General features: G+C 40.5%; 1 protein-coding gene across 1 annotated transcript; it reads right to left on the bottom strand.

Moving 5' to 3' along the window:
- Nucleotides 1–39,509: 39,509 nt before the first annotated feature.
- On the bottom strand, nt 39,510–113,148 carry ST6GAL2 (ST6 beta-galactoside alpha-2,6-sialyltransferase 2; the record flags this gene model as incomplete). The annotated part of the gene is made up of 6 exons (XM_081265482.1): nt 112,470–113,148; nt 66,554–67,550; nt 57,892–57,989; nt 56,437–56,538; nt 54,195–54,369; nt 39,510–39,781 (listed from the first exon to the last, which is right to left on the bottom strand). The coding sequence occupies exons 2-6, from the start codon at nt 67,491–67,493 to the stop codon at nt 39,510–39,512; spliced, it is 1,587 nt and encodes a 528-aa protein (XP_081121608.1). The 5' UTR covers nt 67,494–67,550; nt 112,470–113,148.
- Nucleotides 113,149–144,179: the final 31,031 nt, after the last annotated feature.

Here is a 144,179-nt window from a genome sequence, read left to right as displayed (position 1 = left end):
ATGGCACCCTCCACTGCTTGGATCCATCTTCTTTTGAGACAGTGGACCAGCTCATCACCTAAGGAGGAAGCTGAAATTGTCTAGAGGAAGTTTGCCTCTACCAAGACTCACATTGAGTAGCAGTTTTTGGAGGTGAGACAGTCAAGAAGGATTAGTGTTTTTTTTTTCATAAGACTATTAGTTCTACCAGAGATATATTGTTCTTACAAGACAAGGTTGTTATAAATTGGATCAGTTTCTTTGTACCCTCCCTCTCTTTCATCCATGTCTTTCCATTTTCCACCATGAAGTTCTCACTAGACACCCAGCAGAAAATGGTAGTATGCTCTTGGGCTTCCAGAACCATGAGGCAAATAGAATCTCTTTCCTTTATAAGTTACCCAGTTTTAGGTGTTCTGCTATAGCAACTGAAAATGGAGTAAGACAAGAGTACATTAGATATAGTTAATGAATGTGGTAGTGAGATTGCAGAAATTAAGTACAAAGCATTGCAGGACCTTCTTTGTTGAATTCTCCTGTATTGAAGTTCAAGGAAGAAACCATCCAGCTGATGTACCAGAGGTATACTAAAGCCACATGATAGGAATGTTGGCTGATAAATTATGAAATATTTCTATCATTTTTTAAATCAATAAACAAGCATTATTTGAATGCCTCTCCAATGCCAGATTTAGAACAATGTTTTTCCAAGTTATTAAACAGAAGGGAAGCAAGGAGAAAAACAGGGAAACCAGTTAGTAGTTTACTTCAATATTACCCAAAGGGAGGCTGGTGATGTTATGCCAGATTCATGGGACCCCAGTAGACCTCCAGGAGCTGAATCCGATGCAAGCACACAAGAGTCTTTATTGCAAGCTGGCAATAAAGACTGACAACCGTTCCCGACGCAGCAGTCCTAGGGAGTGAGTCTTGGTCCTTTGTTCAGTGAGATTTCATAGGTTTTGGGGGGATACTCTACGTGTCACAACATCACACAGCAAATCATTCCATACCACGGGAAAATCAAACAACAACTCTTCACATTGATTAGCACATTCACTAGCGGGAACAAGTTGGGTAGGGTGATTGGTTAGTACAATAGGGGGATTCTTTTGAAATGATTGGTTTAAGCCATGAGGGGTGTACGTGCTGAACTACATGTTTTCCCAACTTGTCATCAACCACCATAAACTACTGGGGGGTCATCTGGCATTCCAGGTATTTTCCCTGTCTCATGCTGATTGGTGGTTGCTAGGGGGTTGCTATGGGTCCTCACCTAGCCTCACTGAGTCGGGGACACCTGGCGCCACAGACCTCTCCTGTTATTTACAGACAAACAACTCAGCAGGGTGGGTGTGTGCTTAGGAGTGCTCTGTGGGTTTTTCCAAGGACAAGGGTCACGCCCCCTTCCTTAGGACAGGCCTTGAGGTAGAAGCTGCTGTTGTTTATTTATTTTCAAAAGTGGAGTCACATCAGTTTCTCAGTAGCTTACAATAGTGTTGATCTTCAGGATTTAACACAGGTAGAAGATTAACCCCAATTATGTATGGATTGGATATGAGAGTGAAAGAGAAAGAGAAGAGTGAAAGATACTTCATTGTGCTCAGCAAATAGAAGAGAAACTCTGTATTTATCAAGATGGGAAGTCTTTGGGAGGGTTTAGGGAACATGATTACAAGCTCAATCTTGGACCTATTAACTTTGAGATGTCCATTAAATGTCCAAGTAAGCACTATCCAAGTATGCTGTCAAGAAAGCATTACAAGTCCAGAATCCAGAGGCTGAAGAAACTATTTAGTTAATTGTTAATATTTAGATAAAATTTCATTCTAGGAAATTGTATATGAAGCCATAATAATTTACATAAATTTTTATTAAAAGTTGTATTTGGAATGTCTATTATTTGAAATGTCTGTTAAGTAGGTCCAGAAGAAAATGGAAAGGGCACAACAGTAACTTAAAAAAATCATTACCCAAGGGATAATAAAGATAGAATTCATAACTGAGCTCCTCAAAGAGGTGGGTGGAGGTGTGAGAGACTGGAGACGGGAAAAACCTCACCTACTGACACGTGGCCTTCCTTGTGTCTGCACCCCTAATGTGTGTCGGGGTGCCTGAAACCTAGTAGATGCCCATGCAGCATCTAATATGAATGAATGGGTCAATGAAGGCTTGTTGGACAGGCAGTCAGGTTTCCTAGGCATGGTGCTGAGGTGACTGTAATTGCTGTGATTGGGTATCTGTGGGTCTTTTTCCCCACACTGGCTAGGTTCTTGGATTTTTATGGCCACTCCTTCAGAGATGACTCCTGGCCTTTCTTACTTCTACTGTGAACATTAGCCCTACTATCTACTTTGTTTTTTCCCCTTGAAACAGGGATTCATGGATGAGTGCTCAGGAATCATCAGGCTGAGAAAGGAAAGAGTGCATAAATCAAACAAGCCCTGGGAAACCTCAGGGGGAAGGTGGTGTAGTACAGTCTTATTTCTATAGTCACCTCCTTTTATTTTGCAGCTGAAGTTCTTGGTGAAGAATTCCAATGAGCTGAAGCACACTACTAATTTGCCAGATCAACATAACCTCTAGGGAGAAATGAAAAAAAATCATTCCTATTAACTCCAGTATTGGGATAATTTGAATCTCTCTTCTAAGACATCTTGTCTCTTTTTTGGTTAATTACTGAGGAAGCCTTATTTTCTCTTTAAATTAAGCCCTGAGATGCCTTTAATTCAACTGGGCTGCTACTGAAGTGCAGTTTTCATGGGAAAGAATTAAGAATCTTTCTTTTGAGCAGGGGCTGATTTCTAAAGGTCAGCAGGGAAATAAAGAAAGTGACCCCTGCTTGTTGACTGTTGGCTGCCTGCAGTTTACCAAGGTTCATTTAGCACTACAACCTGAAAAGTCAGCGCTAGGAGTATGCTCTCACTCTAACAATGAAAGAGTCTGAAGGGGCTTCAGCAGTACCCCACTCATGCTCTCATAGTGTTGGAAGTGTCCCCTGCACTGGTATTGTTGCAGCAGGACTGGGAAATAAATCCATCATCACAGTAGCCAGTGCAGACAGGCTCTCTAGTTAGGCATCTCATTTGTCATGGCGCTCGTATTAGGACTATGGTTCCCTGGGCTGCAGACAAAGTAGACCGCCATGAGTCCTTCTTAGGCACCAGGCATTGGCCAGACATCTGTCCTCTGCTCCATTCACAGTGTGGTATATGGGTGTTCTCTTACTCTTCTTTTTTCCTCCCTCCCTCCCTCCCTCCTTTCCTTCCTCTAGAGTATTCCCTAGAAGCAGGAGCCGTAGTTTTCTTTCTACCAGCTTGCTCTTCTCCTAACTCTCCTCAGGGTACTTTCTCACTGTGTTCTCTCATTTTTCCTGGACTCATGCTATTGACCACCATGAGGTTAGGGAGAATGAGAGAACCAGAGACAGTCCACTGAACAACAACTGTTTGTTCACACATATTTACATTTCTCCTGTAAGATGTCCAAAGAGCACAGACTTTGCCTTCCCCTCCTTTAAGAGACTAATACCTGGTACATGGTTCAAGCTCTAATTTTTTTTTAATATAAATACATCACAAAAGAATCCACTTAAAATTTTTTTTGGTCTGTTCAATGTTGATGGTTATTTTCTTTTCCCGATGTTTTCCTCCTCATTGTGATTGATGAAAACCAATATCGTACTAAGAATTATTTTAAGTTAATAGAGTGAATGATCAAAACTTAGAATTTTAATTGGGATACATTTCATAACTGGCAAATAAAATCTTCTCAGAAATTTAGGTATTTTTCTCCTATCTTTGTAAGTTGTGACTTTTCTTATTAGACACGTATATATGCAGCTAGTGCTCATATGAATGCAAAGCTTGTTCTTATAATTATATATTACACTCAAAGTGATTAATGAAGTACGTGGAGAGAACAAAATGCTATTTCATAATAAAGAATAAAGCTGCTCAACTTTTCCTACAGAAAAGTTCTGATGAATAAAACTTTGGCAATAAGTGAAACTGAGACTCTACTATGAGACTTACTTTAAATCTCAACATTCTACAATAAGCGCTCATTGTGTACCCTTTGTATGCTGGGCTGTGAAGATACAAAGTTAATGAAACAATCCCATAACGGATACTTAGATCATTTGTTGAAGGGGCTGCATAAAAGAAAAGAAATAACCAAACACAGATCTTTTGGAAACATGGCCAGGGCAGAGGGATTGTTTTAATCCATTTAATCCACTATAACAAAATAAAAACCACAAACTGGGTGGTTTACAAACAATAGAAACTTCTTTCCCACAGTTCTTGAGGCTGGGAAATCCAAGATTAAGGTATTGGCGGATTCAGTGTCTGGTGAGGGTCCACTTCCTGCTTCAGAGATTCCCCCTTTCTCACTGTGTTCTCCTGTGGTGGGAGCCGTGAGGTCTCTGGTCTCTTTTATAAAGGCACAACATCATTCATGAGGACTCTGTCCTCATGACCTAAGTATCTCCCAAAGACCCCTCCTTCTAATATTACCATATTGATGATGAGGATTTCAAACCACGGATTTTGGGGGATATAGACATTCAGATTATAGCAGATATTTATATGCAAATAAAGGATCCAATTGTAATTTCCTTCTATTATCCAGCTTTGTAAGAGTTGGAAGCTAATTCTCCAGAGGCAGGACTCTTTTCAAGTGCTTTTTAAAAACACAGGGAAAGAAAATTGACATTTATTGTATAGATAGGCAAGTAGCTCACAGTGTTAGTGCTAATGATCACACAGAGGCTTGTAAACAATACCATTCCTTGGCTCCTCCACCAGGGATTTAATTCAGGAGTCTGGGAAGGTGGCCTAGGTACCTGTGTGATGATGTGGGTGGCCTGAGGACCCTATGCAAAACACTTCATTGGCAGATACCCTAGAGGAGACAAGGGAAACAAATATGAAGCAAACCTTCTCTTACAGAGCTCTGGGGAGTATGGCTGAGGATGCAGATGTGGCTTTTCATGACAAGCTAGATGGATTTTTTTTGGTCTCAGACTTCTGTATCTGGCAGTTTGTGGAACTGGGTGGTACTGAGAACCCTCACTCTTCAGAATGCTTTCAAATACTAGGTAAAGTATCCCTGGTCATTCACATGGTCTATTGATGTCTCCTGTTGCTGTGTCACATTAGTGCAGCGTCCAACCTACTACTGTTTCCAAGCAGTTCTTATTTAGATACTTTAGAGATTCTGGCACTATCTACATGAAGCCTCTTTGACTTACTTGGCTCATTTACTGACTGGATTGATTCCATCTGACTTCTTACCTCTAAATTGAACCTGCTTTGGCTTTGTTCTGGTTTCCAGCAAAGAGCATTTGTCAGGGTAGGTTTGAACCGAGAGACTGGCTCCTGATGCCCAGGGTCCCTCAGTTTAGTTATTTGCTTTTCAAACTGACTTTCCCCTGACCACTCCTTTAAGACCATTTATTTCAAAATCTAGTTTTCTCAGCTCCTCCTCTATTGCCAGGTGTCTACTGTATATGAAGAAATTATCAGAGGCAATCACTTCCCCACACCTGGCTGGGTCTGTCATAGGATTCTGACACAGGTGCCTTTTGCTTATAGTGTCCACAAGGCCTCCTTGGGAATCACAGGTTCAAGTCTTGACCCAGAACCTCCCCATCTAGGCTTCGATCACTCCACTCAGGCGCGTGGAAGAGCATCCCTCATTCCACCCTTAGAAGGTGTTTACCCTCTCAGAAATCAAACCAAGAAGATTTTCAAATGAATATGTGCCTCAGCCAGATAACAACACAAATCTCAGTATTTACTGATCACCTCTGAAGGGATCCAGAACCTGCTACCCACAAAATACCACTGTGGCATAAGGATTAGTTCGAGTTGAAGGCAATTGAGAACCATCAATGCAGGAAAAGATCTCTGCCCTCCTCTTTCCTGCCTAAAACAGGGCATACATTTACCACTGTGAAGCCGGCATAGATCACTCACTTCTCCTGCTCCAGGAGGAGAAGAGCAACTGTCATCACCAGAGACACAGAACCAGCACCAGGCGAGTCTGCCTTGCATTTGTGTGAGTGAGCATCATTATTGACCCTCACCATCCTTTAATTTCCTCCAGATACTTCCTGATCATGTTCCCATAATTTAATGTCCCCAGAAGCTCAAACCCTCTTTCCTTTTAGTTACTTCTCCATAATTTGTGATCATTTGTTAAAATAGCACATTAGCCCTCAAATCTAACCTTCTTTGGGTTTTTACTTCTCTTCTGTGAAGCCTCCATGCGTGTAAAAAATGTAAAATCTAACATTAATGAATATGCAGTCTTTTCTCCTGTTAACCTTTTGTCAGGTGAATTCACACTCCTCAACTACTGAAACTAAGGAGGGAGAGAAAAAAGCTTTTTCTCTCTGACAGGTTTTCTGTGCCAGGCACTGTGCTCAATATGGGTGAGGCTTCTCTCATTAATTTCTCACAGAAGTATGTAGGGTAGTTATGTTATTATCCCCATATTACAACAGAGAACCTTGAGACTGTGTTTAACTGCTTTGCCTAAGGTCAAAGAGATAGTAAACGGAAGAAAATGGTTCCCAAAGAGCAATTTTAGGTACTGGAACATAAGGGGGTCATTTAAGTGGAGAAGGAAGCCTTATAAGTCCTGGTAAAATTGTAATCGACTGCATATTCATGTTGAATGTTAACTAGTGGTTCAGGGAACCAGGAAGACAGGAAAGATGCTCGGTATGTTATTTAGGGCAATGTTAGTTGGGATAACAAATCAACCACCCCAATACATACTGGCTCAAAACCAACCTAAGTTTATTTCTTGCTCACATTATAGTTCTGAGTAGTTTAGATTGTTGGGGAGCTTGGTGAAGAGGCTCTTGCCCTCTTTGACTCAGAGTTGCCCTGGAGCATCACCATGAAGCATTGGTGGGCCATCTGGGGAACTGGTATCCATCATCTCCAGTCCTAATCCCCTGACTCCATCTTATTGTCCCACCTAATTGTAAAATAAGCCAGAAAATATTGCCTAGCTAAGTTTCCAAAAGGCAGGATAGAGCATGAAGTTTGGTGTGAAGCGATCTCTATCCCAGTCCATCTTTCTGCACCCCAAATATCTTCATGTACTTATTCCTATTCAGAACACACTGACTCTCTTCCATCATGGATATAATTTAAAAATCTATCCAGCTGCTGCATCCAGATTAAATTCTCAGAAGTCCAGGTAATGTACAGGGCACCCTATCAGGCCTGAATACAGTTCTGTATGGTTTGACCAACTAAAAGACAAGCTGTCCTCTTCCTACCCTGTCTGATCTCTCCCACCCACCACACTCACTCCCAGGGATGAAACAGGGATAAGAGAACCACAATAAAACCCCTGCATTTGCAAAGGGAAGACTTTGATGCATACAGCAGTCACACATCCATAGCAATGAAGAAGGGTGGTGCGAGACCCTATTCTGATATGGGGTAAGATTCCCTGACCAAATGCATGTTCTCCTGTGAAAGCTGATGATACCAAGATGAAATCCTTCTTGTCAGACCTAGACGAAATTGGAGCTGGGAAGTAATGAAGTGACGGCTCATGCCTATCTTTGATAAGTATTTTCTCCAGAAATTTCTTTCTTCCTTTTTTTTTTTAAGAAGAGCAATTCTAATTTTTAAAAATATTTTTTAGTTGTAGATGGACATAATACCTTTATTTTTGCGTGGTGCTGGAGATCAAACCCAGGGCCTCACACATGCAAGGAGAGTGCTCTACCATTGAGCTTCAACCCCAGCACTTTCAAGAGCTTCCTAAAGGCCCCCTGAAAGATGTTGTCCCACTCTGCACACCCAGTTCTTCTCATGCTTGTCAGTTTTGTGGATCAAAGTTTATCTTTAACATACTTCAAGACTACAGCAATTCAGACAAGATGTTGGCAGAAAGGCATTTCCACCAATGAGCTCATGCCGACTCTCACCTAGCATCTCTATTTTACAGACAATGGGTCTTCGTTCTTGTCTTCTTAAAAAGCAAGATTTCAGCCTGGGGTTTCCAGGTGGCAGGTTTATATAGATGGCCTTGGAAGCTTTCCCTGCTCATGTGTTATGTACTGGGGGAAGTTCCTGCGATTTCCTGCCATGGCTCAGTGCATCTGTGCTGATGTCGCCATGTTGGAAAACTCCCCATCGGTACCCAAGGGAAACCCATGGGGGTTGGGGAGGTCAAAGCCACAGAGTAAAAGATTTTACAGTGAAACTGGGATCACCCAAATGATAGTTCCTGGTGCTCTGCTTCATTCTCCAAAGTTGAAAATCCCTTAAAATCATTTTTTTAGTTTTAAGAAGGTGTATCTGACTGTGAAGGAAGGGGTTCATGGCCAGGATTCTCTGTTACCTGAGGTAGAGTGCTCTTTCACCACTCTACATGGAGTGCGCCCTGTTCTCCCTCCACCATCCCCTGCTCCTGTCTACCTACCTACTCTAACATCTAAAACCAATGCATCCAAGCACTTGATGCAAATCTCCCCATACCCCACTTTAAACTTCTCCTTGTCCCATCCTCTTTGAATACACCCAGAGTTTACTGTAGTGCATACACCCCATTTCCAGATACGTATCATTATTCTTTGGGGAATGTCTCTCTGTGGCTCTCTAGATTGACATTCCTCTTTGGTCTAGAAGGAACTGCCCAGTCCATTGACTCCTGTGATTCTTTTTTTTTTCTATGTTCACAGGTGAAGGGAACTTTATTAGGATGTTAGGATACCCTTTTTGGGGATTGTGAACTTTAATAGCCACTTCCTGCTCATATAAGTTTTAGAAGTACAAAGATTTAATAAGGCTCAAACCATCAAAGGTTTTTGTTCTGGGGATTTGGGGTTGTTCTTGTTGATGCCAACTCTCACCTAGCATCTCTGATATCACAGACCATGGGTCATCTTGTTGGTCTAGCCTCTTGGGCAGTTCTCTCCAGTCTCTGCAGGCTTCCTTCTGATCCATGTGATTCCACTCTATTCTTTTTGAGGGACCCAAGACTTCTCCTAGATGTAATTAGCATTTTCCTTTCCAGATTCCACAGACCCTTGATCTGATACTAGCCACAGGGATGAGTCAGTTTTTGTTTAACTAAAAAACAAACAAACAAAAAAAAAAAAAAACTGCATGGTCACCAATGCTCAAAACACTTTTCGGTTATTTTTTTTAAAAAACTTTTGAGGTCTTTATATATTTTAGTCCCAGGAGTCCTTAAATTTATGCACATCATCTACTCCCCCCTATTTCTGCTGGCAAACTGATCAGATACACCTAAATTCATCTCTTTCTTGTAATGCATTGTTAAATGCACTAGTAGAAAGCAGCACACAGCATTCTGCTGGCCCATTCCCAAACATTCCCTGGTACTGTAAGTACTGGGACTACTTTCTAAATCAGTTCATCAACACTTTCATAAAATGTCTTGACTTGCCATGAGGGAAGCTATTCCTACCTGTGAAGTGAGGGATGGAGGCTCTGCTTCCGTGTGTGACTTCCTAAGATCGCATGACCTTTGCCATAGGTCCTGGAGGAGGGGAATGTGGAGAAGTACTTGTGGAAGGTTTGCAGGGGACAGGCTAGGCTGGGAAACGAAGTCTTACCAGGTCTCCTCAAGTCAAGGCCTATGGAAAAGTATTCATGCCTGGTGACTTTCCAATCAACTACAGCTTGAGTTTCACTCTAGAACCTATCCCTCTCTGTCACAGAATTCTCCCCACTCTTTGCTGTTCCCCAATCAGGACGTGTGATGCCTACTTCTTGCTCTCAGACAGGTGAAGTAAAGTGATTTTTAATTTCCAGAGAACAGAAAACCCTAGATTTTGGAGAGCATCTAATAATATCTACCATAATAAGGAAAGAGAGGCTTGTTTTTAGCACCCTGGGATAGGATTCAAGATTTCTAATGATTTTTTTTCCTCTCTAGAGCTTTGGCATTTTGTTTCTGTTGTTTTTCTTTGTGAGGCAAGGACTGGGAACAGGAGGTTTATCTTCACCAAAGCATCTCACTCATACCCAGCTATTCCTCTACCCTTCTGCAGCATTGCCTACAACCAAGACGTGGGGAACTTCATAATCTACCAACCCACTCCTTTGGGAAAAGGATTACATACGTGACATTTGGGTGCAGGAGGTTTTTAATCCCATTTCTTCCTGTTAGAAACTCCAGGTCAGTGGGCATCGTCGATGTCCTGTTAACTTCTCTGGGCATTGTGGCAGCAACACACTTCACTCTTTAGCAGTCCTGTGTTCTTTTCCACTGCCCCAAGCCAGCAAGAAATAAATCAAAATGTCAAGGCTTGATCTTGCATGCATATCCCATTAGCACTTCCATCATTCTCAATAAGAATTTAATTGAACACAATAAATGTTTCACCACTGAATTGTGGCAGATTGTACACTTGGGGGCTCCCGTAAGGTAAATGGGAAGAGAAGGAATATGGACCAGAGATGAGTTGTGGTTACCCACCCAAGAGATCGGCAACCACTTCACAGAGATGTCCTAGAATCCACTGTCAAAAGGGAATTTCAAATTCAAATTCAGACCTGGGTTAATTGTCTAGGTTTTCTTTGATTATAAGAATAACTTTTCAGAAAAGATAATAAAATTCTGCCCTGTCCTTCAAAGGCAGAATGGCTCTAATAAGCAAAGAAAGGTGTTTGAAAAAAATGCATATCTTGGAGATACACACACACACACACACACACACACACACATGCATTGTGTTCCTTTGGCATAAGTGAGTTACATGACCACATGAGAGATTAGTGAGGCAGAAAGATGGAGCCAAGATTTTGCTAGTGGTTTTTGTAAAGTTTCTTGACCCATGTAGTCTAGCTATGGGAAAAATGACAACTTACACTGGTTACTGGTCAGGATTTATACCACATTACTGTTAGCCTTTTCATGCTGTAATTTGTAGTGAAAGGGAATGTTATAAAATCAGTGGAATCTATGGGTGTAGGCTCATTACCACACTTTCTGTCCTGTGGAATGGTATGGCAGTGGATGAGGTCTTCTAAAAGTCCATGGATAGAGGAGCTGACAGAAGTATAGCTATCTCCTTTTATTTATGGTTTCAGTTACTTGCAGTCAACCATGTTTCAAAAATATTAAATGGAAAATTTCAGAAATAATTCATAAATTTTAAGTTGCACTCCATTCTTAGTAGTGAAATGAAATCTTGCACCATCCCACTCTATCCTGCCCAGAATGTGGATCTCCCCTTTGTCCATAATGTTCTCACTGTGTATGTCACCCACCCATTCTTCATGTCTCTGTTATCAGATATACCCTCACAGTATCATCGTGATTTTGTTCAGTAACACTTATTGTACTTAATAATGGTTTAGAAGTAGAAGAATAGTGTTACCAGCAATTTGGTTCTGCCAAAGAAAAGCTGTAAAATGCTTGCTTTAAGTGAAAAGGTGAAAGTTCTTAATAAGGCAAGGAAAAAAAACCTTATATTGAGGTTGCTAAGATCTACAGTAAGAATAAGTCTGCTCTCTGTGAAATTGTGAAGGAGAAAGAAATCCATGCTAATTTTATACCTCAAACTGCAAATTTTACAGTCACAGTGCATGGTAAGTGCTTAGTTAAGATGCAAAAGGCATTAAGTGAATGTATGTCTGTATAGAAATAAATGTTGCACATTGAGAATTCAGAGCTATCTGGTTTTCAGGCATCCACTGGGGGAGGGGTCTAAGAACACACCCCCTCATGTAAGAGGGAACTATGCTATTGCAGGCAGGAAATATAAATTCATATTCAGAGTGGTAATTCAGCGAAGATGCATCCCTTCCCCATCCTGCTTCCCATGATGGGAGGGGTCCAATGTACCCTATTGGATGTCCAGTTGTCTACCATGGAGAACATCACTGAAGTACAAGGCTGCCCTCTGCTGTGCCAGGACCCCAGCTCATGCTGCCAGGTAGGCCTTGCCACACCATCACACCTAGCAGTATGATCCCTTTGCTCATAAATCGACTGAGCAAGCTTCGGGGGAGGTGACTGAGAGGATAACGACATTCACAGATGGGGCAATCCGATCCTGATGCCGGATGAAAGTCACTCTCATCACTGTTGGGGGAAATTCCCAAGGGACCAACATCCTCCCACTCTGACTTTAGACAGGCCCATTCAGGTACTGTTTTCCCAGAGAAACCTATTGATCTTTTGTCATTCAGATTCCTCCAAAGCCCTTGAACATCCTGCAAAACCATGAGCCATCGTCTCTCAATCAGCGCATTTGGATACAGCTGTCCTCTCTCCTGGCAGCACAGTGAACAATCATGGGGGGCTCTCCCTTCCTACTACCCTTGAGGTCACTCCCTCGTGGGGCTGCAGAGTTGCAGCTCTTCACTTTTGAATGTGGCGGCATAACATGCAGAGTCATCTGAAAAGAAAGTCTATGTGTTTTTATACTTGGTCACCTGGTCCCTTGGAACACAGTGTGGGGCGAGACAAAGGCATCAGTGTAAGAAGAGGAGGTACACAGACTTGCTTTTTGCTTTTAAGTCTTGCTAGAGCCCAACTTTTCACCTACTAGTTTCCCTGGCTGATGGACAGCTGCTGCCCACACCTAGCTTTGTGGTTCAGTGATCTAGAGAACAATTAGCTACTAATATGCATCTTGTGCACATAGGAGCTCCCATTGCCCAGCAGTAAGTAAGGACAGAAGTTGCCAGAAGGAGAAAATAAATTTGCTCCAAAATCCCAAGGGACCATTTACATGTGATCTCCTCTCAGGGAGACTGTGCGAATCAGCTTTTCAGCACAGTGACCAAAATACCCAATAAGACCAACTTAAAGGAGAGAAAGATTTTTTTGGGGGGGGATACATGGTTTTAGAGTTTCAGTTTATAGTTAGCTGACTCCGTTGCTCTGGGCTTGAGAACATTATGACAGAAGGACATGGCAGAGGAATGCTCACCTCATGGGAGCCAGGGAGCAGAGAGCAAGAGGTGCAAAGAACAAAACATAACCCCCAGAGACTGGCTCCCATTGACCTACTTCTTCCAGTCACACTCTACCTGCCTACAATTATTACCCAGTACAGTAGTCCTTTCAAATTATTAATCCATCAAATAAATCACTGATTAGGTGACAGCTCTCATAATCTAATCATAAGTTCTTAGGGATACCTCCTAATCAAACCATAGCAGAGACCACTCTGGATCCGCAGGAAGATACAGCCCCTGTCCAGAACATCTGTCTAGCAGGCTGGATATGCTGCAGAGCCTTCTCTAACGATGGAGCCTCTCAAATGTGGAACCTGATGGGTAGCTTGGGAAAGAGATTGGAACAGTGCAGTCAAATAATTTGCTCCCTGTTATGGTTTAGATCTGAGATGTCCCCCCAAAGCTCATGTGTGAGACAATGCAAGAAAGTTTAGAGGCGAAATGACTGGGTTATGGGTTTTACCATAATTCATGCATTAATCCCCTGATAGGGATTAACTGGGTGGTGACTATAGTTAGATAGGCTGGAGGGGGCGGGTCCCTGGGACATGACTTTGATGTAGATATTTTGACCATGATGAGGGAAGCTGTCTCTCACTTTGCTTCCTGATGGCATGTTCCCAGTTACTTTTTTGCACTATACTCATCTTTTAAATTTTTTTGGTACCGGGGATTGAACTCAGAGGCACTCAACCATTGAGCCCCATCCCCAGCCCTATTTTGCATTTTATTTAGACAGGATCTCACTGAGTTGCTAAAAGCCTCACTTTTACTGAAGCTAGATTTAAACTAATGATTCTCCTGCCTCAGCCCTACAAGATGCTAAGATTACAGGCATGTGCCACTGAATCTGGCCACCATACCTTTCTTCCATAATATTTTGCATCACCTTGGGCCCTGAGGAATAGAACTGGCCATTTATGGTCTGAGAACTCTGAAACCATAAGCCCCCAAATCAACTTTTCCTCCTCTAAAATTGTTCTCTTCTGGTCTTTTGGTTATAGCAGTGCAAAAGTTGACTAAAACACCCCCCAAGTCTATAATCCTGTTTAGGTTATACTCAAAATAACCTAGTAACATTTTATAAAAATTCTTGACATATATTGAACCTTCTTTTAGAATAGATTGTGTATGTGTCTCTGCTGTGGTCCACAGGGAATCCACAGCTGTTATTGGACTCCAAGCACAGACATGAAAACACTGAGAGGTAGTAGGTGAGGTCTGGAGTAGAATCAGCACCACCTCCCTGCAATAACTCATCCTCAGGTGTGGTCACCACATGGTCTTTAAGGGAGAGGAGACTCACCTCCTCCACCTGGGGAGGATGGCTCTTCTGGCAAGGGAGCTTGTTAGGAGAGTCAAAAATGATGGGATTCAGTCTTCAGAATCATAGGAATCTTTCCTAATAATTCAACTTCAGTTTTGGGGATTAGTCTTTCCCTTATCAAATTCCTGATATTATATAAGAGACCTGGTAAGGCTGTAGTTTCGATTTATGTCACAATTTAGTCAGGATTCAACATTGAGTTAGTTCTCCTAAATCTTGACAGTTTAACTGTGAGAAATAAGGTCTTTCTTTTAAAAAGCCAAAGAAGCTCCCTCCTCCTCACGCATTCCTTGAGACGAAAACAGAAAGCTTTGAGCTTATCACTTCCTTTCTTCCAAATTTCCAGCACAGTGAGAAAGAGCCATTAAACCCCACTTTCTTTGAACTCCTCATTTCAGTCAGAACATTCCATGGAGCAGCCATTCAATCTCTCCAGCCTTGACCTTCTAGTATTTGCTTCCAGGCATCCACGGTTGAGAACTTAGAGCTTTGCCACGGATGGGGAACATCCCATTTTTCCTTGGCAGTAAGGTCATTACTACTTTCTAATCTAGTTAGGTCTGAGGAATCATGTGGTACCCAAAATTGTCTCCATTAGCATTTATATGGGAAAACAAAAGGTATGCAATGTGCCAAGGAAAGGTTTAGAGTTCTTTTTTTTTTTTCCTGGGTTATCATAAGTTTATTCTAGAAAAAAGAAAGTGTTACCAAAACAAAAGATTTTTTTATTATTATTATTCTTAGTAGTTGTCAGTACAAAGGGCTGCTACACCAGCTATTATAATTCAGATAATGTTTTTTTTATTGGTTGTTCAAAACATTACAAAGCTCATGACATATCATCTTCCATACATTTGATTCAAGTGAGTTATGAACTCCCATTTTTTACCCCAAATACAAGTTGCAGAATCACATCGGTTACACATCCACATTTTTACATAATGCCATATTAATGACTGTTGTATTTTGCTACCTTTCCTATCCCCTACTATCCCCCCTCCCCTTCCCTCTCATTTTCCCTCTCTACCCCGCCCGCCCAGCTCTTGGCCACTTGGCCTCAGCTGCCCGGCTCTACAGATGGCCCCCAGTGGCCTGGCTCAGCGAAAGGGGTCCCCGCCTGGCCCAGCAGACGGCCGGTGCCCTCGGGGCTCTGCTAACAGCCCCGCCCACCGGGCGAACGGCTCCCCACCCCTGAGACAGCGTGAAGGGAATCTAACCAAGCTTTTACGAAATAGCGAACTGGGAACTAAAACCAGAGATTGTGTCAGACTAGAGTTCTTACTGTAAGGAAATAATGGCTTATAGAACTACAGGCTGACCTATGCAAATGAAGGTCAGGGATGCTGCCACCAGGGATCTCAGGCTGGCACACCAGAGTGTGATTCATAAACACTCCCCAGGATGCCACCGTAATTCTCCAAACGTCTGGCAAGTCCCCACCACCTCTCTTCATTGAGGCAATGAAGCAGGTGGGTCTTGAGAGCTTCCTGGGAAGCTGCTGAGAATTACACATCTGCTCACAGAGCTGCCCTTAGCGACCTCCAGAGATGGATGGCTCTTTATTCTGTTTCACCTTCAAAATCTCCCTAGTACCTCTGATTGGCAAACTCTTATCCAGAGCTATAGGAGGCTGAGATTTCTGGGTAAATGAGATGCATGGCTTTTCTGTCATGTAAAAGAGACCCTGGGGTGCGGCCTTAGTGATAGCAAGATCGTGCTGTGCAAGCTCATCTATCAACTTTACCTGTGGGAGGGTAGCACTGTTTAAGTGTCTCCTCCAGAACTCATGTTGAAACATAATTGTCCTTGTGATGGTATTGGGAAGTAGGATCTGTAAGAGGTGATGAGGTCCAGAGGATTCAACCCTCACGAACAGACTAATGCCATCCTTACGGAATGGGTCAGCTACGGTGACAGTGACCTCATTATAAAAGGGAATTCTCTCTTGCTGTGCCCCTCTCATAAGTGCTTTCTCACCACGCGATTCCCTCTCCACCTGTTATGATGCATCGGAAAGGCCCTCCCAGATGCCAGCTCCTTGATTTTAAAATTCCCAGTCTCCAAAACTGTGAAAAATAAATTTTTCTTCATAAATCATCAGGATTGTGGTATTCTGTAGGAGCATCAGAAAACAGAGGATAACCTTGGTTTCTAAATTGGATCAATTTATGGGAAAATCCAATGATTTAGGCAAGAGTGATGGCTTGAACAGGTGAGAGCTCACACTCGGTGTGCTAAGTTATTCAACAGCAACAGTTCTCCTCTGTCCAGCTGCGGGTCCTTTTGCAAGTGCCACTCTGCTCTCCTCCTATCTCTGCGGTAGCCATCTCCCCTGCTCCTTGCTTCAACACATAGAATAATGTGTGAGCTCTCAGCCTAAGCCTCAAGAGCTCCACTTGCCCCTTTGTCCTTTTAGCAATCTGCCTAAAGGTCACCTGCAAGGGAACCGCTTCAGCTCATTGCTGCTCAGGCAAAGCTATGGAGGAGAAATGAGGTGAGCCAGCGGACAGGCAGTGCCACCCATCAGGTGTGTGAGTGAGACCACCTCCAACCACCCAGCCAAGCAACTCTCCAGCTGAATGGAGCCCAGCAATGTGCCCAAGAGAAATGAATGAAGAAACTGCCCAACCAACCCCTGGAAATGTGAGCAATAATAATTCACGGCTCCTGTTTTCAGCCATGACAGTTTGCTAGGCAGCAATTGATAATAGAACAGTATCAAATAGGGCTCATATAGGGTGAAAAGCTGTGAAGAAAACAAATAGCAATTGTGCTGTTTACAACATGCTTCCTCTTCTCTCTTTGTTTTGTCTAGGAGTGTTTGTGAAGATTCTGGAAAGATTCATTGAGATGTATCTAACCCCTTCTTTGGGGTAATATATCATATACCTCCTAACTGCAGGTGCAGAATCTTCATATGGAAATAGGGGACAGGAATAAGAGAAAACAATGTTTTAAGATACCTGTGTTTTGTTATGTTATGAAAGAGGATTGTTGCAGAGTTTTGTTTAGGGACCTTTGAAAACAAATCTTCACAAAAACTTATTTTATTTTACCTTTAAAAGTTAAACAGGTAAAACTTTTTAGAAGAAGCAACCACCTGCAATATTTAGCATCCATCAGTGTTCTCTTATATTAATTATTTAGATATATTAGACCAGAGAGATCAAAATATAATAATAATAATATCACCAACAATTCATATTCACTAGGTGTCAGGCTGTGTTAAATAATTTACATGCACTGTCTAAATTAATAATGGCAATATTTCAATGAGTAGGTACTGTTATTATCTCTATTATACACATGAGGAAGCAACCTCAGAGAGAATCAGTAATGTATACAAGGCTGCATAGCTACTTTGGAAGACAGGGATGAAACTGGGGCTTTCTGCTCCATAATGTGATTCCAGGCGCGTAAGGGGTTGGTTATTTGTTCATCAGTGTTGCTGGGCACTGAGCGCTATGCCAACCTGTACAGCCATAGATACCTGGAACTCTGGTCCTGTCTGTGTCAGTCAACTTCCTGTCACTGTAATAAATACCTGAGATACATTCACTTTTAAGGAGGAAAGGTCTATTTTGGAACATTCAGAGATCAACTCATGGGCACTTGGTCCTGCCACTTTGGGCCTATGGCAATATAGTACCTTGTGGTGAGAGGATGTGGTGGAAGGGCGCCTGTTCACCTCATGGCAGTCACAAGAAGAGGGGGGGGGAGGGAGGGAGGAAGGTGCTACAGTGCAATATCTCTTTTGAGGACGTGCCCCCAGTGACCTAACTTCCTCCAATTAAATCCCACCTCCTAGAGACTCCACCACCTCTTAATAGTGCCACAGGTTTGTGATCAAGCCTCTAATACATGGTCCTGAGGCAAGATTCAATATTCAATCTAAAGCAGCTCCCTATCACATTTTTTGAATTAAAAAATGAATGAACAAAAAAAGATATGGGTGGTTATGGTTTAGATCTGAGATGTCCCTCAAAAGCTCATGTGTAAAAAATGTGCATTTTTTTTAGAGGTAAAATGATCAGATTATAAGAAGAGTAATCTATCAGTGGATTAATCCACTGATATGGAGTGATAACTGTAGGCAGGTAAGGTGTGGCTGGAGAAAGTATGTCACTGAGGCTCTGCCTTTGGGTTTATGTTTTTGACCCTGGTGAGCAGAGCTCTTTCTGTTTCCTGGCTATCACTTCCTGAGATGCTTTCCTCTGCCGTGCCCTCAACCATGATATTCTGCCTCATCCTGGGCCCAGAGCTATGGAGTCAGACAACTATGGACCAGACCTCTGAAACCATCAGCCAAAATAACCTTATTCTCCATGTTGTTCTTGTCAGGTCTTTTGGTCACAGCAATGGAAAAGCTAACTAAAACATGGGTTTTCTTCTCTGATCACCCACATCATTCATCAAAGCCCATGTTCTTTCCCCTAGACCACAAGGCCTCCCAAATAATTTTTAAATTTGCTTTTTAAAATCATACTTATTGATCCTTTAATAACGTGTGATATGAAGTATTAGGAAAAGATAGAAACATCTGTTTTCCCACCACCCAGAGCTAATCACTATTGCTGTAATTATCTAGTCATTTTTAAAGATTTTAAGTCATATATATTCATGCCCCATATACATATATTCAGTTATCATTTGGCATCCACAGGTAATAAGTTCCAGAATTCCTCTGGATACCAAAATTCAGGAATGTTCAAGTCCGTCATATAAAAAGGCCTAATATTTGTATACAACCTATGCATATCCCATGTATTTATCATATGTCATGTAAATAGTTGTTATAATGGGTTGTTTAGGGAATAATTATTTAAAAAATGTCTGTCTGTGTATGTTTGGTACAGACACATTATTTTAAAAATACTTTTTATCTGTGATTGATTGAATGCATTAACCAGGAACCCCCCAGTTATGGAGGACCGACTGTATATGCATAAACTTACAAGTAGTGTGTGTGTGTGTGTGTGAGAGAGAGAGAATGTGTGTGTGTGTGTGTGTGTGTGTGTGTGTATATATAGATGGGAAAGAGAAATTATAGCATAGATACAATTTTCTCTCCTACTTGTTTTCCTTGACATTCGGTAATCATGGCTTCTGGGGCTGCCTGGGGTTCCCTTCATGCTTTGCACTTTCATTAAAGTTAGGACACTCAGGAGTTAGATACTAGTTCCTTGGAACTCTTATAATTGACCACAGAAGCTTCCATGGTTTTGAAGTAGGCAAGTCCCAGAGTTTATACTTGCCTTTAATTTTGTTCTATAGACAGAAAGTAGGATGAAAAAGTGACAAACTCTGGGCACAAAGACTTGGCCCAATCCTGTTTCCTTCACAGTGATCTTAGTCAAGTAAGAGCCTCCTAGAGACTCAATTTCCTTGCATATCAAATGGGCGGTTAACATCTAACTCCAAGGATGTTGTGAAAATTAATGTGAGAATGTTGGTGATTTATCTGCTACATAATGGGTGTCCAGTCTTGACATTTATGCTAAGTTTCTGGTTGTTTGTGGGACCTGGGGATTGAACGTAGTGGCACTTACCTACTGAGCTATATCCCTACCCTTTTATAGTTTTCTGTGTGTGTGTTGGGGGGGGGGGCTTATTTTGAAACAGGGTCTTGCTAAGTTGCCCAGGCTGGCCTTGAACTTTCAGTATTTTTGTCTCAGCCTCCTGAGTTGCTGAGATCACATGTACTAACATGTTGCTATGTTAATTTTTTTAATATTAGGGATTGAACCCAGAGGTGCTTCACCACTGAGTCACATCCCCAGCCTTTTTTATTTTTTGTTTACAGACAGGGTCTCACTAAGTCGCTTAGGGCCTTGCTAAGTTGCTGAGCCTAGCCTCAGACTTGTGATCCCCCTGCCTTAGCTTCCCATGTCGCAGGGCCACCATGCCTAGCTATAGTGGCTCCTTTTAATAATCGTAACACAGCAGTAGTATAACCAAGAGAATAAGAGCTGTGGGACCAGCTATGGGTTTGGATCCTGGCTCTGCCAATTGTTGCTCTCTGATGTTAATTGAGTTAGTTTTCTTTGTCTCAGTTTTCTCATCTGCCAAATGCAAAAATTTATGGTGCTTCCTCTATAAAATGAATTAATGAATAAATGGGGTGTGTTAAGGCAGGACATTGGACAGAATGAAGTGCTTAATAAATGTTAGCTCTTATCATTAAAAGCCTTAATCTTCACAATTAGGTAGGGGCTTTTGTTGAATTTCAGGATAGGGGATTGTGGGCCACAATCATACATACCACACCATCTTCAGGCTGGAGAAGCTGCAAGCTGTCTCTCCTCAATCTGTGGCACATGCAGAGGCTGCACTGGAGGGCTCCAAAATCCTCTAAGGAGGAGCAGGTCTCTCTATTAACCACACAGAAGGATGTTGGCTAAATACCCCAAGAGCTATCATGTAAGCAAAACCCCAAACTGGGAGTTGTTACAGCAACAGTCTACTTTACTAATGTGGCAGTCACTCCCTAATTTCCAGTAAGAAAAACTTGATAATTGGTAGATTTTCCTCAATGTAAAATGTGCTGTCCACAGTTTTCTCCTAAACCTTTGGATCCTCATAATGCTTGTCTACTAATGATTCCTGCCCCACAAAAAAGATAAATTAAAAAGCAAATTGTATACAAAAAGAAATGGTGAACCTGAGGAATAAATTATCATTCTTAGCTCAGAAATTTGCTCTGTTGGTCTTCAGGGACCCCTGTAGTTATAATTCTTATTTGGACACATATGAAAGGCAGATTGCTAGAAAGAAAACTTTTCTAGCGTGTGAGATAAATTCAACATGTCATTACTTTAACGTGTCTCCAAAACTTTCAGGTGTTGATGACTCTTAGGGAACCACATATGGATAAGAAGCAGGTTCTCCAATCATGAAAAATTTCTGATTTTCACCTTCTTACTTGGACATCTTGTGCATTTAGTGGGTTATAATACCATGAAATAGCCATTTCAGGATTCTTGCCCATAATTCCCAACACCCATGTTTCTTCTGTAGCCCGGGTTTTATGGCACATTACCACTATTTCTAAGGAAAGGCATTTTTTTAAAAAAATATATATTTTTAGTTATACATGGACACAATATCTTTGTTTGTTTATTTTTATGTGGTGCTGAGTATGAAACCCAGTGCCTCACATGTGCAAGGCAAGTGAGCCACAATCCCAGCCCAAGGCAAGGGATTTAAGAATCAGATTTTTGGTTTCTTCATTTTCTTAAAAAATTTTTTTATTAATTTTTTATATAAGATAGCAGCATGCATTACAATTCATATTATACATATAGGGCACAATGTTTCATATCTCTGGTTGTATATAAAGTATATTCACACCAACTCGTGTCTTCATACCTGCACTTTGGATAATGATGGCCATCACATTCCACCATCATTTTTAACCTCATGCTCCCTCCCTTCCTCTCACACCCCCATGCCCTATCCAGAGTTTGTCTATTCCTCCCATGCTCCGCCTCCCTACCCCACTATGAATCAGTCTCCTTATATCAGAGAAAACATTTGGCATTTGTCTTTTTGGGATTGGCTGACTTCATTTAGCATTATCTTCTCCAATGCCATCCATTTACCTGCAAATACCATGATTTTTATTCTATTTTATTGTTGAGTAAAATTCCATTGTGTATATATGCCACATTTATTTTTATTCATTCATCCACTGAAGGGCAACTAGGTTGGCTCCACAGTTTAGCTATTGTGAATTGTGCTGCTATAAACATTGATGTAGCTGTGTCCCTATAGTATGCTGTTTTTAAGTCTTTTGCTACAAGACCTTTAAAGAAGAACTAATACCAATACTCTACAATTTATGTCAGGAAATAGAAAAAGAGGCAGCACTTCCAAACTCATTCTGTGAGTCCAATATCATCCTGATCCCCAAAATCAGGCAAAGACACATCAAAGAAAGAAAATTTCAGACCAATATCTCTAATGAACATAGATGCAAAAATTCTCAATAAAATTCTGGCAAATAGAATACAAAGCATATCAAAAAGATTGTGAACCATGATCAAGTGGGATTTATCCTAGGGATGCAAGGTTGGTTCAACATATGAAATCAATAAATGTAATTCATCACATCAATAGACTTAAAGATAAGAATCATATGATCATCTCAATAGATGCAGAAAAAGCATTTGACAAAATACAGCATCCCTTCATGTTCAAAACACTAGAAAAACTAAGGATCACAGGAACATACCTCTATATCGTAAAGGCTATCTATGCTAAGCCCCAGGCCAACATCATTCCAAATGGAGAAAAATTAAAGGGATTCCCTCTAAAAATTGGAACAAGACAGGGATGCTCTCTTTCACCACTTCTATTTAACATAGTTCTTGAAACACTGGCCAGAGCAATTAGACAGATGAGAGAAATCAAAGGGATATGTAGAGGAAAGGAAGAACTTAAATTAGCACTATTTGCTGATGATTTGATTCTATATCTTGAAGACACAAAAAACTCCACCAGAAAACTTCTAGAACTAGTAAATGAATTCATCAAAATAGCAGGATATAAAATCAACACCCATAAATCAAAGGCATTTCTGTACATCAGTGACAAATTCTCTGAAAGAGAAATGAGGAAAACTACCCCATTTATAATAACCTCAAAAAAAAGATAATTGGGAATCAACTTAATGAAAGAGGTGAAAGATCTATACAATGAAAACTACAGAACCCTAAAGAAAGAAATAAAAGAAGACCTTAGAAGATGGAAAGATCTACCTTGCTCTTGGATAGGCAGAATTAATATTATCAAAATGATCATACTACCAAAAGCACTATACAGATTTAATGCAAAATTAAAATCAAAATTCCAATGACATTCCTCACAGAAATAGAAAAAGCAATCATGAAATTCATCTGGAAAAATAAGAGACCCAGAATAGCTAAAGCAATCCTTAGCAGGAAGAATGAAGCAGGTGGCATCACTATACCAGAACTTAAAGTATGGTCATTTTGATAATGTTAATTCTGCCTATCCAAGAACAAGGTAGATCTTTCCATCTTCTAAGGTCTTTTTTGATTTTTTTCTTTAGGCTTCTGTAGTTTTCATTGTATAGATCTTTCACCTCTTTCATTAATTTTATTCCCAAATATTTTATCCTTTTTTTTTGAGGATATTGTAAATGGGGTAGTTTTCCTCATTTCCCTTTCGGAGGATTTGTCACTGATATACAGAAATGCCTTTGATTTATGGGTGTTGATTTTATATCCTGCTACTTTGATGAATTCATTTACTAGTTCTAGAAGTTTTCTGGTGGAGTTTTTTGTGTCTTCAAGATATAGAATCAAATCATCAGCAAATAGTGCTAATTTAAGTTCTTCCTTTCCTCTATGTATCCCTTTGATTTCTCTCATCTGTCTAATTGCTCTGGCCAGTGTTTCAAGAACTATGTTAAATAGAAGTGGTGAAAGAGAGCATCCCTGTCTTGTTCCAATTTTTAGAGGGAATCCCTTTAATTTTTCTCCATTTGGAATGATGTTGGCCTGGGGCTTAGCATAGATAGCCTTTACGATATAGAGGTATGTTCCTGTGATCCTTAGTTTTTCTAGGGTTTTGAACATGAAGGGGTGCTGTATTTTGTCAAATGCTTTTTCTGCATCTATTGAGATGATCATATGATTCTTATCTTTGAGGCTACTGATGTGATGAATTACATTTTTGGTTTCCATATGTTGAACCAAACTTGCATCCCTGTGATGAATCCCACTTGATCGAGGTGCATTATCTTTTTGATATATTTTTGTATTCGATTTATCAGAATTTTATTGAGAATTTTTGCATCTATGTTCATTAGAGATATTGGTCTGAAGTTTTCTTTCTTTGAGGTGTCTGTCTGGTTTTTGAATCAGAGTGATATTGGCTTCATAGAATGTGTTTGGAAGTGTTCCCTCTTTTTCTATTTCCTGAAGTAAAATGAAGAATATTGGTATTAAATCTTCTTTAAGGGTCTTGTAGAACTTGCCTGTGTAACCATCCAATCCTGTGCTTTTCTCTGTTGGTAGGCTTCTGATGGCATTTTCTATTTTATCACGTGCTATTGGTCTGTTTAAATTGTGTGTATCATCTGATTCAATTGGGCAAATCATAAGACTTAAGAAATTTGTTGATGCCTTCAATATTTTCTGTTTTATTGGAGTACAAGTTTTCAAAAATAATTTCTATTATCTTCTGAATTTCTGCAGTGTCTGTTGTGATATTACCTTTTTCATCATGTATGTTAGTAATTTTTCTCTCTCCTTCTCTTTGTTTGTGTAGCTAAGGGTTTATTTATTTTTTCAAAGAACCAACTTGTTATTTGATCAACTTTTTTTTTTCAATTGTTTCTTGTGTTTCTATTGCATTGATTTCAGCTCTAATTTTAATTATTTCCTGCCTTCTACTGCTTCTGGTGTTGATTTGTTACTCTTTTTCTGGGATTTTGAGATATAATGTTAGGTTATTTATTTGTTGACTTTTTCTTCTTTTAAGGAATGAAATCCATGCAATGAACTTTTACTCTTAGAACTGTTTTTGTAGTGTCCCAGGGATTTTGATATGTTGTGTTCATGTTCTCATTTACCTCAAAGAATCTTTTAATCTCCTCCTTGATGTCTTTTGCAACCCATTGTTTGTTCAGTAGCATATTGTTTAGTCTTCAGGTGTTAGAGTAATTTTTATTTTTTATTTTGTCACTGATTTCTAATTTCATTCCATTATGGTCTGATAAAATTCAGGGTAGTATCTCTACTTTTTTGTATTTTCTAAGAGTTGCTCTGTGGCATATTATATGATCTATTTTAGAGAAGGATCCATGTGCTGCTGAGAAGAAATGCATTTGCTTGTTGAAGTATGAAATATTCTATGTATTTCAGTTAAGTCAAAGTTATTGATTGTATTATTGAGATCTATAGTTTCTTTATTCAGCTTTTGTTTGGAAGATCAATCCAGTGGTGAAAGAGATGTGTTAAAGTCACCCAAGATTATTGTGTTGTGGTCAATTTGACTCTTGAGAAGAATTTGTTTGATGAACATAGATGCCTCATTGTTTGGGGCATATATATTTATAATTGTATGTCTTGTTGGTGTGTGGTTCCCTTGATCGGGTTTCTTCATTTTCTTAGCCACATTTTTTTTGTACTTGGGTATTAAATTCAGAGGTGCTGAACCACTGAGCCACATCCCTAGCCCTTTTTATTTTTTATTTTGAGAGAGGTTTTCAATAAATTGCAGAGACTGGCTTTGGACCTGCAATCCTCTGGCTTCAGCCTCCTGAGCCACTGGGATTACAGGCATGTGCCACTGCACCTGGCACAATTCCATTTTAAAACAGAAGATTTGAAAAAAAATTACCATCAGGAAGAGCTGGTTTTTAATCCGTGCCCAGCTTGACTAAAAACTCTCCAGGATGGGGGTGAAAACCAAACAGGAGATGAATCCAGAGGTAGATGCTGGGGGCCCAGAGAAAAGATCATGATCCTGCTCCTCCCCACCACACTCAGAAGCCAAGGTCCAGGCAGTGAAAGGATCCCAGGGTGATTTGGAAGATTCCCAAGCAGGTAGCATAGGACTTGCTCGTCCTGGGGAAGCAGAGAAGGCAGCAAGCAAAGCAGTAGTGTTTGCCTCCTGGGTAGCACACTCTCTGTGAATGCTGCAGGAAGGTGTGGCTGTGAACTAAGAGCCCCAAAGGGAAACAAAACAGAGTGAGACAGAGCCAGCTTTCAGAGCCCCTGAGGCTGAGGAAGAAGGCGGAAATCCTCTTCCTACAGAATTTGCCTATATAAAGTGCACGATTCAGGGGTTTTGAGGATATTGACAGGTTTGTGTAATCATCACCATTAAAATACTCCGAAAATAAGCCTCATGCATTTTAGCAGTCACATGTCACCCTGTCCTCTTCCCAGTCCTTGGCAATTACTGTTTTCTGTCTGTGGATTTTCCTATTCTGGACATTTCATATAAATGGGAAAAGAATATTTGTGCTATGGCTAATTTTTTTTTCTTCTCATAAAGTTCTCAAGCTTCATTCATGTTGTAGCATTTATCAGTATTTCATTCCTCTTAATGGAAAAGTTTCCATGATATGGATTACCCACATTTTATTTATTCATTTATCGGTAAGAACATTTGAGTTATTTACTTTTGGGGCTACTATGAGTAAGTCTGCTACGGATGTCTGGATTCCATTTTTTGTAGATATATGTTTATAACTATCTTGGATGTTGTATTAGTTTTCTAAGGATGCTGTCACAGATTACTATAAACAATAGTAATTGGCTTAAAACAACACAACTTACTTTTCTTAAGTTCTGCTTTTTGAAAGTCTGGCATGGATCTCACTGATGAAGGTGCCAACAGAGCTTCATTCTTTCCTGGAGACACTAGGGAAGACTTTGTTGACATTGCTGTTTCCAGTTTCTAGAAGCTGTTGCCTTTTCTCTTTTTCTATCCTCAAAGCCAGCAACATTGGGAAGAGACATTTGTCTTTTGCCCTCCTCTAGTTCTGCTACTTGCCCCTCCCTTTAAGGACCGTTGTGGTTCTGTTGTGCAGCCCACCCACACAACCCAGGATAATATCACTACTTCGTGGTCTGCTGATTCAATCCACAGTCTTAATTTCCCTTTGCCATCTAACATAGCACATTCAAAGTACTTAGGGACTAAGATGAAGTTATCTTTGGAGGGCCGTCATTCTGCCTACCATGAGTATATATACCTAGGATGGAATGGTTGAGTCATATGGTAACTGGATCTCTAAATTTTAGAGGAATAGCAAAACTATTTTCCTAAGCAGATACACTTAAAAAAATACCCACAAGCAACATATGAGGGTTCCAGTTTCTCCACATCAACACTTCTTAGTCTGTTTTCTGATTCTGCCATGTTGGAGGGTGTAAGGTGGCATCTCATTGTGATGTTGATTGACATTTCCATAATGCATAATAATGATGAGATTCTTTTCCTGTACATTATGCCCATTTTATATCTTCTTTGTAGAAACATCTATTTGGGATTCTTGACTATTTATTGTTGAGTTTTAGGAGTTTTTTTTTATCTGTATCAGATATGTGATTTGCCAGTGTTTCCTCCCATTCTGTGGCTTATCTTTTCATTTCTTTGGTGGTGTTCTTTGAAGCACAGAAGTTTTTTATTTTGATGATGTTCAGTTTGTCTGTTTTTTTCTTGTCACTTGGGCTCAGGTGTCATATCTAAAAAAAATTGCCCAATCCAAAATCATGAAGATCTGCTTTTGTTTTATTCCAAGGATTTTATTGCTTTAATGGTTACATTTGGTTCTATAATCTGTTTTGATTTAATTTTTGTGTATGGAGTTAGGGATTAAGATGCAATTCTCTTTGGAGGGTCAAAAATCTGGGCTTTCTTTTGATTAATTCTTTTTCTTCCATGGAGCGGGGTATAACTGATGAGGAGTGGGTATCTGTGTGTAGGAATGTGTCTGATATCAAGTTAATCAGATGTGAAATCACACTTCCCTGGACATGTGCACACTCATGGCCTTTAGATTCACAGGAATATATCAGAACTTTTCAAAGCCTACTAAGACTAAATTGTTTTTCTTACAATTTCTTTTGGTCAGCCTCCTTGATACCAAGGAGTATCATTATGTTAAACAGCTGATGATAAATAATTGCTACTGATTGTTTTCAACAAACACCGTGGGTATAAAGCTGTTGGCCTCGAATAAGCTGAGTCAGATAAAATAACTCTAATAACAGAATAGAATCTTTTAGTGAGCTGCAAAACAGTTCTCTAAGGATTTCAGGAGACTTCAAAGCTGTTCTGACCCCTCCAGGGCCAGCCTTCTGTTTTTCATGGCTATCAGAGTGGTGAAGCTTTTGACGTATAAGATTCTCAGGGAGTTGGGGAGAAAGGCAGGAGAATAGGGCAAATTAAAATTGAACAGAGTGGCCTATTTTAATGGAGAACCACTTTTTTTGAACTGGATTGTTTAAAGCCCTTAGTTAAATCTCCAAGGGCCTGAAATTCTTAGTTTCAAAAATTCTTGTTGGTATTTTTTTCTGTTTTGATGTGTGTGTGTGTGTGTGTGTGTGTGTGTGTGTGTGTATTTTTAGAAGGCCTTATTCTGCCATACCAGAAGTGCTTCTGCAGCCCATAATATAAAAACAACTCGGGGAAAAATGGGAACAACTTCACACTAGATCAGAAATACTGTTTTTCATCAACACCAAGCTTCATTTTTTCCCCCTCACATGTAAACATTTCTGAAATTGAAATGCATCTTACAGTCACTCTTTTCTCATCAGCGCTAGAATTTTTATTGCCTACTTGTGGACATTAGAATTGCAGAACATATTAGTAGCTTGGAAGAAAATCCTGGAGACGACAGTAAGAACACTCCAAAAGTGTGCATTGCTATTGTTTCTGATGGTGCAGGAGACAATTTGAGGGTGGAAAATCATAGAAGTTAATGACTCCTTCTAAAAGCAATTCAGAAGAGAAAGAACCTGAATATGAATGTTTTGAGAATACCTAAATGATGAGTTTCCCCTATAATGTGCTTTTCTGTAAATCCCAGGGTGATATGTAATAAAAAATCTATTAAAACCAAGGTACACATATCTACTTTATTAAGCACTTATTTTGTCTTTGTGATGAGGATATTCACCAATACTTTCTCCTGGACTTTTTTTTTAAGATAACAGTATTTTATCATGACTTCTGTGCAAAATAACTCATTTCTCCAACTACAGCTTAGTACCCATTGACCAACTTTCCCCATCTCTCTGCTGCTGCTCTCCCTAGCTTCTGACAATCACCATATCACTCAATTTTCATGAAATTAACTTCTTTAGATTCCACATATGAGTGAGATCATGTGGTATTTGACTTTCTGTGCCTGACTTATTTCATTTAACATAAAGTCTTCTAGTTCCAGCCAAGTTGTTGCAAATGATAGGATTTTGCCCTTTGTATGGCTGAATAGTTTTCTATTGTGTATAGGTACCACATTTTCTTTATCTATTAATTTGTTGCTAGGCATTTATGTTGTTTCCATTTTCTGGCTATTGTGAACAGTGCTACAATATACACGTGAGTGCAGGTGTTTCTTCAACACACCTGTTTGAATTCCTTTGGGTGTATAATCACTTATATGTAATGGAGTTGCTGGATCCTATACATGGTAGGCCTATTTTTAATTCTTTGAGGAACCTCCAGAACTGTTTCCCATAATGGCTGCATTAATTTGCATTACGTCAACAGTGTGTTTCCCCCACCACCCACATCCTTATGAGCACTTGTTATCTTTGTCCTTTTTTTTTAAAAAAAATATTTTTTCCTAGTTGTAGTTGGACATAATACCTTTATTTTATTAATTTATTTTTATTTGGTGCTGAGGATCGAACCCAGCACCTTGCCTGTGCTAGGTGAGCACTCTACCGCTGAGCCACAACCCCAGCCCCTCTTTGTCCTTTTGATAATAGTCATTCCTACTAGAGTAAGGTTACACTTATTGTGATTTTGATTTGTGTTTCTCTGATGGTTGGTGACACTGAACATTTTTTCATATACATTTTGTCCATTTGTATAGCTTCTTTTGAGAAATGTCTTTTTTAGTTCTATTGCCCATTTTAAAAGTCAGATTATTCATTTATTTTGGTATTGAATCCTTTGAGTGACTTATATATTCTGAATATCTAACCATTGACAGATGTATACTTTATAGACATTTTCTCCCATATCATAGGTTGTTTCTTCACTCTGTTGCTTCTTTTGTTGTACAGAAGATTTTTAGTTTAATGTAACTCTTGTCTATTTTTGCTTTTATTTCCTGTGATTTTGGGATATTTAAAAAAAATCACTGCAATCATTCCAGTGTCCTGAAGCATTTCCTCTGTTTTCTTCTAGTAGTTTCACTTCTTACATTTAAGTTTTTTTACCTTTTCTTTTTTCTTTATTTATTAGTTGCTCAAAACATTACAATGATCTTGACATATCATACATTTGATTCAAATGGGGTGTGAATTCTTATTTTTCCACATGTACAATTGCAGGATCACATTGCTTATACATTTAAGTCTTTAATCTATTTTCAGTTGACTTTCATTTATAATGAAAATCAGGGTTCTAGTTTCATTCTTCTGCATGTGGATATCCAATTTTCCCATCATCATTTACTTAGGAAACTGTCCTTTCCCCCATGTATGTTCTTAGCACCTTTGTTGAAGATCAGGTGACTGTAGATACATGAGTTAACTTCCAGTTTCTCTATTTTGTTCCATTGATGAAATTTTAAGTCTTCTAGTGAGCATGTTAAAACAGGCAAAAGGAAATGTTGAAATTTAACTTAACATTTTTATTTAAACAAATATATGTAAATATCAGTTTGAAAGGTAATTAATTTGAAAAAAAACTATTGAGATAGATCACATTCACCTTTCCAAAATTTCAAACTCCAGTGTGTATTTCACTCTTCACACCTCAATTCAGGGATAGGCATATTTCAAACGTTAAAGCAATTGTGTTTCACTGTGCACATCTGGGATGGAAGACGCATGTTGTTTAATCATAGCACTTTTCTTTGTGGTGGGATGCAAATAAGTGGTGCATTTTATACTTAATGATGTCTTAGACTGGATGGAATAAGATGAACATGGTTATTTATTTATTTATTATTGGAGATCAAATCCAGGGTGTTAAAAATGCTAGGCAAGCAATCTACCACTGAAGTACATCTCCAGTCCTGTTTTTTTTTTTTTAAGTTTCTCTCTTGATTTTTTAATTAACACATAATAGTTGTATGTTTGTATGGAGCAGTGTAGGATAATTCCATACATGCATATAGTATATAATGATCAAATTGAAGCTGAGCACTCTCTCTCTCCCCTAGCATGCCTGACTCCATGCTTAACCTTACCAGGCTCTTGCTTTTCTTCTCTGGGCAGTTCACCCCTCTGGCCTGTCCACTGTATACTATGTCAGGAACTGCATATCAGCAAACTGATCATCAAAAGGAATAGTGTGAGGAAATAATGATCTCTGACAAAAATGATCACCTTTTTTCCTTGAGATTTGTTGAACAGAAAAGCATCTTGTGATTGTTATATTTCTCACACAGAATCCCACGACTCGTACAATGTTCCTGGAGAAGCTTGTGAATCACTATGGACGTTGGTACTGTACCTACTAGACCACAGTGTTGGCTGCCAAAGTCTCTGGATGTTTTTCTGTAGGTTTTCCAGGGCCCTTTTCAAATTGGTTTTGCAGATGGGAATAAAAGCAATTCCTCTCTAATCAACCTCTCTAATCTCCTCCCGTCAGCACTGTTTTTAGAACAACCAGAGGAAATGTTGCTGTTTTATTTCTCTCTTCTCCTCTACCCTTGGGATGCTAGGCAAGTCAGCAGTGACCAAAGAACACACAGTATTTCCCAAAGGCATGGGTTTTTCCTCCACCTTGAATGTTTTGGTCAGTTTCTCAGCTGGTACCTCTTTCTTCAGGCTAAGTACCACTTGCTTCTCCAGCATGAAACACGTTAGTGAGGACAGTGCCTGGGAGTGGAGTCCGTGGGATGCCGACCCTCAGGGTTACTTTCTTTTGGCCACCTCAGAGGTGCTCGGTCACTGGGCTGACAGTCAGAGAGGCTGGCTTCTTAGAACAAAATAAAAATCGTACTTGACTGGCACAAGTAGTGCTAGATATATTTCAGTGCTCTGGGGATTTGAGTACTGGAAAAAGCCTTTGGAAAAATCAGCTGTACAACAAATTTCAAAGCAGAATTTCTCATAATAGTCAAAACACCAGTTACGTGTGGCTTAATGACAAAGATATGGATCGAGAAATGCATTGTTGTATTATTTCTTCATATATATATATATATATATATATATATATATATATATATATATGTCATATTGGACACAATACCTTTATTTTATTTATTTATTTTTATGTGGTGCTGAGGCTCAGACCCAGAGCTTCGCACATGCTAGGTGAGCTCTGTACAACTGAGCCACAAGCCCAGCTCTGATTTCTTCTTTGTGTGATCATAAAGTATGCTTGAACAAACCTAGATAGTACAGCCTATTGCGCCCCTAGTTATACAGTGCCTTGATTAAAATGTCACAGTGCAATATATAACTATATAATTAGCCTCTAAAATCTGGGTGCTTGGAGTTTGTTGGGGTGTGGGATTTTTAAGTATTAGGGCAGAAGCTCAGAGAAGGGCTGCTTTAAAAAACTAGCACCATGGCTCTGAACATGGGTTTTGAAGTCAGACAAGGACTGCAAGCCTGACTCTGTCATTTCCTGCCTGTGTGAAGACAGGCTGATGACTTAACCTCTCTGACCCCAACTTTCTGGGAGCTAATAGAACGTCTACCTTCTAAAGTGATTTTATGAGAAGCACGTGCACACCATCTGCCATGGGCTAGTCCACATGGTTCTCCACACACTGGATTCATGACAGGGGTCAACGAACATTTTGTGTGAAGGGTCAGCTAATCAATATTTTAGGCTTGAGAGATGACATGATCCCAGTCCTGACGGTTCAACTCTGCCGTTGCATCATGGAAGCAGTCTCAGCAGTGGAAGTGAATGAGCAGGTCTGTGTTCCAATAAAACTTTATTTACAAAGTTAGTCCCTGGGTGGGGGTTTGCCAATCCCTGCTCACTCCCATCACATCCTGTGCACCTGGATTGACCTGACATTGCACTGGCACCATTTGGCTGGATAAACTGGGTGTGACTTTAGTTGCTGGACTAGTTGTTTTATTTTATTTTTTTTTGGTACCAGGGATTGAACTCAGGGACACTTGACCACTGAGCCACATCCCTACCCTATTTTGTATTTTATTTAGAGACAGAGTCTCACTGAGCTGCTTAGTATCTCACTTTTGCTGACTCTGGCTTGAACTCTTCAAAACAACAACAACAACAACAACAACAACAAAACCTTTATTTATTTTTATGTAGCACTGAGGATCAAACCCAGTGCCTCACACATGCTAGGTAAATCCTCTACCACTGAGCCACAACCCCAGCCTGCTGGCTTTGAACTCTTGATTCTCCTGTTTCAGTGTCCGGAGCTGCTGGGATTACAGGCATTGGTCACTGGATGCTGGAGTGTTTTTATTTCTGAATTAATGACTTTAACATGTAAATGACATCAGACACCCGGTGGCATTTATTTTCATTGCTTCTCTCTGTGAACTTCCTTTCCCTGCCCAGGTCTTCACCCCCACTAATTCTCTTCCTAAGGTGCAGATGCACTGAATCCATCTAACTTGTGCACATCCTACTTTAGCACACAACCCACTGTAGGACAGTTTCCCATCGGGGTGGGGTGGGGGATACTAACAGGGAGATGCTGCTGACTGCCACTGCCCAGCATCCAGAGAAAGAGGATGTGAATGCAGAGTGCTAGCCCTGGAAGAATTCCAAATTCAAAATTTGAATTTTGCTTTTGGGGGAATGTGGATAGCTTCAGCACACAGAGTTAAAATACACTGTCTAAGTGGAGGAAATCTCTGCTTCCTCCTTTACTGCTGTGAGCACGACCTATCTAACAGGATTTCTCTTCTTTACCCTTAATCCTCCCAGAATTCAGTATTCAGATCTCCAGGGACAGTCTTCTGTGTGTGCCCCTCCGCGTGCCCAGGTCTGCTCATCCTGCGTGCCCACTGGGCATAGACCAGCGTCCTTTGACTCTTCCCAGCATGGCCAGCCCGCCCCACGTTTACCTAGAAGGAAGCTGTCATCCTGCGGGGTGGCGGGAGTCCTCTGGGATTCAGTACAACCATCCCTGACCACCAATGTCTTCCGGATTCCCCAGCTGTTCACATCTGAACCTGAAGCCTTCCCGGATGAGGATTCCTACACATTCTAACTAAAAAAAGTACAAATGACTGAGGATCTCCTTCCAGAAATCCAATTAACCGATTTTCCCTGTCTGTGGTAAGTATGAAAATACCCAGGCTAATTTGACATCTTGGTGGGTTGAAGGTGTCTCAACTGTCTTTAATCATTTCTCTAATAACTTGTTTATGTTTTCTTCGACTTAAATCACTGACACACTGGGGAAGAGTAATAAATTAATAAGTGCAATAAGTTCAACAAAAAGCTAGGTGACTAAGGTAACATCAGGATGGGTTTGCTGAAAATCTATCTTTTCCACTTGATTTTGTCACTTCATTTTCCTGCATGTGACAATTAAACCTTGGAAGAACCCTCTACCACCTCTGGCTCCGGGTCAGGCTGTGCTAATATTTATAGTTTGAAGGCATGTGCTGTTACTTCTTTGGCCATCCAGTCTTCTAATTAGATTTCAGCTTTAGGTGACTTTTTTTTGCTCATCTAGGAATGGCTCATTATTTTGCTACTTAGTCATTTCCATGTGTGACTTCTACAAATAAAAACAGAGAAACTTCTAGACAAATGAAAAGTGTGTTTTATTTACAAGAAAAAGTCTGTACACTGTGTATACATAAAAATATACAAAACCAAAATAGAAAATATCAAAGTGTTAAAATGTGTACAAACACTTTTTTTAAAATGCAACTCCTGGAAAACCTCAGGCCTTAATTAGTTTGAAGAGTACACATTTAGTTTTTAAAAATCATCATACAAAAAAATTCCCAAACCTGTTAAAAAAGTTCACTGGTTTCCACTGGAAGGATTTTATAAGCATTTTATCTAGAACAAAATGGGATGTGTGTTATGAATGTTAGATTTTAACATTACCAATGCATTTTATTTGTTTGAAACTTAGCTATAGAAAACTATTTTCCTTGGAACCAATAAATGTTTCTTCCCCTAATCTTGTAAAAGCCATGAGCTATTACAGGCAAACTCTTCAAAGTTCAGAATTAAATCAGGCTTGTGACTAGAATTCTGTATTAAGTTAGTGCTTCTACCATCATTATGCCTTTGAAATATTTCTGTTATTCTTTTAATATTGTCAAAATGTGCAGAATGTGAGTGTGTATGTCTGGGTGGGTAGGTAGAGGAGTAATTTTTTTTTAAGAGAAGGACATAAAACATTTGCTTCCTTCTCTTAAAAAATTGGTGTTTTCATAATTAAAATAAGATTTACTGTAAAGGTTTCATCATAAAGATTAATGAAAAAGACTATAAAACCAACCATGTGTGTAGATATGTATATATACAATTATATAACTATATCTACATGCACACTTTTATACTAAGAACTATATCAGTGTCTTTAATTCTTCAAATTTCATTAGCCTAAACTTGTAGAGAATATGTCAGATTATTTTTTCTCACTAAAATCCTTTATTCACTTAATAAAACAAGAATCAGAACTTCCATGTTATGTCAGAAAAAGACCATTCATTTACCAAGTGTTTAAATAATGCCCGACAGAAACATGCAGAATAATTTCACAATGGAAATATCCAGAGTATAAAGAACAAGTTTAAACTCAGGCACATTTTAACTAAGCAATTGATTTCTAAATGGAGCTGCCTTGATTGGGTGTGTAACCACAGGGTTAGAGACCTAAATCATCAAAAAGTCAGAAATCCAAACAGACAACATGACAGAACACAATCTGAGACTAGTGTCCTCTATATTCAATCATGCACCTGTTGATGGTTCCCCAAGTCCCACTCCATGCCCTTTCTCTGTCTTTCCCACAGCCAAGCAGAGGAGATCAAGCAACCTGACCATATGCAGTGTGTGTTGACTTATAAGAAACCCTGGAGAAATTTGCTTGTGTCATTGGTGCATATGAAATGTTGTGACTCATCTAAGACTGGTCCCACCTTATGCACCCAAACAGCACCTAATTAATTCAGTAGACACAGTGTTCCTTACTCTCAGAAGGGTCCATCAAGAACATAAGATATAACCTGTTCCGGCAGAAGGAACTGGCTCATAAACTCATCTTAGAGTTATCCAGTTCCTTGGATTTCCCAATTTTGAAAAAGCGCAGGATTATCTTAGTGTTGCTTTTGCCCACATGTTATGGCTATAATGACAGAAGACTACCGGAGAGTCCAGGATTGATAAAGTGGCTGAGGGACCAAGCAGATGAGGCACATGGAAGTGCTATTTTTTGAGCTCTGTGTCCAAGAAGACCAGAAAAGACACAGTGATGCAAAGATGTGTCAAAACCTCTGAATTGCCTGGTGAAGCACAGCCCTGAGGCTTACATGCAACTTTTGATTGCTCATCTCTTGGTCCTGAGCACAAAGTTCTCCATAGAAGCAGCCCTGTAAGAAAGTCAGGGACAAGGCCCATCATTGGTATTCCATGGGAACAATCCAGGATTGAGAATGACGCACTTGTTACACACTATCCTCCTGCCTCACGTGATCAACTGGAGAAAAAAAATTATGGGGAACCTAGATGTGTTTGAATTGTCATTCTTGGTCAACATTTGTTTCTTTACAATAGTGATAACAAGAGATAGAGGGACACTGTCTTGAAATGCAAAGAAATGTGACATCTTAGTCCTGAGCGTAGGTAAAGAACCCCCTGATGGCTTCAGATTGCACCATGAAGATTTAACCAGCTTTCCTTCCTAAAAGAGGACAGATTTCTGACAGAGGTGGGGTTCCATTTACTGTAACTACTTCACAGAAAGCCACGACTCTGTTTATGGGAGTTCCTAAGTATGGTATGTAAATTTAATATCTGGCAAAATACTGCCACTTAGGGCCCATTTAGCTACTACTAAAAGCAGCCTTCATTAACTATCACTGTGTAACATTTTGGGGAATTTAAACAATATAAACTTTTAAATAGAGGAATGCCCAGCCAACACTATATTAATATGTGTATCACACTTTCTGAATGTTTAACAGACTCTGATCCCCATGAGTCTTTAGGGCCATAATAAATTCAAAAATTTTAATTAAGTTTCCTTTATGCTCTCCAGTCTTTCTTGTAACCTTCATGAAAGTGCCCTTTTAAAAGTACACATGCTATAACAGAATGCTATTTAAAAATCTTTAAAGTGTTTTCTGGGGCTTTTGGACATGAATATTTATGTTGATCCCAATACATTATTCTCTAGCTATCATCTCATGTCACCCAAGATAGGGTGTCCTGGATAAAATGGATGCCCATAAGTGAATCCATTAGAGCTCTATGAAAAGAACTTTACTAGTTGTGGGCATTTAACATGGAAAAACTTGGAAGACTTAGAAAATCCAAGGATTCCAGGAGGAAATACTTGTCCCACATTATAACTTTCTCGTTGCATTCTAGAGTTACAGAAGCTGTTACACACGTAAACGGGATGAGCCTGAGATCTTCTGGGAAATTAGAAACACGGAAGGACCATGTCTACTGAGATGTAAGTTAGCACATAGGAGAACCATCTATCCCTTCTCATAGACTAGTAACAGGGCTCTCAAAATGGACTTTTATTAGATATTGTCAGGACTCAAAGTTTTCAATTACTCCCACTTTGATACTGTAATAAGCCACAGGGGATGTCTGTTATCCAACTTGCTTTCTGCTGAGTAGAATAACTAAAGAGAAGCTGTCAGTGTCTGTAAACCACTCTTGCTCAAGAAAGCAGTCCCGAGAGCATTCTGGAACAAACCAATCCTGAAACAAACAAACAAACAAACAAAAAAAACCCTTTTCCACTAACTCTCCTGACATTCACGGACTCTGCAAGGGAAATAGTATTTAATTAAGCTTCTGTCATTGCCAACAAGTTTTAACTGTACCACTGAGATAGTTTTCGTTTTAATATTGAAATAATAGCATGTTTAATTAAGGTATTCCAAAATGTTTCTATTGTACTATCTTCCTACCAAAATAAGAATAATAATAATCATGTATCAGTGACACAAGTTGAGATTTAAAAACCTGAATATAGCTACCACATTCGGGTGAAAATTTTCCCCTAATTGAATTTCCATCTGAAATTTTTTTTCCTTGCTGTTAAAAAGCCATGCTTTCACACAATTTTATTTAATAATATGGCTTTGTCATGCTGTTGACATCAAACATACTGGTGAAAACAAGGATTGGATTTTTTAAACGTCTGTCAGTACAAAGAATTAGTGAAAATTTAGAGTACATCACTGTCAAGTTTCCAACAGCTGATATAAACCTGCATGGAATCTGTATAAAAGAGATAGGCATGCGTCCCCCACAGCCCGGGCTGGTGGCGCCACAGTTCTGTCCAGTTTGGAAGGAACAAGTCTGTCCCCTGGCTTCTCCTGCCAGGTTGTACCAATTGTTACATGAGTCACCTGCTATCCAAGAGCTGTGGGGTGGACCTGCAGGCCTGGAGGCACAAGGTTGAAAAGCTGAAGCTGAGGAATGTCCTCCCCTTGCCTCCGCAGCCTCGTGATTCTGTGTGGACTTGCCAGTGATGTGGTCTGAGTGAAACAAAGCCTTGCAGGGAAACAAAAGGCCTGTCTGCGGCGCTCTCAGGGGTTGGGCATTTTCTTGGACTGCTCAGGATGGATGATTTATGGTTTTAGAAATTGTCCTGATACGCAGAGTGCAAAGCATTTAGTGGACAATGCAAAGAGGAGATGGGGGACACAAAGGTTGGAAACTATTGCACCTGATCAGATATACGGGGGGATTTTTTGCTGTCAAGATAAAACGTCTGAGGGCTGGGGATGTGGCTCAGGCGGTAGCGCACTCGCCTGTCATGCGTGCGGCCCGGGTTCGATCCTCAGCACCACATACCAACAAAGATGTTGTGTCCGCCGAGAACTAAAAAATAAATATTAAAATTCTCTCTCTCTCTCTCCTCTCTCACTCTCAAAAAAAAAAAAAAAAAAGATAAAACGTCTGAGTGATATTTCAGGCATTCATCATAAAATCCTGGAAACTTAAGGATGAATACATATATAAGTGACACGCTAGGTACTAGACCTCAATTTGGATATTTCTAGATAGAAACCATTTCATTACCCACCCTGACAAAGGGTACCACTGGCATAAGAAAAGGCCAGCCTTTTTGGAGGTATCATACCCATGGTTATACATCTGTTTCTTTTTATATATTCTTTTTTTTGCATCTTTCTCGAGTATTTTTTTAAAATTCCATTTCTATATTCAAAGCAGTAATAAATACTCAATGGCTTTAGAAAGAGAAGAATTCTCAGGGTCACCACTAAATTACAGTTTAAAGACTCAATACTACATTGTCTAAAATCTAGTTTCAAGTATTCTTTTGTGACTTCGAGGACAACAGTAGTACCTTATTGCACATTGATTCTCAAGAGTCACTTTTAAGAGTGTGCGTTGATGGGTTTGGGTGCAGGGCAGTGCACAGCCTGGAAGCCTGGCAGGACCACCTTGCCCTTGCGATGCAAATCCGCCTGGGTGCCCGTGTTCAGGCGCTGCACCAGGAGTTTCTCGTACAGCAGCGGGTGGTAGGCTCCCAGGGTGCAGGCTGCGTCGTAGTACAGCTCATGGTAGTGGCAAAGCTCCGTCTGCCGGACAGATGGGATATATTCGTACACGTGTACTTCTCTGCACATGGACATCATGATGAGGATTCCTGACGTGGAAAGAAAATTAGAACTCAGTGAAGAACTAAGTAAAAGAGACCATTTTGCGGGGAGTGGTAATGACTGACGTGGCTGACTGGCAAGAAACATCTGCTCTGCACTTGCTCTCTTTACACCTGCAATGCTACAACTTCCACTAAATGGAACACATGTAGCCCATGGTGTGCTGAGGCATAGGAAGATGGAACCCTGAAGTTGGGTATGGTGGCGCCCACCTGTAATCCCAGATACTCAGGAAGCCGAGGCAGGAAGATTGCAAGTTTGGAGTCAGCCTACACACTTAGTGAGACCCTGTATTCAAAATGAAAACTAAAAAAAGGACTAGGGATGTAGCTCAGTGGTAAAGCACTTGTGTACCATGCATGAGACCCTGAGTTTCACAAAACAAACAGAAATTTAAAAAACCTTCCAAGTTACTGATCATTTCCTCTCTGTTTCCTGCCAGGACTCCTGGTTTCCTTTCTTATTTCACAGAAAACCTACTTTTCAGCTGCAAATCTTCTGTTGGGCCAGCCCCAAGCTACTGTGATTGAGGTAGGGACAATTGAGAGCAATGAATTGGTGCTTGCTGGATACCTGATATATGGGCACCAACACATGCAAAGCTCCCCCTCCTACTTGGCAATGATAACCTATGAAATTTTTTTCTCTCTTGTGTAAAATCATCTATGAAGAGTTGACGGTGAATGAGGAAGCTCATCTGCCCAGGGACATTAAATTCTCCCTTTATCCCTAGTCTGATGTACATACTCTCTGGAAGTGGAGTTTTCCCAGGTCCATGTTTATGGAGCTGGATAGCTTTGATGCTTTCTAATTGGGACTATATTTTACCACAAGACTGGCTGTTCTCCTTCACCTGGGCATGCATATACTGTGCTGGCTGCATCCAGGGAACCACTAAGGGAGTGCTCTTCCTATCACAAGCATCATTGATTGATACACATGCAGCCCTTCAGTGTTTCAGAGCTCCACATTGGCAGACCCAACCAAAAATATTCTAGAAAAACATGCATCTGTATTGAACATGAATAGGCCTTTAATCTCACCATTATTCCCTAAACAATACAGTATAACAACTACTTATTTGGCACTTACATTTCATTAGGTATTTTAAGTATTCTAGAGATGACTAAAAGCATACAGGAGCATGTGCCTAGATCATATGCAAATGCTATGTCATTGTGTGTAGGTATTTGAGCATCCATCAACTGTGGTGTAAGGGAGATCCTGGAACCAATTCCCCACAGACACTTAGGGATGACTGTATTTATTACATTTTTCCTGCACAATGTCATGAGATGGCTTCAAGGACATCTTTTGCACAAAGGCATCTTATAAACTGGGAATAGAATCATACCCAGAAACCACAGGTATCCGTTACCTGGATGTTTCTATGAGCCATTAACATAACTGCATCTATGGGGACTACAGTCAATTTTGTGTCAGTTGTGACCTTTGCATCCCTGGTTCTTAAACTGGCTGGCTCCCAAAGACAATGTCATACTTAGAAAAATACATTAATCATGCAGTTGGCCCTCCTCCTAAAGTAGTAGTGTTCAAATTTGAGAATGAAAAAGAATGACTTGGGCAGCTTGTTAAAATGCAGTTGCTGGGATTTACCCTCGTCCCCAAAATGTGGGTTCCATTGTTTGTGTTGGGGTATAGGAATCTGATTTTTAAAAAAAATTCCTAAATTATATATAGTGAAGGGCCATTCAGAAAAAAATTCAATTCATCACAGATGAATACATTTGTAAATTATAATATAGACAAATTACCTAGAAAAATTATCACTTATTTGGATGCCATGACTAGGTTGAGTTGCTATAAGTTTCTAAAGACTTTCAATTTCTACATTAATCTAGTTGTAGTCCAATAATACACATTTCTGGACTGTGCTTGTCTTCCAACCAAGCTTTGAGGACCAGGCTGGTACAACAAACATAATCTTTGAAAAATGGGATCTCTGAGCTATCACAGGTAGTCAGACATCCTGCATGTGGACAGTTAATTTAGAAGTGAACTGCTACCCAAATCCAAGTAAGAAGAATCTTTGGTAGTTTCTCAAGATGGCCTTGTTCTTGTCTTGGTCTCAAAGTTACTGGATACTTAAATTTTATTCTAAAAAGTTTTCTAGAGAAAATTATTATTCTTGTTGCTAGCTAATTGCTACATTTCAAATCACATATCCCATAAGACTAGAATAAAAGTTATGTTTTCAATATAATAAGTACACACGTGATTTTCTTTTATAAATACTTCATACCTTAAAATAACTTCAAGAGCTTCACAGATGGAAGAATTTTTCAGTTTGTTCACAATCTGTCCAAACTGAAAGTCAACAGAGGTTAAGAAAGTGTCCTGAGTTATCTGCATAATTCTTCCTGAGTTTTACCTATCTGGTGGTGACTTTGCAACAATGCTTTCCCATTTCACTTTGTATTTCCATATGAACTTGTGGCTTTGTGTTATTCTGAACCTCAGCTGAGAGCATTCTAAAATTTCATTAATAGTAGAATCTTCCCAAAGTCTTTAAATGGCAGTCAACAGTAGTATACTGGATACTGGAATTGGTATGAAAGCACCTTCAAAAGGAAGTTAAAAAAACATTTTGCAACTCATTGGATACAGATGAAAGGTGGACAAAGAGAATTATGGTTCCAAAGGGGAAGATACTCTTTAACATTTAAAAATTTTCCATCATCATGGTTAGTTCATTTGGTATATGCATACTTGGCTTTTTATTTTTCTTAAGGATGCTATTAATATATAAATTTTCATTTAGATTCAGATTCTGTCATTTAATAAATACTGAAAATAATTATTAGATGTGGTTAAATCTGTGCATCAGTTTTCCTAAGAGCTGTTAATTATACATAGCAATACATAAAAACCTGAAGAATAAAATTTCTTGAAACTTTACTAAGTTTCTACTGAAGAAACCTACTAGATGTAAATGTCTGGAAGTGTGTAATAGTGCTTACATGGTTCAGAGTATGAGTGCTAAGGAACAGGTGGGGAGGGGATACTGCAGGCAGACAGGACTGAATTGGTGAAGAGCGGAGCCTTCAAGAGTTATTGGAGTCATCTTCAATTAACTTCAACATTTATCAAGCTAGGCACAGTGCAAATCATTGGGAATTTAGAGAAACTTTCTTTTAAAATATTAAACTAAAGAACTCATCTTTAAATTAAAGATAGGGGCCAGCCTATAACCAGTCTTAGGATATCTGGAGAAAGTATTCTACTTGTCATGCTGAGAAAAACGTTTGATTACTACCATCAGCATCTCTTGGGAAGTGCTAGAATGCTGAGCCTCATCATCCACAAATGACATAAATACCAATAGCACATGGCTTTCAAATGTTCTTTAAATTACCACTGATAACGTACTGTGTGGGGAGTCCCCCAAACATCCCTAAGTTTGATGATCTGCCAGGAAGACCCACAGCATTCGGCACACAGCCATACTTGTGACTATGTTTTATTTGGACAAAGAATACAACACAAAGTCAGCAAAGGTAAAGGTGCATGGTAGTAAGCCAAGGGGAAACTAGGTGCAAGCTTCCAGAACCCTCTTCCCAGGGAAATCACACAGGATGGACTCAATTCCTCCAACAGTGAGCTGCGACATCTACTCCTCGTCCCTCTTGGGTTCATCTGTGCAAATCCTAATCCTTTATGTGAATTAGGAGATAGGGCCTCTGGGGGCGATTAGATCATGAAAGTGGGGTCCTCCTGGATGGAATTAATGTCCTTATGAGAAGACACATCAGAGAGGATCTCTTCCTGTGATGGCACGTGAGGACACAGCAAGAAGAGGTCACCCACACCAACTAACCAAACAAGGTTGCCCGTACCAGCAACCAAATTGGTTCATACCTTGATCTTGGACTTCCTGGTCTCCAGAACCATGAGAAGAGAAATTTCTATTGTTTGTGACACACAGTCTATGTTATTTCTATTACAGCACCCCCAGATGACTCGAACAACAAGACATGAGATATGGCCAACCAGGGAAGCTTGTCAGAGATCTGGTATACAGAGTTTGTACTGGGAGCTTGTCATACAAGCAATCTCAGCCTGGCACATAACAAGATTTCAGTCTCTTAGAAGGAAAGTAAGTGTCCAGCATAACCCATTTTCTTGCATGTAACAGGCATGGAACTTTTCTGAATGCCTAGTTCCTAGATGCCAGCCAAGGGTTAAACTTATAAGCAGGTCTTCCTAAGAATAAGCAGCCAAGTCTGCCAGGTTAATTTTTTTTTCCTGTACTGATCCATATATGCCTAAATTCAAAATATCACCTTACTTCATAATCATTTCCCCATGCTAGACTGACATGGGGAATTCACATCTGGTTAGGCTAAAAATGTTATTGACTTCTTTTTTCATTTCCTCTTTAATATTGGCTCAGGATTATCTAAAATGCAAGGAGAATACAAATCACCACATATCATACAATTCAGTAAAAAATAACTTAAAAATCACTTAAGAGATTTTATGTTAAATAATGTTGTTTACCAACTACCAAAAATTAACTGCTTTTATCACTAACAAAAGTTGTACTGCTTTCAACATGGAATTGGACTTTTTGAAAGGCAAATGAACACTTAAATACATTTTAGTATATTTTTTTCAAGCCAGTCAAATGGGCACTCAGCCACCTATTTAAGATCTTTAAGCAGAATTCAACTAATATTAAGTTTTTATATGGCCAATTTTTACAGATGAGTCCATACAAGGGATTAATTTGAAGAAAAAAATATTGTATTTTCTAGGCAATCATGGCTCAAGAGGCATTCATTTGCCAAACTGTGTTTTTAAATATTGTATCATGCAACATAATTATCAAACCAATTAAAATGCTTTTCAACTGTTCTTAATAAAAATGTCATGTTATATGATTTCAGCACAATAAGCAAGTGGACACTCATTTATTTGCTTTAAAACCTGGATTAAATAGCACTCTTGAACCCATGGTCAGATTATCACAAATTCTGAATGAATAAGGTTCTCTGCAAATCTCTATTTGCAAATAGAGACATATTTTGTATTTTACCAGAATCTGGTACAATCATTGAGCTTAGTTGTACTTACAGAAAAATTATGTTGATTTTTACTTGGCTGCATATTTAAAATAGCATCCCAAATCATTAAGAATAATGGAATTTTCTCCTTGATGAAAATGTTATTTCATCAAATAACAAAATGAGCTATGTGTGTAAAAAGAGCATATTTCAAGTAACAGGAGATAATATCATCTTAAATCAATTCTAATAAACAGTTGAACAAAATTCATATGTGAAGTAAACTGGGCATTTCTGAGAAAGACTGATGGTTCATTGCAAAACAGTTTTCTGAGTGAGTGGTAAAGGTGAGAGGCTAAGTATATTAAATGTGCCAGGTGATTGGAAATCTAGCAGATGTTTTGTGATTTCTCCATAGATTTGATCATAAAGTTAGAAACTATGAGAGCCACACTTAATATTCTTTCAATAAAATAAGTGACTTTATAAGTGACATTTCTAGAAAATATTTGTAATTAAAAGATGGTTTGAGAATTTGAACTTGATGCAGTAAAATAAAAATTTAAAAAGCATCCAGCTCATTAAAGGAAATAAAAATGTAAGAATAATACTGGAAGGCCAGTTTTTAGCTTGTTTATATTGTATTATTTGATTCATTATTTACAGAAAAATGCATTGTTGTTCCTAATCAAACAAATTTGTGGCACATTTTACACAATCACACACAAAAAAGGACATTAAGTGGCTTATTATTTTGTGTTAACACTCTGAGTTTGGATGATATATTGGAAAATTAGATCCCAAAATGCAATATAAAATCGAAAAGAAAGGAAGTTATGACTTGTTGTTAAGCATATTATTCTTGTGTATATATTAAATAGCCCGAAATTATAGTGTTTGCCTCTGTGAATTTCAGAAATATTACTTACAATATAATCAGTAGAGGCTGGCTTTGCAAAAGAGAGTGAGGGTGTTCATGTTTTCTATTATAAAAAATTGGCAACTGTACATTCTAAACAAGCTCCATGTCGACGTGCATGTTGCATGGGAGGCTGGACTGTCTGTCTCGTGGTCCCCCCGGGTTTGCCTGGATACCTTCTGTATGTAGGTAGCAAATGTTAGCCAGGCTTTCTGACCCCAGGTGAGCTCACTCATCTTCTATAAAATTATCTAATATTATGATGGCAAAAGAGAAGCCGTGGGATTCCAGGCAGATCATTCTTTACTCAGCTAGGCTGAAGCAGAATCAAAATGACTTCACCGCACCAAATAACATGGTAAAAATCTCTAGTAGGCAACTAGGGATGAAAGAGAGAAATGCTCCTCATATGTGAACAAGTAGCTGCTAACTGTCTGAGGGTAAGGAACTTAAATTGAAAAAATTACTATGCTTCAAAGAAACCAGTCCTCATCTAAATTACCTTGCTACATCCTTTTAATTTTCAAGATACTCGTGCATCCCAGTAGGTGTATGAATCCTTTTAGAGAAGGGAATAGTATGTAGAATACATCTCCAATGCCATCTACTAGTTATTTCTTTCTGTGAATTGTGAGGACAGATACGGACTCTGATATAGAAATTCAACTAGTTAGTCATTAGGAAAGTGATTATTAGTCAGCACTTCGCCACAATCATCAAAATGCCATAACCTTTGCTCCAATATTAGTACTTCTAGGAATTTATTTTAAGGAATCAGCTTGAAGGAAAGAAAATTTTAGATGTCATATATATATAAAATAAACTTACAAAGTATGTGTTAGTAGATGAATATAGTAATGACTCATCAACATAATTGTTTGATGATATGTCAACCAAAATATTCAACAACTAAAGAGAGGCATAAATTATGATATACCTATCTGATATAATTATATATATCCTCTGTAATAGAAAAGGAAACCAGAGTCTATATTCACCTTGATTATAAGCCTTTAATGAATATGCTGCTTGGAAATACAGTCTTATTTGACCCAGCATAAAGTTTTAGATAAGACCCATCACAACCATAGTAAACAGTAAGTATTAGTTATTGTGATCAGTCACATACAAAACCCAAGGTTAAAAGGACTGTTTGAGTTATAAGCCAATTAACTGGGGTTTAGAGATGCTAAGTAGCTTGCTCAAGCTCAAACTGCTCTTTGGGCCAAGATTTGATTCTTCAGAGTTCATGGTTTTAATCACAATGCACATGCCAAGTGATAGATTGAGGAGGGAGCCATCCTATGCATGGGACTAGTTACATGGAAGTTAAGAATTCAAGAGAAAGACCTCAGCCTCACACTCTCTGCTTCACTCATTTGCTCAACAAACATTTACTGTGTGTTTGTTCTGTGGTGTCGCTTGCTGAGACAGGGTGAGGTCATCACACCAGTGTTAAAGCCTCAATGTGGTCAAGACTTGGAAGACATAATAAACGAAAACCAAGATGTCAGTTCCAGGCAGTGTGTGGGGGTTATTTCGTATTTAAAAATGTTTAAACATTTAGTTAATAAACTTATTGCCTTGCTTTTTAGAAAGACTACAAAGTTCTAGGAGATTCCTCAAAAAAGTTGCAAAGAGGGCTGGGGATCTAGCTCAGTCAGTAGAGTGCTTGCCTAGCATGCACAAGGCCATGGGTTCAATCCTCAGTACCTCCAAAATAAATAAATAAATGAAATAAAAAATAAGTTCCAAAGAAAAGCTATTGAGCCAAGATAGTCATTCTCTTCTCTAGGGTTTGGTTAGGCCTTGGACCCAAATCTTTGTATGGATTTAAAAAAAAAAATCTGTAAACCTCCCCAAACTTACATGTTAATATTATGGGATTTCTTAAAAACTTAAGTCATATTTCACTTACCTTATTACTGAAGGTCAAAATGCATATGAAAAGTTATTTAAAAATGTCTTGAAAAATAATGATCAGTAATCAATGTGCAACATTTTGAGTTAGGTTTCCATGTTTAAGTTCAATGAATATTCATTTCTTAATAGTGATTTTTCAAAATATTTTGCAGATTTCTTAGCAATAATAGGGTCTCAATGTTTAAAAAAGTAGAAAACATGATTTAAAAATATCATTTTAGAAATTTGAAAGGACTAACTTAAGTGTACATTATAGATATTAAAATTTTAATGAGTATCTTATTAATATTAAAGTGAATGTATAAAGGGAGAATTCATTTAAAATAAATATAGGTTTGTATTATGCAAAAATTTAATGGTTCACACACATTCCCTAATTCAGTTATTATTTTAAAAGCATACTAAATTACATATAAGATTTGATAAATTCCTATGTATGTGAATTACAAACTTCTGAAATGAGATGTTTTCCCAACAATAAATTTTGATGAAAAGGTATTTAGATTTTGCTTCCGTCACATGATTAATGTGTTCTTCAAATCCTACAACTTTTGTTGTTTCTCTTGAAGCAGAAAAGGAAACTTATAATAATTTTCAGAAAACATAAGAATTTATTTAGTTGCAAACTAAGTATTTCTGTCCAAATTTGATTTCACTAGGAAATCTGATTTTATTCCTCATTGGGAATGCTACTATACATGTTCTGCAGCAGAGGAAAGACTTAACCCTGCCCTAGGGTACTGAGATAAATTCTGATACCCAAATATCCCCACTCCCATTAATAAAGAACACACAGACTGATAAACCCAGCAGAAATTCCTTCTAAACTCTTTTTCTCTTCAACATTTATTGCTTCCTCTTTTCCCAGCAGACACACACACACACACACACACACACACACACACATGCACACACACACAAACACATCCTCATCCAACAAGACATAACCCCATGATTTGCGAGCCATCAAGGAGACAGTTGGTAGTGGGCTAGGGTTTGCTAAGGAAGGTGTAAAAAAAATGTTAGCCTTCTAGAATAGAAGGTATTGGATGAAATGTCTTAGTAGTCAATTCAGGCTACTCTAAAATTGAGTGACAGAGGCTGAGGAGACCAAGATCAAAGTATCAATAGATTCAGTGTCTAATGAGGGCTTTGCTTCCTGGTTCAGGGATGGCTCTTTTTGGTGCATCTGCACATGGTGGCAGAGGTTAATGAACCTTTGGGAGCCTCTTGTATGAGGACATTAATTCCAACCATGATGGCTAAACCTTCCTAACCTAATCACTTCTTAAGACCCAACCTGGTACCACCATCACTTTGGGGGGTTGTTATGGCTTGAGTATGAAGGGTTCCCTGGAAAACTCATGTGTTGGAAACATGATATCCAATGTAGCAATGTTCAGAGGTGAAATGATGAGATTGTGAAAGCTGTGACCTCATCAGTGGATCAGTCCAATTGATGGATTAATAATTGGAATGGACGAACTTGGTAACTGTAGGCAGGTGGGGCATGGCTGGAGTAAGTAGCTCACTGGGGCATGCCCTTGGGAATATTTTGTCCCTGGCTCTTCACTCTTTCCTCTGCCATAGCTGAGGTGTTTTCCTCCACTGTCCCCTTCTGCCATTATGTTCTGCCTCACTCAGGCACAGAGCAAAGGAGGAGGCCAACCATGGACCGAGCCTCAAACTGTGAGCCTGAAAGAAACTTTTCTTATTCTAGATTGTTCTTGTCTGGTATTTGGAAAGTGATGAAAACTGACTCATATAGAAGGTGAGGATTTTGCCATATGAATTTAGAGAGGATGTAAACATTTAGTTCATTGCACCAAATCATCCCACCAAATGTTGTGGAGAGGATGGTTTTCTGAAATCAATGGGAGTAGGTTTCCTAACTTATAACCCATTAATTAGTATTCCCAATAAAATGAGATATAGAAAAAAACAGAAGTTCACTTTTAAAAATGACATTTACAAGCAGCTATTATGTATGCCATTTCACAATAATTTTTAAGAACATAAAATCTGTTTATTAATAATGGCAATAAATTTTATAGCTATGTCTTCAAAAGAAATGAAATGCATAATTGCATTTGTAGTTAAAAATCTGGAATGTAGGGTTTAATGCTACACAATTTCAAAGAGAAAGATCAATGTTATATTTTTAATGATACTGTCTTAATAACATTGTTAATAATATAATAATAAATAATAATAATAATATAATTTTTAATAACATTGTTTTAACTAAACACAAATAAAAATAATCATTCCACTTGTGATTCAACATTTAACAAAGACGTGATCAATATGAATAAGTGATGAGCAGGAATCCTGAGTCCTCTCACTGAGGCCGGTGCACATCACTTTGTTGGGACATATACCAATATGTCTACCTGTCAACTAGATTTCTAGTGTTCTGAGATTTTTAAAAAGCTAAAAACATCGTTTCCAAAGTGTGGTCTTAGGACTAGCATCATCACCAGTTGAAAACTTGTTGGAAATGAAAATTCTCACCACCTCCACCTACTCAGAATCACTTAGTAATCTGGTTTAAAACGCTGTCATAGACACCCTCAAAATTGGCTCTGAATGGTTTCTGCCTGCTAATCATGCCTCCATGTAATTTCCTTCCCACAAGGGAGCTGACTTATTTAATGAATAGCATATAACAAATCTGATGGTTTATGGCATCATTAAAACACTGTTACTTCCTCTTTGCTCTTTCTCTCAGATTTCCTGCTCTTGGGAAGCCAGCACCATGTTATAAGGGTGCCCAAGCAGCCTGGTGGCGTGAGGAACTGAGGCCTCCAGTCAACAGCCCTATCAACAAACCATTTTGGAAGCACAGACCATCCAGCCTGGTCCAGAGGGCTCAATTGTAACCTCATGAGACTTTGCAAGCCAGAATCATCCAGTCACTCAGCTCCTGGATTCCTGACCCACAGAAACTCTGTAAAGGTGACACATGCTTATTGTCTTTAGTAGCTAAGTTTTGCTTTGCAGTGAAAAGCATACACTTCATGGGCAACTGTGATGCACGATAACCTTTGAGGACCATGGAGCTAGAACATGCATTCATGGATGGTTAAATCCACAGGTGTGGAACCCACAGATGAGGAGGGCCAACTGTACTTACTTTGCTTTGTTTTTCAACTACTTGCCACATTGAGAATAAAAACACAGTGATGGCCAGAGTAGATACTGCCCAGCCCTTTTCGCATCCTGCTCCTTTCCATGCATTTGTCACAGTTTGTAATTACCTTTCATTTATGCACACATACCTGTGCATCATGGTCCCCACCTCCTCCACTTCACTGCATGTTCCAAGGGGCAGGACCTTTGCTTGGTACACAGGAGGTGCTCAATTAGTATCCACTTGGTGGATGACTCCTTTCTCACTGAATTGAGCCTCTTGAACAGTACCAATCACACTACATTTAAGGGGCATCTCTCTGGGAACCTAACTTCCCTATTGAATCCATTTCCATAAAAAGAAATGTCTTTCATGTTCAAAACAGCCAACTTTTAGAGTTCCTTTATTTTGCATACATAGATCCTTAAAAGCATATAAGAAAATGTAGGCGATAGGTTTGGAAATATAAGTCACCAGATCAGAGACAATTTTTCACACCTGAATGAACATGTCAGTGAAGAAAGTAATTCTCACAGCTTTTTCTGGAGCAAAGACCTATGTGGGTGGGTCCAGCAGGAGGTGAGGGATGCTGCCAAGCTGTTCTGTGAACAAGGACCCACCCTGGCCTGGCGACCTGTGTACCAAGGGCACAATGTTGGACTGTGCAAACATTCTCATCCCTCCTAATAGCTCTACCATGGGTTCTTTTGTTTAGAAGCGGATGTTAGAGGTGAGAGTGCGTGGATATGATGACTACTGAGACAACAGGTCAATACTTTTCAACATGACCTTCAAACGTGAAGAGGCATTTGGAAAATACTTTTTGATTAAAAAACAAAACAAAACTCATTGATCTTTAAAAGTTGTTATGGCAGACAGATTGAGATGTGGGTGACATCATTCAACTGCTATTGAAAATGTCAGATAAATGATAAAACAGACTGTGGCTCTCAGCCTGTTTCTGATCAAGACCAAAGAAGAGAACAAAGGCTACAACAGCATTAGGGAACATACTCAGGGGGTGCTGTTAAAGCTCACCCAGGCTGCCTCTACTGCCCATCCTTAGTGAGAGCTCTCATACAACCATGGTGAGGCTCAAGAGGAGGAGGGGAATTTATCAAAGTCAGACTATGGCTTCTATTGTATCTTCAATCCGCCCATACAGCACAGCCTGCTGAGTGGGCACTTATCAACTTGCTGTTTTTCTTTCATTGGTAAAACTTAACAGTACTGCCCTGCACAACTTTCTGTGACAATGGCAGAGTTCTCTATGCGCACCGTCTGATATGCAAGCCACCAAGAACACGTGGTTGAGGACTGGAAATGGAGCTACTGGGGCTCAGAAACAATTTATCCTCTTGTCTAATTTGGATTAATTGAGATTTTAAATAGTCACATGTGGCTAATAGCTGCTGTATTGGATGAGGCAGTGCTAGAAAATAATAACGATTGTACATTGTCAAGATACCTTATCTGTCTAACGATTTTATTATTATTATTCCCATTCCTTGCCTGAGGATATCAAAGAACAAAGAATGAAGCAACTTGACCAAAGTCGAAAGCTAGCAAGTGGCATAGAAGGATTGAAACTCACACTTAGGTATCCCTGACTTACAGTCTTGCAATGACATTGAATTGCAATTTCCTTTTCATGCAAAGGAAACCTTAAAGGTAATCATGAGCCTTTGCAAGCTCCAGACTCTAGGGAAATAGCAATCAAAGGAAGCTGGTCCTATGTGGCATGATTTCCTTCAACAAAATGTGTGGGCAAGTACTTTTCTTGCCAATAACAACATAACTTTTGAATTTTTAAAACTACATATCAATAATAATTATATCTGACAGTCCCCCCCCTTTGTCCTAATCAAACATTATTCACACGAATTCAAGGTGACAATATGAAAAGAAGTCTTTATAAAACTTGTGCCACATTCTATTATGCTGTCCAAGCATTACTCTCTCCTGTTTACCCTTTGCTGACAAACCAGATAATACTTTCTCTCCTAAATCAAAAGGATCCTATGAAACTACACAAAAGATAAAGAATTTGGAATTTCATGGGTGATTTGGAAACAAAGAGTTTCAAACATGGCTTTAAAGAAGGGGGAGAAATAAGACTTAAGGAAAATAATATGCAGTCCTATTGTAAATTTTTCTTCTGGAGTCCTACGTAAAACATTTCACATTATTACAATAGTATAAACCCACTCCAAAATGTGCAAGCCTGAAAGCCTTTCTTCCAGATATATGTGTATCCTGCATTCATAACCAAACAAGCATTATCTCCCTAAATCTCTCTTCTATTCATAGGGACCTTTGCGTAGCCCAAGAGTGGATCAGCGAGGTAAATTCATTGAAATTGGGATAGCAACAAAACCAATATCCTTTGGTTTTCCTGTAGTCTTCCTATCATTTTGGGGATCTAAGACATGCCTCAATATTGACAACTTGGATAAAATCAAATAAATAATTGGTGATAAGCTGAAACATAAAGAAATGGAGCAAAACCACAAATTTTGAGGTCTAACACCTGGCTGAAAATATATAGGCTAAGTGTGATTATCTTGATATATATAAAATCCATTCTTGGATTAGAGCTAGTGGACTCTCCAGTTAAGAGAACTCTATGTGATACTAAAACTAGTCTCATCAAAGTTCTTACCTACCAGTAATCTTAAAATACACCGTACCGTCTTAGGGTCACAGATTCAGCTCCTCAGTCTGGCATCCCATAAGCAACTGAATGGGAGTGAGTAGTGAATTAAAGAGACTCATAAATTCCTGGACATCTTTCTCTTGCTTCTCATCAAGGGGTAGGGTCTATGTTGCTTCCCCATGAACTTGGTAAACTCTGAGATCGCTTTGATCAACTGAATAGCACGCTTGACATGGTGCAAGTCTCCAGGCATTGCCTTTAAGAACATGACAACCTCTGTTTCCTGTCTTTTAGAAGACTCTCCCTAGGATCTTGAGCTGCCATTTTAAGAATTCTAATTACCTTGGGACCACCATGAAAGAGAATGCAGGCTCATGCTCAACAGTCCCAGCTGGGGTCTGGTTTTAGCTCTCCCTGCCAAGGGGCTAGACCTGCAATTGCAACTATTCCACGAAGCATTGAGTACCAGGTGACTCCATCAACACTATATGGAACAGAAAATCATCCAGGCTGGCCCATGCTGATCCACAAAATCATGGGAGAAAATAAAGTATTTATTGCATTATACCTTGAAATTTTGGAGGTGTTTGTTTATATGGTAATAGATAACTGGAAAAGAGTATTTCTCATTTCCTTGGCCTAATCTCTAAATACACCTGTTAATTGCTCTACTATCTAACCTGACTATGTTTATTAAATACGAGGTCCTGCCCAATTATTACAATTTTTAATATACACATACCAATGAAACCAGAAGATGGAGGGTTTGGCTGAATCTTCTCCTTGGTATTCTCCTGGATAATGTCCCAAAGCTGCCATATAAATTTAGGATGAAGTATGTAAAATGGTTGCGTTGGATTTCTCTGACGGTGTTGAATATATGGCGTGAATAGGTTGTAATCTGGCTTCTTGTACCACTAAGGAAAAACACACACACACACACAAACACACGCAATCAGGTACAGGTAACTACAGTGTAAAAAGGAGACAGAACAGCATGCAAGCAAGTGGATGTAGATGCTGAGGGTCCAGGTTGGCGATAGAGGGAGCATGGAGGACCGTGACTTATCATGGTTATAGATACTTCCTAAGGAACAAGTATGAAGCAAGACCAGGGTTCTAGTTCTGGCAGAGATGATGCTTTGCTTTTTAACAAAATGAGAGAAAAAAAAGATAAATCAGAGGTTATTAGGCTTTTGCAAAGGGTCAGATGATAAACACCTGAAACTCCGTGAGTGGTCTCTGTGGCTATTACTAAGTGCTAATGGTAGCATTGATTAAGACAGGTGGTTGCCAGATTTAGCCAGCCATAGTTTGCTGATCTTTGTCATGAAGAGTGTGTTTCAAAAAATAAATTTTCCCAATTTTATCTATAGTGACAAAGTGGACCATGGCCCCCAGGGCCCAGGAGCAGGGATGCGAAGACTGACTGGGATGGAATGACATGGGAACTCTTGGGGTGATGGAACTGTTCCCTTTCTTGATTATGATGGTGGATATATGAGTGCATACATTTGTTAATATTCATGAGAATGTGCATTTGCACTTATTGTAGGTATACTGTATAAAAAAAAAAGCAGTAAGGTTGGATTAAAAAGGATCTTCAGAAGTGTGTCAGGTGCCACCATAAAATGCAGCTTGGAGAAGATGTGTGGGAAAAGGCTTAGCTCTAATGGCCCTGAGAGCACTGTGCTCACTCTCAAGTAGATGCCATGGGTATACCATGGGGGTATAGGAAGATCCCAAGTCATTGTCCAAAGCTGAAACATTTCTGTGGTTTTAAATTGGGGGTCTGATGGACAGATTGTGAAAAATTTTTCTGCAGGTGATTCTGATTTGCACCTATTATTACGATGTGGTGGCAATCAATGTCCAGCCTCAGTCTCAAGATGGATGGTGACCCGCACTCCTTCAGGAGGGAGTCATTCTGTCTTGGATAGCTTTCTTAGAATGTTACCTGTTAGAGCCCTCAATACCTGGCCTCCACATTCATCTTAATGAATTAAGTCCCAAGTTTTCAATTTTGTGAATATTTCAATGAAATTAGATGGGTACATTAAAATAGGTTGGAAATCAGAAGATGATACTTACATTAATTAATATTAAGTGACATTATTATACTATAATATAGTTATATTCTTCCCATTAGTGTTTTTATTATTCAATCACATTATTTATTATATAATTATATATTATATGCTACAGTTAAGTTTTTACAGGTGTTGCCCATCTAAATGATAACACAATGGGTTAAGGAAGTTGCAGGCTCTCTGGTCATGGCAAAAACAAGTTAAAGACATTTGCATAGTTGATAACATACCTTGCTAGGCTAAACATTGTCCACCTTTTCCAACCCTCACTAAAAACGAAGCTCACTGGCTTTTCATTCAAAGCTCCATTAAAAGTTGCTAGCTGTTTGCTTAGGTAGATGATGATTTGCCAGAAGGTCCCAAATGCAGCCTGCTTATATTTTGATGACTAGTAATAAACTTGTTTCAGCTCTATTGCATAAAATTTAACAGGTTCAGAAGCAGAAGGCAAAGAGGAACACTCAAGGAAAACCTGGAACAGGCTCTATTTGAATAACAATGAGCTGTGGATGCACAAAATTTAGATTTTCTTGCTAACCACTTTTAATTTATTTCCAAAGGTCTTGCAACCACTCTGAGGGGGATGTCTTCCGGTCACATTAGAACCAGTGTAAGTTTAATCAGCCCAACCTTTAGTTTAGCTAGGAATTTCTGAGCCTTAAGATATGTACATCTTTCTTCCATTCCTCCAGAACAAAAGCAATTTAGCATTTGATGGATAATGTTCAAGTGTACTACCATACCTGGGCATCAACATGTGTGCACACCTATGTGCTCAATTAGGACCCATGATCAATTTCATTTTGTTGACTGCAATTCTTGACCCGCTCCCATGATTTATCAGTCCGAGGCCCTGTCTGACCACAGGGGTCAGGGCATCAGGGAAACACTTACCAGGTTAAGATTTGCGGAGTAAGGAGCTGGGTCCCAGGCCACCAAAATGACGTCTTTATACAAAGAACTGTCAATGAAGTTATGACTGGGGTTGGTCAGAATCTGCAAGCACATAGGAAAAAAAAGTTCACATGCAGCCAGTGTTTACTACTTCAAAAGCATACTTTTTAAAAAGAGCTCAAAATTTAAAAGAGGGATCCAGAGCAAGGATAAAACGGCTTTCTATTTGCCTTTGGGAGAGGGAGAGAGGCTTCCATTGCACACTCAGGCACTTAAAGAATGTTTAGGGAAATGAGAGTTTTTTTTTTTTTAAATATCAGTTTACATTTTTCAACTCTGCACCATAGCTAGTGGCCTGAGCTCTTGCCCCTGGAACACAGAACTCCCCGGCTAATTCAAGTCCCCTGACCCTCTCTATAATAGCCTCCACGTGTAATTTAGACACAGTGAGGGTGTGAATGAGCTGAGTTATGAAGCAGCCTCCTGAGTGCCAGCCACAGTCCTCCCTCTGTGGCCTATCTGGTTCCGGTTGAATTCGTCAATTTCAGCTGCCAATCATCTTTTTATAAAAACTATCATTTTGGGGGAAAATTCTGGTTTTTTTCCCCCTCAATTTTAAGAGGCAATTTTTTTTACCATTATTAAAATGCACTTTTTTATATTTTAATGTGTCTGAGGTTAGGATTATCTTACAGGCAGCATGTATTTTAATTTGGTCGGATTTATCTCTTCTTCTCTGAGGAGTTGTTATTAAACGAGTTGTGGATCTTACAGCCAATGATATCTCTGAATTAAGGAAATATGGTAATTGTTTCTTACCTCGCTGCAGGCTGCCTGGTGCAGTGAACTGTACAAAGAGCTAATCGTTTGTTCCGCAAGCAATTTTCCATAAATCACTTATCACCTCATATTTTTTCTACATGTTTTTTGAAACTCTAGAAATTCTTGTAGTTTGTTCTGAGAGTAATTTTGCCATAAATTTGGAAGACATTCTTATTAAGAACATGAAGAAAAGAGTTATTTTCATTTTCCATTAAACAACTCATTTTCAGCTTTTAAATTTTCAAATAACAAACTCAAGTTTCAAAGATATAATAGAGACCCTCAGATTTTGTGCCTTTGTTTTTCTCCATGACCTTCATTGCCATGATTTCTTTTAAGCTGAGTTGCCTTTTCTCAGCTCACAAAATGGAACATGGTAAGTCTATGATTATAAAAAATTCTATTTCTATATCTATTCTGATTTGTCCTTTGATCTTACTTATTTCTTCCTAGTCATAATTCACATCTAAATTCTTGTTTCTCTGCTTTTTTCATCATTAATTTTTATAATTACAAGACCCACAAAAATAAGCAAGTATCATGGTTATGGACAACCAGATCATTTCTGTTCACTCATCCAGTTAAATTATTTACCTACAGAAGGTACCCTGTGAAAAACTCCATCCATCTTACCTGGGAGTTAATGATGCGCACAGTGGTTTTATTTCCAACATCTCTCTCATAACCACGTGTAGGAGCAGAATTAAATCTCAAAACTGCATCATGAGAATCTAAGGGTACATAAATAACAAGCTTACTTTTTCTTTCTATAGAATACATTATCTTAAAAAATATACTATCTAGGGAAAATATTTAAATAAATCTTTCCATACCTGAAACTAATCAGACACCACTAGTAAAATTAACATATCCATACACATATTTCTCAGATAATTGATGGCTGATTTATGATGTCATCTTGACTAGGGAGATCAACATGGAAATATACATGCCATCACACACTGCATCATGGCATGTGAGTCAATAATGGATCATGTATAAAACAGAGGTCCCATGCAGATTAGGTTGCCTGGTGACATTTGTGACTATCTTAGTTTATGTAAGTATATTCTATGATGTTCACACAATGTTGAAATTGCCTAATGAAGCGTTTTTTTTTTCTGAGTGTATCCCCGTTAAGCGACATGTGACACGTTAAGTGACATGTGTGTGTGTGTGTGTGTGTGTGTGTGTGTGTACCTCAATTACAGGTGATCCTGTTATATTCAATGCTTGTTTTCTTTTCACATTCTTTACAAGTGATGCACTTTATGCAGCCATTCCCCCAAAGGTTCCAAGCCATTTGGAAGATGGATCTACAGGAGCAGGTAAAGATGTTAGCTTCGAAGGCACAGGCTGCTCAGGGTCTGCTGGTCCTGGGCTTCTTACTACCTGTGGAACCCTGAAGTTGGTTATGGTGATAAAGAACTGCATCTAATGCTACTGCCTTCACAAAGATCAAGTGCACCTCTCCCAGGGTGAAAGCCGCAGCATCCAATTCTACCTTGCTACCTTTTGGTAAAGGTTTCTGCTTAAAAGAAAACCAACCCTGATTTCCATGCAGCCTTCATACTGGAAGGCTGCTGAAGTCAAGAAGACCCATGTGAGAGCAACCTGAGTCTTCTGTGTTCTCAAAGCCATGGCTTGACTGTGCAGCCCTGGAAAGACCAATGTCACCACTGGCCAGCCTCCTTATTCTCTGAAATGGGACACTGTGGACCACCATGCTTGCCCTTAAACATCAGTCTCCATCACCCTTCATTCAACCTGGCAGCCAGACTCTCTGTTAAGTTCTCTGAATTTTGGGCAAAGAGTTGCTGGATGAAAATAAGACTCCCAAATCATGGAGGCTTGAGAGGGAGGCACAGAGGAAGAGGGGAGGACAGAGGGGCTCATCTAACTAAGGGGGGAAATGGGGAATACCCCTCACTTAAGGCAGGCTATGGACACATGCATCTCTAAAAATTCCCCAAACCAGAGCATGTGAGCAATAATGGAATTTCTGAGGGCTGCTGTAGCTTCAACCCTCCCATGCAATTTCCAAGTTTAGCTTGCAGCAAATGACATTGCCTGTTTGTGAGAGTGAGAGGTGGGGACATGTATTTCTGTATGTTCAAGCGCCTTGTGGACATGAGGGCATGGCATTTACTGTGACGACACCCCACCCAGAAACGGAGGCAGCTGGCCCCCTTTGCTTGGATTATGCTCTGCTCTTCTTGGACATGTTCCTCTTCCTTGAAGAGCAGAAACTACCAGAGATGCTCCCATTAAAACAAGGCTATAGTAGGTGCCTTTATTAGCAAGTCCTGAATGCAAAAGAATTGGGATTCCAGTTTTGAGTACCAAGATTACAACAGGGAATGCATAAAGGACACCTGGTTATGCCATTTTAAAAAGCCTCCAGTATTATTTTAGGGGAAAATTTGCAAGAGTCAACATGTGTGACCTGCAGGACAATTCTGTTAGTAAGCTGTAAAGTGGCCATATGGCCCACAATGCCTGAAATGTTTACTATCTGACTCCTTAGAAAAAAAATAAAGCTTATTCATCTCTGGAACTGAGGGAATCTGTGTTTTGTATAAATGATGTCAAAAAATCAGAACACTTCCAATTAAAATTTAATTTTTTCCTTACAATTTTAAGTGCTTGTTGATATTTTCCTGTTCTGAATTGCTTCCTTATTTTTACTAAATGATGTATTGGCATAGAAAACCAAATGATACTTTAGCCAGAAAAAATGAATGGACTCAAAGCAGTCGAACTCACATTTTAGTATCAGTACCTCTTAAAGAAAATTATTTGTAACCTATTTTCTGTGTAAGAAAGTAGAACAGAAAATTCTAAGTGTCTATTAGTTTATATTAAAATAATTTTTTAAACAAAATAACTATTTTTTGAATAAAATTAGTGAGAAGACTGACAATATTTTGAATGTTTTAAAACCTTCATTGTCTGGCTTTTAGAAGAGACAATCTCTTTCAATATGTTGTTTTAGCCACAGTATATAAAGACTTAGAGACATTATTGAAGAAGGGAAGGCTATTTTAAGAATCCTTCCAGAGAACTGCAGATATTCTTCTTTAAAACTTCATCAGAACTTCACAAGTGCTGATTTGTTAATGGTTGGTTACAGTGTGGAAACTGAAACACATCAATGAGTTGTTTTTTTTTCCTAATAAATTCATGACTCCAGAATTAGTTATGTCTGCCTCCTCCAACCCGGCAGTCTTCACAGGAAGCCTCTCAGAACAAGTGTGTTTTTAAGATAGGCTTCCAAAAATCTACTTTTAAAGAATTCAAATAGGTGCAAATCCAAGAGTCAAATAAATTCTGACACATTATAATCCATCAGTCTATTTATTCTTGAGGGGGTCCTTTATTCACACATGACTTTGTTATATCATGTAACGATCATCTGAAAACTCTCTGCTAAAAAAGTCAGGCAGATCTTCCAAATATTGATGCATTTTATTATAAAGTATCAAAAAATCACATTGATTAACCACTATGGATCTCATTAGTTTTCAAGTATTGTTGAAACATGAGTTGAAAGCTTAAATTCTATCATCTGCAACAAATATTGTCCATTATTTTTCCTAAAGGTGACAGTCTCCCTTAATTCCTTTTTGAGAAAATATCTGTCAAATATCCAAGTATGAATGATTAAAGTATGTCTGTCAGTAATTTTTTTTAACTACACACTGTATTTCATGTGGCTAGTTCAGCTCAACACGATACCACAGTGCCTTTGCATATCACTGATATGCAGAAGTGTTTTCTTTTGCTTCCCACTTGGTTACACAGGATCTGAAAAATGAAGGCACTCAAAAGTTGAGATTTCACAAAATCAACTATTTTGATTTCTTCATTGAGGCCAACCATAAATGAAACTTGCACTTGACAATGATACCTAAAAAAAAAAAAAAAAAAAAAGGTCTGATGATGACTATTGTTGGGTGCTACTACCTCAATTTGTACTAAAAAGCCAGTAGTTTTATCCATCATTACCTTTGCTTGGTCCATGCAAATATCAAAGTTATATAATATTTTTAACTTCTGGACCACTAAAAGGACCCTGGGGACCCTACGTGGGTCTTAAAAAAATGTTTATCAATCTATAACTGAGGGAATCTATGCTTTGTATAAAGGATGCCAAAATATCTGAACATTTCCAATTAAAATTGAATTCCAAGATGGAATTGTTAGAAGTGATGATCTATGGTACTTCCTTGAGAAGGTAGAAAATAAGAGGGGACGCCAGATAGTGAGGAGCCCCGTGGGGACAGGCCAGGGAGGGAGTGTGACTCAAACACTCTCAGACCACAGCTCTCCCAGGAATCCAGGCTGCCCACCCCTCTACACAGCCTCCATCTCAAAGTCAGATGAGCAACCCCAGGGTCCCAAGTGGTGGGTGTTTTTCAAATGTATTGAGCAGTAATTCCACATTAATCATGACACCCTTGAACACCTCCCAGCATGTCACTGCCCATCGATGGTCCTATGTGGAGCTGTGTTCCGAGCCTTCCAACAGCTTCACAAGGCAGAGGCCGAGCTGATGGAGCTGGTGCTGAAGCTGGTGGAAGCTGTCAGTGAGCAGGACTAGATGGGCATGATGGAGGAAGAGCCAGGAGGGTCTCCTCACATAGGCCTGGCTGTACACTGCCTCGGTGATGTTCGTGAAGCACCTAAGAACCTAAGCTGTCCATTCAGATTTTAAAAAGAAGAAATAGACCAGACGGCAGGCACAAGGGCAATAGAGTAAAGCTTCATTTCTAGAGAAGGCATTTCCAGGCCCAAGCAGTGCTGTGTTGATGTTAAGAACAGGGCCTGGCCAAGTGCATACGCTGAAAGAGTATGGTTGCCAGGCCAGGAGACCACCAGCACCAAGTCACTCCCTTTCCCTGGCCCGTGCTCTGCATCCTCCCCTCTTCCTCCTGACCCACCGACCAGAAAGTAAAAACTTGAAATAATGAGAGAGAACAAGTCTTCAGTCACTGGGAAATGGCCTGCCAGAGACTGGGGCTAAGGCCTGATTCATCTCCTGATTCGCACTGCCCTGGTCTCTCGTCTGGCAGGATCCCCTCATCTCTTACTTTCCTTGTGCCATCAAATCCAGGATGTAGGTTGATTTTTCTTGTTATGGTTGGGATAACCGTCTCCTAAAGGCCCATGTGCTAAAGGCGTTGTCCCCAGCTGTGATGGCTTGGATGTGGGGTATCTTCCAAAAGAACGTCTGTGAGGCAGGAACATTCAGAGGTGAAATGACTAGATTATGAGAGTTGTAACTTAATACTGGATTAATCCACCGATGTGGATTGCCTGGGTGGTACTATGGGCAGCAGAGGTAGTCACTGGGGTGTGCCATTGGGGTCTAAATATTGTCCCTGGTGAGCAGAGCGCTCTCTACTTTCTGGCTGCCATGTCCAGAGCTGCTTTCCTCTACCACGTTCTTCTGTCATGATGTTCTGCCTCACCTTGGGCCCAGAGATACGAAGCTGGCCAACCGAGGACCGGACCTCTGAAACCATGAGTCCAAATACACTTTTCCTCTTCTAATTGTTCTTGTCGGGCCTTTTGGTCTCAGCAACGCAAACATTGACCAAAACACCAGGCTTTAGGGAAGTGCAGGAAAGTTTGGGCTTAGTAAAAGGAGTTAGGTCACTGGGAGGCTGCTCTACTCTCCCATCTCTCTCTGCTCTCTGGCTGCCCTGAGGTGAGCACCCTCCAGCACTCCCCTCCCCCGTGACATGCTGCTTCATAAAAGACCCAAAAGCAACGGGGCCAACTGACCATGGGCCCCAATAAGACTTTACTGCTTTTAAGTGTTTTTCTCAGGTATTTGTCACAGGGACAGAAATCTGACATGCTCTAATAAAGTGAGCATACACCCTCTGCTTCCCTGTTGGAATGACCTCACTGCCTGCCTGGTGTACAGGGTGAGGGCTGAAGCTCCTATCATCCACATGGAGGTCTGACTCCAGGCTCTGCCCACGTGATCTAGGTACCCCCATTTCCTTATCAGTCAGGTGGGATTAACTGCATCTACCTATTACTTAGAGTTGTAAGGATTCTCATGGTCAACAGAGAAAAAGCATTAGAATGGGTCCTTGTTCCTAGTGAACAATCTCAAGTGGCACCTATGACTGAATCTTCAGCCCAGATTTGCCTCTCTGGGGCATTTCTTCTTACCATCGTCTCTCAGCACACCCAGCCCTCAGGCCTCAGGGTGGGTTAGGACTCCACTATCATTTCTAGCCTCCTGATCGACTTATCTCCCTGTCCTTCTATTCCCAGAATGTTGGAATTGTCTAGGTACAGTCTAGACTTCTCCGATAGAGAATTCAAGGGCTGAGTCTGTGCCTTTCATCTGTGTCTAGCAGAGGACCTGGCAGAGATTTGGTGGGTCAATCGATAACTAATGCTTGCTGAATGATGCTGTGAAGTGTCTTCTGGAAGTTAACACGACAGACCACATTCCAAACTCTACCCTCCACACACCCCCATCTCTTCCCTCCCATTTCCCACCCACCTGCCATTAGTATTCAACATTCAAATATGCAGACCTTGGTCTGCCACATCAAGGCCATTTCTGCTCATCCAGAATAGACCTGTCCTCTGTAGTCTGTCCCACAACAGTCCTAGTGGTGACGTCACTGATATGTAGGAGTGACCAAGACCATCTCATGACTCTAGGAGAGAATGTTCCCTGTTTCCAGAACAGCGGATGTTTCTTTTCTCTAGGATGTTCAAAGTGGACCTGTTTACAACTGCTACCTCTCCCTCTAAGCAAAAACAGTCACTAGGGTCTAAGCGTGTGGAGGACAGGACTGTACTGGCCATGGAACAAACACCAGGGGAAGCCCAAGGGCAGCCAATCAGCAGACCCCAGGTGTAACTGGAAGGATGGAAGGAGCGGTTGGTTGAGTACTGGGGTCCTCAGCCTGGAGGGGCCCTGGGGCTACCTAACACAGAGTTCTCTGACTACTCTCCAGCTCTGCTTTCAATTTTTCATCAGATCATGCAGAAGACTTTAGTGAGTCTTTTGATTTTTACTTAGCCAATTCACAAGTAATGACTGAGGGGCCAACCTGAGTTTAGCAACAGCATGCCCCAATTATTCCCAGGTGGCAGAAGGAATGTGCTATGTGAATTTGGCTTATCATGAGAGACATTTATGAGTATATGCATTTTTCAGTGAAACCTTCAGGTGAGCAGGTAGGAGAGAGGTCAGCACCTGGCAGATACAGCTCATACGCTGGCTGAGATACCAACTCATAAGGATGAAAGACTTTGTTTTTCCAAAATAGAGTGGCACTCTGATTTCTTGTCCTAAAATGTATAGGTACAAAATCTGAGTCAAAGGAACCTAGATAAAATAAGAAAGACAATTTAAAAAAAAATTTCCGGGCATGTTCTTCATTTGTGATTTTACAATTCTAATCATAAAGCTGCCTCTAAGAGCGCACAACATAAATTAAAATTTGAATGCTGGAAACTAACAAATATGTAACTCCAGCATCTCATGTTTTTCAGAAACACGGATTTCCCAATGTCTTTCATCTTCTCTTTCAAATTCTGAATAGAGTTTAAGAGGCCCTGGTCAGGAATATTTATGCAGAAATAAAGAGCAAGGGAATTCTCTCTGGCATGCGGGAGCAATCCAAATACTAAGTATTTACGATGCAGAGGTGTTTAAAACAAAGCAAAACCAGAAGCAAGTTACTGCCTGCTTCAAAGCATAATACTTAAATTCCTCCTCTACATTATTAATATTGGTCCTCGGAAATGAGAAAGAACTGTGGTGTTATTCCACCCCAGGGGCCTCTAAACCAGTGCTGTTTCTTAATAAATTGCAGGCTGCTCTGCTCTGGCTTTGGCTACAAGCTTATGTGACACATGGACAGTGTTGTTATGAGCCTGCTGGAATAGACCAGGGACCCAAGACCACAAGCCCATATTTGTTGTCTTGGGTGTATTTTTTAACTTAAAAAACAAAAAATTTCCCACTGAGCCTCACTCCCAAGGACTTCTGAGCTGAGGTCTGGGTTTCTAAGCCTTCCTACAGTGGCATCGCTTATCTAAGATAGCTCTGCAATACCAGTCACTCTTCAAGGACACAGAACAACTGAGGGACCTGCTTCAGATGAAGCCAGGAAACCACTATTATTTCTTTGTAATGAGGGAGCCACGCCCTCTGAATGTCACTTGCAGACAAGTTATGATCCAAGACCAACTGCAGTGAGAATGCATCAGATGTGGTTGTTTCACATCTGGACTTGAGGGTGAGCCACACTGGCCTCCTGTACCTAGTACAGAGCCACACATTCAGGAGGGGCAAAACAGACGTCTATTAAATGAATAAAATCACCTAAAGGGCCAAGCTGCTGGCTTACTGGTGCGGCAATAGAATTAGCCTGACCCAGAGAGAGAAGTCTGGGGAGCAAAGGGATCCAGAATTGCTGAGGGAGACGGGGTACCAGTATGAGAAAAGAACAGATCTCTGGCAAGAAGGGTTGGGAGAGACTGGGAAGGTGGGGAAATGAATGCAGCCCAGAGCAAATGGAGAATTCTGAGGCCATCCAGTCCCAGCCTACGCAGTGTAGAGCCTAGACTCTGTGGGAGGAGAGGTACTTCAGCCCTACCCTACTTTCTGCAACCAAGAGATATACAAGCACCAATATTTTATGTGAAGACTGATAGGGAGGGAGGCTGCTTAATGATGCGTCAACTTGGCTAGGCGACCATGCTGCTGGTTTGGTGAAACAGCAGTGTACATATCACTGTGAAGGTACTTTCTAGATGTGATTAACTTTTCAATCAGTACACTTTGAGGGAAGCAGATCACTCTCCCCAGTAGATGGGCCTTATATAATCAGTTGAAGGCGTGAAGGTCAAAAGTGGAGACCAAAGAAGTCCTGAGGGATGACTTCTGCCTCGAGAATACAACACAGAAACCCTGTCTCAGTGTCCCGCCGGTCGGCAGGCCCTGTGGACCTCAAATTGTCCAGCAGTGAGAAGGGACACAGGGCACCCGAGGGTTGCCTTCCATCCCCACTGGCACTGGCTATAGGAGGAACATCTTTCCGGCTCCCCAGGGGTCCTGCTCTAGAGGAGCTCTGCTGGACCAGTCGGTCCCCACCAGGGAAAACCCTTTGTAGGCTCTTCAGCTAACCTGGGAAACATCCAGTGCACACCCGCAGCCTTTCCCACCCGTCAGAGCCCGGAGGTGCGCACCCCGAGAACCAGACCCCGTTCCCCACCGGCTCCAGATGGGCATCCCCACGGGGAGACCCACCTATTTCCTCCCCCAAAGAGGAGTTGAGGATGGCGCCCGCGGACATGACCACGGCACAGCTGTGCAGGCCGCGGGGGTGCAGCTGGCCCAGGGGCACCGCGGGCACCAGCTGCCGCCAGCCCAGGGCCGAGAAGGGCGCCTCGGTGCCGTCCAGGGTCCGCAGGCGCGCGCCGCGGAGCTCGCACAGCAGCTGGGCCCTGCTCCGCCGCGCCTCCCGCCGCCCGCGGAAGCGCACGCCGTGCTTGTTGGCCTTCAGGTACTCCCGCATGGCCTTCTGCAGGCGCGGGTTCAGCATCTTGGAGGAGACGGTCCCCTTCCAAAGCCGGTACAGGAAAGCCCTGGACATGGAGGCGTACGGCCTGTCGGCCTCCTCGCGCTCCGCCCACGTCTGGCTTTTCCCCGGCCTCCGGTGCCTCTTCTTCCGAGGGCTCCTCTGGACGGCTCCAGCCCACAAAGCTGCCTCCTGCTGCGACGACTCCCCGGGGGAGGGGAGTCCCCAGGTCCCCTGAGTGTGGCTGGGCCACCCTGGCTGACCCGCAGCAAAAAAGTAGTCGTCATCCTCCGGATAGAAAGCACTTTGAGATTTCCTCCCCACCTGCGATGAGAAGAGCTCTTCATTTTCAAACCCATCTTGGGCCTGAGCCCATTTCTGCGCGTCCATTGGACCTGTGTGAAAGGAGCCAGCAGGGGGTCCACCTGGCAGCACCTGGTTTGCATCCCAACTCCTGGGCGAGGAGGGCTCGTGCATGGCCCCCATGATCACCCGCTGCTTGCCCTGGATGGGCAGCAGCCCTCGGGTCTCCAGGAAGGGGAAGGTGCTGGGCACTGGCTCAGCAGGGTTGCTGTCGGTGAAGTAGATGAAAATCACCAAAAAGAGTAGCCCCCACGCAAATATTCCAAAGAGCATTCGTTGTCGCCATTGCTTCAAGTGTGGTTTCATGGCAGATCTCTGGGGTCAGCACCTCGGTGTTCAGAAGCACTGGGACGTGGGAAGAGCCTGAAACACAGCCAGGAGCTACAGTCAGTCAGTGTGGGGCTGGTGACAAACTAACCTGGGCATTGTTGTTGACAGGGAGGGGGGCTGACAGGGCATCAGAAATCAGAATCATTTGGGAGCTTCACTAAATCCAGGGGTTCTGTCTATCCCTGACTTGCCTCACCACCTCAGTCTAGAACCCTGGGCCATCCCAGGTGTCTCAGGGATGCATTTGGCTCCTCACCACAGTCGGATACTCCAGCAAAATGCCCCTGCATCTGAGTTTATAGAATCCCAATTTTGTGGAGCTAGGCAGAAGAGTGAAGTATCGTTTCCCTGTTGTATCTGCCTATCAGTCTGCTAAAGGCTCAAGCACATATATTGTACACCAGGTATGCTGAGCATTTCTAAGGGGTGACAACTATATTTGATTACTCACAGTCTCCTGGACCTAGAAGGCTGCCTGGAACGGACCATGTATGGCACTAAATAAGGAAATGCCTCAGTGACCCTGGTGGCTCTGGATGAATGTCACGCCAGAGTATGTTGATTTCAACAGTGTCCCCAGATAACATCCTCCTACTTCTACAGCAAGTCAGAATCACCAATGCCAAGCAGCGAACGTTGAAGAAATACCAGCAGTTAGCTTGATTTGTGTTGGGCTCTGTACTTAGCATCTGTCCTGGATGATCTCATTTGGTCTTTTTAATACCTAGTAAGTTAGGAAATATTGCCATATCCATGTACTAAATGACAAAGCTAAGGCTCAGCAAGGCTAAGCAACTCTCAAAACCACAGAGATAGCCCACAGCAGATATTACATACCCATCTGGTTGATGTAAGGTTCACACTTTTAACTCTGAATTCTGACTCCATCTGCTCATACCAACTGAAGTTATATTTTCTAAATTAGGCTCCTCAAACTATCTGTGGTAAAGGATCATTTTCCCCCCAAATTGTCACTGTCTGGTATATTTATATTTCTTTCCATGCCTGAATGTCATGGCAAAGTCTAATATCTGTCCAAATTTCTAAGTGCTTACTCACCAGTTCTGTATACATCACTTTGGCAACTGGTAATGAGCAGTTTGCTAATGTGCAGTCTGGGGCTACTCTTAGAGTGGCAACTTCTACATTACCTGCCTAACTCAGGAGACAGTGATTCAAGCTGTAATGCGCAGTGTGAAGATCTAGAAGTTGTTTCCAGTATTTCAAGATATCTAATAGAATTGGAAAAAATTACCTTTAATAACAATTGCTCTGCTCACATTGCAGTTGTGTGCATTGCAATAAACTCTGACACTAGCATTCTGAAGTCCCCAGAGTTCAGTCATACACAAGACTGTCCTCACTTTGGATGCCAGCTGTGTTACCCACACTTCTTGTGTTTCAGCTACCAATCTGGAGTTACCCATCAAATCTGGTACTCTATTAGAAAGACTAACTGAAGTCAGGCAAGTGCTGTACTTATGGTTATAGTTTTATCATACAGATACATATAGGGTGATACCTGGAGGGAATTCAAAGTTTCCAAACCCTCTCCTGTGGAATCTGCGTGTTTCCTTCCTGGCACATTGAAATGTTCACCAACCGGAAAGCTCCACTAAGCCTTGGTTCCAGAGCTTTTAATTGAGGTTTTATTACATGAGCATAACAGATTGAATTGTTGGCCATGTGACTGAACTCAATCTCCAGCACCCCTCTTCTTCTTGAGATTCCCAAATTCCCAACTTTGTAATGATGTTTCAGGTGATCCGTCCCCATCGGGATGCTATGTGAATTACCTCCTATTGCTTAGGAAAATTCAAGTTTCAGAAGCTCCAGGGCAGGAACCCAGGGAAAAAGCCAAATTCTTTGTCACCAATTCTGCAGTCCTTCCTTTAAAAGGCTGTCTTTCTGCTTCTGGTTGGGAATTATCATTTCCTAATTTCCCTGCACTGAGGAACAGTGCTCAGTGGGCAATTTCAGAGTGGGAAACAGAAGTTCCTTATTTCAGCATTAGCTTGAGAGAATATTTTAAAAATACACAGACAAAGGTGAGGTGTGTGCTGAGTGGAGGGGTGTGCAGGAAGGAAAATGAAGCCTTCAGCTATTGGGAAAGAGACACTTCTGGCTGCAGGGCCAGGGCCTCCCTCCCCCAAAGATGAAGTAATGTCTCCTTTAGGGGTGTCAGGAAGCTGCAGTGAACCTGCTAAATTCCACAAAAAGTTTCAGATGATCAGATACAGAGTTCATTATGTGAAAACACCTAGCTCTGAGCTGCAGACATGGGAAGCCTTGCTTGTCAAGAGGGATGATGGCAGACATGATAGTGAGGGAGAACAGGAGGATCTGGGACATACAAAAAGAGAAGGACAGGACTCCATGACAGTTTGTTCTCTCTGCCTGGAAGTGGGAAGAGGTGGGATCCAAGCAGCCCTCGGAGCTCCACAACGGCATGAGGATCCCAATGCAAAAGGCTGCTGCTTCCCCAGGTAAGACACATGTGGCTCCCACAGTAATTATAGAAAGGAGTGGGTTTGCTGCTTTCATTCATGATTGGACTTCAACTTTTAATAATCTAAAAGCCTTTGCTGCAACTTCTGTAGCTTCAAACCTTCTGTTGCTAATTAAGAGAACATTCTCCAAAATGATTAAATCTCAAGTACTCTGCTAGCAAAATGCTACAGAAATCACTCTAAGTATCATGGGTCTCCGCCATCAGCATTATTTGTAACAAATCCAGGGTAGAGAGGTAGGAGACGTCATCAATGTGAAAACTATGCATCGTGCTTTTCCTTGAAAGAAAAACACAGCCGAATAGAAAGAAAGGGAGGTTTGGCTAAGCAATAGAAAGCATATTTCCCCCTAATACAGTGCATCTGAAATATCGTAATGACATAGCTCAAACAAAGTCGTCTGTTAGACTCACTGCTATGTGCCATCATTAGTTGGTGTGAAATAAATGGCATCAGGGACGTGTTAGAGGCCCATCAGGCCAATCATCTGTCCCCAGACGCCGATGGAAAAGTGCTCCCTAATCAGACCTTCATGTGTGCTTTGTCGATGGTGGTTTAAGTGACTCAGGCTGCGGACTTGTTGCCAGTTTTCCCCTGGGAAGAGCTCTGGCAGGATTATGCACAGATCAGATGCGGTGTGGCTTTCTCTTCCTTCCCACAGCAATTCTGACGTGATTACCTGGCAGTGGGAAGGTTTGGATTCCCAGTGGATGTTCTCAGCCTGTTGGCACTACTTTTTCCCATTCCCACTCTTTCTCCTACTTCTGTTCTCTTTCTCGCCAACCCTCTAGGAAACTTCTATTTTTGCAGGCCAAATCAAAAAGTGCCCCCACTGCTGCAAATTATTTTAACTGTTCTGCTTGCCTAGGAAGGTTGGTGGGTGCCCGTATCTTCCATACTAATTCCCAAACAAAGGAGTGAGTGGCATTCCCTCATGGATACTCAGGACTAGTACAAAAGAGTGTTTACATGCTCCTTCCAATTGTTCTGAAAGAAATCACATTTTCCAAAAGGCATAATTTATCACAAGTTGTCAGATGAAATTATGAAATGTAAACACTGCCGCAGACAAACATTACAATGCAGCTTAGGTTAATGCTGCTAACTTCTTATTTTGTTCAAGGGCAGAGAGAGGTTAATTCTAGGCCTTTCTGCTTTAATGATGTCCCTCTCAAGCCCTGCGGTTGACAAGTTTTATCGCCAGTTTTCTTGAATGGATTCTTTTTTTTTTTTAAACACACTTTGATGTGTCTGCTATACACGCCAGCTTGCCAGGTTTTTCTGTGGCTCTGAGAAACACCAGTGTTTGTGTGAGTGTGTGTGTGTGTGTGTGTGTGTGTGTGTGTGTGTGAGAGAGAGAGAGAGAGAGGGAGATGTCTGCACTACTCTTAAAGCTAAGTTTTTATTTTAATGTTGAAATAATAAAGATTTAGTGTGTGAGCTATAGTGAGACATTCTTGTAGCTTAATAGCCTTCGGGAGTCATTTTCTTTCGAGAATCATTTTTCTAAAATTAGCTCTTGTCACATATCTGAGAAAACGCTCAGTCTGTGAGAGGAAGATCCTCCCCCGCTGGAATTCTATCTCATCACAACCTCGCGGTCCCCTTTTACAATGGACTCTTTCCTTTTTCCATTTTTCATAAAGAAGAACATTTTCATGCTGCTAAAGGCAGAACGCTAAGTCGAGTCCACTCCCTCATTCATTCTGCTTAGTCCCATTCCATTCTTAAGCTAATGTCCAGCAGAGGAGAAAGCAAAGGTCAGCCGGGTCAGCAGGGCACTGTGGTGGTGGGACCCCAGGCTCCTTCTCTCGGGAGCAGGGTTTGTCAGGCCTTTGTCCCAGGAAAGGCAGTCCCACGGCAACTGGGGCCTCCTCTTTGTGACCCAGGGCTGGGTGACTCCAAATGGATGTGGCTTCCATGATCTGTGTGCTAGGAAGAGTTCTACTAGGACTGACAGACTCGAAGGACCTGGCTTGGCAAAGGCGTAGGTTTAAAACACTGGGACCAGGGCTTCAGATACGTGAGCTGGCTACAACAGAGATGCCTGCGGGCTCCTGAGCCACCAAAGTAAGTTGGGCTGTAGAAAGGTTCCAATCAGTATTTCTGAAATAAGTGAAATAGATGATGAAAAGTAATGCAATAAACTGGGGAGTGTATGGCTCTGGGACTTCCTACACGTGGACTCCTGTTTGGGTTGGGAGGGAGGCTGTGTCTAGTCTGCTGTTCTTCTCAGCCTGGCAGGAGGGTTTGGGCATCTCTAGGTACAGTTAGGTCATTGAAAGTGGGATGGCAGGCTTGCTGGATGGCTAGGTTTGTATTCTCAACAGCAGCCACCGTACTAGTCAGGGGGCTGTGGAGTGAACTAGCAGCAGTGATCAGAGGCTGCCATTTACCAAATGCCCAATGTGTGCCAGGTTTATACCAAGCGCCTCACAAGCTTTGTCACGTTTTAGTTCATTTCAGTTTAGTTTACAATAAGCTCTTTAGTAAACATCACCGTTGCCATCTAGCATACAAAAAAACTGAAGCTCCAAAAGTTCTTTCTTTCCTGGTTATTTTGTCCAAAGCTACTTTTTTTTCATTGTCATGGCTAGGTACAGCAACCATCAACTTTATATCTATATGTGTGTGTGTGTGTGTGTGTGTGTGTGTGTGTGTGTGTGTGTATCTATATCTATATCTATATAAAATACTGGGGATTTAACTTTAATTCAGGAGTGTTTTATCACTGAGCCACATCTTTTTTTGTTTTTATTTTGAGACAGGGTCTCACTCAGTTGTTTAGGGCCTTGATAAGTGGCTGAGGCTGGCCGATAAATTGTGATCCTCCTGCCTTAGTCTCTGAATTGCTGGGATTATAGGCACGTACCACATTTCGTGGCTCAACTTTACAATTTTAATGAGTTCTTTTCCTTTCTGCCATGAACTACCCAGACCAGTTCATCCCCTCACATCCACCCTGGACATCCCTGTTCTTATTTGCTGAATAAGTAATAAGTAATTGGTTTTCCCAGTGAGGCTCCGGCTCCAGGCTCCATGTTCTGGCATTCACTGGAGATACCTTAAGTCTTGGGACACCCCCCAAGTGGCCTTTGCCTGATCACAATGGGTTGCCAATCCACACACATTTCCAGAGAGGCTGCAGGCTTCAAAGCCTATGATCACTGCACTGTGCCAGCCAGGAAGGAAGGCAGGCAACGCGATTCATTCACTGCATTGTTATTGAGTTTCAGGACTACTGAATGTATGCAGGAGAAATAAGCAATGCAGAAGTGCTTTGATGAAGAGGAAGTCTAGAGTCGGATAAGGATGCATCACTATGGAAGAGGGATTGGTTATTTCAAGCCAGTGCAACACCTGGGCCAAATGTTCCTGGGTTGAGTATGTACACAGGCACGGATGTAGTAGGCTCAGGTTGGACAAGGGTGGGCTGCTCTTATAGGATGATGACATGGTCTTTCTGGGTTCAAATAATTTCCACGGTATGGGTTTTTTTGCTCAAGAGGCAGGGCAGATGGGAAATGGTTTAAAAGGCAAAGACTCACACATGTGAGTCACTCTGGGCAGCATTCCGAAGGGGGAAGGGGGGTGGAAACGATTCCAGACGTCTATCATTGGTTGTGCAAAGACAACACAAGCTGCCTACCAGCCAGGGTCTGCTGGCTTCCTGCGACAGCATTCATCTGCTTTGGACATGGTGTCCTATTTGTGTTTCGATAATTAGCATTCAAATATTTACACTTCATACCAATGTTGTGCCCAGACTCAGGGCTGGAGTGACGTGTTTGCTTTGGCCCTCAGATGGAATTGTCAAGAAGATGGGAAGGTGCAGAACTGCCCTTGAGTCTTGAAAGGTCAGCTTGGATTCTTGAAAGACAAGTGGGCTTTGGGGTCAAAGTACTGGTGGCTCTGACAAGGGGACTTCTGTGCCAGCAGAGGCCACCATTTAAAGAAGCCATGGAGGATCCTCGCCCAGATGGGGCTTCACCATGGGCTGGCCCTGGGTGGGCATGGGATGGTGAAGGAATGCTGGCTCCATTCCAGCAGCGAGTCAGGGCTGCGGGGCTTTGGTGTTGCAGAGTGATCCAGATGACAATGACCGTCAGGAGGAGCAAAGGCAGAGGAGCAAAAGCGCTAGGAAGCCTAGTGGTCACACAGGGTGCTGCGTGGATAAGCCCTTGGAGCCTCAGTTTCATCATCAAATGTTGAGTCATAACAGTGTTTCAATCATCACGGCTTTATGAATTGAAGGAGTAATGAAAAGTGGGACATGGTTAGCTCCACCTGAGGTGAGAACTCAGTTGATATCATTTTTCAGTCCAGGTTCTGCAATTTTGTAAAAGTAGAAAAAGTAGCGTCACAAGCATGGACTTCACTGTGTTTGCTTTGGTGCCATGTGCATACACTTGAAGTTCTACCACTAAGCATCTATCCTTTTAAATGACCCTAAATGGACATGTCCCAGTTTAGATAAACACTAGTGCCTGACTCAAGCTAATAAACACTAAATTAATCTAAGTAAAGACATCTCTCTGGTATTTCAGTCCTAAAAATTAAACCTGCCCTAGACTGCATGGCTGATAAGTGTCTTCTAATGGATTTATTGTGCTAATCAGCTTATTATAATTCAAGCCGCTATAATTCAACAAATAAATTTTAAGCCAAAGGTAAGGTTGGATATATATCACATGATGCTTTAGGGGTGGGGAACTGATTGAGATTGGGGGGAAATTAAGGTTGAAATGTTTGAGCCACAAAGGCATGAACAAAAAGGATACTGTAGATCTGATTACAAAAATTTCTCTCAGAGAAGAAAAGTGGGCTTAGGGAAATCTTTTCAGGAGACTTCAAAGACCCCACATGGGGCATCTGTTTCTAATGCTGGAAAAAGTTTCATGTGGAAAGAGATGCATAAAACTAAATAAATTTAAAAAGAAAACAAAAGCTAAGTGTCTTAGCTCCATATCCTTGAGCTAATTTTAGAAATAATCCTGAGGGGAAAATAGAAGCTGAAAAAGCAAACACACAAATTTGGGCCATAGTAGAAACTTACCTAGTAGCTACCTCTGAGGAAGGAGTAAAAAGATTTTGATGGGTGGGAGGGAAGCAGGATGCATGCATCCGTGCAAAAGTATTTCTTTTCTTATAAAGAAAGGATCTGGGTTGGTTCCATAGCTTAGCTCTGATGAATTGAGCTGCTGTAAACATCGATGTGGCTGCATCACTATAGTATGCTGATTTTAAGTTTTTTGGGTTTAAACCAATCAGGGGAATAACTGGGTCAAATGGTGGTTCCATTCCAAGTTTCCTGAGGAATCTCCATATTGCTTTCCATAGTGGTTGCACCAATTTTCAGTTCCACCAGCAATGTATGAGTTTACCTTTTCCCCCACACCCTCACCAACATTATTACTTGTTTTCTTGATAACTGACATTCTGACTGGTATGGAACCAACAGATGGTGGATTCTCAATTCTCTAGATGCCCTTCAATGGATGGATAAAGAAAATGAGGTATATATGTACAATGGAATATTACTCATCCATAAAGAAGAATGAAATTATGGCATTTACCTGTAAGTAGATGGAACTGGAGACTGTCATCCTAAATGAAATAAGCCAATCCCCCCCAAAAAAGGCCAAATATTGTCTCTGATATGTGGATGCTGACAATTAAGGGAGTGGGGAAGGGAGAATAGAAGTTCACTGGATTAGACAAAGAGGAAGGAAGAGAAGAGATGGGGGATGGGAATAGGAAAGACAGTAGAACAAATCAGACGTAACTTTTCTGTGTTCATATATGAACACATGACCAGTGTAACTCCACATTAGGTATACCCACACAAATGGGATCCTAATTAAAATGGGTTGTACTCCGTGTATGTATAATATGTCATAATACACTCTACTGTCATGTACATCTAAAAAGAACAGATTTTAAAAAAGGAAAACAAATGAAAGGATCTAAAGTAAATATGAAAAAAATATTAATAGGCCCTAAATCTAGGTATATAAACTTCTTTATTATACTAGTTTCACTGTTTTACTGCATACTTAAGATATTTGACAAAACTTGAAAAAGTGAAATTGTAAGAAAAGTTGTAAAAAGTTATAAAAATAAGAAAGCATTAATTGATAATCATTAATTCTGTATTTATCTATTTCCAAAGTCCCTTAAGTTACAACTCCTGTTGATCGAGTAAAGTGAGACATAAGGTGAACATATTATTTAGTTAAAGCTTTCATGGGATAACATTATTAGCCAAGAAAATAACTTTATAGCCCCATTACTGAAAGCAGAGAAAAACCGATCTTATGGGGCACGAGGCTCCAGACCCTGGCTCTCCTGATCCATGTGAACTTGGGCAAGTTTCTGTACTCTGACCTCAGCTTCATCTTCTGTCAAATGAAGAACATCCCCACCTCATAGAGTTGTTACAGAAAAACCTGCACTTTTTTTATTTTAATTTTTCTTCCTACTTAACATGATAGTATACATATTTATAAAGTACAGTGTGACCTTTTACTACAATCTGTGCTGATCACATCAGGGAATTAGCATTTCCATCACTTTACCAATTCTCTAGGTTTGGAGCCTTTGGAGCTACTCTCTTCTAGCTCTTCATGTGACATATAATAGGTTATTGTGAACGATGGTCCCTCTCCTGGGCTGTAGAGCAGTAGAACTTATTACTCCTAACTCTAAGTTGGTACCTGTATCTAACGGCCTCTGTACCCCCTGCTCCCTTCTCTAGTAATCACTGTTCCACTCTCTTCTGCTCTGAGATCAACTTCAATATATAAGAGAGAACATGGGGCGTTTGTCTTCTGTGTCTATTAATGACGATTTTGCAGAACATGACAGGATTTCATTCTTTTCTATAGCTCAAGAATATTGCATTGTGTATATGCATATATATATATATATATATATATATATACCACATTTTTTGTTACAAAAGAAAAAGTTTACTCTGCAATACTTTATCATAATGAATTCGTAAAAATAAATTTATAAACATTTTAATGATCAGAAATTAGATATAAAAACTAAACATTTGTAAGTTGTATTTAATATGAGCAAAGACTGGCAACTGAGAAGTGGTTCACTTGTGACTGGTCATTGTCTTTATCCATTCATCCTTCAGTAGATACCTTAGTTGATTCCATAACTTGGCTACTGTGAACAGGACTGCATAAGCATGGGAGTGCAAGTATCTGTTTCTTATGCTGACTACAAATTTTAAATAGGAAAATGCAAATAGAGTACCTACTGTCACTACCACAGACACTAAGTACCTAAGCATACCACCTACGCTAAGCGTTCACAGGTGCCATCTGGAATCCAGCTGCTGAGGACAATGGGTCTTTCCTGGTACTCCTGTTTCCAATGTTGAGGGACAAGTACGAATAGCACCCCGGCCTCTTTTCCCACTCCTTAATCTTTTGCACAGAAAAGGAATCCACAGTCTACTGAGAAATACTGATCATGGTATGACTCTCTCTAGCCCTAAACTGTCCTTCAAATGGCTTGGCTCAAGGTCTAGACTGGGGTATACAGCGGGAAGAAAAGCAATGGCAATCCAATCTGTTCCTCACACCTAGGCCACATGCGTTGCATGGCTTCCTCAGTGGTGCACAGGGTAGCTTGACCTCCATCTGTCTGACATCTGCCCCAGCTAAGATGGTGAGCAGTTATTATTAGTCTTCCTTAAATCCTATCCTCAGAACTAGAGTTGAGGGCCTTTTAAGACAGTAGAACAAGTCAGACTTAGGTCACAGTGAAGCTGCCTTGGAAGCCTCACTTGTTAATATGCAGTGGAGCTCGGAGGGTACCTGGTGTCATTTTAGTAGACAGGAGGAGGACAGTGATGGAGTTTGCGCTCTTCACCTCCCATGTTTTTGAAAACAGTCAAGGAAAAAAAAACCTTAGAACATTTTAAATTTGTTTTCATGATATGAGGAATAGTCAATATCTGGATTTAATAATTATGTCACAGTGACCTTAGTCAGGGTTTTGGTTCATAAAATAAATATGAATGAAAGATGACCCTGGAATACACACACAAAGTCACCTAGGCAGATGCAGAGGTACATGTGCAAAATCGTTGGCTTGTGAATTGTTTTCTGGGCAAGTAAAGTTGCTTGCTGTTTGCTTTACAAGGCTCTTCAGAGAATGTGGCAGTGAAGCGTTGACACTCCTGACGTTTGCTTTTAAGGATGGAACTTTCAAATTCTTATTAAACAAAAAATTGCAAGCTGTTAATGACCACCTTGCTCATGGTGATGGGATACATGATCCACAGGCATGATGAGACAGGCCAGGTGTGTCTTCCTGGGTGGTGATTAAACAGAAGACGTGGGGAGACACTCTATATTGAAGCACACATATCTTGGAGTCAAATGTAAAATCAACTTCAATATTTACAACATAAGACTCCCAAGAAACTTCTCAGAGAAGGACTTGGCACTTTGCTCTCTGATCCTGTAGAGCTGAAGGTTCTCTGTCTATGGTGTGTGTGTGTGTGTGTGTGTGTGTGTGCGCATGCATGCAAGTGCACAAGTAAACAGAATTGTCAGCCCCATTACACGCTCACCTGCTGCTTCATTCATTCCTACGCTCCGTAGACATCTGAGCACCTGTACATGTTGGATTCTAGGTGGACAATGCTGAGCATGGTAAGAACAGTCAGCCCTCTATGTTTGTGGGCTCAGCATCCTCAGAGTCAACCCGTTCTGCATGACATGGTGAAGTCCTAAATTTCCCCCCACCATATTTCCTTTTACCTCATGACCTTCCTCCTTTCCTCTCTCCATAGGGAAAAAACATTAGAACATCCTCAGAGGATAATTAACATAAGGGAACCAGAGGATGGGTTATGTCAATTTTTGGTTTTTAATCTCAAAAACTACATTTTAATGGATGAGGGGAGAATAAAGTTGGGAAGAATATTTGCTGAGCCCATTTCTTCTGGCCCAAGAAGAGTTAAAAAAAAAAAAAAAAACACCTTTGGGTTGATGGAAGAGAAGAGTGGGAGCTGGAGCAGAAGAGTTAGATGGTGGTGAGTGTCTCTCAAGAGCCCAGAGATGTTGGGGGAGTGAATATATTAGGGATCTTGCTCTACTCTTTACCTAGGACCACATCTGGCAGAAATTCTGCACTTCACTGGACACCATAGCTCTCAGATGACTGTGTGCACCAGAGTTTTCTGTGCCCATAATGACATAGAAGAAGAGCCATGTGTGACCTCCATATAGAGACAGTCACCGACCTAATGGGGATTTTTAGGCAAGGGTGTGCATGGCAGTAAAAGTCAGCCCACCCTGTGAAGGCAGGAGATCAGGTGGAGGCGAACACAACTCCTGCCTTAGACAACCTCCAACCCCTGCCATGCCACGAGGCTCTCCAAACCTCCAGAATTACAGGGGTAACAGTAAACCAAAGTTACCTGTATCTCTAAGTCAACTTTATTTAACCAATCAAAAGGTTTGGCTGAATTAGCAGTTAAATTTCCCAATATTGAGTGGAAAGAGGTCTCAGAGTATAGATGAGGTTGAGTTGAACTTAAAGGTGAACTTCTTGAATACTTGTGGGTATGAATTGAAAATATATACCTGCTACCTAAATGCATGGTTATAATTGTGCAGCATTTTCTGTATATGGAAGTCATTCACATTTATATGGAAAGATGCTTCTTGATTCTGATGGAGTTATGTTCTGTCCTGAAAAAACTATGGTAAGTTGAAAATATCATAAGCCCCCAAAATGCATTTAATGCATTTAACTTACTGCACATCCTAGCTCAGCAAGACAGCACACTGGAAAGTGTCAGCTGTTGACCCCTGTGATCTTGTGGCTGATTGGAAGTCCTGGCCTGCTGCTCTTGAAAGAGTATCACATTGTATATTGCTAGCTGGAGAAAAGATCAAATTTAAAATTAAAAGTTTCATTTCTATGGAGCACATAGGCTTTCATACCATTGTAAAGTAATAAAAAAAAAATCACAAGTCACACCATAAGTTGAGCTACTGTAAATCAGAGATTGTCTACTTAACTCCAGAGCCACAAAACAACTTCCTATGTGATAGCTCTATGTAAATGTTTCTCAGAAATCCCAAAGTTAATGTCCAAACAGAATTCTTATTGTTCCCCTCCTGTAGTCTCCATCTGGCAAACAGTACCGCTGTTCACCCAGCTGCCCAGGTCAAAACTTAGTGTTATTCTTGATTGTTTTTTTCCATTTCTTCCCATATTCAGTGCCAACCTCTAGCCCCAATTCCAGAATATCTAGCCTCTGACAACATGGGCCTTTCCCAGGGCCCCACTGTGGACCCTGCATCCTCTTCTATTCCAGGGTCATAACTTTTGAGCTGGTTTTCCTGATTCCCTCCTGCCAGGCAGCATGGCAATTTTAAAGTGTAAATTTAACAGTGCCAACCCTGTTCCGAAGCCTCCATATTCTTCTTTATACTTCAAACTAAAACACTCCTGCGTTGGCATCCAAGGGTGTCCCTGGTGTGGTCCTGCCTGTCTTTTTGCCCTCATCTCTTACCCTACTCCAGCCCCCTTCCTCCGTGCTTCATGAGCAAATTCAACTCCTGTTGCCCGAGGGCTTTCCAACAGGCTCCCCTCTGCCTGGGACAAGGCTCCTCTTGAAACTGGTCTGAAGTCCTCCTTAAGTCTCAGCTCAAATGCCACCTTTCAGAACGGCTTTCCTCCGACAACCCCTGATCCTCTCTACCCCTCGTAGACGACTTTGTTTGGATTTTTTAAAAAATGTGTTTTTTTAGCTGTGGTTGGCCACAATATCTTTATTTATTTATTTTTATGTGGTGCTGAGGATCAAAACCAGTGCCTCACGTGTGCACGCAGGGTAGGCGCTCTACCACTGAGCTACAGCCCCAGCCCCTTTGTTTTGATTATTGATACCAATCCTGACCTGATGGGATTATCTGTTTACGGCCTTTCTTCTCAAATGGGGTGGACTTTCTTGCGGACCATGGCATCCCCAGTGCCTAGGACAGTGCCCAGCACATAGTTCATACTCAGCCAGTCCAGGAAGGAAGTCAGGAAGGAAATGAAAAAGGTGTTCTCAGGCACCAGAACATAATTCCAGTTGGGGAGTGTGGGAAAGTCTTTTGGAGACAGAAAAACTGGGCTGGAATGAACAGATAGTGAAGAGTTAGGTATTGGGCACTTGGCGGCAGGGAAGCATTTCAACTAGCTGGAACCTCAGTGGACAGTAGAGGGGTCAGGCAGCGAAAACCCACGTGCCACATGCTGCAATTTGGAGAAGTTCATGGTTATTTAATACCTATTCTTTATAAAGATCAAACTGCTTGCTATCTATTTTACATATCATGATAAGGAAATGCTGGCTTCTATGAAAGAGACTAACTTTTAGAGACATAATTTCAATGTCTTTATGATATCTAATTACATAAAAAAAACACTGTGGGTCTCAGCATCTCTAACAGGGAAGACCTTCCTCACAAATGGTTTTGGCTAAAATTCAGCCAGATGCCATCAAGATATGGGAACTCACAAGTACACCTTCTGGAAGTTTGATTTGTGATGCATAGGAATAGAAATAAAAAGGGTAAATAATAATACAGGCCCACCCACCCAGCCTTGACTGACGGCACAGAAGTTTGGCTAACTTCCATAGGACCCCATGATGATCTCACCTGCACGTGGGCACCAGCGTCAGACCCTGACAACCCAGATTGCCTCTTGAGGGGTCAGTGACAGAAGTTAAAGGAGGAATAGAAGCCTAAGACCAAGTTGTGGCTACATCACCAGACTCTGAGCTAAAAACTAACCAGGGGGCCAGAGGAAGAACACATTAAAGGAGAAGAAAGTGCTGGAAGACTGTGGGTCTGAAATGGCATTGTAAAACACGAGACCTGATGATTTCTGCTGCAATATCTATGTCAACTAAGGTATCTGGTTTTCTCCTGCTCAGCCTGCCCCAACCCTTTTTCCTTACTTCTGAAGTCTCTCTGACCCACGGGAAGCTCTGTCTTCCAGTGTGCAAATAACTCACGGTATAGAAACTGCTGACATCCCCTCGGTAGACTATTCATTTATAAATATGTGTGTATGTATTGATCTATGTGTATATATTTACACACACACACTGAAGTGTATCTGTGTGTAGGGGTGTGTGTGTGTACATATACATATGTATACATATACACACATGTATGTGTATATATATATATGTAAGTAATACCTTTGTGAGTGTGTGTGTATGTGTGTGTGAGTGGTATACCTATCCAGCTAGTTATATATAGGTTGAGCATCCTTAATCCCAAATTTCAAATCCTAAAATGCTCCAAAAGCCAAAGCTTTCTACAATGAGCTGACCTGATGCCACAGTATGGAACACTCCACACCTGGCTTCATGTAGTGAAATGTGGTCAGCCCCAATATGGCATGAAGTGTACCTTCAAACTGTGTGTATAAGGTGAACATAAAACATAAATGAATTTCATGTTTAGACTTGGGTCCCTTCCCAAGGTTTCTCATTATAGAAATGAAAATATTCTAAAATCCAAAAAATTCTGAAATATAAAACACTTCTGGTCCCAAGCATGTGGAATGAAGGATATTCAACATGCACGCGCGCACGCTAACCCAATCTTCTTTTCAAGAATCCTATAATTTAGTGAAAATAACTAGTAACATTGTCTCCTTAGTAGATACCCATGTCAGCCAAGAATATTTCATCACTAAATAAAACAGCTGTTCATTTATTCTCATGTAAATATACAAACAATATTACAATTAGGGTATCTAATTTCCATGCTGAGTAAATGACATCTCCGTAGCAGAAAAGAAATGCCTTGGGGGGGACCCAACATGGCGGCCAGTGAGGAGGCAGCACTTTCAATGCCTCCGCGGTAACGGGATCAGAGACACTCATCAACACACCTACATGCGTCCTGCTGAGAAACTTCTAGCAAAATTCCGCTGAAAGGAGACCTGCCTGGAACTAGTAAGTTTAATTGGAGGTGTCAGCTTGTCCCAGACGACTAAATCTCGGCAACGCAGAACAGGGGCACGGTCCCGCCGGCTGCCGCCAAATGGCTGCAGCCCACACGTTGCAGTGAACATAGGAGCGGGCGCTGACCGCCTGGGCCCCGCCGGCCCGGCTCTGAGAACCGGCGCTGACCGCCTGGGCCCCCGCCGGCTCGGCTCTGAGAACCGCCGCTGGCCGCTGCCCACACGTTGCAGTGAACTTGGGAACGGGCGCCGCCTGCCTGGGCCCACGCTGGCCCGGCTCTGTGAACCGCCGCCGGCCGCTGCCCACGCGTTGAAGTGAGCTTAGGAGCGAGAGCTGCCTGCTTAGGACCCTGCCGGCCCGGCTCTGTGAACCGCCGCAGGACGCTGCCCACACGTTGCAGCGAACTTGGGAACGGGCGCTACCTGCCTGGGCCCACGCCGGCCCGGCTCTGTGAACCGCCGCCGGCAGCTGCTCACACATTGCAGCGAACTTGGGAACGGGCGCTGCCTGCCTGGGCCCACGCCGGCCCGGCTCTGTGAACCGCCGTTGGCTGCCGCCGGACGGCTGCGGCCCACACGTTGCAGCGAGCTTAGGAGCGGGCGCTGCATGCCTAGGCCCCCGCCGGCCCGGCTCTGTGAGCGGCCGTCAGCTGCCACCAAACGCCCGCTGCCCATACGTTGCAGCGAACGTGGGGACGGACGCTGCCTGCCTGGGCCCCCGCCCGTCTGGCTCTGTAAAGTGTCACCGGCCGCCGCCAGGCGGCCACTGCCCACGCGTTGCAGTGAGTGTGGGAGTGGGCACTGCCTGCCCGGCCCCTGCCGGCCCGGCTCTGTGAACCGCCTCTGGCGGTTTGGGGCTCCAGACGACCACCCCCCACCTGCCAGCCTGGCGCTGCAAACGACCCCCGACGGGTTCTGCGAAAGGCCCTGCCCACACGGCGAACAGCAGGAGTGGACACCCGCCCAGTCCGGGAGGAAGAACTGCTGCACAGAGATTGACTCCCGCCTACTGAGAGGAGAAACTTGGGCTGGTGGGCATAGCTCCATCTACTGGAAGACAGTTAATCAAACTCTAGGACTGCATTTATAAATTTTTTTTTTGCTGTCTTTTTAAATGTTTTTTTAATCCATTTTATTTTATTTTATTTTATTCCATTTTTAATTTCATTTTTCATTTCTATTATTATTATTTTTCTTTAAATCTTTTTAATTTTCTATTTTTTTCTCTTTCCTTCTTTTCTTCTGTCTTTACATTTATTTTCAATTTTCTTATTCCCCCTTCCTTGAATTCTACCTGCTTACTCTCATTCTCTTTAGTGACTTCTTCCCTTCCTTTCTAATATCTTTCCTCCCAAGCATCTAATAAATTTATAGGAGTAAACAGTAACTCAGCAGTCAAACAGAACAAGAAGCAACATGAGCAGCATGAAAAAGCAAAGAAGAAAAGGAGTACAAACAATGCAGGACAGCCTAAATATTCAGGAGGACCTAGAGTCATCAGAAAAATGGTCATATAAAGAACTCAAGGAATACCTTAGACAGATGGAATGGAACCTTAAAGAGGATATGAGACAGCAAATTCAAGCAGCGAAAGAACACATTGAGAATGAATTACATAGACAGATAAAAGAAGAAGTTAAGCATCTTTATCAGGAGATAGAGATTATAAAAAAGAATCAAACGATAATCTTAGAAATGAAGGAAATGATAAACCAAATTAAAAACTCAAATGAGAGTATCACTAATAGAGTGGAGGAAGTAGAAGCCAGAACGTCAGATAATGAAGACAAAATATATCATCTTGGAAAGAGTCTAGCCAACTCAGATAGGCTGGTTAAAAATCATGAGAGAAACATCCAAGAGTTATGGGATAACATAAAAAAAAACAAATTTAAGAGTCATCGGGATAGAGGAAGGAATAGAGATTCAAACCAAGGGAATGAGTAACCTGCTAAATGAAATAATTACAGAAAACTTCCCAGAAATAAAAAAGGAAACAGATATACAAATTGTAGATGCATACAGGACACTGAGCACACAAAATCACAGTAGACCAACGCCAAGACACATTGTTATGAAGATATCCGATATACAGAACAAAGAGAAAATATTAAAAGCTACAAGAGAAAGGAGACAGATTACATTCAGGGGTAAACCAATAAGGTTAACAACGGATTTTTCATCACAGACGCTGAAAGCGAGAAGATCCTGGAACAACATATTTCAAACTCTGAAAGACACTGGATGCCAACCAAGAATTCTGTATCCAGCAAAATTAAGCTTCAGATATGACAACGAAATAAAAATCTTTCATGATAAACAAAAGTTAAAAGAATTTGCAGCCAAAAAACCAGCATCGCAAAGCATCTTGAGCAAAACTCTACACGAGGAAGAAATGAAAAACAATAACCAAAACCATCAGTGGGAAGTGCCTCGGTAAAGACAGAGGACGGGGGGAAAGCTAACCATGGAGAAACAAACTGAATTAAAAAAAAAAGAGAGATAAATAATCAAACATGGCTGGAAGTACAAACCATATATCAATAGTAACTCTGAATGTTAATGGCTTAAACTCTCCAATAAAGCGACATAGGCTGGTATCATGGATTAAAAAAAACAAATCCAACAATATGCTGCCTCCAGGAGACACATCTCACTGGAAAAGACGTACACAGGCTGAAAGTAAAAGGTTGGGAAAAAATATACCACGCACACGGTCCTCGCAAGCAAGCAGGGGTGGCCATCCTCATATCAAATAAAATCGACTTCAAGACTAAATTAATCCAAAGGGATAAGGAAGGACATTATATACTGTTAAAAGGAACCATTCACCAACAAGACATAACAATTATCAATATTTATGCACCAAATAATGGCGCTGCGACGTTCATAAAACAAACTCTCCTCAAGTTCAAGAATCAAATAGACCACAACACAATAATTATGGGTGACTTCAACACACCTCTCTCACCATTGGACAGATCCTCCAAACAAAAGTTGAATAAAGAAACTATAGAACTCAATATCACAATTAATAACCTAGACCTAACTGACATGTATAGAGTATATCAACCATCTTCAAGTGGATATACGTTTTTCTCAGCAGCACATGGATCCTTCTCAAAAATAGACCATATATTATGCCATAGGGCAACCCTCAGTAAATATAAAGGGGTGGAGATAATACCTTGCATTTTATCTGATCATAGTGGAATGAAGCTGGAAAAAAATAATAAAAGAAGGAAGGGAAAATCCTACATCACATGGAAAATGAACAATATGTTACTGAATGATCAATGGGTTACAGAAGACATAAAGGAGGAAATCAAAAAATTCTTAGAGATAAATGAAAATACAGACACAACATATCGGAATCTATGGGACACAATGAAAGCAGTTTTAAGAGGGAAATTCATCGCCTGGAGGTCATTCCTCAAAAATAAGAAAAACCAACAAATAAATGAGCTCACACTTCATCTCAAAGCCCTAGAAAAGGAAGAACAAAACAACAACAAATGCAGCAGAAGGCAAGAAATAATTAAAATCAGAGCAGAAATCAACGAAATTGAAACAAAAGAAACTATTGAAAAAATTAACAAAACTAAAAGTTGGTTCTTCGAAAAAATAAATAAGATTGACAGACCCTTAGCCATGCTAACGAAGAGAAGAAGAGAGAGAACTCAATTTACTTACATACGGGATGAATAAGGCAATATCACAACAGATGCTACAGAAATACAGAAGACAATTAGAAATTATTTTGAAAATCTATATTCCAATAAAATAGAAGATAGTGAAGACATCAATAAATTTCTTAAGACATATGATTTGCCCAGACTGAGTCAGGAGGATACACACAATTTGAACAGACCAATATCAATGGATGAAATTGAAGAAGCCATCAAAAGACTACCAACCAAGAAAAGCCCAGGACCGGATGGGTATACAGCGGAGTTTTACAAAACCTTTAAAGAAGAATTAATACCAAATCTTTTCAAGTTATTTCAGGAAATAGAAAAAGAGGGAGAACTTCCAAACTCATTCTATGAGGCCAACATAACCCTGATTCCAAATCCAGACAAAGACACCTCAAAGAAAGAAAACTACAGACCAATATCTCTAATGAACCTAGATACAAAAATCCTCAATAAAATACTGGCGAATTGGATACAAAGGCACATTAAAAAAATTGTGCACCATGATCAAGTAGGATTAATCCCTGGGATGCAAGGATGGTTCAATATACGGAAATCAAAAAATGTTATTCACCACATCAATAGACTTAAAAATAAGAACCATATGATCATCTCAATAGATGCAGAAAAAGCATTCAACAAAGTACAGCATCCCTTTATGTTCAAAACATTAGAAAAACTAGGGATAACAGGAACTTACCTCCACATTGTAAAAGCTATCTATGCTAAGCCTCAGGCTAGCATCATTCTGAATGGACAAAAGTTGAAGGCATTCCCTCTAAAATCTGGAACAAGACAGGGATGCCCTCTATCACCACTTCTATTCAATATAGTTCTCGAAACACTGGCCAGAGCAATTAGACGAAAGAAATTAAAGGCATAAAAATAGGAAAAGAAGAACTTAAATTATCACTATTTGCAGATGACATGATTCTATACCTAGAAGACCCCAAAGGGTCTACAAAGAAACTACTAGAACTAATAAATGAATTCAGCAAAGTGGCAGGATATAAAATCAACACGCATAAATCAAAGGCATTTCTGTATATCAGCGACAAAACTTCTGAAACGGAAATGAGGAAAAACACTCCATTCACAATATCCTCAAAAAAAATAAAATACTTGGGAATCAACCTACCAAAAGAGGTGAAAGACTTATACAATGAAAACTACAGAACCCTAAAGAGAGAAGTAGAAGAAGATCTTAGAAGATGGAGAAATATACCCTGTTCATGGATAGGCAGAACTAACATCATCAAAATGGCGATATTACCAAAAGTTCTCTATAGGTTTAATGCAATGCCAATCAAAATCCCAATGGCACTTCTTGTAGAAATAGATAAAGCAATCATGAAATTCATATGGAAAAATAAAAGACCCAGAATAGCAAAAGCAATTCTAAGCAGGAAGTGTGAATCAGGTGGTAAAGCGATACCAGACCTCAAACTATACTACAGAGCAATAGTAACAAAAACAGCATGGTACTGGTACCAAAACCGGCGGGTGGACCAATGGTATAGAATAGAGGACACAGAGACTAATCCACAAAGTTACAACTATCTTATATTTGATAAAGGGGCTAAAAGCATGCAATGGAGGAAGGATAGCATCTTCAACAAATGGTGCTGGGAAAACTGGAAATCCATATGCAACAAAATGAAACTGAATCCCTTTCTCTCGCCATGCACAAAAGTTAACTCAAAATGGATCAAGGAGCTTGATATCAAACCAGAGACTCTGCGTCTGATAGAAGAAAAAGTTGGCCCCGATCTACATATTGTAGGGTCGGGCTCCAAATTCCTTAATAGGACACCCATAGCACAAGAGTTAATAACAAGAATCAACAATTGGGACTTACTTAAACTAAAAAGTTTTTTCACAGCAAGAGAAACAACAAGAGAGGTAAATAGGGAGCCTACATCATGGGAACAAATTTTTACTCCTCACACTTCAGATAGAGCCCTAATATCCAGAGTATACAAAGAACTCAAAAAATTAGACAACAAGATAACAAATAACCCAATCAACAAATGGGCCAAGGACCTGAACAGACACTTCTCAGAGGAGGACATACAATCAATCAATAAGTACATGAAAAAATGCTCACCATCTCTAGCAGTCAGAGAAATGCAAATCAAAACCACCCTAAGATACCATCTCACTCCAGTAAGATTGGCAGCCATTATGAAGTCAAACAACAACAAGTGCTGGCGAGGATGTGGAGAAAAGGGTACTCTTGTACATTGCTGGTGGGGCTGCAAATTGGTTCGGCCACTTTGGAAAGCAGTATGGAGATTCCTGGGAAAGCTGGGAATGGAACCACCATTTGACCCAGCTATTGCCCTTCTCGGACTATTTCCTGAAGACATTAAAAGAGCATACTACAAGGATACTGCCACATCAATGTTCATAGCAGCACAATTCACAATAGCTAGACTGTGGAACCAACCCCGATGCCCTTCAATGGATGAATGGATTAAAAAAAATGTGGCATCTATACACCATGGAGTATTACGCAGCACTGAAAAATGACAAATCATGGAATTTGCAGGGAAATGGATGGCACTAGAGCAGATTATGCTTAGTGAAGCTAGCCAATCCCTAAAAAACAAGTACCAAATGTCTTCTTTGATATAATGAGAGCAACTATGAACAGAGCAGGGAGGAAGAGTAGGAAGAAAAGATTAACATTAAACAGAGACATGAGATGGGAGGGAAAGGGAGAGAAAAGGGGAATTGCATGGAAATGGAAGGAGACCCTCATTGCTATACAAAATTACATATAAGAGGTTGTGAGGGGAATGGGAAAATAAACAAGGAGAGAAATAAATTACAGTAGATGGGGTAGATAGAGAAGATGGGAGGGGAGGGGAGGGGGATAGTAGGGGATAGGAAAGGTAGCAGAATACAACAATTACTAATAGGGCATTATGTAAAAATGTGGATGTGTAACTGATATGATTTTGCAATCTGTGTTTGTTGTAAAAATGGGAGTTCATAACTCACTCGAAGCTTATGTATGAATATGATATGTCAAGAGCTTTGTAATGTTTTGAACAACCAATAAAAAAATTAAAAAAACAATTATTTTTAGAATATAAAAGCACTATATTTACAACAAAAAAAAAAAGAAATGCCTTATCCAACATTTGTTCACTCAACAAACATCTCTTATAAACCACACACTCAGACTTTGTAAAATTATTAGTGATCATTCCACATGTGACATGCGCTTCAATGAAATGCTAATGCTGCGGCACTCCGGTAATAAAACAGTACCAGTCTTTATGTTGCCTCTCACTCCAGTGTGCATTTGCTCGTTTTATTTCTGCTCTTGGCAAGATTTAAATAAAAGCTTTTCTTCCTTTGCTTTACAAATGTTTGCAGCAGCTATATTACACTGACTTAACACAGCATTAACTACAGTACAAATATACACTCCCCAGATTGGTTTTTGAAAAAGGAAAATGTTTATGATGTCTATCACAGAAACACTGAATTCATAAGTTTAAAATTTATTTAAAATGTCAGATGAGTTGGATAAAAATCTATATCTGGAATTCATTTCTGAACAGTGTAGGGTTATTACTTTGATTTCAAAGGAAAAAAAATAACCCCCCAAAATGTTCTGCTTTCTCAGAATATAAAGTTCAAGTTAAGCCATGTATAGCTACCGTGAGTGTATACTGTATTATGTGCACACACACGAAGAAGAAGAAGAAGAAGAAGAAGAGGAGGAGGAGGAGGAGGAGGAGGAGGAGGAGGAGGAGGAGGAGGAGGAGGAGGAGGACGAGGAGGAGGAGGAGGAGGACGAGGAGGAGGAGGAGGAGGAGGAGGAGGAGGAGGAGGAGGAGGCCGGCGGCAGCAAACAAAACCAAAAAACAAACAAACAAAAAAATTCATTTCTGGCTTGGTGGCCTTTCTCATTGGAGTAAAATTATATTTCAATAAAGTAAACTATCAATCTTAAGTGAAAACATGGGAGTATTTTGGGCTGAAATGACCCAGGCACTAGGCTGAGGCAGGACACAGAAGAAACGTCAAGACAGAGATGGCAGTGCAACCAAATTGCTGAACTATTTTAGATCTAAAGAGTTTGACAGATAAAATAAGTTTGTATTTTCCCAACCACCAAATAAATGCATACAATTATAGAACCATGTGTCCATTGCTTAATAGTGCAAATGCTTCATTTGTCTTAGACAAGTCAAAGAACATATTATCAGTGGGAGCTTTTTCTCCCTCCATGCTGGAGACTGGGAGACTGGTCAAACTGGGACAGATCCTAAAAGAACTTGAACTTTCTCTTCTCATAAATAAGGAATTTGTGGTCTGGAAAAATGAAGTTAGTCACCTATCGATATCAAATTGAAGGCAGACAGAGAATGAAAATATAGGTTTCCTGGCTCACATCCATTGTCTTGTTCTCTGTCAATATGTGATGGAAAGGGACTGAAATACCAACCCCCCCGCCAGAACTGTGTTCTACTTGAAATATGCTCCTTGTTGTCTTATGATCCTGACTAGCCTGGACCATGGATTCTACTTCCAGAGCAGTCCCGTGTTGGTGATGACGGGATATGTTCTAAGGAATGTGTTGGTAGGCATCATCACAGCATGTACTCGTGCAAACTAGGATGGCCACATGTCTCTAGGTGATAGAACTTAAGAGGCCATCATCCCATACATAGACCAATCTTTTGCTGACGGGAGTGTCATGAAGTTGTATATGACTATGCTTTAAAGTTCGGTAGCTAAACAGAATGTTGTGGCAACTAGAAACCTCAAGAATAAAATTACTACATCGTAAAAATCTCTAGGATCATTCCAATGGAGTTCAAAATATTTTGGGGAGCATAGAGGGCCCACAGTCTAAAGCAACATGTTTCTGAGGCTGGTCCTGGAGCAGGTCACCAGGAGATGGTATCCACACAACAGGTGGGCAGTAGCCTCAGTGCCTCTGTGAGCCGAGGGAAACATACTGGCAGACTGCGATGAACCTGTGTCATCTTCCGTTCTCAACACAACAAACTAAGAAGCGTCATCGACGTCTCACAAGGTGTCTGTGGACTTCAACAGAGACGAGATGTAAAAGTGATGCGGTCCTAGGAAGAGTCATTATTAAGTGCGTGTCCTTTCCTTGTATTTGGAAAGATGGCACAAAAGCCATGGAAGGACATTTCCCAGTGCATGGTGCTTGCTGCTGCCCTAGAATCTCTAAGCATGTGGGTTTAAAATGCAAACTCCTGGATTCACTCCAGACTTACTGAACCACAATGTCCAGGGCATGGCCCATGATCTGCCTCTTAAAAACTTCTCATTGGAGGGCAGGTTCCTGAAAGGGCTGTGGGTGGAGAGGCGGAAAGCAGGGCAGCTGCATTCCAGGTGTGCCTTTGGGGGAGGTTTGGCAATCTGGGCATGTTTCCCACAGAAACAGTGTTCAACACATTGACTGGAATTCTAAACTACCCACAGAGACCTTGTCTAACCACAATCTGAGCTCTCTCGACACCTCTACCCAAACCTGCCTCTCCCTGCAACACTTAAACACTAGGGACCACATGCCATGCCAATAACACACCCACATGCCTTGGCGAGTGCTACCTGATCCTCTCTGATTTTCTCTGGTCCCTTCTTGCATTGTTTTTTGGGGGTGGTAGTACCCGGGATTGAACTCAGGGGCCCTCGATCACTGAGCCACATCCCTAGCCCGATCTTGTATTTTATCAGAGACAGGGTCTCACTGAGCTGCTTAGTGACTCTCTAAATTGCTGAGGCTGGCTTGGGATCCTCCTGCAGCCGCCTTTGGAGCCACTGGGGACGTCATACAGGCATGCACCACCGCACCTGCCCCCTTCCTGCATTTTCACAGCACTTCATACCTAACCATTCCTCCCTGGACGGAACCTTCAAATGATGAGTGGTTGGCACATTTCACTCCCAGTATCTTATGTAGAAAAAAAAAATGATAAATGAATGAAAGAATGAGTGTGGTATTAATTATACTTGCAAAAATATTACCATAGCATCTAACACTGTTATTTTTGCAAAATAGATTCAAATTTCAGGGCTGGAGGTTTAGTTTAGTGGCAAGCACTTGTGTAGCATGTGCGAGGCCCTAGGTACTATCCCCAGCACAGCAAAATATAAATCAATCAATAAATAATATAAAACAAAGGTATTCCAATTTCCACGGGATATGGCAAAGATAATAAGCATCTGAGTCATAAGTACATATATTCCCAACATAGGTTGTTTTGTTTTTTTCATTAATTAGGTATATTAACATGGGCAAGTTATTAAACCACAGATCAGTTTATTCTACTACAGGAGCAGGGTAATATCACACAGCTTATCCTGCCTTTAAGAGGATTTTAATTGGGCTCTATACGAAAGGCAATTAATGTATTGCCAGGCACCGATGCTCAAAGAATGTTCATTCTCTTCTCCTCCTTTCCCAATCTCTGATGGGTTTGGTAATGGCCTACAAAGCCACAGCTTGTAACAAATCTTCCAAGAGGAACTTCTACATTAAAGCGGTTCCTACTCTGCAGCATGCTGATAAATGTTTTACAATTGCCTCTCAGGGAAGGAGAGTGGGGAAAGAGGCCCAATTGCCAGCATTTGCCCATTCTGTATAAATATTTCCACCATAAGCAAGTTTCAATAATACCAGTATGATGTCACTGAGTAGACCTGGGACAAGATCTGGGAAAGCTCACTTTTGTATACAGTATAAATAAAATCACTAGTAAGGGGTGAATGTTGAGTATTTACAACCTTTGCTTTTAATTCTGTTGAATAATTGGCTCTGAACACTCCTGAAAAACTACAAATCAACTCAGGCCCACCACAGTTTTTCACTCCATCAAGAAAACCCTGAGCCACATAAGAAAATTAAGTCCAGGCACTTCAGACACTTAGAGAGCTTTTTGTATACAGGCCCCTTAAAACACATGAAAATACATGCTCAGAGTTTTCTTTTTGGCACCAGGAATTTAACCCAGGGGTGCTTAACCACTGAGCTACATCTCTAGTCATTGTTTTTGTTGTTGTTTATTTTTATTTTTTTGAAATAAGGTCTTACTAAGTTGCTAAGTTCCTTATGCTAACCTTGAACTTGTGATCCTCCTGTCTCAGCCTCCCTAGTTGCTGAGATTACAGGCAGATATCACCATTCCTGGCAATGCTCAGAGTTTTTAAAGGGTGAATTGTGGCCAACAAATAGCATGTGTATACTACTGAAATATGCATAGTACTGAAATACGTATCTGTGCATAAGTCCTGTTAAGCAAAAGCTCCTCCTGTAGAGACAGCTGTACAATTCTTAACAAAGGACAAGCACTCAATCCATAAAGGTGGCAATGATAAAACAAATTTATTGTACCTCTTCTCTATCACATTCTTATTACATTCATTGATGTATCTGGTTTCATTTTTACTTTAGGTGTTATCTTAGTTGGACGATTTTGGTGTGACAAAATTGATCATGTAACAATTTTGATCCATGTCAGACATCTGACACTCTCTCTTTAGACACGAAGAAACTGAGATACAGAGGGGACAAAAAAATTGTGCACCGAGAGACATGGGGTTGGAATCCAGGGCTTGTATTTTTATAAAACGGCTCTGTTCTCCAAAACCTCTAAGGCAGTATGTTTTATTTGCTTATTCAATTGTTCAGACACTGACTCATTTCAAAAGAGATAATAAAATATATTTGTGACTTATAAAGTGTTTTTTGCAGCCTGTTCAATTCTAGAAGTGACATTTAATGACTCTGGTTTGCATTTGCATTAGGCTGCCTTGCGACAATAGAACCATCATGTTTGAAGATTTGCTTAGTAGCAGAATTGATAGGAACTAACTTTTATTAAAGCCTTCCTATGTACCAAGGGTAGTACTACATGGGCAATATAACCTTGCCTGTATTTAAACAGAACAGTTTACAAATTAGGTATTATTGTTGGTTCAATTTTACAGTGAGGATACAGGCTCCTTGAGGCTAAATACCACTGGATTGTCACTAGGGCCGAGCCCCAGGCATGTGACCTTAGCATCACCTACAATCCCACGCTCAGAAGGACCAGGCCGGCTTAATGGGCTTCATGTTATCGTTCTAAAGTCTCAAAGTTCCCAATAATACTGTCTTTGTCTTAGTGTTCTCAAAGCGAGGCTGGATGGGAGAGAATGAAGCAAACAAGAATGCGCGTGTGCAGTGCCGGTACAAGCGTGCAACCGTAGGTCCACTGAACCTTGCTACGCATTGCCCAACAGCATCGGTGATGCCCCTAGCGCATGTGGAGGTCTGGCCTCAAGGCATGGAACTCAGCAAGACTGAAAACAAGTACAAGGACATCAATCATGTTGCCTTTATGACAAGGGGGGATCCCTTCGCCCTGAGAGGCCATGCTTTCTGTTTAAAAAAAAAAAAAAAAAAAAAAAAAAAAGCAAAAGCAGGGGCTGGGGATGAGCTCAGTTGCTAGAGTGCTTGCCTTGCATGCACAAGGCCCTGGGTTCAATCCCCTGCACCGCCCCCCTCCCCCCAAAAAAAGCGGGGTAGGGGGCTCCATGAAAATTGACCAAGTATGCCCTCACAGCCTTTCTTATTTCCCTATTTTAGCCAACTGCTCACACTGGAAAGGATGCTATAGAAAAGCCCGTCATACTCATTGGTAAACTGTGGGTAGGCACTTCATGGAACAAGAAGTGTAATTAAAAAAAAAAAAAGAAAAAGAAAAGAAAGAAAGAAAAGAAAGCCAGAAAAACCAACCAACCAACCAACCAACCAAACAAAAAACCAAACCAAAACAAAAAAAACAGTGTCTCCACTGTTCTGGTAAGAAGGAAATACACAGGTGCCAGCTAAGAGATAAGAACAGTGTAATTTCAATGATTCTGAAAACTAGTTAAATGCTCTTTTATTTGCATTCAAAACTGGCATTATACGAGATAAAAATGAACAGTAAAATTCATGATAATAAAGATTTTAATTTTTCTTGACTTAGGTCGTTAAAACACCATGACAAGGTGAGGGAGGGAAAGGAGGAGGGAAAGGAAGGGCAACACTTTTTTAGTACATTTCAGTGCATGTTTTTCCTGCTTTCTGGAGAAAATGACCCATTTTAATTTTGAACAACGTCCCCTAGTATCTGGACTTATTTGAACTCAGGTTGACTCCAAAGCCATTTTGCTCTGGTATCAGTTTATTCAGCCTCTCATTGAAAGCAATAAGGCCCTTTAATTTTGAAAACGTGGGGTCATCAGTCCTCTGTTGACAATCCAGACATCTCATAATTCAGTATTTATTCCCTTTGCCTTTCCTTTCTTTCCCCCCTTCTTTTCTCTGACTCATTTCAGCTCTCCTTTCTCCATTCATTGAACAGATATTTACTCTGTGCAGGGATATCTAACTCTGTTAAGCTATGGCACATTGCTAAGCCTACAATTTTAAATTCAAAGGTGACAAAATCATTTCTAAGAATCTTAACCAAAGCAAAAAGATGACAGGTTTTATTTAACTTCAACGTCTTTCTGTTTTTTCCTCCCATATTTAATTATCTAACTTCATGGCAGATCTAATCTTTTAGAGTACTGGACTGGATGGAAGGGGGGACTAGCAAAGAGCTAAGCCCGCATCTAGTTTCAGAGAGCTTCCTCTGATGAGCGCTGTACACACCACAAGGAGATTAAAATTCCATGTGCTTGAATCCCAGGAAGGGCCCAAAGTCAGGGGATTCCCATCCCTAAGCCTTTTATGATCTTTCTTCCTGAAGGTCCTCAGAACCACTGTCTGGTTTGGAAATTACATCAACTGTGAGTTATTTCAGAGAAAAAGGCATTATATTTTATTGTTTGTAATCTAAGAGCAAAACAAACTAAAAAAAACCTATGTAGCTTTTCCTAAGGTTCCTTAAGCAAGAGAACCCTCCCACATCCGCCCAGCAAATTTGCTAAACAGGTAGCCAATTCTATCTTCTTTAACTATTATTATTCTAATAATAACAGTGGCAAGTTCTACCTTTGAGCCCTGTCCAGGGGTGCTAGTTGGCAGTTAAAAATACTATCTGTCACCAGGCATGGCAGTGCACACCCATAACTCCAGCAACTTGGGAGGCTGAGGCAGGAGGATCACAAGTTTGAGACAACTAACAACTTAGCCAGATCCTCAAAAATAAAAATATATTTTTTTAAATAACTGACAGACATATCCGAGTTTATCTAACCTCCAGTAGTGGGGAAAAAATACTCTTTGTCAAAAAAAGAACCAAATAAATCATTCATTTTCATTTTACATAGGAGAACCTGAAGCCCAGAATATGGCTCCTCCCACCACATATATAGAGGAAAAGAGTAACTGAGTCTATTGACTCAAGTCTATTGACTCCAGAGCCCCCATCTGTCCTCAAGACTGCCCTCTACAGTTACAAAATGCCTTCATATATTGTGCAGCTCGGTGACATATGGATTTCAGATTAAATGTCCAATTCTGACCTCCATTACACTGGAAATAAACTTTTCATAGGTCATAAATTTTTAGAACTGGCCATAATAAACTAAATATCTGTGTACAAGTCCCAAAGCAAAGATAACTGCCCTGAAAGCCTCTGGCAGCACTTCTGTAGGGCCGGCTGTTAATGATAAGTCCTGATGTGCTGTCGGAAAAAGACAAGAGAAATGAACAAGAAACGGGATTGGAGGCCAGAAGTTGAAAAAAGCAGAGGAAAGAACCCAATATTTACAACAACAACAACAACCCCTCCCAAATAAACAAAACATAAAACAAAATTTAAAAAAACAACCCATCCCAGAAACCTAGTACCCTTATGGACTTCGGGGCCTGACAGTTACAGTAAGTCAACTTGTTTCTGTTCTTAGGAAGCAAATTTCCAACTTCAGAATGTATCTTTCTTGTATAACTTTCTGCTCCCACAGTGTTAACTGTGGCTGGAGGGTGTGTAATAAAAAACAAACAACAACAACAAAAAAAACCCCAATACATGGGGAGGCAGCTGTTGTGGTTTGGATATGAGGTGTTTCCCCAAAGCTCCTGTGTGAGACAATACAAGAAGGTTTACAGGTGAAATGACTGAGTTATGAGAGCAGTGACCTGATGGTGTGCTGATCCTCTGGGAGGGATTAGCTGGGTGGTAACTGTAGGCTGGTAGGGTGTGGCTGCCTTTTGTCTATGGTGAATGGACCTCTCTCTTTCAGCTTCCTTATTGTCACTCCTGAGCTCTTTCATCTGCCACACCCTCTGCCCTGCTGTTCTGCCTCACTTCGGTGGTGGATTGAGACTTCTGAAATCCTAAGCACCAAGTAAAGTTTTCCTCCTCTAAAATTGTCCTTGTCGGGTCTTTTGGTCACAGTGGCAAAAAAGCTGACTAAAACAGGAGCCATTGCTAGACTGTAAAACCTATAGATCAAGTTTCTTTTGTTCAACAAGAATCTATGGGAGGAATTTGCTAGCCATTGGGGAGGCAGACATAAACGCCCATATCTAAAGAACTTTGAAAGGGAGGGAGGTTGGAAGTTGGGGCTGGTGACCAGAATGGTCACAAGTACAAGACATGGAGAGATAAGGAACCCAGGAAGGCTGGAAGGAGCTGCAGACAGTGGAATTCCCCATACGGAGGGGAAGGGCACCTTCTGAATAGGTACAACCAACCAGGAAGGCAGCAAGTGGGATAAGGGTGTGGACCTCTGGCAGAGCCTGGCTTCCTCTATTCAAATCTTCAGAGAAGAAACCCAGCCTCAAGCTACCATTGCTGATTTCCTGCTGCAAACACAAAGCACATCTTGTCTCTCCCTTTAATCTCTTCTCCCCGGGAGCTCCAAATCTAATGCCCTTGAAGTCAAAGACAACTGCTGCTGTCCCAGGAGGTCAGGAGACCTTCCAGAGGCTGAGGTGGGCAGCTGAGGGTCTCTGGGAGGGATTACCTGGGTGGTACCTGTAGGCTGGTAGGGTCCGCTCAACCCCACCCAGCTTTCCTGCATTTGAAAGGTCCTAAGAACAGTTTCAAAAGTCTAGGAGCTTCCTCTTACTGCCTAGCTTTCTGGAAAGGAGGGGGCCTTCAAATCTCAGTCAGAACCTTCCAGATCAGGAAAGAATCCTGGGAGAGAAGGGCTTGTTTGCTTTTAAGCTGTTCTCATGAACTTGACTGAGAGCAAGGCTCCACCCCTGGGGATGCAGGGTCCAAGCATGAGGCTTAGGGTAGGCAGACAGCTCCCGGGGATCCTGTGAGCCCTCCCTCACACCTAAGCAGGACTCCATGCTCTCCTCTCCAGCCTCACCCACTACAGACAGGAAGAGGCTCTCGACCTCTGAGCCCAAGAGAGGTGATCTTTTATTTATTTGCGCAGACTGTAAGGAGACCGCGCACTCTGCTGAGGTACTCTCCACTACACCAGGTGTGGCCCAACTTCATAGGAATGCGTCACCCGGGGACCCTGCACTCTGCCACAGTTGGGACAGGACTCCTCTGACCCAGGGATGAGATGTTTCCACCTTTGGTAAAGTGACAGGCAAGATGCTTTGCGATGGATGGACGGCCCAGAAGGATGTCAGTCTTCCAAAGAGTAGGTCTTTCTTCCCTCCAAATGAAGAAAGACCATTTTTTTTCCTGGTATGTAAACTGAATGGCTAATAGTCATTTCACAGAGCAGAGCCCAAATGTTGCCGTTTCCAATTACCTCAGATATTCCTGAAGTGTAACCAAGCAAACCCAGGACTTCTTGTTAGATCCATATTATTTATTACCAGTTTTCTAGGAAGCCACAAAATTGTATTTACTTTCACGGCCTAGCAAATAAACCTTCTCAACAAATCAAAAGCAGTTGGGGGAAAAAAAAAAATCCAACAAACAAGCAAAAGCCACGTTCAGCCCCCTCTCCCCAAAGTTTGGGATTCTTTTGAAACCACTTCCAATATCCAGTGATTATGGGTTTCCTGTGGAATACAACATTCTTCGGGTTGATGGGTTGATTTTAGCACGGGGTGAGGCCTTCCTGCCTGGCATCCATGTTCCGGAACACAGTCATAAGGAAGACTGCTCTAACCACATCCCGCTATCAGAAACCTTGTTAAGGACAACAACATAATTAAAAGTGCACAGAAACCAACTGGCAATGTAAACCCTATTAAGCTGGCTTAGCATGACTCATAAGGAAAATGAAAAGAGCTTGGGGGTGTGCAGAAATCTGAGGTCATTAAGAAACACAAAATGTTCATGTTTTAATATATTACTCTAAATCACAGCAACACCCAGTGTTCTGGAGCCCAACCAGGCTGCTGACAGGAGACAGACCAAATTTTCTTTCTTACAGAGAACAGCCTTTGGAGATCAGGCACAGCCAGGGTGGTGGTGGGGTCACCAGACCACAGAACTATTCCACTGTGACAGTCGATGTGATCACTGCTTAGCCAACACACAGGAGGTCATTAACATCCACTGGATAATGAACTTGATTCCAGAGTATTTACACAGGCAGAGAAGTCCACTTTGGATCTCCTCTCTTCCTTCCCAGGCAGCTCCTAGCACCCAGTACAAAGGTAAATGGAGCAGTGAAACGGTTCATTCAAGGGCTCCAGGTACTTTTTCTTTGTTTTAAACTCCACTTCCTATGCTTTCATTAAATTCCTGCCATGTGTGATTTACCACTGACAATCGTTCAATGTCCCTAACTTCAACCAGTGGTGAGGTGGATATTGCAACTCTAGTAAGGAACTTTAATTAACTGACATGTTCCAGGCATGCCCCCCAGTATTAACTTGACCTTTTGAGTAACTGCAAAATTTCAAACAACAAAACCAAATATACTGGGGATAACACTGCACTTGGAACTCAAGAGGAGGAGGAGTCCAGGAAGATCCTCTGAAAATAGACAGAGTTCCATGTGAACTCTTAGTGACACTTGTCTCTGTCCTCACAAGGTGCCCCTCACTTCTGCAACTGGCTTTGGTTGGGAGTATTGGCAGAATAAGGTCACATCCATGCAGACAGGGGACAGCACAGTGATTGGTTAGACTTAAAAGACATCAGTCTCCCGCCTGTAGCAGGGCTGAATTGAATTGGTGATCGAGGTCCTAAAACTGTAATTCTTCATGGACAGCTGACGTTGTACACCCTGGTCTAGATGTGCCTTTTCCAAAGTCTAACAGCTGTTCTTAGATGATACTTGGGCTGGTAGAATTAAAAACCAAAACCAAAACCAAAAAAACCCAGCCCAATAACAAAACACTGCTGAGCCCATTCTCTCTGAAGCTGCCTCATTATCTCACCAGGTGCTGAGACTGTATGTAGTTCTAATTGGTAGGATTTGATACTGCATTTGTGAATCTGAAACAATGTGCTTTTACAAATTCTCCACAGACAGATCCTACTCAATTTATATACTAATTATTTACCAATTACATATGTCCCTCAGTTCTGAAGGCTTTGCAAAGAGGCTCAACCCTATTTGTAATAATTATAAAAAGAAATGTGAATCTCAGGTTTTTCTTGGTGAGATTCACAAGTGTCACAAAAATTATTAGGTTGAATGGTTTAATGCTGATTTCCTGACATTGCTAGTAAATGTGTTTCTCCAAAGTAATTAACTGCAATGCTCAGGCGTTAGATAAGGTATGTAAGAATGGTCCTCCCGGGCAGTGCACCTTGTCCTTAAGATGTTCAATTTGTGGATCAACAGAATTTGGGGATCTATGTTTATGGGACTACTACCTGAAGAAAAGGGAAAACATTCCACCCACTCCCGCTTTTAAAAATCACATTTAAAGAGTGGACGTCTGTCATTTTAATCCAATAAGGCTTTTAGCTTCATTTATTCAACAAATGTGAAGCCTCTGATGAATTCAGCAGTATGCCATGGGCTGAGTAGCTGAGCACACTGTCCTGGGGTTACCTGTAGGAAATACGGTGAAGCAGGAGTGAGAGGGATGTGAAGTCCATTGAAAGAGTAGGAAGCAGAGCAAGAGAATCACTGGAGGCACCTGTATAGAAGAGAAGGCTTGCTGGAAAAACTAACAGGAACTGGTGGGGCTTGGGGAATGGGATCATGAAATAGTCAAGTTCTTAACAATCTGGTCAGGGAGAGCCTGAAAGTGGATGTGACTTAAAGGACAGCAAGAAAGTGGAGCCCATGAGCCTAAACCAGGAGCACGGGAAGTTCTAAGTTACAGTCTAGGTCCTGCCTGCCCCAGGGGAAGACCTGGGCTTTTCTAAGGAGAATGTCACATGATGGAGCTCAGGATTTGGAAAGGTAACTATTTTCTTTTTTAAATTGTGGCACTGGGCAAGTGCTCTACCGCTGAGCTACATCTCCAGCCCTGGAAACTGACTTCTTGCCAAAACAGAGGACAATGGATGTGCAGAGAGGAGGGCAAGAGTTCCTAATAAACATGTAGAATTAAAAATGGACAACATTTTTTTTGAAAGCTGGGTGGGGACAAATGTAAAATAAATTCCTAATATAAAATGCTCCTTTTGTTACATACCATGCAGAACTTTCGCTCTGGACGTTGTAAATGTCAAGGTCTCCATGAGGGAGGAGACTCTGGACAAGCACGTGCATCCTAAGCACCTATTTCCAAGCCACTTGGTAGCATTTGCCAAGGGCACACTACAGGAAAGCTGGTATTGGCAGCAGCAGGTAGCAGATACAGATTCCTCTTCAGAGGACAGAAGCAGAACCGTAGAACCTCAATGCCCTCAGTTTTGGCTGCTAAACAGGCTGCTCCGCACCAAATGGTATTATTTGCATCTGGTTTTTGATGTAAGTCAACTTCTCTGGCTTTAGGAAAAATCCTGAATTTATGCAATCTAATCTGAGCACAGCTGAGCTTTATTAAGGAATCTGCCTTTTATTCCTTTTGCTGCTTAAATTATGTTCGCATATTTTGTTCTTTTTCTTCCTACCAAATTTTAAGATGATCTGCTAAGATTTTCTAATTTAAGGTTTTCTACTTTTTCTTTATATCCCTTTGAACTTTGAATTTTCAGTAGAGTGGAAATGTCTCTCAAAGTGGGTCCACACACAAGTGTAAGTTAGGTAACTGATGGGGTATGGGAGAGGCCTGGACTAGGTTTCTAGATTTTCACTTGTTATTCCACATTGGAATGTAGAATTTCTCTATGAGAATAAAAGAACCAAGGAATCGTATTACAAACATGACTTTAATCTTCTGCATCATGCTGAGTTTTTTTATGAACTAGTTCCTCTACATCCCTAAGACAAGCTAACAATATTACATACAATAACTACTAGAACTATCCATCTATCAGTGTCTACTTGCAATATTAAATTATTTCAAATTCATAATTCAGCGGCTACAAGTTGCCAAATGAAATTAATTCAATTAGTAAAGCAAATTTCATCTTTTTTGTTTTTTTTTTCCATTTTGGCCAAGTATGTATTCAAGATTTAGAATATAATCTGCTAACTTTAAAATTTTTTTTAAATTTACTTTTGATCTTGTGGTTGTAGTCAATGGGAAAGACCTATAGTGAACTCAGTGAATGACAACAATAACTAAGTCTTTGTGTTATTAATAAGTCTAGGGTTGTTGATATATAGCATGTAAATTTCAATGATGAATAAACACAGAACCTTTTGACTTTTAACAGTACAACCAATACTTTCATTCCTGGTTAACTCTGCCTGAATTCTAGAAAAATCTGTTAAATAATTTAAGGTACTTTGTTTAAACTTTAACCAAAGGACACAAAGGTAATTTTTTCTGTCAGAAATCAAGATAGTGGTTAACTTTTGGGGACAGCAATCAGAGAAGTGTACATGATGACCTAAACGATACTCGTAACATTGATTTCTTGATGTGGTACAGAGGTATATCTGGTTTATGAAAATTCATTAAGCTATGCACTAAGATCTGAGGAAAACTGGTATTGGCAAAGGATTTAACAGTTTTTCCATGTAGCAAATCCTTTGGTTTAGGTACAGAGTTGAAAACAAGACAAGTATCAGCCCTCCATGTTCACAGGTTCCACATTGACAGATTCAGTCAATCACAGATCAAAAACACCCATCCTCCCAAATCACATGTACTGAGCATGTCTAGCCTATTTTCCTGTCATCAAGAATTCGCACAGTGTTTACATTGTACTAGGTATAAGTAACTTAGAGATGCTTTAAAGTGTACAGGAGGCTGGGTGCAGGTTCTATGCAAACGCTAGGGACATTTTATGTAAAGCACTTGAGCAAAGGATTCTGGTACCTACTGAGGTCTTAGAACCGATCCTATAGATGCATGGAGATGACTGCAACTGCACCCAGATCAGAGTAAACCTGAGCCTCGGAGAGAGCAGGTGCCCTGGCTTCCTTCTTACTCATGTTGGTATAAGAACTGACGCAGACATACAGAGAGAGAATGGGGGAGAGTTTGTGTCAAAGGGCCTCTTTGGAGGAAACCAAAAGAATGCTAAGTAGGAAGAGGGTGAGGATGATTTGCTTCTGTGTATTCTTTTCTTTTCCCAAATTTCATTTGACATCATCCATGTCTGGTTTGAGGACCTTCAGGGAACAGCATCACATGGGTCAGTTTTTTCTGACTAGTTAGTATACCATCTTTGGACATTTTAGAGTATCTTCTCCTGGCCTGTTGGATCTGTAAGCTGGGGACATGATTAAGTTTGCTTCTTCAAGTTCTTCTGAGATTCTCAAAGTTGGTATTGGGGCACTGTTCTACTTCAACATTTTTTACTTCAGACGCTGATGAAATCTGACAGGCGACCATATATGGAACTGACAAGAATACTGTTAAATGAAGGTAAATGTGGATAGATATTTTATATTCATATATATACATATATATGTACATATATATGTATATATTACATATAACACACACACACAGACACTTTTTATGCAGTCAGATCTCAGTGTCTGCACATTCTATATCTATAGTCAACCAAGCACAGATGGAAAATATTTGAAAAAAAAAACTACATCTATATTGAACATGTAAAGACTTTTTCTTGTCTTTATTCCCTAAATAATATAGTGTAAGACCTATTTACATTGCATTTACATCGTATTAGGTATTCTAAGTCATCCAGAGATGACTTAAAATACACAGGAGCATGTGCATAGGTGAAATGCAAACACTATGCCATTTGACATGAGGGACTTGAGCCTCTGCCGATTCTGCTAACAGTGAGGTAGGGTGCTATCCTGAAACTAGCCCCTACTCCCACAAACTGAATGATAGGATGGTCTGTGAGCTCCAGACCATCTTGTTCAATGACAAAGTATTCAAGCGCCTGGTGTTCTCTGAAAAAAAAAAAAGGATTAATTTAGAAACTACAAAGTATAAACAAGAGGAGTATTTAGATACCTTATTGCAATGTCAATCTTTATTTTCTATTTAATAAAAAAAAACTGACAGCAAGAAAACAAAGATGCACATGATATTTTTTTGTTGTTGTTGATGTACTGTTCTATACCTACCTCTGAACCCATACACAACTTGAATTGCTACTTGGGAGGAAAAAATATGTGGGTTCACAGGAAATACTTGCGCTGGGAAGCAAATTAATCAGTGTAAGTGTGCCTTCCAATTCAGCAGTGAATGAAGGTACAAATGGCCTTGCATCAAGTTCCTGCGTCTAGATTGAGCTGAGACCTGGAGGGTAGCACCCTGGCACCTGGCTGCATCACATTAAACATTCAGGGGATGCTGCTCAGGCACCACATGAATGTGGTAATTCCCAAACCAAATGTATAAGCCATTCTCAGGGCCACTTCATGTTTCAGCATTATAAACTCACCTATCATTGTCCACACTAAGTACAAGACAGATCCAATTTGGGCCACTGAGAGAGGAACTCACATGGAGACGTGGGGTAGTTTGAGTTAGTTTAGGTTTCACAGGGAAACATGCCCATCATGCACTCGATTAAACTCCTGGAGTCCACAGGCAAATTGGGTTATGTATCCCAACTAGAAACAACGAAGATTCCTTGATGTAGGATTCTTGTGACTGCTCCTTAAGAGGCATATTATGTATTACAGCCTAAAGCTTTTCTTGTACACACTTCTGGTTTTCCACCTAATACTGCACTTAACAGTCATGAGGTGGTATTGGAGAAAATTCCAAACCAACAAAACAAATTTGAGTTTTCTGTGTATGTACCCAAAGCGAGACGTGGGGTATTACTAGGGTATGGTTATATACAGTCTATGGTACAAAGAGTAGAATGAAGAAAATATAAACATGTTTGGGTTTAACTTAGGGAAGCACTCATGTTATTTTCAAGCATATCTTATAGACATTTTTCTATACAAAAAATAAATTTTTGAAACTTTGCCATCTCAAATAATTAATGAAATAACCAATCCATTCAATGGCACCCCCCAATGTCGTTATATTGAGTACTGCTCCCTCTTGGTTTTCAAAAAGGAGTGGCTCTAGGACCTCCATGGATAAAAAAATTCTTGGTTGCTTATATAAAATAGCATAATATTTGCATAGAAACTTGGCACATCCTTTAAACCAACTCTAGATTATCTCTCATACCTAATACATTGTAATTTCTATGTAAAGAGTTGTTATAGTTTATTGTTTAGGAAAGGATGATGAGAAAAAAAGAGTGTACATGATCAGTACGGACGCAACTATTTTCAAATATTTCCATTCCCCAGTTGATTGAATCCATGGATGCAGAACCTGCAGATACCAGAGGCTGACTGTGTTAAATCAGGCAAATTACTTAATTAGTTCAACTCTTCCATCAACTAATTGTGAATGTTGATGGAGAGAATTCTTTTATGTTTCTAACTAAACTATGATTTAAGGTAGGGAGGGGGAACTGCCCTTTGAAAAACTGAAATTATAGACCTATGCACAGATTATATACATATTATATACACATGTGTTAACATGTTTTTTTAAAATGCTGCACTTATCCGGTTGCCATTTACTCCTATATTACTACACTAAAAAATTACTTTGAGAATTACAGAGTTTAGTATTTTCAACAAGTAAAATTCTTGGGCTTACTGTTTGACTTCTTTAAACTATTATCTACAGAGATTAGAAGACACTATGATTCAGGGCAAATTCAAATAGTAATCTGTTCTTCAGGAGACAGGCTGAATCACCTCAGCCCTGGTCCAGCCCCCTGGTTAACCTATCAGCCTCTCTCAGGAGTTAGTCTCATCATTTAAAAACATTCTTGTAGTCAGGTGCAGTGGCACAGGCCTATAATCCCAGTGACTGGGGAGGCCCATGCAGGAGTTCAAGGAGTTCAAGATCACACTCAGCAACTTAGTAAGGCTCTAAGCAACTTGGTGTGACCCTATCTCAAAATAAAATCTGAAAAGGGCTGGGGATATGGTTCAGTGGAAAAGTGCCCCTGGGTTGAATCCCCAGTAACAAAAAACAGACTTACAACAACAACAACAAAATTTGTATACCACCAAAGGTCCCTGAAGATGCCATTTGTTATTAAGAACCTGCATATTTATAAATATGCAGGCTCATATATATATGTTCACATAAATAAAATAATTGTTTTTCCACTTATGTCCTGTTTATAAGAAAGTAGGAGTTAAGTTTAAACCCTAAATATTTTTGTTAACGTCCCACAAGCCACACAGAACATGGAGCATGCAATTTTTTTTTGAGAGATAATATAAACTCGGTACCCATGCCTAAAATCTCAGGTACTCCAGAGGCTAAGTTAGGAGAATCGCTAATTCAAGGCCAGTCTCATCAATTTAATGAGACCTGCCTTAAGATAAGAAAAGAAAAGGGTCAGGGATGTAGCTCAGTGATAAAACATCCCTGGGTTCTGTTCCTAGTATTGCAGAAAAAAAAAAAAAAAGGTAAATCATAAAAGAAAAAGAATGCTCTCTCAGTGAGAAGGATTGTGCTCTAGGCCTGATTTTGTTACTCAACAGCTACGCTATGCATCCCAACCATTAATGCTCAAGTATCTTAATTCAAGTTCTCACTCCTAATTGCTAATGCAAAAACACATTACTGGATGGAATTATTGTTCCCGTATTTCTGAATGTGTAAATGTTCATGTATATCTTTTTAAGGACAGTCCTTTTACTTATGGAGATTTTAAATGGAATATATTTTTTGCCAGTTTGGAAATATAATTTACACAGCACAATCTTTCTTCCAATAGTAAAAGTGAATTAATTCACTTAATCATATATTAACGGGTCCATTTTGTAACTGGATTAACAGAATTTAACAAATCCTATATTAACTGTACTTTTTTCTACCTATTTGTGGTCAGAGGCACAAATACAGGTTTTTTTTTTTTAAGCCCACAATATCATTCTTACATTTCAGAAAAGACATCATTGCGCTTTCAAGGAAGCTACTTTTCAAATTTATTTCTGAATAATGAAAGTTATTGGATTATCTAAGAGATTTACCCTTCCCCAAATTTAATTTAAAGCTAAGTCATTTTAGAAACCACAACAACTACCCACTTACAAGAACTTCTATTTGAACATTTTGTATAATTCGAACACAGAAAACCAATTGTTTGAAATTTAATAAAGCATTAACCTTTCAGGCTCAAATACTAGAAGCAGCGCAGAATAGAACTTAATGTGTGAATTATAAACTTCTGAAAACAGAGACTTATGATCAAGATTGCAGCATTTTTCTTTACAGTGTATTCTCTAGTGCTTTAGCCAACATATTTCTAAATGTCCCAGGAGACAACTTTCTGAGTTTTCTCTCTTCACCAATCTAATAGCTCAAAGTGGATGGATAATTTTCACAAATCCTAGCCTAAATTTTTCCTTGGAATTTTCACCTGATACGACACCTTTCATATGAGTCAGAATTTCATTCTAATACTGAGTGAATGAATATTCCAAATTTCCTAGCCCATATTTTAACTTGCAGTTCAAGCTATTTTCTGCTTGCAGATGAACATGTGCCATCAGTACACACAGGTTCCCCTGCCTGCACCTTCTTTTGGGTACAACCTTCTCCACCCAGCAAGCTCAGCCATGGTTTAAAACATAAATGAAAGCTCTCAGTCATGGCCAGTCTCTGGGTATAACATAATGAAAGGAGGAGTTGGTTCCTGTTCCCCTGTGGAATGGATCTCCATCTAACAGCATGCACTCTGGACATCAGACCCAGGTCCAAATCCCTGCTCTGCGAAGGCACTTCACCTTCTCAAAGCTCAGCCTTCCCACCTGTAAAATGGGGATAATAATACTTCCCCTGGTGGTAGCTAAAGCATACCTAGATAATTTATGCAAAGCAAATAGCAGGGTGTGGTGCATAAAATGTGAAAATCAGTTGTTATTATTATTCTTTGAATTACAACCCTCTCCTGGGGCTGCAGGGAAATTAGCTTTTAAGTGCACCAGAACATACAATTATCAATCTTAAAGAATCTCTACACCAGAAGTCACCTTGGAGATTTAATCTAGGCCTTCTTTTTACAGTACTGGAAACTGAACTCTAGTTGAGTCCCAGACTTCCTCAGGGCAGGTCACTGCAGGGGCCAAAGCTTTCTTTACCACTTTATTCTTTAAGTGCAAAACTGAAAACCTAGCCCTCATACCCTTCTAGCTTTTTAGAGGCATGAGTGCCTTGAATTCGGACTTCTTTCCTAAAGAGGACCACAGGGGGCAGCAGAGGCCAGGAGGGCAGACAAAGAACAGTTGTGCGGAGACAGAACTTCCCCAGATTGGGCAGCAGCCCACTAATATCATTTTTGTCCACAAAGCAATTCCTCCCCCAAACCAGGAAGTATCCCAGACCATGGGACAGCACAGAACCTGCAGGATAACAGCATTAACCAAGGGCTAGGACTGATTGATACTGGTGCTGGACCTATAAAACCTTAGGACTGCCCAGTTCATATCTCATGACTTTAAATGCATTTTACATCTCGACAAGATAGGTTCCAAGTATACATTCTGAACTGCAATGTTATCTATCAATTCAAGGGGTTGCTGGGAATTTCAGATCAGCATATATTTCAGATTTGGTAAAAGGCATAATAAATCCATTTTCCCTAACGCCTCTGTCTTTGCACTGGGTGCTTCATGATGTTTACAAACAAATCTCTCCAAAGTAGTAAGGAGGTCTTTCAGAAAAATGGCAGCTATATTCAATGGAAAGTGTGATAATCTGCTAACAGCAGTTGGTCATCATCCACAACCCATTCAGTCACTGGCATTAACATCAACAGTTGGTTTTTAAGAATGTTGAAAATTTCTATACAACATGCACCTGCAATTGCCTGATCCAAAATTAGTATCTGATTCAATGTAATTATTTCTTTTATACTCATTTGTGAATTTCATACGATAGATCTCTATAAAAGGATACGCTTTAAGCTTTCGATGCTTAAAAAATCAAAACTGAACATACACCTACCATGAGGGCACTATCTGTTTCCATTAGATGTTTAAGCAAGGAATAAAACATTTAATTTAAGCAATTAAATTTTAAAATCATATTACAGAATATTCAGGAGGAGGAAAAACAATCGATCTGGTATAACACAATACAGTATACTTAAGGAGAAGATGCAGTTTCTAAATGACTGTTCCTATTATCATGCATACGATATTTTTTATTCAGAGTATCATGAATGAGACAGCCAATTTGCAAATTAATTAAGTTTCCCAGAGGACAAATATCTCTAAGTTTTTCTTTCGAGATTTATTTACCTCAGCGGAAGCTGCAGAAGCCTAGGAATGAGTTTGTCATTTTAGAGAAGATTTAAGCACTTGAAAAATGCTTGAATAAATTCTAGACCTAGAGGAGAAAAATAAGCAGTTGATCAGAGACACACATGTCAATCATCTCAGAAAGAGAAGACTCTCAGAAAGGGGGGGGGGATTAAAAGCTCTAGAAACAAGCATGTACAAGAATTTCTCAGCAGCCCCTTCACTACTTAACCAATCTTGCTGTTGCTGGTTAGACTGGCAACAGCTCAAAAGACTCAACTTTGTTTTCGCCCCACAGTGAACTCTTTTCCTCTTAATTATCCTCATCAGAAACTTACCACAAATGATTGCCCTTTTCTGCATAATAAATCATTCACACATTTTTAAATAGTAAGTCATCTTAAACTAAGTCCTCTAGTCTAAATATCTTCAGTTCTTTACCTTTACTTCCTAGATTTCAACAAATTCTGCTCTTTCCTCTGAACTCTCCACCAGTCTCCAAATGCACTCTAAATTGTGGAGCACAGAACTAAGCTCTAACTAAGGGGCGAGGCTCTATCAAAATAGCTACAAGAGATTTGGCTTAAAACTCCAGAAGCTTCAATTGCACCAAGCAAAACACAAAATGCTACAATTTCTATCAATTGCAAACTATGAATTGGATCAAGAATTCTTTCATGACTGTGTTTTTTTAATCTCGTGAAATTCAAGACAAGTCATTTAGTAAAGTTTTTTTTTTCCCCTCCATTTTGGCCACAGTATCCAAATTGCCATAGCCAGTGGGTTTTCTAGTGCATTAGTACCAAATACATGACTTTAAGTGCTGTGAAAAATTTGGTTGTCAATTTTACAGAAAAATGATGGTGGAAGGGGAGTGGGTAAAAAGAGGTTCATGGCCACACATCATTTTTCCTTTGAAAAGAGATGTTAGGACTAAACTGGAAAGGGATGATACTTCCCTTTATTTTAGTTCTTTCTTAGTCATACATTATATTTCAAAATGGTAAAAAAGTTTATTACAATTTCTGAAATATTAATAATCAAACAACATACATGAGGTTTTAAAAATGTGCTTTAGAAAATAAGTACTGTAGACAAAAATGTATTGCAAGCCTGCCAGTGATTCCCCCACCCAGGAAGACAGTTTGCGTGGAGGACTATCATGCCCCTTCTCGGTTGGAACGTCCAGTGGTCTAGGAGACAAAGATTTCAATCAAGTATGATTTACTTCTCGCTAAATTTTCAGCATGACCAATAAATATAGGTTTACAAAAATTCAGCTAGGCTTTATTCCCTCAGCCTCCAAAGTGCTTCTCAGATTATAAAACAGCTTTGGAAGTTCTGCCCTACAAAGCAAATATGGTACTAGGAAGAGAGACCTGGAAGGCAATCACAAAAAAAAAAAAAAGTCTCATTTAAATTCCTGGAAAGCACAGCTTCTCCAAACACAGCTATTCAATTCTCTTTGGAAAGCATCTCTTGCTTTGACTTCACTCAATCCCCCAGCACCAGCATGGTCAAATCCAAAAGAGATGGATGTCACATTCCGTGCTCAAAAGAATGCATCAAATATCTACTCTGTGCACGGGTGGAAAGTAAAACAATCCCAAAGCAGAGTTTTCCACTTGCCAAGTATATAAGAATTAGGACTCGGCTTTTTTGGATATTCTCAAGATCCCTTCTGCTCCTAAACATCGTAGCTACAGAGAACAAGAAATCAACAGAACACACTTTAAGCTTTAAGAGTGCAGTTTTGCATGGGGGTGGGCTAGAGAAAGACCATCAAAATCTTCACTCCCTTCCAGAACCAAATAAAATACCGTTAGTGAGCTACAGGGGCAAACTGTGTCGGTGCGTTCCCAAAGCGCAAACCCTCCACTTAACTCACCCTCTTCCGAATGTCCAGTTTCTCCCCAAACCACCCTCAAGGGTTCGCACACACAGGTCTGTCTTCTGGCCGACGAAGTCTAACTCCGTGCTGAATAGCGCACTCGCTGCAGCCACACCGCGAAAGACGTAACCAGAGCCCGATCCCCACGCAGTCCCTCACTAACCTTCTCCCCACGCCGCGCCTCCGCACCTCGGCGCTCCCGGAGAAGCGCGATGCTGAAGTCGGAGACGTGCGTCTCACATTTTATTCCCCGGCCGCCGCTCGGGCGCGCGCGCCAGGCGCTCCCACCTTCACACGGGCGCCCTATGGAGCGCGGACCCAGGGCGGGGGCGCCAGACGCGCGCCACGGAACTTGAAGGCTGCAGGCGACTAGTGCGCGGCTCCAATCCTTTTGCTGGCGCTGCCCCCGCCACCTCCTCGTGCCACCCAGGGGCTCACAGCCACCGTGCACTCACGTCCCGGGCGGCCTGCGGATCACCTTTCCCGGCCAGCGCTGCTCGGTGGAGGCAGCAGCTGCGGGGCGCGGCGGGGGTGGGGGGGATCGGCCTCAGAGCCAGTGCCGGGCTGCGCTCAGCTCCACGCCGCGCGCTTCATTGTTCGGGCTGCGCCGTGGTGGAGCCGGTGGCTCTGGCAGCTGGAAGAACCGTGGTCCAGAGCCCCGGGGCGAGGCGGCGCCTCCGGGCCCGGTCGCAGTGGCTGAGCCGCGCCCCGCCCGGGAGCTCCGCGGGCCCCCTCGGACCGCCCGGGCTCCCCTCCCTCTCCCCTCTCTCCCTCCGCCTCCCTCTGGGCCTGGCTCACCTAGCGGGAGGGCGCCGGGCACTGGGAAGTTACACTGCCTCCTCCCGGCGCCCCGGGCCCGGCAGCTCGGCCCGCCGGCGAGCACAGGCGGGGCGCTCCGGGCTACGCGCCGAGCCCGGCCTCTGGCAGAGAGCGATTGCAGACTTGGGCTGCGTGGGGCGGCGCAGATGCCTAAAAAGGCTGGTTTCTCCCCAGCCACCGCCTCCATCCAGCCCTAGCTCCTCCGAGGGTTACCCGCCTGGCACCGCGCCTGGCACCCAGGGGAGCACTTGGGTCCCTGTTGGCAGTAGGGGTGCAGGAATGCAAACGGGCTCTGAGTGGCGGGGAGGGGAGGCTGGGAGCCTGGCACTACGGAAGTGAGTCTCTGTGTACCTCGCTGGAACACACACCCTTTGGCGGAGCTGAAGGCCAGGCTACCTGCGCGCCAGGCAGCGCCCTCCAGCCGGCTGGGTGGGGCGTCGGGGAGCGCAGCATCCTCCCGGGCCCGCGGGTTCCCTTTGTTCCTCCAGCTCGGCCCAGCCCCGCGCTGCCGCCTGGCACTAGCTCCCCGCAGCTTCCGCGAGGCGCCTGAGGCTCCAGGATGGACCTGGGAAGGGTCGCCCGCCAAGTATGGTGATGGAGCTCCCTGGAGACTCCCACCCTTCCCCCGATCACCCCCAACCAGGAGAAGGACGGGAAGTTCTTGGGTCCGAGACGCCCGGGCCCCCGGCGCGTCCTGGGGGAATCCACTCGGGAGAGCTGGTTGAGGGCTGGGCAGCTGGACCCGCCGGCGGGGCTGTGGGGAGCCGCAGATCGGGTGTGCCTGTCTGTTCGCGTGCGGAATGCCCATTTGTCACCGCGGCTCTTGAATTTTCGAAAGGCAGCTGCAGCTGGTCCCGGGACCGAGACCGCGCAGCTCTTTGTTTGCTGGTAAACGTGTTCCCCTGAACTTCAACGTGGCTGCCGAAGCGCCACGGCGGAGGTGGCTGTCCCTGCCCTACTGGTTCTCCTGCGGCCCCGGAGAGCTGCAGGGTGGGGCGAGGGCAGGTGGAACAAGGTACAGTTAGGTGATATTGCCTAACTGATATTGTCCATCTCCAGAGGGAGCACAGTCACCCCCCACCCCCACCCCACCCCCACCCTAGGTCCTTGAACACAAACGTTTAGAGACAAATTCTTCACCAATGGTTCCATTTAAAAATCCTGAAGTACACACGTTCATTTAACTAACCAAGCCCTCTTCTTTTTTTTAGATAGAAATATTTAAACTAAGTGATGCAATTCGTTTAGAATTCATGGGGTGCCTACTGTATGCCTGAGACTCTGCTCCGTGGTAGGTGAACAAAGCTCTCTCAAAAAGTTAAAAGAAATTTGAAACATCACAGAAATTAAATTAAAACCAACTGGGTAAAGTGCAGTGGGCTTCATCAAAAGTGTGGACTGAAACGCTGACTCAGTATTTCCCCAATTGTATTAACTGTTTCTGACATTTGGAATTCTGTGGAACTGCTTGAAGGGACAATGTGTAACAGCAGATTAAAAAAAAAAAAAAAAGGCCATTTCCAGTAAATGTGAAATATACACCATGTGGCGCAAAAAGCACCCCCCCCACACACACAGCGACATGATAGACACTTGGCGGCTAGTGGTGGTGAAGGACAGAATACTGCAGAAAAAATCAGGGTATCAGCAGAGGGGCACTGAACTGATAATAAACCCTGTGGGCCTTGTTTTTCTCTTCTGTATAATGGGTGCACTACTACTTACCTATAAGATTTGTAAGAAGTACAGATAGTGTGCCTGCCATAGCCTGAAATGTGATGCCTTGTAGAATGTGGTAATTAATAAATGACAGTCATTATTATTAAAAGACTTTCCAAGAAATAAAAAATATATATTTTTAATTTCTTAGCATATATGTATTTTATACATTTCCTATTCATTTTGCATAAATGCCATGAGTTGATGTCTTTGGTGACTACCATAAAGAAATTTTAGTGAGTTAAATAAGAGTAGCTATACAATAATTAGCTTTGAATTAGAAAAATTACTACCTTAAGGCAAATATGAAAATCCCTGTTGTAAAATTTTAAGTGGATTGAGTTTATTATTTACAATGCAAGTACAAAATGAAGTGGGGCACCTGACTTAAACTTACTTCCTGAACAAATCAAAAAGCCAGTTTATATACGTAAAACTACAAGTTGATGATGATTCTGTCAACATGTAATGGTAAATGGAATTCACTGACATCCTTTAGTTGCTCAGAGGAACTCCAAACAGGTGCAGATTAAATTTTTATTACTTTACAGCTTCATGAGATATTCTGAGCTCCTCTGGCCCTATACTATTCCTTTCTTTAAAACTAGAAAAAAATTAAAAAGCAAACAAAAAATTAAATAGCAAACAAAAATAGGAGACATTTTTTAAAAATGTCTCACTTGCTGTTATCCATTTGCTTAAAATAACCTGCATTTCCTTTTTCTGTTCAAAACTCAGGGTTTCTCCAGTATCCTTTGTCATATCTGCATGAGTCATTGGGAAAATTCTTTCCACGTTTAGGAACTTCAAGTGCAACATTGGTGAGAAGCTAAAGCAGGTATTGCAGTATCCTGGCTTTGACACATTTGGGGTGGGTCAGGGGAGGAAGGTAAATAGTTTCTAACTGCACCATTGCTGACTTTGGAATATTTTTTCACTTAAATATTATTCATAGAAACCTATTTTTTCTCTCATCCATTATGCTATTCACCTTTTACAATAAACCTAGAGATTATTTTACAGGTAGGGAAACTGGGGCTGACATATATTTTTAGGACCCTTTTCTCCAAACTAATGTCTTTTACTTCTAATTAACTTAAGTATTTCATCCCACAGCATTACTGAAACACAACAACATCTTCCCTTGCTTGGGAAGTTAGTACCTCAGGGATAAACCACCTATATCTGGGTTTTTCAGTGAAACAAATTTGGATATACAAGTCCGTATAAAAAATGAATTTCAGATCCGTACTTTTAGGGTCCCGTTATACAATGCTAGGTTTGAGCAGAAACATTTCATTTCTAGCCAACCCATAGATACATATTTTTTAATGAATTCAGTTAATCTCTGGAAACGTTATTAAGGAAATAGCACCATTAAGAAGCAGCAGCCTCAGGAACTGTCTTTGGATGTGTGTAGGAGCCAAGATTCTAGGCCAGCTGAGATTTCCTTTCCCACCTTTCCTTCTGGGTTTTTCAGGTGGAGAGAAAAACTAATAATTTTTAGCATCAGATGTAAGAAAAATGCCATCTGCAGGAGAGATGGCATGAGATGCAGTTGGTTGCTTTGAGTCTTGCCATGATGCATCTGGCCTCATCCCTGGGCTCCAGTCAAGGACACGAGGCAGCTTCGGGCAGTCATGGGGTCTCAACTCAGCCTGAGACCACAAGGAGCGCCACCAGACAGAGGAACAGATCAGGATGTGAAAGAAGCTGTCCTTTCCCAAACTTTTCCTTGCAGCACACAATCCAATTTGAGAAGAATAGGGCTGTACACTGGGAAATCTGGGTTTTGATTCTGATCTTGTGAGTTGATTGAAGTAGTTTGAGCTTCCTGAGCTCTGGTAACCTTATCATAGTCTGGATGAAAGTCATCTCATCATTGGGACAAGAATCTTGAGATGGCAGTCACTCACAAAGGTGCAGCATGTCACAGTTTTCATGTACTTTTCCGTCCATTGTCTTATTGGGTTTTCTGAACTCTGAAGAAGTGAAGATGTGAAGGGGTTAAGGATAAGGGCTTCAGGGCCACATAGAAGTAGAGGTGGCCCTGCCACTTCTTAATTGTGTGGTGGTAATAATTATATCTAGTCACTAATATTTTAAGGCTTATGGTTCAAGTCCTTTCAAGGCATGAACACATTTTACCTTCATAACAAGACTTTTTTTTAACCCTTTTTCTTTTATCTTTTCATTTTGAAATATTTTTGAATCTACAGAAAAACTGCATCAATAATACCATCCACCCATATTCCCCAAATATTGACACTTTACTGTGTTTGGTTTATTGTTTCTAGAGTTTCTATTGGAAAGTAAGTTGCAAATATCATACCCATTTACGCCTAAATATTCCATTTGAGGAATATAAATTCCTCAAAACAGAGATATTCTGTCTCTCTGAAGAAACATTTTTTGTATATAATGATTACACATGCTTATGGGGTACAATTCAACAAGTATATGCTATGGAATGATCAAATCAGAGTAATTAGCATTGTCAACTCCTTAAGCATTTACCATTAGGGACATTCATTTTTATAATCATAATTATCATAATTATGAAAACAATATCGATACAGTAGTATTATCTAACCTCAGAGTTTATTTTTTTTTAAATCACCAGTTGTGCTGCTAATATCCAACAACAGAAAACTTGGTCTAGGATCCAGTCCACAATCCCCTGTTATATTTGGCTGTCCTGCCTCTTTTTTAGTCTCTTTAATCTGGAACATTTCCTTGGAGCACTTGTCTTACAAGACCTTGACATATTTTAGAAATTCAAACTATTTATTTTGTCAGGTGTCCCTCACTTTGGGCTTGTCTTTTGTTTTCACACAGTTTGATTTAGATTAAATTCAGGTTGTGCTTTTTATTATTTTTTTCTTTTACTCTTTGGCCAGAAATACCACAGACCAGAGCCCTAGCTCCCTCCCAATGCACTGTTTCAAAAGAGACCTGTTACGTTGATTCATCCCTGAATTGGCTGAGGTTAACTTTGATTGCTTGGTGAAGGTGCTACCTGACAGTTTTCTCCACTGGGAATTAACCAGTCATTCCTCTCTAGGAAAACAAAACAAAACAAAACTGAAGTAGATACACTTTCTCTCTTCAAACTTCCCCCTCAACTAATTTAGCCTCCATTTGTGATTCTGCCTGCAACTCTGGTGACTTTTAAATTTGATTCTCTCTTTACACTTAGTGTTTGACACTTTGCCATCAGGAAGAGTTTTTTCTTCTCCCCCATCCATAGCAAGCCTTGATGCAGGTGTGTTTGTCCCCCTACTTTAAAGAGGGGGGATATTGAAAGGTCCCAGAGAAGGGAAATAAGTTGCCCCTGGGTCATAATCTAGTAACACAAGTAACTGGTACAAGATGGTAACTCTGAAGCTATTTCCCTGTCTGTAAAATGAGAATAATACTTTCATGTCCGAGGGTTGTTTGGAGGGTTACATGAGATCATGTCTTCCGAGTGCCTGTCCCAGTTGAGCAGATGGGATTCATACAGTAAACAGTAGCTATTATTCAAAGGATGAGAGTAAGCCCATTTTGTAGATAAGGAAATCTAGTTAGAGAGGGAAACAGAGATGCATAAGACAATTTCTACCAAGGGATGTTCTGATTCCTAATCCCTTCCCTTAGCAACTACTTGTTAAATGCCAGTAATCAATGGTAGGAGCTAGAGTTATAGAAGTTAGTTGAAGAACAGGTGCCTGCGTTGATCATCTTTTAATTTTGCCAGGTGAGAAAACAGGCCAGGCAAAATGTGCTCTCCACCAATCACAGAGGAGTCCTCATTCCTAGTGCACCTGCCTGTGGCTTCCCCAGACAACCGGCCCCACTCAGGGCCCTTCTGAAGCCAACCTTCCTCCCCTACCCTCTCACTCTTCTCCCTGCCAAACCCAAGCGGTGGTGTTAGCCAACTCCCTTGCTAGGGCAAGCTCTGAATACACAGACTTTGCTTGTTTTTATTTGGATGGTCTTTGTTTATTTCTGCCCAGGCAGAAGGGAAACTGATTAGAAAATTATCAAAAGAGTCTTGGGAGTGTTTGGAGAGGGACTGGAGACTAGTCCAGGCATTTCCCATTTTAAAATAGTCCTAAGAGAACAAACAGCCCATCTGTGATGTTTCTTGGATTACCTTCTCAAGGACCTCTCCCTAACAAGCAAGCAATGTGATTAATTAAAATCCACCTCAACTGCTGGGTAATTTTTCCCTTGATTAGCCTAGAAATTTCTCATACATCTCTCACGAAACACTAATCATTCTAAGGTGAAGCAGCCTGTCCTGACACAGAATTACTGCAGAGTTGGAAACACCATTCTATTTCAGAAGTCTAAATCCTACAGCAATTTAATTTTTTTCAGTGATAGAAATGATACCCAATGGCTTTAGTTATGGAAACTAATGGATAATAATGGCACTAATTTTAGAGACTTCAGAAGCATGGATACAAGGTAAAAACGTAGACAATTTTTAAAAAGAAAACCTACACAGTTTTTTAAAAAGTAATAAGTTGTGTGATATTTCTCTTGTTCAGCTGAAGTTATTCTTCCCAACATATTTCTAGATCTTGTCTAACACACTTTAGAATCAATACACGTTTCCCAAGAGTATTCTTACATGATTGAGATTGATCTTAAGTTATATATTAAATGGCACAATTTAGATAGCCATACACTTCTTAACTCAAAGATCAAAATAAGTTAAATATATCATTTTATGCACAAGAAATAAATTTTAAATTTTTGAGTGACTTAGCTAAAGGGAACTAATTATCCTGTGACATGTAAAAAATCTTAGAGGGACAGAATCAATCTCTCCTGCCCTTTCAGTTCAGCTGTAATTTTCAGTGGCAGTATTGATGAGACACAATGAATAATTTGTTCTGAAAAGGTTGGCACTTTTAAATATTTACTTCTTTTCCTTTCTAGTTTACATGGTTTATAAAGGATGCTGTTATCCATGGAGTCACTGAGAAATGGTAAAAGGAAAGCACAGAAAAATACATTCATGATTTTACTTTTTTTATTTTTGTTTTATTGGTACTGGGGATTAAATGGAGGGACTCTGCTTCTTAAGTACATGCCTATTGCCCAGTCCGGCTCTCTTTCTGTATTTCTTTCTTTCTTTTTTTTTTTTTTTTTTTCGAGACAGGGTCTAACTAAGTGACTGAGGCTGACCTGCAACTTGCCATCCTCCTGCATCAGCATCCTGAGTAGCTGGGATTACAGGTGTGTGCTTTGGCATCACACCTGACATGACTGTACTTAAAAAAAATAGCAATATATACATAGAAACACTCTGTAATGCATAATTCAAAGATGTCAGCAAGGTTTGTTGGCAAGCACATAGTTTGCTTTCCATAGGTATCTTCCCAAATGAGAAAGCAGAAGACTTCCAAGTGTGGCCCCAGGGCACTGGAGATCTCACAACCCTTTCAGAAAGGGTTCCCGAAATCACAAATATTATTTTTATTTACAGTCACTCCCCTTACCTGCAGGTTTGTTTTCTGAGGTTTCAGTTATCCACAGTCAACCAAAAATATTAATTGGAAAATTCCAGAAAAATAATAATTTATAAGTCTTAAGAAACTTTTATTATAATTATTCTGTTTTACTATTATTGTTAATCTCTTACTATATCTAACTTGTAAATTGAACCTTACCATGTCCGTATAGTAAAATATTTTACGTAGAGTGTTTGGTATTACGAGTAAGTAGTCAGGCATCCATCTCCATGGATAAGAGAGACCACTACACTATTTCGCTCTCATTATGGAGTACACAGTGGAGTCTTCTCAAGACGGGGTGGCCTATGATATTCCAGTTCATTGCTTACAGAGCAGCTATCAGAATCCATCTGTCTCTTAAGCCAGATATGAAAGCAATCTGCCAAATCATGGAACAGTGTACTTCATCTCACCACCTTTTTAAAGGATAGTTACTTTTTTCACAATAATATGCGATTTAGGTTACCATGTACTAGTTTATTCTTATTTTTCAATTAAGCAGTTTCAATTTTCCCAGTTTTAATTTCAAATGTGGTGAAGGTTGGTAGAGATAGCCCCCATAAATAAAAGTGGGATTCTCAGTCGTTTTAACAGTAGAAAGAAGTCCTGAGATGAAATATCTGGAGAACCAAATATTTGAAAGTGGGAGTACGTTTTGCCATGAGAATGTCCCCAAAGCTGTGGTGATCCCAGACTTGTCCAATAGACTGAGCTTCATCAGGCTCATTTCTGCTCAGAATTTCCTCACTAATTGATGAAAACCCTTACCATCTTCCCCCAGCACTTGCAAGAAATGGTCCTTCTGCCTTTTCCTAATGCTGCCTCTTCTCAGGGCCTTCCCACCTGGACCCTGCTCCGTCCTGCTCTCAGCCTTGTGTCCATCCTCTCTGCCTCCGTGAGGTCATGTCTTCTTACCCTTTATACCTCAGCCTAGCCCCCATCCTCCTGGAGGAAATTTAATGACACCTCAAGTCATGCTAAGTCCTTTTAAAATATGCCATCATGGCTTACAGTGCCCTTTAACTCCTGTTGAATTTAACAAAAGTGCAATTGTATTTGACAAATATTATTAAGTGATTTCAATATGCCAGAACCTATTTCAGGTTAAGAAAATATGCATATATTACATAAATATGTAAGTTATTTATATGTACTTATATACTATTATATATTACATAAGTATAAATACATATAGGATCACCTATATCAGTGGAAAATACCATCGAAAGAGTCCATGGGGGCTGATATTCTGGTGCAGGTTGGGGGACACCAGATGATAAGGAAATAATACAAAAATTATATAGTATGTCAGATGATAGTAAGACCTACAGAGAAAACCAAAACAGGGAGGAAAATAGAGACTGCTTGGATTTGGGGCATTGCTACTACTACTACTACTACTACTACTACTATTACTATTATATTTTATTATTATTATTATTGTTATTATTATTATTATTCAAAGGACCAATCAGAGAAATCCTTACTGAGAAGGTGAGTGAGCAAAACCCAATTTCAGCAGATTCCAGGATGTCAGGAGGGCAGGGAAGAAACCATAATTGATGTTAGTTATGGATTAAATGATATAAGAAAGTATGTACTTTAAAGTATATTTACAAATATTTTTTGGAGTCTCTTTCCCCTGTTTAAATCATAAAGGCAAGGATGTCACCAGGTGTGTTCCCTGCTCTGTAAATATTTGTTGGTGTGTGCTGGATGATTACCACTAACTCTGCTTTTCACTTTCCAGCTGGGCATAATTTGGCTTCCATCTAACTACACTTTCTCTGCTAGTAAAATCTGGCTTTTCCTTCTCTGGTCTCTCTGTAATTCCTTTCCCATAAGCCATCTCACAAAGGGGTGCTTCTTGCAGGAAGGGTGAACTTGGTCTCCCTAGCATTCGTCAGCAGGACACACAGCCAGGCCCTTGTAAGATGATGTACCTCTGTCTGGGATATCCACTGACCTCAGGCCAGACCCCGAGTGGGTCTGCTGGGCACCCAGAACTCCTTGAGCTTTGACTGTGGTCAAACTTATGATCCCACCAATCTCACCCTACTTCTCTGCCAAGGAGCCCCATCTCTGTTTTGAATGGGCAGTGCCTGGGGTCCTGAGAGAGGATGAGCCATGACTGTTACCTGTGTGTTCATCTTAGGAAATTTGCCCATGTGCATTTAGCAAGAAACATAGGTTGGACCTCATCAGACTTGACTTGAAAACAAAATCTGAGAATAGCCTGGAATATATAGGTTTTGGTGCCCAAAGTCTGAAAGCAACAGTACTTCAGACCATCAGTACTGAATATGACTTGGCACTGACAGAATAATATATCAGTGATGGACACCAGCAGTATTTATTTGTCCAAGGTAAAAATTAGAGAATGTTTTAATAGGTATGACAGGAGTTTTAAGTGTTTTAAAATACGATTTTGTTTAAATGAATCTATACACAGAAAGTAAATCTGTCTGAATTTCTTCTTTTTGGTTGTATACAAAGTATATTCACCCCAATTCGGGTCTTCATACATGTACTTTGGATAGCAATGATCATCACGTTCCACCATCATTAATTACCCCATGCCCCCTCCCTTCCCCTCTAACCCCTCTGCCAAAGTTGACCTGGAACATGGATTGGATGAAAACTGAGTTTTAATTTATCCTTCTCAGTCAACATGAATGAAAAGAATCCGAAAGGCAACTCAAGATAAACTTGGATAAATGCATCACTTTCCATGTAGTGGCCCAGCTGAAGTCAAAGAATAGGCACACATCTCTGTATCCCTGATGTCTGATTTAAATCCTTTGAATTCTAACTTTGCGTCATTTCTTTAAAATATTCCCACTTCTAAAGCTTTTGATCAGGTTCATATTATCTGACACTGAAATGAGTGTGTGTTCTTTTCTTTGTACCTATAATTTTCCCCCAGTTCAATCCTGCCTTCAGGACCACCTGATTGTGCTAAACACACACACACACACACACACACACACACACACAGAGTTTAACTCTTTCTGTGCATAACTGTTCCTCCGTATCATATAAACAAATCAATGTCAGTCTACCCTCTCGTCTTCAAAATGTTCTTTGGTTCCACCACTTTCAGAATGAAAGCTAAATACTCTGCTGTAGTCTGAAAGTGTTCACACAAGGCCTCTGGCACTATTGACAGGTGGGACCTTTAAGAGGTGGGGCCTAGTGTGAGGAAGTTAGGTAACTGGGGCTTTTTAGTCAGTTGATTGTCCTCATTGCTGTGACCCAAAATCCTGACGAGAACAATTTTAGAGGAGGAAAAGTGTATTTGGGGCTCACGGTTTCAGAGGTCTCCGTCTACAGGTGGCCAGCGCCATTGCTCTGGGTGTGAGGGGAGGCAGCACTTCCTGTTGGGAGGGAGTGGAGGAGGAAAGCAGCTCAGGACCGGGCACCAGGAAGCAGAGAGAGGGCTCTGCTCAGCAGGGACAAAGACCCCCCCCCAAGGCACGCCCTTAGTGAGTTCCCTCCTCCAGTCACATCCTACCTGCCTACAGCTACCACCTTGTTAATCCATTCAAGTGGATTGATCCCTGATCGGATCAGCTCTTTCATAGCCCCATCATTTCATCTCTACGTCTTCTTGCATATATCTCACACATGAGCTTATGGGGGACACCTAGTTTCTGAACAAAAACAGAGGCAGGCCCTTGAAGAAGCTACTGGGACCACAGCCCCTTCCTGTTTCTCTGTTTGTGTTTCCTGGCCTCCGCGAGATGAAGTTTCCCTCTCCCATGTGTTTCTGCTATGATGTATTTGCCACTGATCCAAAGCAGCCACTCCCGGTGTCCATGGACTGACACATCGAAAACTGCGAGTCAAAATAAAACTTTCTTCCCTATAAGTTGATTTTCTCAGGTATTTGTTATAGTAACAAAAAAAGCAGACTAACACAAAGAGGTCTTCAAAATCTTTATCTGCCAATCAAAACTCATTTTCAGCTGTACTATATTTTTGCCATTTCTTATAAATATGCAGTTTCTTTCCATATTGTAAAATAGCCATATCAGCAATTCCTTAAAATACCCAGTTACACTCTGTTTTTGTTTTTTCTTTAATTAGACTGAATTTCCCAAACGGTATGGTGAAGTACCCAGTGTACCATAGCAAACTTCCTGCAATGCTGCAGAACATTTTAAATTTCTAAGAGAAGCACAGAACACTTGATCTATCTGTGGGACAATGTACTTTGACAGCCTCTACATTAGATCATGCAGCATTTTTATTGATGATGTCATATCTCCTTGAAATTTTGTAACCAGGAGTTATCACGGTGAAGAGTATGATGTGAAAATCTCCGTCAAGCCATAAATAAAGGTGGTGGTGTCCACTCTGACTCCGAGTTTGAGAAGCTAGGCAGTGTCCAACAAGCACCCACAGTTTTATATAATTTGGGGTATTAAAGAATGAGATAAAGGTGTTTTTCTCCCCTTCAACTTATATGTATTTTTTTCAAATAGCGGTAGTTGATTTTCACTATTAGGAGCAGTTGTGCTCTATAATATCTCCTTGAACACTGAGTTAGAGAATGCTGAGCCGTTACCAGTGAGGAGATGTAGGACTCATTTCACCCACCGTTCAACACGTAACCTTGTTTTAGGTGCATTTCTGTTGAAAGATATTTAAGATAGAGTGTTGACTCATGGACCCTGAACTACTCGTGGTCAATAGCACTATAACCCAGGCCCAAGGGAAGCTTCTCCATGCGGCACATCACAGCCTTCCTGCCTTTAGGAACACTGGGTGGCTCTCCAGCAGGATTCTTAGGGGCCCATTTTAAATGAAAAGCACAGAAATGGGGGACATGTAGCACTAGATAAACCACTCAGAGGACATTACTTTACAATATGTGAGTTTTAACAAGAGAGAGCATCCCTGTGTCCCACTTGAGCTGGGAACACGAATCAGGTGACAACATTTTTACTGCTCTGTGCCATGTCCCTGAATGATTTGCAAAATCATCTTGGGACTGACTTTAGGGTTACAATGAGGCTCCACTACACCAAGCCATTAGAACATATATACATTTGAAGTTGTTTGGACTTAACTAATTGATAATAATAATAATTATTATTATTATTGGTAGTGGTAGTAGTATTCTGGTCTAGAGGCAGCTTCAGACATTTCTGAGTCACAGAAGGCAGTGTAAACCAAGAAAGTCTGAGAAGCTTTGGCTTAGGTTCTTTCTCTCTTTTCCTCGAGTTGTTGGTATCTTACTCTTTCCCAACACAATGTGGAGGCCCCTTCTTACTGGACGTCTCTATGAAGTTGTGCAGTGCCCACGGACACACACATTATAAAGAAATTTTGAGCATTTAAGAATGAAGTAAAGGTATTCCCCCCTTCAACTCATATGCATCATTTTTCAAATAGCTGCAGTGAATTCTTTAGTTAACTTTAGACAACATTGGTCTTGTCTCCCTTTGGCTCTCATGTCAATACTTATCACAAAAGATCCACCTCTATCATGAGATGTAGAATCCTGAAACCCAGGGAATATTTTTTTTTTGTCCATCTCTTTTCCCCTAGGCTGCTATAACCTCGTACCATTAACAGTAACAGATAGAATTTTGTCAGATTTTTTTTTTTGTGTGTGTGGTTCCCTACTTCTAGTTGCTTTAGATTGTCCCAGTCATTCCCATTTTATTCCCAGGATCCCTGTGGGTGGGGAGGGATGGATGGAGAGGTAGGATCTCAGCTGTGTTCAAAGGTGTCACTTGTATGCTCTGCCAGTGCTGCTCTGGACATTCCAGCTGACCCGCAATTTGAGAGCACTGGTTCCTGTGGCCTCAGTTCACCGATGTGGAACCTAGGTAGCATCCTTACACAAGTAAATTCCATTCTTCTCCCAAAACTACACTGTTATTATGGAAACAACAGAGCCCAGTGGGCCAGGCATTGGGTGAAGTGGCACACATCCGTAATTCCACCAGCACGGGAGGCTGAGGCAGGAGGATCACGAGTTCAAAGCCAGCCTCAGCAACTTAGCAAGACCCTGTCTTTAAGAAAAAAGGGGGAGGGCTGTGTATGTGCCTCAGTGGTTAAGCACTCTTAGGTTCAATACCTGGTACAAAAAAATAAAAATAAAAAAGCTCATTAGTCTCTCCTTTCCCTTGGGATAGGAAATTTCTCTGCCCTATCCAAAAAAAAAAAAAACAAAAAAACAAACAAACAAACAAAAAATGGTGATGGTGGTGGGGTGTTCATTCAAGTACTGTATTAAGAGAAAATTCATTTCACCAGATGGGAGAAGACACTTGCAACATTTACAAATCAATAAGCAACAAACAGAAAATAAGCAAAAATAGGTGCTTCATAAAAAAATGACATACAAATGGACAAATAAACATAAAAGGGTGCTCAACTTCCTTTGGAATCAGAGGTATGCAAATTTTATCTTTAATTAGTCTCTACAACAGAATAACTAAAATTAATATAAGACTGGTAATGGCAATAATACAAAATAGGAGTTTTTAGCAGTATTATTTTCATTCTCCTAAACTAGGATCATTCCAAATTCCTTCAGTCATAATACAATGTAAATAAATCATGTTATATTCATAGAAGGAATATAATACAGCAATGAAAATGAAAAAAAAGGAAGCTACATGCAGTAACAGGAGTAGGTCTCACAGTACTGAGTGAAATAGTTCAAACACAAAAGAACACATGTTCTTTGACAGCTGCTAGACCATTTTTCATTCCCACCAACAACTTTGTCCTTGCCAGCATTTGGTATGGTTACCATATTTTTATTGTATTTGCTTCAATACATGCATAGGAATGTATTTTTTTCATGTTCTTCATTTGATTTTTCCTAATGGTTACTGATGTTGAACATCAGCATGTACGCTCATTTTCTGCGTATTTCTTCAGCTTTTCAACCATTTTTCTAAAGTGGATCATGTTTTTAATGTTGATTTTTGAGAGTTCTTCATATAGCATAGGCAAATGTCCTATATCACAAATGCATTTGGTAATATTGTCCTGTCTTTTTGTCTTCTTAACAGGGATTTTGCAAAAGTTGCAAATTTTGGTTTAGTTCAATTTACCAATTTTTTTTTTTAATTTTACGTATCGTGTTTTTATTGTTAGAACTCTTTACTGAGACCTAGGTCTCAAATATTTCTCCTATGATATCCTCTAAAAGTTTAAGCATGCTATGTTTAACATTTAAATAGATTTTGAGTTAGATCTAGGTTCATGTTTTGCTTACAGATATCTAAAACTTCAGACCATTTGTTGAAACAACTCTACTTTCTGCACTGATATGCTTTAGCAACTTTGTCAAATATTAGTTAGTTGGAGCTGGGGTTTGGCTCAGTGGTAGAGTGCTTGCCTAGCATGTGTGAGGCACTGGGTTCGATTCTCAGCACCACATATAAATAAGTGGAATAAAGGTCATCTGACAACTAGAGAATATTTTTAAAAATATATTCGTTGTTTGTAGTTATGTGGGGTTATTTCTAGTTTCTTTGGTCTGAAGCTTCAACCTACATGTCTTTACATGCCCCATATCACATGGTCTTGATTACTGTAGCTATATAAGTCTCAAAATTGCATTGATTCCTCCCACTTTATTTTCAGAATTTTTTTTAGTTATTTTATATCTTGTTCCTTTGCTTTTCCACTTAAACTCATGAGCAATTTTGTTTAAATCTATAAAAATTATTCCTGGGATTTTGAAGGAAATTTTGTTATTTTTGTGTATCAATTTGTAGGGGATTAACTTCTTTCCTATGCTCAATCTTCCAATCCATGAATCAGTCATGTCTCTTCATTTACCTACAACTTCTTTGACTTTTTTCCACCGGCAGTTTTTGATTTTCATTATACAACCTCCTTTAAAGTTTTTGTCATTTTTTCAGTTTTTAAATATCAGTTTTCATGAGTTCATTTCTATCATATAGAAATAAATTGATTCCTGTAGGTCGATTTTTTTATTCTGCAACCTTACTGAACTCACTTATCAGTTCTAGGAGCTTTTTGTAGCTATTCTGGGATTTTTATAGATAGGTCATCATGACATTTGCAAATATGGCTTGAAAAATGTGTTTTCTGCTCTTAGTAGGCAAAGTGGCCTAGTATCATTTCGGTTATGATGGTTGGTGGTGTAGCTGCGTTCTTACTGACTTTCTGTTCCACTACTCTATCAATTTTAGAGACGTTTCCAATTATCCTTGTGAATTTCTTTGTTTCTCTTTTCAGTTAAGCTCATACATTTCCAGCCCTCTTGTTGATTCACACCCATTTGGGACTGCTATGTCTTTTTTTTTTTTTTTTTTAAGAGAGTGGTAGCTGGGATTGAACTCAGAAGTACTCGACCATTGAGTCACATCCCCAGCCCTATTGTGTATTTTATTTAGTGACAAGGTCTCACTGAGTTTTTTTAGGGTCTTGCTAAATTGCTGAGGCTGACTTTGAACTCTCGATCCTCCTTCCTCAGCCTCCCAAGCTGCTGGAATTACATACATTCACCATTGTGCCCGGCGTTATTTTTTCTTGGTTGGTTGACATTTTTATTGTTATGTGATGTCTTCCACTGACCCTGATAATTTTTTTTTAAACTTTGCTCTGAAAGGCATTTTATCTAATATTCAGTAGTATTTCTCCAAATATTTTGATGAATGTTTATATAGAATATTATTTTTTACTCTTTAAAAAAATCAAACTATGCCTGTTACTGTCATTATATTCAATGAGTTTCTTAAAGAGCATAAATGATTCTTTTAATCTCTGCCCGTTAAGTGGTATATTTAGACCATTTATATTTAAAGGAAATCATGATCTTTTTGAGTCTACCATTTATATTTTGTTTTGTTTGTTTGTTTTATCTTTAGTTAATTTCTGTGAGCTACTGAAAGTTTTTTAGACTTTATGTATAGTGTTGAGTTTGCCTCAATTATAGCTTATTTAGTGGTTGTTCTAGGTACCACATTACAGATACATACTTACGAATTCTCTTTATATACATATACTTTCCCTTTTCTTTTAACTATCTTAACTCAAACATACATTGAGAACCACAATAGGCAGTGTTTTAATCTTGCTTCAACTACCAAACATTATCTAGAAAACTCAAGAGGAGAAAAGGAGTTCATTGCAGTTACTTGTATTTATGCTCTTAACATCTTTTATTTTCTTGATATTCCAAGTTTTTTTCATTTTTGTTTCTTTTTAGAACACTTTTTTTTTTAACAATTTTTTTTTTCCAGGACAGATCTATTGGTGGCAAGTTATCTTAGACTTCTTTCACATTTCATCTTAATTCCTAAAGGGCATTTTTAATAAATATAGAATTCTGGCTTTACAGTGCTTTTCTTTTAAGCAATTGAAAATGTCATGCCACTTACTTCTGGACTCCATGGTTTCTTTCTAGAAATTCTCTGCCATTTTAATTATTATTTTCCTTTTGGTTGTCTGTCATTTATTTTCTGCCTACTTTTAAGGTGGTTTTTTCCTATTATTATATTCATAAGTTTGATTATATTGTGTTGTAATATGGGTCTCTTTTGGAATTAAGGTGATTGCTTACCTCTTCATCTGCAGATTTCTGGGGTTTTGCCAAATTCAAGAAGTTTTTAGTCATCATTTCTTTGGATGTATTTTCATCCACATCTTCTTTCTTTTCTCCTGCTAGGATTCTAAAAATATAAAGATTAGATTTTTTTTGGTCATAATCTCATAAATTCTTGAAAGACCTCCCTTCCTTCCTTCCTTCCTTCCCTCCCTCCTTCCTTCCTTCCTTCCCTCCCTCCCTCCCTCCTTCCCTCCCTCCCTCCCTCCCTTCCTTCCTTCCTTCCTTCCCTCCTTCTTTCCTTCCTTCCTTCCTTCCTTCCTTCCTTCCTTCCTTCCTTCCTTCCTTCCTTCCTTCCTTCCTTCCGTTTTGACTGTTTATTTTCTCTCTTTAGTGTTCCTATTTGGAATATATGTTGTTCTGTCTTCAACTTTACTGATTATTTTTCTTTCCTTTCCATTCCATTGATGATCCCAACACTGAGCCTTTTATTTTGGATGTTCCATTAGTTTGTTCTAAGGTTTCTATTCGGTGCTTTGTGTCTTCTATTTATTTTGCAAGATGTTCTGTTGTAAAATTCTGTTTGAAAAATTTTAATTGTCCATGGCAGCATTTTGAGACGGCTGCTCTGAGTTCTTCTCAGATAATTTTAACATCAGTGCCATCTTGGGGTTGGTTTCTATTGTCTTATTTTTTTTTTACTTTTAGTTTAAAAGCTCTCTAGAGTTTTGTATGACAAGATAATCTTTATTTAAAGCTAACTATTTTGAGAATTACAAGATTCAGGGTCTTATTTAAATCCTGTACTTTGGTAGGGCTTCTATGGCACCATTTCACCAGGGGAAAGTCAATGCCACTTCATGACTCTCAAGGTGGTGGCAATCCACATTCTCCACTTGCATCTGTGGATACTTGGAAACAATGTGGGACTCCTTGGTAGTACCAGGTGGGAGTGGAGGTTCAGTTCCTCCCCTAGGGCTTTGCTGATGCCAGCTTGGCCTCCTGGCACCATATTCTTTCTATATTAACAATGGTAGATCTAAAAGTATTTCTGTTTCAACAGTTGAATCATAAGCCAAAAAGAAAACATGCCCTTAGACCATTTAACTATTCTGGCTGACACTTTGTTGAGGGGATGAATTAGCAAGCACTCGGATAGAGCAAGACTCTGGAAATGCAAATCCAGCAGTTATTTAGGCAGGGAAGAGATTTTTGGTTAAAAACCACCGTGCCAACCATTTTAGTTTGGTTTCCCCAGAAGCAGACCTTAGTACAAGTCCATGTTTATTTGGAGGTGATCCCAGCAAACACAGAGGGGAAGGAGAATGGTGAAGGAAGGCAACCAATAAAGAGCACATTGTGAAGCGATGACTAGTCGGTGCATTTGCTGGAGTATGTGGGCCACTCTGGGTACAAAGGAGCTGGGGTATTTATGCACCAGATCTTGCTAGTCTCTGTTCAAGGGCTGCATGGGGGTGGGGGTACGTGCTAATTCTTGGTGCTGGCTGAGAAGGCTCCAGTTGCCAGGCACACTCCAGTTTGAAGGCACAGAGATAAAATGAAGGTATTTGGAAGTCGGCCGGGTGTGTGACAGCACAAAGCCTGGTGGACTATGGGCTTAGCACCAAGAGCAGCCGTGGCACTAACCAAGCAGGTGCCCAGAAGTTACCTATAATGCTCCATGGCCACATTTTGGTACCCAGCATAAAATACCTGGGTGAAAAAAATTTCCTCCTTTAGATGAACCCCGTTCCCCATGAGTTTTGCCTCTCTACACGTTGCAGGAACCTTGTTCAGGAGGGACGCTTATCATCCGAAGGCCTTGTTTCAGCATTTTCCTTGGCCTCCTTGAGCGGTTTCCTTATTCTCCTTATTCTCCACAAGAACAGCCCCAAGCTCTCTCAGGCAAGCAGCCCCACATCTCATCTCTCTAAGACGACATTGGCAAACCCATGCGGAGATGTGAGCAACTGAATATTTCACCTCTCCAGGCTGAGTTGAATTCTGAGAGGGAAATGAGAATCTAATGAACAATTCAGTTCCTGAGAGTGACTGCCCGTTCCTGGGTGGGAGGGAATGCCAGCTTTGATTTTTCTGTGCCTTGACAACAAACAGCAACCACAAACATGTGGCTCTCTGTAGCTATGCTGGGACCCGTCCACTTAGGACAAGCAGCACCCCTCTGTAGATCTGATTGGGTAGGTAAACAATGAGATGAGTAAATTAATACTGAGGACATGCCATTCTAACGCAGATGTGCCTGGGAGGCAGAGATCTCTTTCCTGAAACACTGAATGGTTCAGGGGGAAATCACTTAACACTTTGGCTCTTCGTCTGTCAAGAGTTAGGAAATAGTATCGAACTGCCACATTAGGGCATTGTAAGAATCAATTGGAAGTATAATTGTTTAATTTTCCTTATAATTGCATGGGATTCTTCCCTTGCTGGGGATCTTATGATGCTTTATCAAAGGGAAGTGCCATTTCTGCTCTTTAGTTGCTACGAGCTTGAGAAACATGGAAAAATTGAAGGAGGGAATTTACATGTATGGAGGAGACTGTGTCCCCTATTTCCTGAAGAATAATAGCAATTTTACCCTTCCTGCATGTTTTATCTCGGTTTGAAATGTAAGAATATAGAACCAGACAATGAAAGCCCTTTTAAATGCCCCAAGTGTATCTGTCCAAATACTCACATGGTTCGAAACAGCCTACCCTACATAAAAAAGTCTGAAATTCATTTGAAGATAGACTGCCTTTTAAAATCTCTTTCTCTGCTACCCCTAGTGGCACTCAAAAACAGCATTGCTTTCGACTTCAGAAAAAGGATTCCGAGTCTGTGAAACCAGGCCAAGACTTTCCTCAAATCGGGCCTAGTTTGAAAGAAAGTATTTTTTGGATAAATACCAAGAGTTTTATTTGCTATTATTTTATTGTTAGAGAATTAATACAAACAAGAAAGTGGTTCTAGGTGTACATCTCTGTTTTAGTTAGCTCTTTGCATTGCTGTGACCAAAATACCTGACAAGGACAGGAAAAGTTTGTTTGGGACTCATGGCTTCAGAGGTCTCAGTCCATAGATGGCTGGCTCCATGGCTCTGGGTGTCTGGTGAGGCAGCCTATTGTGGGGGAAGGTGTGGGGGAGGGAAGCTGCTCCCCTCCTGGTGCCCAGGATGGGGGTGAGGTGAGGTGGGAGCTGGAGGGGTTTGGGGGAGGGGCCATGGGGAAGATGCATCCTTCCAGGACACACTCTCAGTAGCCACCTGCTCCAGCCACACCCCACTTTCTCAGAGGCATCCCCCAGTCATTCAAAGGAGGATGGACTGATTAGGTCACACCTCTCACAGTCCATCCACTTTACTGATGAACATTCCTGCATTAACACAGGAGCTTTGGGGGGCACCTCGTAACCAAACCACAACATCTTCCTATAGCCAAAGTTTTGAATGATTCAGCAAAGTATTTTTTTTTTTTTAATATAGTATTTATTTAGGCTTCCTATAACTGTTGTGAGGGATGACCACACATTTGAAGGCTTTAATAATAGAAGTTGATCTTCGTGTAGTTTTGGAAGTCTGAAGTTCAAGTCCAGGTTTTGTTAAGGCTGTCCTCCTTCCTAGTCTCCAGGGGGACATCCTTGCTCCCTCTTTCAGTTTCTACTGGCTCCAGGTATTTCTTGTCTGGGCTTCATAACTCTGATCTTCACCTTCGTCGGTCTTCACAGAGCATCCTCCTCTGTGTTTGTCTTTCCTCTGCTTATATCTTATAAAGACACCAGTCATTTGATTTACAGCCCACCTGGATAATCGGGGATGATTTCAACTTGAGCTCCTTAACTTAATTACATCAGCAAACATCGGCATGTTTTTCAGTGGCAGGAGGTAAGACACGGACACGTATTTTTAGGGACCACCGTTGAATCCACTTCAGCAGGCTTTATTATTATTATTTAAAGTTGTATTTCATAGAATTAAAATTAGAGTAAAAAAAAGTTTATATCAGAAAAGCAATCACCTTTTCATTCTTTATTCATATTTCCCTCTCTCGCTGTTTCTGCTCTTGGAGAAGACACTATCCACTCAAACGTTTACAAATCCTGGTAGAGTTTTCCAATGCCTACCATTCTCTGCTGGTGTAAGGAGCATTTCCCACCCGGGCAGCGGGCAGAGCTTCAAGAATTGAATGAAGTCAGATGACCTCAGGGGTCAGAGGCCTCTGGTCACTTCCTATCAGACCAGCAGGTCAGGGTTATGTGATCAGCCGTCTGGGTCCCTGCAGGAGAGCAAGAGTGCTGAGCAGGCAAAATCAAGAACTGCTACCTTTTCTGAAAGCAGGCCTTGGTTAGAGATTCTAGTGGCAGGGACTGTGACCACAAAAAGAGTGAAGGAAAATCATATTTCCTTAGCTGATCTAAAAATGAACTCCCACAGTCTGCCCCTCTTCTCCACTTGTTAAAGCTACATTTCCTTAGACTATTTATAGTCTGACAAGTAACTTTTGTGACCATGGGCACCTCAGAACACCTGGGCTGTCTGCTTAAGTGGAACCACTATTGCTATGCATACTGATCAACACTGTCATGATGAACTTCCCAGGTAGCTTGCTGACTGGGCTTGTTGTTAGCAGCGGGGCTAAAGCAATGTCCTGGTCTGCTTGATTATAAATGTTAAGAGTTAGATTTTGGTTGCATGCGTACATGTTCTGTGAGCTTTCCAAGAGAACACTAAGACCATCAGCTTTGGTCAAATGTCAGGATTCGTGCCTTTCATTCCCACTTACAGTTCCTTTTGTTGTTTGTGTTTGTGGTGCTGGGGATCAGACTAGCTCTTCCACTCAGCTATCTGCCCAGCCCTACATTTACAGTTCTCGAAGATGACTTTTTCTCATCCTGTTACATATGGGCTAGAGTTTGGGGTCACACTTTACAGACACGGCCACTGTGAGTTCCCAGGATGTTTCTTTTACCCCAGTTCCTCTGTTTCCTATGTTTGTAGACATTTTTAAAAGTATATGACTGTATTGTTTTAATACCTCATAGAGAAAAATGGGTCTGAAATATTTTAAGAGGTAGGTAGTAAAAAAAAAAATAAGTGGATCATGATTCCATTTGCCTTTGAAATATTTATGCAATGAGTATGTCCTGATGGGTAATATCACATTCTGTTATAATTAAGCACTCACATATCATGCTTCTTTAGCCACACAGTAAGCCTTATGAGGGCAGGATTGTGTCTTAATAGCCTCCATGTCTTCAGTTTCTGGTGCAGAGCAAACTGAACTCTGCTCAATGTATTATTCCAGAACAGTGCTGCACTGAACTCCCTGTGAAGGTGGAAATATCCTATGCAACCTGGTACAATAGACACTAGTCCTTGGAGGAGGGAGGGTACTGAGCACAGCAAATGTGGCTAGTGTGACAGGAATTAAAACTTTAGCTTTGCTTATTTTTAATCAATATAAATTGAAATTTGAAGAGCCGCATGTGAAGCACAGAGGATGGAAGATATTAATGAACAAGAAAAACCATCATGAAAGCAATTCATTTTAAAGCTTTGTGGCAGAGATGATGGGTTCCTAATCCCAAATCAGTCACTGTGGCACCTCCCTCCCACTTCTTTTTGCTGATCCCACTTTTGTTCAAGCATCAGGAGGCCTGTCCTTCCAGGGAGCCTGGGCTCTTCTTCCACTGCCAGGGGGTGAATCTTAATTAGCCTAATCCCAAGGTTAGTTCCTGACCTTGGCAGAATCACCTTGGGGACTTTAGTGTTTCATGCTCAGATTGTATCCACACCAAGGAAATCAGAATCTCAGGCGATGGGCTTCAGGCATCAGTACTTTGTAAAGTTCCCCAGAGCCATAGTTAATTTTGCATGTCAACTCAAAGGATGTTTTAGGGTGAGATTAGAATTTAAATTAGACAACCTTTGAGTAAAAGGAATGATCTCCATAATATGGGTGGACCTTTCCTAATCAGTTGAAGGCCTGAATAGAAGAAAAAGACTCTCCTCCCCTAGCAAGAGGAAATTCTTCAACAAATTTTCAGACTCAATTTCTCTCTCTCTTTTTTTTTTTTTTTGCAGGGGGAGTGTGGGGGCAACTGGGGATTGAACTCAGGGGCACTTGACCACTGAGCCACATCCCCAGCCAGATTTTGTAATTTATTTAGAGACAGGGTCTCACTGAGTTGCTTAGCACCTTGACTTTGCTGAAGCTGGCTTTGAACTCTTGATCCTCCTGCCTGAGTCTCCCAAGCCACTGGGATTACAGGAGTGCACCACTGTAACCGACCAGATTTAATTTCAGTGTTGGCTCTCCTGGGTATCCAGCCTATGGGTCCACACGGCATATTTTAGGCTCACCAGCTCATGTAATTACATGATATTGAGATAGGAATTTGGGGATACAGAAAATGAAAGATAATACTGAGTCCTAGAAGCATCTATGAACTGTTGGAATACAGGAAATGCCCATGAACCTTTGAACTTTTGAAATGCAAAATCCAGCCCTCATTCTTAGCCCTTGTTCTTGGCTTGTGCTCTTGTACACAAAAAGTGACAGAATGCATCTGAAATGCTCAAAGGTAGAGAAAACTGGTGTGAACTTGTGTCACTCTGCCCTGATTCCATCTTTAGTTCAGCCTCTAACTACTATCCCACTATAAATATTAACACCTCAGAGCAAGAGGTTGTCATCTCTTCCTATGGAGATAGACTGCATTCTCCCTTGAGTGTGTATCTGCTGTCATAAATAAACCTGTTTGAGTCTTTGGCTGGTGCATACTGAAATTTTTTTCTGTTCTGAACACAAAAGATACTTGTCCTGAGTTGAGGTTCCCCTCTCTGGGAAGGCCTTCAGTGGCAAGATGAGTCAATTTTTCAAAGAAACGTCTTTACTCTTACATATAACATGCAACTCCTAAACTTAAGATATCACATATATGTACATATTATATAAAAATAGTTTTTAAATGCTACATATTATATTTTCTATGTATTACATGTTATAGATCTAGATAAAATATGTATCAAGGAGGGAGAATGAGAAACAAAGAAAATGATATAGATACATATATATCACCTATAGGTTCTATTTCTCTGAAGATTCCTGACTTATACAGATTTTGGTGCTAGTGGAATAAAATTTTAAATGTGAGTTTTCTGAATTTTTTTTTGACTGGCTCTGTAATCTAATTAAGTTCAAAGATGCCAATAACTCTATTTCCATTAGTAAAACAAGCACTAATTGGCCAGGCATGATGGCACATACCTATAATCCCAGTGGCTCAGAGGTTGAGGCTTGTGAGTTCAAACCCAACTTCAGCAAAAGCAAGGTGCTAAACAACTCGTGAAACGCTGTCTCTAAATAAAGTAAAAAATAGGACTAGGGATATGGCTCAGTGGTTGAGTGCCCCTGAGTTTAATCCCTGGTACCCCCCACCCCGTAAAAAAAAAAAAAAAAAAAAAAAGCACTAATAGTCCATGGTGTTATCTGGGAATGGAGATGACATTGCATACGCCTAATCAACCTCTTATAAGAAGCAATGGACTGGATATCCAGATCGTATACATGATACTTTGAAACTTCTTTTTTTTTTTTTTTTTTTTGGAAAACAAATGAATGTAATAAGGCTGACTAATGTTGTCAGACAAAGTAATGGGGGAAAAAACAGGTTAAACTCAGGGATTTGATTTCCCAGCTCAAGCACCATATAAATGATAAATGTGTACCCTGAAAGGAGACCCATACCTCCTATAGCCAGAGGGTTGAGGTTGCTGAAAATCAAATGCAGAATCTCATCTTGCTACTGGTTGAATTGTAACGCACTGGACTACCTACTAGCTTATCAGCATGTCTACTCCTAAAGGGAGGACATGTACACTGAGAAAGAGTGGAATATGTACATTGAGATGGAGATGAGTGAAGAAACCCTAATGGAACTTACAAAATTGAGTCCCTAAATTCAAATGAGTCCTCTTTGTTAGTGGAAGAAGTCTCCCCGCTCCCAGTGGAACAGAAGCAGATACTTCTCCCCGAGTGGCAACAGCATGCCTCCTTACAGCAGGAGGGGCCTTTCTTGCCTGAGTGATTTAACCTGAGCAAATGCTTAATGACCTCTTCTCGGGTGGATGCTGTATAATACAGTGCTAATTCTCCTTAGGACCCAATTGTGGCCAGCAGTAAGCAAACTGGAAACACCCAACTCACCATGATTAAATGTGGAGGAAGGAACAAAGGATAGGGTTGGAATGTTTTAATGGTCATTTAATATCCATTGATTCTTCCTGGGAGGCTCCAAAAGACACAGCTTTCACCACAACCGTGAGAAATGAGCTTGCACGGGGAGCCTCAGCATCTTCAAAAAGCTCTGTGACTGCTCTTCTCCACTGGCCAGAACTTTCTGTGGGAATTGGAGTCACTGAATTGGGAAACGATCCCTAGGGACTTTTCATGTGCTCAAGATAGGCTGAAGTATGACCTTGCTTTTGCCTTTATTTGGAGGTTAAGTGTGGTATAAGGAAGGTAAATGGATACCAAGTTGGCGAGGGTGGACTTGTGATGGATCATTATATTTTTGGATGAAGTTGACATTTAAATCAATGAATTTAGAATAAGCAAATTGTCCTGCATAATGTGGGTTAGCCTTGTTCAGTCTGCTGAAGCCTGAGCAGAAGAAAAAGATTGACATCCCCCCAAACAAGAGGGAAATTTCTATTTAGCTGCCTTTAGGCTGTAAGTGCATTGACTCTTCTGGGTTTCCAGCCTGAAAGACCATGTTCCAAATTTTGGACTCTCCTGACTCTTTAATCATGCATCATTTTTTTTAATAACAAATCTTCACGTATGTTCTGTTTTCCCGTTTCTTTAGGGAATCCTGATACATGGGATGATTCCAATGTTGGAATGAATTTGATAATCAATAGCTGAAACCAATTGTGCTGCTTCTATTCTTGCTAACAGAGATTTCTGTAGTAATGGAAATGTACTTTTGCCCACTCCTACAGCAATTACTTGTAAGAGATAATGGCACAGTCATAACCGTAAAATTAAAAACTGTAAGACTAAGTGATAATGTAGGGGAAAATGTAGGTGGCCTTAGTAAATTTAAAGATGATGTTTGAGATGCAAGGCCAAAAGCATGATCCATAAATAAAAATAATGGATAAATAAAACAGTTTGTGAATGACGCCACTGTGAAGACAATGTCCCTGGATATGGGACAAAATCTCTGCAACGCTGATAAAGACAGGTTTCCAGTTTATTCATAGAACTCTTAAAGCACACACTATTGTTAACTAAATAACCAAGTTTTCAAGTGGACCAAAGACCTGAAAGAATTTGTCATTGGCAGTAATGGCGGCGTGGTCTCTAAAATGTTTTTCTCCATCTTAAAAAGTGGTGATCTAGAAGGACCATCTCCAGGCCTCAGACATTGCTATGTGAAGATGGGTGTGGAGAATGGCTTCAGCCTTCTTTCAGCCATGAAAAGACAATCGTGAGGGCAAAAGCTCATCAAATAGCAGGACCAAAGGAGGGAAGAATCTGAGGAATTCCTTGTGACTCTCTCTTAGCCAACTGTCAAACTCCCTGAGAGCTGGATTCCTCATCACATGGTATAGTAAATTAATTTATTGTTTAAACTAAAGAGCTCAAAGCGTTCTGATTCTGTGATTGCTTTTGCTGCTTGGGTTTTAGTAGTTAAGTTATAGGAGCATTATAACCACACACTAGCAGATTCAGAGATGTCAAGTATCAAGGGTAGCTGGGTTTGGTTCCAACCCCTCTTCTGGTTTTGGGGATGATTCTGGGTATTACCTCTCTCTCAGGTGGGGAGAAAGGATACTACTGTTCATGTTCCGTGATTCTAACATTCTTCCTGCTCCCTTGGTATCATTGCCCAGTTGATGATAGTAAGTTGGGACGGCTTCCTTCCCCAGGTCAACGAGCCCACATAAATTCCTGTTCTGGGGAGCTTTGTATGAAAGATTTGTGAAAATCTGATGATGGTATAAATACTTGAAAGTAATTTTCTCTTTGTATAAATCTGAAAAAAAGGACATTATAATGAAATAGAGTTTTTTTCTCCAAAAGGTCAAACTGGAAGATCTTAAGCTTAGAATAAAGCAACTTGTATCCATATATTAAAGGCTAAAACACATACATAGTAAATATACCACCTGCTAATATTTAAAGATGTATGAGTTATCAGAGTCACAGTGAATAAAGTAACTACCAGAGTTCCTCTCTTCTGTTGACTTTTCCTGTACCCCTTTCCATTTATTCAGTGCTGTTAATAACTGAGCAAGGAGAGCTGCATACGAAATAGGAGCGGAGGGAGAGAAGAGTTGAAAATATGCATGGTCATCAAATTATTTTCAGGTACATTTATATATAGGAGTCATGAAAAAAATCCAACACCAACTTACATAGGACTTAGAAAACACAGGTTCTGTCTAATGGGACTCAGACACCCTTGAGAAGTCCTGCTTCTAACCTGCTACAGTGGAATATTTCATCTTCTTATGGACATTGTTACAGAGATGCTAATTCCATTATTGGAGCAAAAGTGTTGTGCTCACTTATGACCCTGGGTGCATTAAACCCTAGTGAAGGGGGCAGACAGCTAGGAAAGAGACAGTAGAAAATAGTACATGTAGGCAGAGACAAATGTAAACTCATAGACAGTACAAGGGTTTCAACATGAAGTAATTTTTAAGGTTCTACAAAGCTGAAATTAAGATGTAGATAATAGTACATAGATGCATGGGGAGGTAAGTATAACTGCCAAGAGGAACTTTTAAAACTAGGGATCTAGTAAGGGAGAGAGACAAGCTAAGGCAGCAAGGAGATACAGAATTCAAAGTGAGATTCTTTGTATCTTTGCTTCCTTTTCTAATCAATTTTAATTAATAGGTTTTATTCTCAAGAGCAGTTTTAGGTTACAGAAAAATTGAGCAGAAAGTACAGAGAGGTCCCTTGTAATTCCTCTCCTCCCAGTTTCTCCTATTATTGACGTTTTGCACTAGTGTGGTGTATTTGTTATAACTAATGAACAAATGCAGATATGCTATTGTGAACTAAAGTCCTTTGTTAACATGAAGGGTTCACTCTTAGTGTTTTGTAGTCTTCGAATTTTGACAAATGCATAATGACAAATGCATAATATTATAATATTATGACGGAATATTCTCACTGCCCTAAATATCCCCTCTGTTCCAGTTATTCATCCCTTTCCACACCCCCTCCCAACTTTTGGCAACCACTAGTTAAAACATAAAACTTACCACATCACCTATTTTTAAACGTGCAGCACTGGAGTGAAGTATATTGGCATTGCTGTGTATGGCCCTCCACAACATTTTCCTCTTACAGAAGGAACTCTCCATTTTCCCTCCCCCAGTCCCTGGAACCGGACATGACATCTAATTTCTGTCTCTATGAATTTATCTACTCTAGATGCCTTATGTAAGTGGAGTCATGCACTATTTGTCTTTTTGCATTGGTCTATTTCACTTAGAATAAGGTCCTTGTACAGGAGGCAAAACTTTACATGCACCCTCTTAGGGTCCCAGCTGGACAGGAAAATTAAATAGACATGGGAGAGGTTAACAGGAGAAAAGCATACAGATGTCTGTCGTAAGTTTTATGTGGCACAGGAGCCTTCAAAAGGAAATGAGAACCCCCCAAAAGCATTTAAAGCCAGGTACTCAATATATGCTCAACAGGATAAAGAAGAGTGAGGGGTGAAGATATGAGCACGTGAAGGTCAGGCTTGGGAGGCTGAGGGTTCATTAACAGGCTTGCCTTCACTCTCAGGTTCTCCATCCTGGATGATAAGAGTCGTGGATATTTCAAGTATAGGAAGAACATCTTTCATGTTCATGAATTTCATCTGCTTTGAAGAAAAAGCACAAGAAGGGGGCTGAGACAGGAGTATCTCAAGTTCAAGGCCAGCCTGGGCAATTGAGTAAGACCCTGTCTCAAAAAAAAAAAAAAAAGTCTTAAAGGGGCTGGGGTAGTACTCAGTGGTAGAATGCTTGTCTAGCAAGTGTAAGGCCCTGGTTTCAATCCACAATATGAAAAAAATAATAATAATAAAGATAGAGAAAGCCAGGCAGACAGACAAACAGTACTAAGGTTAGAGGAGGCTTTTTGCACCTATCATTTTTTAACTACTTCTTCTTAAAGGCCCATCCATCTTGTAGCAGGAAATAGGATTTTCTTCCTTTGAAGACTGAATACTATTCCATTATATGCATATGATACATAGTTTCTTTTTAAAAAATCTATTTATCCATCAGTAGGCCCTCTTTTATTGCTGATACTTGTGATTTGTGTCTTTTTTCCCCCAAGGTTTGCCATAATTGATTTTATTTTTTCAAAAAAACCGAATTGTTGCTTTCATTGATTTTCTGTTGCTGATTCTCTTGTTTTAAAGTTAATTATTTTTAATATAATTTTATTATTCCTTTACTTTTGCATATATTATATTTAATTTGATCTTTTTTCTATTTATACATAGACAGAATTATATTTTCCTAACATGTATTTAATCCTATGTTTCCCTTTAATACTGCTGTTTATGCATTCTACATCATTTCACAAATAATATTTTCATTTAAAATATATTTTTTTAACTTCAGACTTCTTCTTTGACCCATACTTTACTTGGAAGTAGGCTGTTGAATCTCCAAATGTTTTGGAATTTTTGACCTATTTTTACTGATCTCTAGCTATCTTATATAGATTTCTAATTCCATTATTAAATGATCTCTATTCTTTTAAGTGTGGTTTGTATATTAAGATGACCTCAATCTTAGAGAATGTTACATGTAAGCTTGAGAAGAATGTATAATTGACTGTTGTTTGATGAAATATGTTATAAAAGCCAATTAAATCCCTTTGATTGGTAGTGTTGTTCAGTTCAAGTATAACATTACTGATTTTTTTTTTTGTATGTTTGGTCTGTCAGCTACTGATAGAGATATGTTGAAATTTTTAGTCACAATAGTGAGTTCATCCATTTTCCTTGTAATTATTATTATTATTATTTTTGCCTCACTTATTTCAACCTTGTTTTTACGTCTGTTGTTAAGTGCATACAGATTAAGGGTTATTATGTCTTCTTGGAAAGTTGTCTGCTTTTTCATTATGTAATTTTCACTATTTTTCCCCTGATAATTTTTCTTGTTCTGATATCTGCTTGTCTGAATTTAATAGCTATGCCAATTTTGATTAGCATTTTTATGTTACATCTTTCACCATCTTATCTTCATTTTTTTAATGTACCCATATTTTTGTATTTAAAGTGAATTTCTTGTAGACAATATATAGTTGGCTTTTATTTTTTATCCACTCTAAAGATCTCTGTTGTTTAACTGGTGTATTTAAACCATTAACATGTAAAATCATTACACATATGGTCAAATGAACATCTACCATATTATAACTGTTTTTTTTATTTGTTATACTTACTCTTTGTTGTTCTTCCACTATTTTTTCATTTAAATGAGGATTTTATATGACTCCGATTTCTCTTCTCTTAGCATATCAATTATACTTTTTAAAAAGTTTTAAGTGATTGCCCTTCAGTTGGCAAAATATATTTACAACTCATTCAAATAACACTGTATATCATTACTAGAGTATTCTCAAATGCTTCCTCTTGACACTTATGACATTTCTGTCACTCATTTATCTTATCCCCAAACTGATATCACCCAGTACAGTATATCATCATCATCATCATCATTATTGCTATTTCTTTTGTTTGAAAAAACACTACCTGCTACATCACCTAAGACTAAAGAGGGGGTATCTGTATTCATTCATTCTCAAAAGGCCTTCCTTTGTGTGTATCTGAGTTAGTGATCCATGTAATTTTCTTCCTCTCTCAAGTATTGCTTTTAACACTTCCTTCAAAGCAGATTTACTGGTGATAAATTCACTTATCTTTATTTCCCCTCCACTTTTGATGAAAATTTTGAAAAATTCTAGGTTATAGGTTTTTCTTTCCCAGTGCTTTAAATATTACATGCCATTCTCTTCCTGCCTGCACTGTTTCTGAAAAGAATTCTGGTATAATCTTCTTCACATCCTTTATAGGTTAAGTATTCCACCCACTCAACTGGATTTTTTTTAAAAAAAGAATTTCTTATTGTCTTTGATTTTCCACAGTTTGAATTTGAGATATATAGGTCTAGGCTTTTTGATATTTATCCTGCTTGGTGTTCTTTAAGCTTCCCGGATCTGTGGCATAATGTCTGTTTTTATTTTTGTAAATT

Source organism: Spermophilus citellus, assembly GCF_964194105.1.
Source record: "Spermophilus citellus genome assembly, chromosome: 13".
Lineage (NCBI taxonomy): Eukaryota > Metazoa > Chordata > Mammalia > Rodentia > Sciuridae > Spermophilus > Spermophilus citellus.
Note: the sequence above shows the minus strand (reverse complement) of the source record. Positions and strands in the feature narration are given on the sequence as shown.